This window comes from Camellia sinensis, chromosome 11 (genome assembly GCF_055761805.1).
Source record: "Camellia sinensis isolate YWXY chromosome 11, ASM5576180v1, whole genome shotgun sequence".
NCBI classification, from domain to species: Eukaryota; Viridiplantae; Streptophyta; class Magnoliopsida; order Ericales; family Theaceae; genus Camellia; species Camellia sinensis.
In genome coordinates, this window is record NC_138971.1 from 12,508,204 (window position 1) to 12,652,382 (window position 144,179).

At 38.8% G+C, this 144,179-nt stretch overlaps 4 protein-coding genes across 10 annotated transcripts in view; all 4 read right to left on the bottom strand.

The window, feature by feature from the left end:
• Nucleotides 1–497, bottom strand: part of LOC114257490 (putative metal-nicotianamine transporter YSL7) — a 5,210-nt gene extending 4,713 nt beyond the window's left edge. The window contains exon 1 of the mRNA XM_028197250.2: nucleotides 25–497. Within this exon, the coding sequence (XP_028053051.2) occupies nucleotides 25–388 (364 nt within the window). The 5' untranslated portion in view covers nucleotides 389–497. The remainder of the gene's footprint in view (nucleotides 1–24) is intronic.
• Nucleotides 498–11,720: 11,223 nt separating this feature from the next.
• On the bottom strand, nucleotides 11,721–24,717 carry PPT1 (polyprenyltransferase 1). 4 transcript variants are annotated; one of them, XR_014343570.1, is made up of 10 exons: nucleotides 23,975–24,717; nucleotides 21,546–21,681; nucleotides 20,953–21,074; nucleotides 18,685–18,754; nucleotides 18,428–18,577; nucleotides 15,754–15,889; nucleotides 15,542–15,638; nucleotides 14,150–14,221; nucleotides 12,247–12,323; nucleotides 11,721–12,153 (listed from the first exon to the last, which is right to left on the bottom strand). XR_014343570.1 is itself a non-coding variant. In XM_082893587.1 (9 exons), the coding sequence occupies exons 1-8, from the start codon at nucleotides 24,418–24,420 to the stop codon at nucleotides 14,152–14,154; spliced, it is 1,227 nt and encodes a 408-aa protein (XP_082749713.1). In that variant the 5' UTR covers nucleotides 24,421–24,717; the 3' UTR covers nucleotides 11,721–12,323; nucleotides 14,150–14,151. The 4 variants fall into 4 exon arrangements, 2 of the variants coding, with proteins under 2 accessions (XP_082749713.1, XP_082749714.1); XR_014343571.1 differs by lacking the exon at nucleotides 15,542–15,638; XM_082893587.1 differs by having other exon boundaries at nucleotides 11,721–12,323.
• An 11,178-nt stretch (nucleotides 24,718–35,895) lies between these two features.
• On the bottom strand, nucleotides 35,896–96,686 carry LOC114257480 (P-loop containing nucleoside triphosphate hydrolases superfamily protein). Of its 4 annotated transcripts, none has more exons than XM_028197238.2 (25): nucleotides 96,363–96,686; nucleotides 94,672–95,283; nucleotides 94,460–94,584; nucleotides 94,256–94,350; nucleotides 93,907–94,137; nucleotides 75,273–75,363; nucleotides 72,703–72,754; nucleotides 68,537–68,602; nucleotides 64,297–64,451; nucleotides 58,687–58,757; nucleotides 58,399–58,593; nucleotides 58,229–58,267; nucleotides 50,501–50,611; nucleotides 49,773–49,862; nucleotides 49,530–49,605; nucleotides 44,396–44,492; nucleotides 44,234–44,303; nucleotides 43,970–44,146; nucleotides 43,757–43,879; nucleotides 41,174–41,257; nucleotides 39,545–39,729; nucleotides 39,197–39,335; nucleotides 39,065–39,124; nucleotides 37,864–37,935; nucleotides 35,896–36,280 (listed from the first exon to the last, which is right to left on the bottom strand). In XM_028197238.2, exons 2-25 carry the CDS (start codon nucleotides 95,253–95,255, stop codon nucleotides 36,173–36,175), a joined length of 3,096 nt encoding a protein of 1,031 aa, XP_028053039.2. In that variant the 5' UTR covers nucleotides 95,256–95,283; nucleotides 96,363–96,686; the 3' UTR covers nucleotides 35,896–36,172. The 4 variants fall into 4 exon arrangements, with proteins under 4 accessions (XP_028053039.2, XP_082749724.1, XP_082749725.1 ...); XM_082893598.1 differs by having other exon boundaries at nucleotides 94,672–95,339; XM_082893599.1 differs by lacking the exon at nucleotides 68,537–68,602.
• Nucleotides 83,671–86,030, bottom strand: LOC145801859 (uncharacterized). Its single transcript, XM_082893601.1, has 2 exons — nucleotides 84,488–86,030; nucleotides 83,671–84,402 (listed from the first exon to the last, which is right to left on the bottom strand). The coding sequence occupies exons 1-2, from the start codon at nucleotides 85,166–85,168 to the stop codon at nucleotides 83,857–83,859; spliced, it is 1,227 nt and encodes a 408-aa protein (XP_082749727.1). The 5' UTR covers nucleotides 85,169–86,030; the 3' UTR covers nucleotides 83,671–83,856.
• Nucleotides 96,687–144,179: the final 47,493 nt, after the last annotated feature.

Here is a 144,179-nt window from a genome sequence, read left to right on the forward strand (position 1 = left end):
AACAAGTAATAGAAGAAGACATACTGCTAAAAGCGATGCCGGAAGAAGCGACGACGCAAGTTTGAATAACAGTATTTTCCTGGCGAGTGAAAGGCTGTTTCAACAGCCCCAACTTATGAAGCAACGCCGTCCAGGCCTTTATCATGGCAAACCCTAGCAGGCCCGCCGCCACATTGAGCGATGGTATCACCCCCGTCGTCAGATTGAGCTTGCACACAATGAAGTTGAACACAATACTCAACACAAAACTCGTCACCATAGATCTCACTGTTATCTGATTCTTCCATGAAGGCACTTCTGAGTTTTTGAACACTCTCTCCATCGTCATCTTCTCTTCTCTGCCACCGTCGAATTCATCGCCTTCTTCTCCTCCTCTTCCTCTCTCCATTGCTCTCTCTTTCTCTCTCTCTAGAAGAAGAATAGTAGAAGAGAAACAGAGGGACTCTCTCTCTCTCTCTCGGTTTAGGGAGTGAAGAAGAAGAAGAAGGCGTAGGAGTGTAGGTGTTTTATAGAGAGAGAGAGAGAGAGAGAATTGAGGAATCCCCGGTAGAAAAGGAAGTGACGGTTGAGTTTTATTTATTATAGAGGCCAGTATTAAAGTCACGTAATTAAGTCCCAACTAGTTTTGGTCTAACCACTGCTGGAAAACATCTCTTAATCTATTTGGGATTTGAATAAGTTTGGGTAATCAATTATGTAATACACCGGTGGCTTGGCGGTGAAAGCAGCTCATTGTATAGGAGTAAGTCAGGTTTAATTTTTGAGAGGTATAAATATATTGGATTACAATGTTTTAAAAATTGAATTAATAAGTGAATCAGAAAAAAGAATGGATGGATGGGTCAGTAATTTAACCATAGAATTGAGCCGGAATCGAACCGTGATATCATAATTATTTTATAATTTAAAAATAAATAAAATATATTTATTAAAAATATTTTTATAATTTAATATATATATTCATCAAACATATATTTTTATATTAACATTATTTGTAAAAATATTAATTATACATGTATTTGAGGAAAATTAGTTTAAATAAAATTAATATTATATATTTTCTATATATTAACAAGGAACTATGGTGGCAGAATGAAAATTCATATTCTTTTGAGCTTGAGGTGTTGGGTTCAAGTCCCTTTAGCATCAACTTTTTCAATATCTGACCAAATACAGCAAACTGGTCCAGTTCGCTTCAGACCAGGCCGAGTTTAGCGTTGAAACTGTGGTTTCCACTGGTTTTGCTTAAAATGACCTCTTTTCAAGAACGACCAAGTTAGAGGGTATATCCAGACCATGGATAGGTCGACGGAGTCCGATCCGTTTTCGAAACATTGTTGGGTTATTCGGTTGATTTTCTGCAGAGACCTCGCACTGTACTCCTGTTAATACTTGACCTCTTTTGGTATCTAGATCCATGGATGCAATGATAATACCTCAAAATATTATTTTTTACGTTTAAAAAAAAATTATGTAATAAAAATGTGAATTATATTATTAGTCTTTATAGTTTAAATGAAATGTAATTTTAATTTGAATAATAATTTGATCCATATACTTTTAATTTTATTTCCATGTTGTGTTTTCGTTGCTTATCTTTAGAATTTGAAATGAAAAAAATCATGTGAAAAATTAGAGAGACCAGAGTGAAATTCAAAGAATAAACTACAAGGACCACCGATGTAATATATTTATTATGTGGGTGTTTTTATAAGGGACCACATTGTAACAAATTGAAAGTGTAGGAATTAAATTGTTCAAATTAAAATTACAAGGATCAAAGTAAAATTTTACTCAAACTACAGGGATCAATGGTATAATTTACCCTAATAAAAATTTGGATAAATTACTTTCACCTCCCATGGGGTTTGAAGAATACACTTTTGGCATATAATTATACTAATATTTCTTAATGTTTTAATTCACATAACAGTTAGGTTCTTTTTATTCATATTTCGTTAGTCACATGAATAAAAATATGGTATTATCATATTTATTTCTATTAAAATATATATTTATTTTAATATTAGTTTCAGTCATTTAAACTTATTAAAAAAGAAGTTAATATAATTATATTAAAAATATAAGATTAATTGTATTTTTATTTTAAATTTCAATAGATGTGTTAATTTACCTGAAGAAAATTTACGAGCGAATATATTAATTTACCTTTGTTAGATAAAGGCAAAAGTGTTACACTTTTTCATTGGCTCAAAGTTTTTTGGGTGAATAATTGGCTCAGAGTTCTACATATAAAAACATAGGACCGTGCTACGTAGCTTGAAACATTACCCCCCCTAATCCCCCGAAACCAAAAACGACATCGTTTTTGGTTCAATCAGAGAAGAAGAAGCAAACGAAGGGAAGAAGAAGGGAAGAAGAAGAAGCAGAGGCAGACGGCGGACCGACGATCGGCGGAGCTGCGACGATCGACGGATCGGCCAGAATGCAGGGGCCTCTGTGTGTGTGTGTGTCTCCATTCCCTCTTCTCTCTTCTCTGCCTCTCTTTCCCTCTCTCCTCTCCGTTCTCCCTCTCTCTCTCTCCCTCTCCCTCTCCCTCTTCCCCCTGCGTTTCATATCGAAAATGGTCGAAAATGGAAGAAAAAAAAAGCCTAATGCCCAAGACGACGTCGTTTTGGGCATTAGGGGGATTCGGGGGGGCAATGTTTCGAGCTCTCAAACATTATCCAAAAACATACACATGGTATTACAAAAGTATAATAATTTTTTGAAAGGGAATAGATTGCCAATCCTAGATTTGGACATGAGGGTGGCGCTGTCCCATCTTGACTCTTCATATGCTGATTTAAATCATTTATTTTGTAAAATTATTTATCTATTTTATTTACATAAAAATAAAAAATAAAAAAATCGATTCGATATTTAACCTATGTTTGGGAAGTTGGATTTGAAGATTTTTTTGGCTAAAATAGTTTTAAAAAAAACAAAATAAACTTTTTAATTCAATAAAACAAAAATCGCATCCAACTCATAATCATTATATTCTTTCTCTCACAAAAGAACTAAAAAAGTCAAAAAAAACTAAAACCCTTCTCAAACAAAACTTTTTAGCTCAAGGCTAAAATAATTAAAAAAATCAAAAAGTCAACTCACTTCCCAAACGAACCCTTATAGTCTACTTAATTTATCACATTTGCTTCCAACAAAATAGACAAGAAGTGTGTTTTTGAAAATAGAAATTCTTTTGTGACAAATGCAATAAAATGAAAAAACTATAATTATCAAATCGACTTTATTTTTTTTAAGAATAATATATACAAAGAATCTTATAAAATGAATAGTTTTGATTTTCAAAAGAAGACCCATAATAAACCCCTTGAATCTGAGCAACACCCTCTAATTTAGGGACCTGGATGCTGCTATGACTAAGTCACAGTCGCGATCAGTTGTGAGTTCGTGGAGGCTTTTTTTCGAGTCTTTTTCGATAATTCGAACCGTTCATATTGTAGGATTCGTCGAGTATATAATCCATAAAAAAATCAAACTAATCAGAAATTTGTAACCCCATGATCAGATACAAATTGTTTTACAAAAATTATCAATATAATGTTAACCATTTATTTTTTAAAAAACAAATGTGCTCTTGTTATAAAGCTATAGATTTCCAATCAATTTGATTTTTGGATATATCTATTCAACAAAATCCCTAATTTAGATATGAATTCGAAAAAAATCCAACCCTTTTCCGAATAGAAATTTTGAAATAATGAGAAAGAGAATGAATGTATATGGAGAGGAATACCCTCTAGAAATTTTGGCTAGATAAATATTCAAAAACTTATATTAGAATTTATACAAAATTAACAGTTTGATTTGTGCAATGCATGATTCAAAAACTGTGAGCGGCTCCAAAAATTTTGGAACAAAAATGAATATCTACGGATAAGTAGACATTTAAAATTTTAAACAATATTTATATATGTATATATATATATATATATAAATGCACAACTATTTATATCTATCATTCATTTTTAATGAATCATTTTAATTAAACTTTTCAAATCACAATATATATATATATATATATATATTAATACTAGTGTTTCAATATAAAAAAATAAATGTACATTATTTTATAATTTGGCCAGGCTTCTCTCTAATTCGAGATTGGATTGGAAAGTGTTGTTGGATTCGTGGAGGTCTACTATAGGTCCCGTTTTGATAATCTGAACTGTTCAATGTGTAGAGCTCGTTGATTATTTTATCTTTATAAAAAATCATGTTGATCGGATATCGATAGCTACTTAGTTGGATCAAATTTCTATCAACGGTAAAAAAAAAAATTCAAAATAAATTATTGACAAAAAATTGATCCAATCAAGTAGTTATCTATATCTAATCGATGTAATTTTTTACGTGGATAAAGTACTCAACAAATTCTACATATTGAACTGTTCGAATTATCAAAATAGAATTCATGATGAACTCCACAAAATTAATAGTATCGTCCAGTTTATAAAGTAGATCGAAGATAAGCGTGACCCTTTACCATTAATATTGACAGGTCATATAAGTTCAACCTAGCCTAAATAGAGCTAAAAGATCAATTTTTTTGTGACAACTAAGATATAATAAAAAAACAAAAAAACTATGTTTACCATTTCATATGACCTACTTACTACTCAAATACATCCAAATACACATTACCAAAGCTCTTTGGGTAACCACTAGTAGTAGGCAGCTAATCGGCGGACAGAGTCAAATTTATCAATTTCAAAAAAGTCGGATTTCAGTGAAGTGACGAATATTTAAGTTTCAATTTACGAAATCCATATTAATACATGCAAATATTATTTGCATATTATATTATTTATTTGTTTAATGATGAATAAAATAAAGTAGTAAAACTTAAACAGGTCACTTTTTACTTTTCATAAAGCAAAACCCTCTATTTCATTGGTCGGTTAAAAATTTTAGTTTTTGTAAAATAAAGATTTGTTCAATTTGCTAATCCAATCTACCTAACTCGCTCCGTGGATTCGAAACTATGAATACATGCAAATAAAATCTTCTCAACCCAAACCCCATTCAATCAGGTGGCGGATGCATGCAACAAGACCGAAACCGACCTGCAGGCAAAGGTTAGCCTAAGACTTTGGTCGGACAGATAATTTCCAGGGAAGCTAATCCCAAGACTTTAGCCCAATAATTATACGATATTCCGACACAATAAACTACATATATTCCAAGTGATTAGTCAAAACAAAGCCCCAAATACCCCTGTGAGCACAAAAACAAATATAGTTGTGGGGACATAATTTTTAAGTGACAATACGTGGCCGAGATAGCACCGAAGTGTCAGCTGAGGTGCCACGTGTTCTGGTCATGATGCTGAGGTTATCTACGAAGTCATGATGCTGAGGTTATCTACGAAAATACCAGAATTCCGGATAAGCGGATAAGGGACATGATTCTCATTACCAGAATCCCGGATAAGCGGATAAGAGACATGATTCCTAGAATGAGAGAAGACTTCAATTTGGATAAAGATAAGACTCTTAAAGGGTTTATCCCAATCCTACTGGGAGTTCAAGACTAGTAGTAATCCAGAGTCCATTGAAGCTAGGCTTCCCAATCCTACTAGGAGTCCAAGACTAGCAGTAATCCAGAATTCATTGAAGTTAGGCTTCTATTGGGACTAAGTTTGTGTTTAATATAAAAGAGAGGCACCCTTATGGGTCAAATGTACACTTTTTATATTCTGAATAGTGAGTTAATTATTTTTGCTATCTTTGAGAGATAACTGAGTTGATCGTCAGAGTGCCCCGAGTAGACGAACCACCACCGGAATCTCTTCTTTCTGTAACAGGTCATTCGGACTTAATCTATTCTGCCGATACTCTCCAGCTGAATATTAATTTGACAATGTGGTAAGAAATCTACTCACACAGTGGGCTCAATTAGTTTTCACTCTTGAACACTCCAAAATTATGAGATTTTTATGGCTTGTGTGTGTAATCTAATTTTATCTCAAAAGTAATCACATTCCATGTCTTAAAAAAGGAGCCAAACTCATGACAGTAGTGATACTGAGGTGGGTAGTGAATTTTCAGGAGAACGAAGGGCTGCTTCTTCCCCTCGTGCATATAACCCTCCATCCCAGCACCACTTACGGTGCGGGGTGAGTATGGAAATGGCTGATGCCACATGGGGAATGGGCCGAAATGTGTATCACCAATGTTTAGTTAGCTATGTTCATGATCTCCGGGAATTTAATGTTTATCTGATGCAGTCGTATCTTGATGATCTTTGGCGTTTGGATGGGTTTATGTATGTCTGTTGGACCATTTTAATATATTTTATTTATTTATTTATATATTTTTGTTTATGAATCTTCTTTTGTCTTGTTTATGAATGAAAATTCATTGTTTTGATGTCTTTTTGTCTTGTTTATGAATAAAGATTAATTTGAGTTCATGAACTTAGTGGTGAGTTAATTTTTTGGAGACTCTTCATTTTTTCTAAGTTCATGGTCATTATTATTTTTTGGTATTTTTTGTAAAGTCCTAATGGCCTATAAATAGTTCATCTTATCTATTCTTTTCTAGACCAACACACCAACTATTTTCCATACAAGAGACATTACTAGCAAAGAAGAGTATTTTTCTTAGTGAAGCTTTGGGTTTACCATCTTGTGTAGAGTTGGCCTGAACCATACGACAAGTGGTCGGGCTGTTGTATCCTGGAGGGGACAAGTCATAGTTTTGTGACTACTGCATCGGTATTTGGGTTCTTTCTACCGCAGTGGGCTTGATCTCCTTAAAGAAAACGAAATATCCGTACCTCAGTTTAATCTATTTGTATCTCTTTTTCTTTGCATTATTTATCAATAATTTTTTTTTTTCCCTGGTATTTTCACCAACCCTTTGGTGGTAGTAAGAACTTTTTTATTTTTTTGTTTGAGCATGAACATGATATGCAGCGGGTGGTTGCCATTGGTCCTTATGCGGTTGCGAGGGCTTTGTTAATCGTCCATCTTTGGCGACCTGGGTTGGTGCTGGAGAAGTTGGTCATCCCATGTGCTGGGATATGGGTTCGTTTGATTGGTCTGCCACTTGAGTGTTACATTGCTGAGGCAGGTTTTTGTTTGGGAAAGGCCATTGGCGAAGTTATTCGGGTTGATGTGGATACTGTTTCGCCTCGCAATATTTGATATTTGCGACTAAAAGTGTAGATTTGTTTGGAGGCACCGTTGATAAGTGTTTTTTTCCTAAAATTCCAGGATGACAGCCATCATTGGATCGAATGTCAGTATGAACGTATGTGTCGAAAATGTAGCAAGATTGGTCATACAGACGGACAATGCGGCATGTCTTTCCAGGAAGGCAAGGTTTTTATTGACAATCATCTAGCTCAGATGGCTCTACACCTGGGGACTAGGGTGATTCAACAAGACGATCAACGACTGTATACATCCCGGCTTCGAGCGAATGCACATCTGCCCGAAAGACGCTCTACTCGGCTGCATCTTAGAACGACTCGAACTCCATTAGGCCAACTAATGAGGCCTCTTGCTCCAAAGGGAAGGCATAATGGGTGGTCCATCTACAAAGAATTGGGCAGTTGAGTATGTAACTGGCCCCCCTCATAAAAGAAGATTGATGGAAAGTCATCAAGAAACTGTCGTTGCTTACTTTTCAGAAGGGATAGTTGAGGAATCCCGGTAGAAAATGGAGTGACGGTTAAGTTTTATTTATTATAGAGCCAAGTATTAAAGTCAGGTAATTAAGTCCCAACTAATTTTGGTCTACAAAAATGCTTGAGAGCTCTAATTAGAACCACCACTAATAATGTATCATTTCTATGCCTTATTATTTATTTATTTTTATTTTTTTGAGCTTGCCACCTGTTTAGAGTTGCTTTTAAAACAGCTAAATTAGTAGTCTCAATGGGGACTGTAAGTTTGGGTAATCAATTATGTAATAGACCAGCCAGTAGTCGTTTGATGGTGAAGGCAACTTATTTTAGAAGAGCGAGTCAGGTTCAATTTTTTTAGAGATGTAAATATATTGGGTTATTCAGTTGATTTTTTGGGGAGCTCTCAAGATCAATACTTGACTTCTTTTGGGACCTAGGCCTATAGATACAGTGATGATATCTTAGAATATAATTTTTTACGTTTAAAAAAAAATTATGCAATAAAAATGTGAATTATATTATTAGTTTCTATAGTTTAAATGAAATATCATTTTAATTTTTATAATTTTAATTTGAATAATAATTTAATCCCTATAATTTTAATTTGAATAATAATTTGATCCCTATACCTTTAATTTTATTTCAATGTAGTGTTTTTGTCACTTATCTTTAGAATTTGAAACAGAAAAAATCATATGAAAAATTAGAGAGACCAAAGTGAAATTCAAAGAATAAACCTACAGAGACCACCGATGTAATATATTTATTATATGGGTGGTCCTCATAGTTTGTTTTGATTTTTACTTTAATCTCTAATTTTGCACGTGATTTTTTTTTTTTTTTTTTTGGGTTCCAAATGTTAACACGTGATAAAGGGATCACATTGTAACAAATGGAAAATGTAAGGACTAAATTGTTCAAATTAAAATTACGAGAATCAAAGTAAAATTATACTCAAACTAAAGGAATTAATGGTATAATTTACCCTAATAAAAATTTGGGTAAATTGCGTTCACCTCCCATGGGGTTTGAAGAATACACATTTGACATAATTATATTAATCTTTCTTAATGTTTTAATTCACACAATAGTTAGACTCTTCTCATCGTACTTCGTTAGTCATATGAATAAAAATATGGCATTATCATATTTATTTATATTTGTTTTAATATTTACCCATCATCTATATTAATTTTAGTCGTTTTGAGTTTACAAAAAGGAGATTAATACAATTATATTAAAAATATAAGACTAATTATATTTTTTTCAAACCTCAACAGAGGTGTATAATTTATCTTAAAAAAATTTAGTCACGAATATATTAATTTACCTTTCTTAAGTAATTAAAAGATAAAAGTGATACGCTTTTTCATTGGCTCAAAGTTTTTTTGGGTGAATAATTGGCTCAGAGTTCTGCATAAAATAATACCACATGGTATTACAAAAGTATAATAATTTTTCTATAGGCAATAGATTGCCAATCCTATATTTGGACATGAGGGTGGCGCTGCTCATCATGAGTGCGCATGTAATAATTTGAATCATTTATTTTATAAAATTATTTATATATATTATTTATGTATAAAAACATAAATCGATTCGATACTCGTAGTCTATTTAATTTATCATATTTGTGTCTAACAAAATAGACAACAAATGTGTTCTAGAAAATAGATATTCCTTTGTAACAAATGTGATAAAATGAAAAGATTATGATTATCAAATCGACTTAATTTTTTTAGAAATAATATACACAAAGGATCTTATAAAATGAATGATTTCGATATTCAAAATAGGATCCATAGTGAACCCTTTAAATCCGAACAACACCCTCTAATTTATATATGAATTCGGAAAAAATCAACCCTTTTTCGAATAAGCATAAGAACACATGATGCACTGATAATGAAAAGGAGTGCAGTGATGAATCTAGAAATTTTGAAATAATGAGAGAGAATGAATGTATGTGGAGAGGAATACCCTCTAGAAATTTTGGCTAGATAAATATTCAAAAATCTATATTAGAATTTATATAAAATTAACAGTTTGATTTGTGCAATGCATGATTCAAAAACTGTGAGGTGCTCCAAAAATTTTGAAACAAAGAGAAAGAAAATGAATATCGACAGATAAGTGTACATTTAAAATTTTAAGTAATATTTATATATGTACATATAAAAAAAAAAAACTCACAACTATTTATATCTATCATTCACTTTTAATGAATCTTTTTAATTAAACTTTTCAAATCACAATATATATATATATATATATATATTAATACTATTATTTCAATATAAAAAATTAAATATACATTATTTTATAATTGGGTCAAACTTCTCTTCAATTCGAGATCAGACTAAAGGATGTTGTTGAATCCGTGGGGGCTCACCACGGATTCTGTTTCGATAATCCAAACCGTTTAATGTGTAGACATCGTCAATTATTTTATCCCTCTAAAAGATCACATTGATCGAATATCAATAGCTACCTAATCGAATCAGATTTCTGTCAACGGTAAATATGATTTTCAAAATAAATTATTGACAAAAATCTAATCCGATCAAGTGATTATTTATATCCGATCAACGTGATTTTTTATAGAGATAAAGTACTCGACAAGTTCTATACATTAAATGGTTCGAATTATTGAAACAAGACTCATAGTGAGTCTCACAAAGCCAACAGTACCGTCCAATCTACAAAGTGGACTGGAGACAAGCCTGACACTTTCAATTAATATTGACAAGTCATATAAGTTCAACCTAGTCTAGATAGAGCTAAAAGGTATATTTTTTGTGACAAATATGATGAAATAAAAAGGGATTGGCTTTCCTTCAGTTTGTAATTGGACTGGAGGGTATTATTGGGCTTGTGGGGGCCCACCATGGGTCTCGTTTCGATAATCCGAACCGTTCAATATGTAGAACTAGTCGAGTACTATATGCTTATAAAAAATTACGTTAATCGGATATCGATAGTTATTTCATCGGATCAAATTTCTGTCAATTGTTTATTTTTTCACCGTTTATTTTTTTTTTTAAATACAAAACTGATTTGATCACGTAGCTATCGATATCCGATTAATGTGATTTTTTACAGAAATATAGTACTCAACGAGTTCTACACATTAAATAATTTAAATTATCAAAACGGGACTTGTGATTGGTCTCCATAGACCCAACAACAACCTCTAGTTGATTAGACTGGAGAGAAACTAAATCCAACTCACGAAATCCATATTAATACATGCAAATGCAAATGCATATTATATTATTTATTTACTTAATGAATAAAATAAATATTATTTATTTGTTTAATGAATAAAATAAAGTAGTAAAACTTGATCGGGTCGCCTTTTACTTTTCATAAAACAAAACTCTCTATTTCATTGTTCAGTTAAAAATCTTAGATTTTGTAAAATTAAGATTTGTTCAATCTGCTAACCCAATCTGCCTAACTTGCTCGGTCGATTTCGAAACTATGAATAGTACATGCGGATAAAATCTTCTCAATCCAAACCCTATTCACTCAGGTGGCGGATGCATGCAATAAGACTGAAACCGACCTGCAGGCAAAGGTTAGCCTAAGACTTTGGTCCGACAGAAAATTTCCAGGGAAGCTAATCCCAAGACTTTGGCCCAATAATTATACGATATTCCGATACAACAAACTACATGTTTCCAGGTGATTAGTCAAAACAAAGCCCCAAACACCCCCTGTGAGCACAAAAACAAATGTAGGCTCAATTAGATTTTACTCTTGAACACTCCAAAATTATGAGATTTTTATGGCTTGTGTGTGTAATCTAATTTTATCTCAAAAGTAATCACATTCCATGTCTTAAAAAAGGAGCCAAACAAGGGAATCATTTTAGATCATTCCACTTCTACTTTTCTATCATCCAAACATGCCCAATTTAACTCAATAGGAAAAATACTCGTTACAAAACAAAAAGCCTCTTGTAAGGGGTGTTTGGGAAAAAGTTTTTTTTAACTTTTTTAGCTAAAATAGCACTGAAAAACAAAATAAGCTAAAATAACCAATAAGATAAAATGTCACATCAAATCTATAATCATTTCACTTTTTCTCTCACAAATATCACATCCAACTACAAAAAAATCCAACTATCTTTCCCAAACACAAAAATTTTAACCTCGTAAAATAGCCAAAAACTAAAATAGTAACCTCCTAAACACCCACATAAATATTGACCACTATGAAACTCCTAGGATATAAATACCAGTTGATTTTTTTTAGTTGTATCAAGCTTAAAACAATTGGATCTTACAACAACAGCAACTTCAATATAACACCGCCTATGCCAACCAAATTAAATTATTCTCTGAAAAATAACTTCAGCTTCTGCAAAAGATTGTGGTTTAATTTCTGTATAATAATCGAGAGCAGTTGAGTCTCTGAAGTGTGCACAATTCACCAATTGCCGAGAGTAATCTTTGCGGTCAGGGTAACAACATAGCTTCTGAGGTTCTAAACCGAGGCACAACAGGGTAGCTTTCAAATTCTAATTGAAAGTAGCAATAAGTAACAGACTTTTTGCCTTCTAGTTTCAGCATAAGTTACCTTGTCATGCCCAACAATCTGCAGTTTGAAATGAAAATTTTCTCCAGAGGACCTTGAGTTTTAGAAGTCATTGACACCTGATTTAACAAAAGTATAGTCCAATTAACTCATGTCAACCAAAATGGAAAAATATTTTTTTTTTTATAAATAAACAATTTTATTAGAAAAGTACTAAGACGATGCAAAGAATACAAGGAAAAAAGCAACCCAAAATGACCACAAACACACTATCTAAATAAATTCTCCACAAAATTTACAAAAGTCAACACATCAGGATCAACCGAACCCGTCATCCAACTATGCAACACCAAAAGAAGCCGACTTTCCAACCAAAGCTACGAATGAGACGTATTCTGAAAAACACGGCGGTTGCACTCCATCCAAACCAACCACATCAAGCAATGGGAAGCAAGTAACCAAGCCTTCCGCTGCCTCTTACCCACCTTAGCCCCACCCCAACTAAGCAACACATCCAACACGGACCTTGGCTGCATACAAACCAAACCAAACCAAACCAAAACGAGTAACAACCATACACCAAAGACGAGCCGCCACCAAACACTACACAAGTAAATGATCCACCGTTTCTGCAGCTCCACAGCACAAACAACACCAATTGACCAACACATGCCGCCGCTGAATCAAATTATCAATAGTAAGAATACAACCCAAAGCAACAGTCCAAACGAAAAAAGCTACCCTAGAAGGAGATCCCACCGCACAAATACACTTCCACAGAAACACACCACCAGCACTCCCTGAGAAAACTCCTTTAGAACTCCGAACATCCCAGACCAAAGAATCCACCCCATCCCCCCCATTCTGCAACCCATACAAAAAGCCCAGAAGATCCACGAATTGGTCTAACTCCCAATCCTGAATATCACGCCGAAGACGAACATTCCAAGCAGCTAATTGCACTTGCTCCACCCTAACGGAAGCAACCAACTCCTCCCATCAGTGGCAATAGCATAAATCGAAGGGAACATAGCTGTCAAAGACAACCCACTACACCACCGATCCTGCCAAAAACGAACCCGATCGCCTACCTCCACATCGAGCTGAACCCTCTCCCAAAAAACCTCTCTCCCCGACCAAATCTCCTTCCACAACCCATGACCATGAGGTTAAGTCACCGGCTTCGAGCACCCCCCCCCCCCCCCCTTCTTCTCTTCCCCGTACTTCGCCTTCGCCGCCACCACCACCCTCCTCCATAGCCGCTCCCGTTCCCACACAAAACGCCACAATCACTTTCCCAATAAAGCCCAATTAAACACCACCAATTTCCGCACACCCAAACCCCCCCTCTTCTTCAAAGTACAGACCCTCTCCCAATCCACCAAATGATAATGAAAATCCTTCCCCACCCCCACTCCAAAAAAAAATCCCATTGCAGCCGCTCCAACCTCTTAACCACCCCCATAGGCATCACATGTACAAACATAAAGTATGTCAGAATACTGGAGAGAACACTCTGGATCAAAGTAATCTGCCCCCCTTTCAACAAATATTGGAAATGGAAAAATCTTATCATAATAATAGTATAAAAAATTGTAATCATCCTAAGTAAGTTATGGGGGGGGGGGGGGGGGGGGGCGGCTTCAATTACAAATGCAAGGTTTTCCAGCTAGCCTCCCATCAGTTAGGAACCACAAAATTTCCAATCTTGAATCACACTATGCATTCCACAGTCGGAGTGTATCTCTATACACGACATGTTCTCAACTGATGAATTATCTAGATAAGTTTATTTAGCAGGTTTCAAAACTTCATTTGAAAATTTCTCCAAAGAGTATATAGAACAGTTGCACAATTCAATATGACTGTATATCTGTTGCATGTGTTTGAGAGAGAGAGAGAGAGAGAGAGAGAGAGAGATTTCCAAAAAAACAAAAGAACATACCATCATGATGCAAGTCTTCCAAATAGGATCCCGCTGAAAACAATAGCACCAAACCATTTATTTGAGACAAATCTAGCAAAACACAGAAAGAGGCAAGTCAATAGTTTCCAAGTTTAAGTACACAGAAGAGTAACATATGCTCAAACTGGGCTAAATCAAGAACCAAATACTTGCTCAAACTGGGCTAAATCAAGAACAACATACTTGACATTCAACGCATAAAAACATGCATTTTGAAAAACAAATTAGAGAGTCAAATCAAAACATTTAAGCCTTGTTCAGTTGGTGTTTAAATAAGAGCTTATTGATGATTGGAGGGGTACAAGAACAGGAGGCTTGTTCTCCTGACAACTACTTGCATCAAGTCTACATATTGAAGTAGAAATGACGTCATCACATTTAAGCTGTATTTGGATCTTAGATTTGGGGAGGGATCTTAGGGGAATGTGAATGAAATCAAAGCTAAATTTTTATCACTTTTATCCTTCCCTCTTTTCCTTTCCTTAGTAAATCCCTCCCCAAATTCGTTATTGAAATACAGCCTTAGAATCTGGCTTGTAAATGAAGTACAATATCTATGTCGAAAAGTAGCCTTGAGGGAGGCAAAAGAAAGAAATGATAAACTAGAACTTGAAATTGATGTGATGCACATGGCAGAGCCACTAGGGCTGATGATGACAACCTAACAATCCATATTTCTATTGAGGAAATTTAACTGATAATATTTTAAACCCCTCCCCCTCCCAAGAAAAAATAAACAAATAAATAAAAAAAGAGGAAAAAAAAAAAGGGAAACCCCCACATCATTGAGGCATAAAGACTCAGATCAATAACCTTTTCATTATATGGAATCCTATTTATTTTATGATGAATACATACATATCAACACACATATTGGAATCAGTAGAGCAATTACAGTTCTAAGCACGAGGAAAAACAGCCACTAGAGAATCAGATATATAGAGTTACTGGTTAGAGAGAATCTCTGTCCAACATTCTAAAAATTATGATCTTCAAGCAATAGAACAGCCAATGGATTAAAATGTATAAATATTTATACACATATATCCACCAATGTTTAGGCGACAGTTTCACAAAATGAATTAATTTACAAAATATATCATCAAATCAGAGTAATTCCACTTTGACGCTTCAACATGAGAAACCAAAAGAATTAGATTATTACTCAGAAAATACTTAATATAGCTCATTTTCATCGAAGTTCATTAGAAAATCAAAATTCAGGATCCGTAAATATCTCAACTTTACAATTTGCATATCAAAAAAGTGGTCCACAGGAATCAGTTGAGCTGAAAGTATAATCTGCAGAATAAACATTTCAACATCTACCACAGGTAACACAGACTGCAAATTTATCAAGATAATACCCACTTCCTATTGCAGGCATCCCGACATGACAGATCAACCGTCAAAATCTGCCATGCTAATTGACCAGAAGCAGCAGTCAGACATGCATAAAATGGCCATCCTGCTCCACCCAGGAAACCACAAACAGAAAGAGAGAGAGTGTAACTATGAGCCAACTCTATTTGACTATACAAGTAGCGTACTAGCAAACAATAAACAACAAGCCTAGTAAATACCGATATTAGCGTTGAATCCACTCAAGGCAAGACTACTGATGCATGCTATGCCAAACCCAGTAACCCACTCCTTAGTTGAATCCCCAAACCTCAGGGCCGTAGATTTAACACCCACTTTCAAATCATCTTCTTTATCCTGCATGCATTGTCATCAGTATCTTTTATATAGCAAGAAGCAATTTCTACATAATAACTTGAACCAATATGCCATAGTTTCACTGCCTCAACAGGCTTTGAAAATAGCTAATTTACACTTAAGCAAACACCTATGCACACAAACACACACACACACACTTAAACGCACACATATAATTGTGAGACGTACATAAACCTGCTAATGCGTTTCATCGAAGCAAATTGGACACATGGGCATGCACCCGTAACAATAAGCAAATACGCACACACAGTAACATCTTGACGTTAGAGGGTAAGCTATTAGTGTTACATTTAGATGGATGAATTTGAAATGTAGGGGTTTGAGTCAACATACACAAGCATAAGCGGATTAGCTAGCATTTAAATAGGGAAAGGATTGAGCTATGACGCACGGACACGGACACGGACACGGACACGGGACACGTAAATACGCAAATTTTCAAAAAATAGGGGACACGACACGTTGGGGACACGTTTAATATATATAGTTTTATTTATTTATTTATTTTATATCTAAAATTAAAAAAAATATTAATTCTTATAAAATTACAATAATAATAAAATTAATAAATATATTACCTAAATTTTTTTAATAAAAATAATTTATTTTATAAATTTGAATAAAAACATGAAAATAAATAATAAAACAAAAGAAAAAACAAAAAAAAAGAGAATAAAAAGAAAAGGGTAGAGTGGAGAGAGAAATGAAATCAGATGAAGGGAAGAGAAGAAAGAGAAGGAGATAGAAGGAGAGACGAAAGAAGATAGAAGATAGAAGATAGAAGACAGAAGAGGAAGACGATGCGAAGACGAAGACGAAGGCAGAAGAACAGAGAAGCAGAAGAGAGAAGAAGAACAGGTTAGGGCTTGTTCTCTCTGTCCTCGATCTGTCTCTCTCTTCCCTCGATCTATCTCCCTCTCTCCCCTCGATCTGTCTCTAGCTCTGGCTCTGGCTCTCTCTCTTTCTCCTCTCCAACAGTTCTAGAGTTTCTTCGATCCACCTGCGTGTCTGAATCGTGTCCCCGCGTGTCCAACCTCGTGTCCGACTCTGAAAAATTCTGAAAAAAAGGGGGACATGTAGGGGAGAGTGTCGGACACGTGTCCACAACGTGTCCGACGTGTGTCCGTGTCCGACACGTGTTCGACACTCATACGCAAGTCTCAGGGACGTGTTCGTGCTTCATAGGGATTGAGTAAGTATAGAAGATAGGTTTTCTTAAGAATAAGATTTCAAATAACTATTGTCACAATGCTATTTCTATTAAATTGTTGATCACCAACTCATCTGAAAACTCAAGTTGTTAGAGAGAATGGTAATTCAAATTGTTGATTGCCACATCATCTGAAAGATCAACCTGACAAAGAGATGATTAATTTATTTATTTATTATATTCTTAATGTGCAACTCACATTTGGTTAGGCTCTCCTCCATAAGCAGGTCAAACATGTCGAAGTATTATAATTATCAATTAGGTGGTGAGATTTGATCCAAACATCTATCATGTTAAATTGTTGACCACAAACTCATATAAAAGATTAAGCTATTTTATAAAGGGGTGATTTAATTATTTATATTCTCAACGATTTCAAATCCATCCATATGAAGCTTTAAAAACATTATTGAATTTTTTTATAAGTAACAAATCATTATTCAATAGTCTAATGTTATATATTTTAATTGTATGCAAAAACCTTTAAATGATTAATGCCATCTATTGAGTTGAAATTCACAAATCCAAATGCATTGATATTGAGCATTAAAATTAACACAAAGATAAAAATGTACTTGAGATAACCCTGTACAACCAGTTCAAACATGGAAATATGACCAATAGATTATGATGACAAGAAGAGACTCCCAACATAGGTGAAAATCTGAGACAGTCACAGGTCACATACCATAAGTATATGAAACAGCCAAATATATACATGCACAAGTACACATGCACACAACCTTATCTAAATCTCTTTCTCTCTCTACTGTGTATGTGTTCACATTCTAACATTTGAGAGATATTTAATAAAGCATGCCCACAAAAGAAAAGGGTGAAAAGAAAATGTAAAAATATACTCCCTCCGTCCCAAAATATTAGTCCTTTATTCCATTTTTCATTGTCCCAAAATATTAGTCCCTCTTTATAAATCAAGTACAAAAATAATGTAAATTTCCTATTTTGCCCTTCTTTTAAATTAATAAACAATTTAAAAAGTACAATTATGACATTGATATTCCCAAAAAATGTACTATCAAAAGGGTAATTTTGGAAAACCAAAATTTTTCAAATGCAATAAGTGTACTACCAAAAAAAGTTGGATTCCCCAAAAGGGACCAATATTTCGGGACGGAGGGAGTATATATATATATATATATATAAAAGCAGCCCATCTTAAAAACAAAGGCAACAGAGTTTAAATCTTGGAATTTTAAATGGAGTAAAATTTTAAAGGAGTAAGGTAGGTTATTTGGTTACATGAAGTTACCAAAAACTAGGCAAGTATGCAACTGGCAATGATTTACCTGATGTGCATATATTGTATCATACACAAGTGTCCAAAACACCCCAGAAATGTAAAGTGGGAAGACAACAGCAGGATCAAGACTTCCTTTAATTGCAGACCATCCTAATAATGCTCCCCAGTTGAAGGTTAAGCCTAAAAAGGCTTGAGGCTGCGGCAATGAAGTTTCATTTGACAGATATATCAGTCAAATTTCACTTTTTTCATAAAAAATTAAGAAAAACAGAACATTAACTAACGCATATTTATACACATTACCCAAAATGTCAACCTCTTCATGAGTGGATAAGAGAAGACCAGCAGCAAGGAAGAAGCCCCTAGAAGACGGCTGTTGGAAAGCATGTACACCAGTACACCAAATTATTTTCAAACAATTACCCAATTTGAGTTGATTCAACCATGCTTAAGAACTAGATGTGGCAATTTTTTATTTTTTCATTTTGTGTGTGCATGCACACATGCCTATACAATAATTGCATGCAAAAGAGGAATCTTACAATCAGAGACATCATTGAGCAATCTTCTAGATATCTCCAAAGGGAACATTAAGTACAGAATTTTGACAAGTTAGTAGTTAACAAGCACGATAGGAAGCTTTCAATAGGTATATTTTCTTGATATAGCTTACTTGATATTTGATTAACTTTTGATAGAGAGAGAGTTCAATGAATGATAATTGGTCTCATTATCATAATTAGTCTCCACTTCCCCATTACCTATGATGCACAGACACGGGACACAACACGGACACATGAACACGTAAATTTTCAAAAAATAAGGGACACGGCACACTGGAGACACGCTCAATATATATAATTTTATTTATTTATTATATGTAAAATTAAAAAAATATTATTTATATAAATAAAATTATATATATTATTTATAAATAAAATATATTTAAAAAAAAAAATTATCCACCTAAAAAAAATATTCAGTGTGTTTGGTTTTAGTTTTCTGAATTCAGTTTTCTGAAAATTGAATTTTTTGTTTTTCGTGTTTTTTTTTTGTTTTTGGTGAATAGTTTTTAATTTGTAAGCAATTTTTTTTACTTTTTTAGATGCACCTTACTTAGATGTATCTAAATAGTAAAATATCTGTGAAAAAATATATTAAAAAATTAATAAATACACAAAAATAAGAAAAATGTACTGGATTTTCTTTCTCTTTTTTTTTTTGTATTTTTTGGTATTTAGTGTATTTTTAACGATTTTTTTCACAAATATTATACTTTTTAAGTGTATTTATATTAAGCGTGTCTAAAAAAAAAAATTAAAAAAAATTTGCTTAAAATATTAAAAAAATTCATTGAAAACTTTAAAATACGAAAAATAAAAAAGTAGAATTTTCTGAAAACTGTTTTCTGAAAACCAAAACCAAAACCAAAACCAAAACCAAAACCAAAACCAAAACCAAAACCAAACAAGCTGATTATTTATTTATTTAATTTAACATCAAATTTCATTCACAAATTTATTTTTTTTTATCAATAAAAATAATTATTTTCACTTTTAATATCCAAACAAAATAGAAAAAAAAGGGAAAAAAAAAAAGAAATGAAGAGAGAGAGATAAGAGGGTGAGTCAACACACAGAGAAAGTCGGAGAGAGAGTCGAACAAAGAAGATGAGTCGATCACAGAGAGAGAGAGAGAGTGAGTTGAACACAGAGAAAGTGAAAGAGAGAGTTGAACACCATAGCGAGGGAGCGTGACATACACACACACACACACACGGACAAAAGAATCGACGACAAAAGAAGAAGAAAAACGCAGAAGAAAAGAACGAAGAAGAAATAAAGAAAAGAAGAACATACCTCAGATCTAGGGCTTCAACAAGTCCTTCTTCACCCTTTCTCTTTCTCTCTGTCTCTCTGTCTCTCTGTTTCTCTATCTATGGGTTAGGTTTTCTCTCTCTTTGTCTCCAACTTGTGGCATGTCCAAGAGCGTCCCAAGCGTGTCCGGCTGAAGAAATTCAAAAAGAAAAAGGGGGACAAGCCAGGTCGAGTGTCTAACACGTGTTCACTGCGTGTCCGACGTGTGTCCGTGTCTAACACGTGTCGGACACCCATATGTTGCCTCCGGAGAGGTGTCCGTGCTTTGTAGCCCATTACTTTGATGACCAAATAAAAATTTTTATCATTAAAAGAACTAAGGATCCAACTACCTGATAGAAGTGCAAAAGAAAGCAAAAGTTACACGTACACAATAGAACTTCATGTCATGTGTGACAATTGATTCATCCAGGAAACTAACACAAATATTTCATCAATGTCATTTCTATTCTATCTCTTCTACGGATGAAGTGACCAAGCATACATTCAACTAAAGGACCCGTTAATCAGTTTTTCTTGATGATTAATTGATTATGACATACACTTAGACTTCTAATTTGAGTGATTAAGTATCTTAATAAATTCCAGTAGCGTGATTAATATGAGTGTACTTGCAAACAACAACACACACACACAAACACACACACACACACACACACACACGCAGAGAGAGAGAGAGAGAGAGATAACACACCTATAGTTATTAAGTTGAAGGAGAATGCCAAGTCCCAAGAGCAATTGAAACCCGAGAAAACAAAGCCCTTGAAATGGTGTCAAAACACCACTTGCAACTGGTCTCAACTTTGTACGTTCTACCTGCACAGTAAGTTTCTAAACATTACATTCAAACAGAAGAAAAATCATTTTTCGAAGGAAAATAAATAAATAAATAATATTTCTTGAAATTTAGAACAGTAATGATATGATTATGTAGGAGTGGAGAGAGAAATCATCTCTGCCATGACATTAAAAATAACAAAAGGAATTATTACACAATAGGCATGATATGGTTATGACATTTACAAATAGAAAAAGAACATAAATTAACTGAAGAACACAAAATGTTTTTCCATATTACATTTACCATTTAAAGTTCCAAACCTTTTTTCAAAAATCATATCTACTTTTTGTATAACCCATTAAAAAATTGAGACTTATTACAAATTATAAACATGATTTAGCAAATGTTCAGGAAAGCATAAAATATAAACAAATGGATAATCTACTCCCACAGCACAGAGGAAATTAGATTTTATTTACTTAGGAAACAAAAAGCTCAGAAAGTACCTTCGTATCAATATCACGGTCAATGAGATCATTAATGGTGCATCCAGCACCTCTTAAAAGCAAAGCCCCACAACCAAATAGTGCCAACATTTTAATATCAGGAAGGTTCCCAGTAGGTGCTGCCAAAGTAATTGACCTACAATAATAAATATGAGTTGCAGAAAAGTGGAAGGGGAGTATATTGTCCTACAAATCTCATTACTATACTTATCCCAATCATTGCCCTACTCAAAGTTTAATAAGAGATTTGACAGAAGTTACAAAACCACTCATCGTATATAAACGCAAAATCATATAAGGAAATAATTTTATACATGAAAGAAATTAACTTCTTCAAAAACTAAGCATGGATAAAAAGTTCATGAAAGTTTAAAAATAAAAACTCTCAGCCACAATACAACAATATGGTAAGTGACTCTTGTGATTCCTGAATATCTAAATTTCTATATGTTAGACATAGCGTATACTTGAACATTATTCATGAGCACCACAAACAAATTCCTATCAGTTCAATTTATATTAAGTTTTATTAGTTTGCAATAGATTTTAAGTAACAGGGAGCCCTTCTGCCTACATCAGGTTGAAAATACAGCAAAAATTATCTCCCCATAGGCACATGGGTTCCTGTTCATGTGAGGATCAGAAGCTAACTTGGGACACATAGCACCTTTGCTAACCGTTAACTTTTTCCAATTGTAATTGGATATAAATGATGATGCCAAAAAGGAGAAAAGAAAAAAAAAACAAAAACAAAAAAAAAACTTCGCAACAGCAGGGATACTATGTAAAGGAGTCAAACGAGTATAAGGCCTTATGGAAAAATTCTTAGTGTAGCTAAAGGACATCAAATCAGGGGTACTCATTTGATAGGTAGCTCACAAGGTCTCTGCATAATTGACTAAGAAACTGCTCATAGAAAAAAGTTCTCATAAATTGAAGTTCGTACTGGAAAACTGATCAATTTTGTATCTCTTAAACTAGCTATTTCTAATTATTTCAAGTTGGCACTTTCTCACATATCAAATGTCAACTTAAATAGAAAGGTCAAAGAGCCGAATTTATGAACAAAATCAAAAGAGAGAAACAAATACATAGTCAAATTTTCCAAATAATTGGCAATCAAGTGGTTAAGTTTCATGCTTTCATAGTGAACTTATTGAAGCTGATTTTCCTGAGTTAATTTAGTCTCGATAATATTGATCATTAACCTTGTCAACACCTGTTGATATAACTAATTAATAATAGAGAAAGACCAAATATAAATTAGCCCACATCAAATTCTTCTCCAAGCAAAATCTCCGTTTGGATGGGTTGATTTGGTGAGAAAATGGTGAGAAACAGATCTCTTTTCTCATGTTTGGTTTATAAGTTGTGACAAATGGTGAGAAAGAGAACTCTCTTACTAAGCCTATTTCATTTCTCCCCAAAAGTGGTGAGACTTGGTGAAAAACAAATTGATTGGTTGTAAAATATTTATAATACCAATATTGTCCCTTAAAATACAAAGGAAGAATAAGGATGAGTAAATTACACTAGTCCTTATAGTCTAAGTGCAGTGTCACTTTAGGCCCTTTAATTTCAATTTGAATAAACTGATCCCTATACTTTCAATTTTGTTGCAATGCGGTCCCTCCATCACTTATTCTTAGAATTTGGAATGTAAAACAAGCATGGGTAAAACTAGAGGAACTAAAGTGAATTCAAAACAAACTAATCTAGTTTTGCACGTGATTTTTTTCTATTCAAAATGTTAAGAACGTATAACGAAAAGACCACATTGCAACAAAATTGAAAATGTAATGATCAAATTATTCAAATTAAAACCATTGAAATTTTACTCAAACTAGAGGGACTGATGTAATTTACGCAATAAAAATCTCATATCCTAGATTTACTTATTATTCATCCAAACATAATAGTGAGAAAACACAATCATGTTTTTTTCTTTGCTCAACCTATGATCCAAATGGAGTGTAAAAAAGACAATAAAAAAATGCTAAAGTAAAAAACGAACCCAAACTTATTTTAAGCAAAAAACTACCTAAAAATACAAATAAAATCGGGCAAGTTACGCCGATAGTCCCTACATTTTGGTCCTTCTGTCATTTTGGTACCTGTGATTTCAATTGGTTCAATTTTGACCTTGAATTTATGACTTTGTCTTAATTTAGTCCAATTGATAGCATTTTTCAATGGAAAATAAGCACATATGTGGCATATAAAAATTATAAACTAGCTCAATTTAGTGAGTTAACCTTAATCATTTTAGTGATAATTTTTCCATTAAAAATGCTAACGATATTATCAATGGGAACAAATTGACACGAAATGTAAAATTAAGGATCAAAATTGATAAACAAAAACTCTCAACACAGGTGAAATTTGCCCAATAAAATATAGGGACTACCGGTGAAATTCAAAAATCATACCAGAAGCAAGGCCAAGCAAGTAACCAAGTCCCAATTGGCTTATCCAACCGAGCAAGGCGAGCATACGGCCGAGCTTGCTCCGGCAGGTACAAATCAATCCAAGACGCCACATTGGCACCATTATCCTTCGGACCCTCCTTCTTTTCTGCTACGCCAGACGATGTGGAGATAAAGGCGTACTGACCTGGTATGCTTCTTGAATTCAAGTCGATGAATTCGAACTTGAACTTGAATTTGAAACTTTCCCGGAAAATTTCGGAGCTGGAAATGCGAGTGTAGGGAGGTTTGATTGGAGAGTCAAAGACATCATGGTTAGGGTTAGGGTTAGGGGTTGAGATGGGAGGGGAAGAAGGGAAGATTGGATGGAAGATGGAGTGAGAGAGAGAGAGCGGTTGATGTAACCTACGCAGGCGAAGAGAAGCTCGAGAGAGTCGAAACAAAGACATTGAAAATTTTCAACTTTGGTGAGTGCCGGAGAGAGGTGTGGCTATGGCGGCTCTAGTTCACCACCTCAGGTGGAGAGGGTGGAGTCCAGGTTTGGCAAATTACAAATAGCTGTTCAACAATTTTAGGGCAAATTAAAAAAAAAAAAAAAAAAGGGCACTTGTCATCCTGCACATAAATCGGTTTCAAGGACTAATTCAGTAATGTGATATTTGTCTTACGTTCATAAATTAATGGGCTTTTAAGATACTTGATGTAAAGTTCACATCGTTAACGGGTTGGTACTTGATATAAAACTCACATCTTTAATGAGTTGGTACGAAATATGCATGCTGAATCAATTCTGATGCATTCATCACAACAGTAATGTTAGAAATTTTAAATATTTTATTAAAAATTTTACTAAATGTCTCAGGTAAGACTCACATAATGTAAGTCTCATGTGGCTCCCACACCCATATAAGACATTTAATAAAACTTTTGATAGAATTTTTAAGAATTGTAGCATTTTTGTTCATCAGGAAACATTACCTTACTTACCTCTATGCTTATCCATTCTCTTACTCATGAGAAATTGTTCTGTGTGAACACCACTCTTGATCTAGACCCCACAATGAAAGTGCTTAGCATAAGTCCCATGTACTGTATCCATCACAGTATTTTTAGGTTGACTCTGATATCACTTGTCACGAACGAAACACTTGTTATCTCGTGGTATTGCATACCCCATACATTATACCCAATGACCAACTCAAGTGATGCGATAGTAATCTATCCTTCATGTCTTGCTGTTCACAAACTAATACGCATGTTTAGTGTAAAACTCAAAAAATAATATTAGAGATTTTAAAAAAATTTATCAAATATTTTATGAGTGTGAGAGACACAACATGTGAATCCTATCACTTTTGATAAAACTTCTAAATTTCTAACATTTTTTTTAAAATCAAAGTTGCATGTTAAATTAGAAATTTTAATTTTATCCATTTAGATTCTATATTTTAAAATTAATTTCAATATAAATCATTCGTCGAACTTTGATTCCGAAGTTAACAGAACTGTTTTCTTACAAAAACACGTGGCAGTCTTTTATTTCTTTTAAATTGATATAGATATTAGAGGTTTACTTTATAGATCTCTTTTTATTTATTTAAGTGTTGTTTGGGATATCCTAAATAAATATATTTTTAACTTTTTAAATTAAAAAGTGAAGGAAAAAAATATAGTTGTTTGGGTTAATTTTTTGACTTTTTATAGAAAAATATGTATTAAAAAATTATATAAATTAGTGTGTAGGGAAAAATTAGGATTGAGAGTTGTGTCGCCGTACTTTTTAACTTTTGGTGAATAGTGATAACTTTTTAACAACTTTTTAACTTTTTAACTTTTTTTTAACTTGTCAAACTTGGCCTGAGTTTCATTTAATCCACATTATGTTCTTATATTTTGATAAGTCTTATGAGTAACATAATTACCAAAATACTCTTAATAATATTCATATTTACAATGTGAATGTTTCGTGAGGTGAATGTTTAAACCGTTAATGTAAATGTTCACATCGTCAATATGAATGTTCACACTATCAATGTGAATGTTAACATATCAATATGAGCATTTACACATCAATGTGAATATTCACATTGTAAAATATGAATGTTCACAGCACCAAATTGCTAACCGTTCAAAAAATATATGTAAGAGTAGAAATGTCTATAAAATATTTTATGAAAATTAAAAATTAGTAGATCAAATGTTCAAATAAAATGATTTATTAAAATACAAAAATATCTTATGAACTAATTAAAATATAAACACTTTAAAAAAAAATTTCCAATAAATCTCTCTAAATAGTAGTATAAAACATAAACACACCAAATCATCACAATCATTCATCAACCATTGAACAAATCACCACCATCCATTCTTAACACTATCATAGACTTTACTGCCCATCTTCTCTATCTACCCTGTTCACCCACCCCACAAGTGTTGCTTTCTCCGTTTCTGCCACACTCACACCACCGCCAACGCCAACACCCACGCCTCTTCCATCTCGGCTAGTCGTTTTTATTCTCTTCTTGATAAATCATTATTCTGTTTGATGTATCTGTTAAAATAAATTATAAATTACAACTTAACAAATTATAAATTATGATTTTAATCAGAAACTGTTAATCTGTTTGGCGTAACTATTGGATTATATATTTAAAAGTAAATTATAAATACATCTCAAGAGATTTGCTTAAAATACAGATTATCCCCTGTAATTTAAAAAATTACAAATACTCCCTTATTAGAATTTTTTAGTTAACAGAATTAACTAAAAAATGAAATTTATAATTGTTCTCCTATACAATAATAAAATTACCTAAATTATTAATTGAAATATATTTTTAAGATCATTAAAAACTGTTAATTAACTTGATGATTTATTAATAAAATGTACAATTTGTTATGACATTAGAAACTTCAGGGTGGAATGTAATTTTTAAAGCCACAAGGAATGATTTATATTTTAATCAAATCTCAAAGAGTGTATTCGTAATTTATCCTAAATTTAATCAGCATATATGACTTCAAATTCATATAAGACTTCATATGTACATGTATATGTTGAGTCTGTATTTACTTGAATTTATTCTTTTATTTTTATGATTTTGTGTCCAAGTTTGGTTTTGAATAGGGACTGAGAGGGAGATTTATGATCTGGATTGGGCCGTGGAATTGGGCCGGACAGATTTGGGCCGGACAGAGTTGTGCCGGACAGATTTGGGCCGGACAGAGTTGTGCCAGACAGATTTGGGCCGAACAGGTGTTGGGCCAAGTTGTGTGGCCCAGCCTTGAAGGAAGCTGCTCGGTTAAGGCAGCGCGTGGATTGACCGAGCTGCAAGGATCCGCGGTTACGAAGCTGGTCAGGTGAAAGGTCCAGCACTAGGAAAGGCAAGGTTGGACCGAGGTACCTTTTTGCTCGGCAGGAAGGTCGACCGCAGACAAGCGTGAGTTGTCCCGAGCTCGGCTTTGCCGAGATGCCGCCGAGTCCGGTCCTCATCTGAGCTTAGCTGTTGGAGTACTTGGGCTTGAAGCGCAGCATGGCAGACGATGGCCGAGATGGTACTGCCCGGCTGCCGAGCTCCTAGGAGAATGGGCAGGCAGTTAGGTTAGGTGGTGCTCAGCAAGGTTTATGCTGACAGATGGGATAGCAGTGCCACGTGTTGAGAGGACACTGGGAGTAGATTTGGGGCGCAGAAGGTATATAAACACGTCTGCGCCCCCCATACACGGACAGATGAACATTTGGTGAGACATACACTAAACACAAAACACTCTCCATTCTCTCTATCTATCCCCTGTGTGTGTTCTAACTTGATCATCGGAGGGGTTTTCCGGCCACACACCGCCGGGTAGCTCATCGCTATTGTGCTCGCAGATGATCGGACATAAACGGAGCTCCGAAGAAAGGAGTACGGGCTTGCCGGAATATTTGCTCCCCGTACAATTGGCGCCGTCTGTGGGAAGCTTGACAGATAAAACCTTGTCTTCCAGGCTCATCTGATCGCCGTCCATGGTGAACAAAGATGAAATTCCGTTGTCCGCCATCGATGGAGCTACCCCGGAGTTCACCCGACGGAGAGAAGGACATCCTGTCATCCTTCCAATGGCGAACTTGGATACGTTCACTGGAGGACAGTCAGGAGACGCGCGGGATAAGCGCGGAAGAAGTTATGGTCATTCACGAAGTCCAGACGAACATCGGCGGCGGAGAGAATCACATGCCCGACGTCTGGAACACAAGTTGAGGGACCAAGAAGCTGTCATCCGGCGAATGGCAGCGGAGATGGAGGAGTTGAAGCGGCATGTCAAGGGGAAGGGTGTAGATGGAGTGGTAGACCACAGAGAGTGCATCCCATCCCGCCGTTCAGAGAAGTCCAGCGCGCAAGATAGCACTTACCAGCCCTCACGTCCGGTGACGACGTTGAGATATTCCTATTCCGCTCGTTCAGAGGACTTGCGGGCAGTCTTGAAGGAACAGGCTCGCCGGCGGGAGGCTCAAAGGGTGCCGGCGTTCCAGCGGCTATCCTACAGGGTTCATGCCAGCGAGGAGGCCGGAATGCCCCCACCCCGCCTAGCGGAGCCACTCCTTGTAGATACAAACTTGACGAGGCTGAGCGCCACCCCTTTCTCCCTGGAGATAGAAACAACACCGCTTCCCGCGGGCTTCCACCAGCCAAAGTTCACGCTTTATGACGGAAAGACCGATCCGTATATGCATGTAAGCCACTTCCGACAGGTCATGGCCGGACGTAGGCGAAATGACGCTCTTATGTGCCTGATTTTCCCGTCGAGTTTAGGCGAGCTGGGCTTGAAGTGGTTCGAGAGGTTGCCAGAAGGGAGTATACAACAGTGGAATCAGTTGGCCGAAGCCTTTGTGACGCGTTTCAAAACCAACACCAAAACGCCAAAGGAAGTTGACCACCTTCTCAGTGTCAGGATGGAACCGAGCGACACTCTCAAGGCGTACAACTCCAGGTACTGGGATACCTACAATGAGATCCTAGATTGCCCAGTCAACCTGGCAATCACCCAATATAAGCGCGGTCTCCCGCTCGGACATAGGCTGAGGGATTCGCTTACAATGAGCCAGCAGACATCCATGTGGCACCTAATGCAGCGCATCAATGAGCACATTCGAGTAGAGGATGATGCAGCGACGTCCACCGCGGAGACAACCTCGATGGCAACGGGCAAGTGGGCGACTGGGTCTTAAGGAAGGTCATGGGCAATGCACTAGTGCCGGGTGAAGGCAAGCTAGGGGCAAACTAGGAAGAGCCTTACAAGATAACCGGGCAAGGGGCACACCACTTAGAGGATTTGGATGGCAAAGGTGTACCCCGGCCATGGAATGCGGCCTTATGTAATTTTTTGAGGGACTTGTTTCCCCTACACTTCTGAATGCAAATACTCTTTTTGTCAATGTAATAGAAGTGAATTACTTTTGCTGAAGAGCTTTGTTGTGTCCGAAATAATAGTGGATGAGGGGCCTACTCTTCTGTTCCAGCCGAGATGGTTTGCTCCGGTTGAAAGAGTTGGCGTTCTGTCCAACTTCGGATTCCCAACCGAGATGGTTTACTCCGGTTGGAAGAGTTGGCGTTTTGTCCAACTTCGGATTCCCAACCGAGATGGTTTACTCCGGTTGGAAGAGTTGGCGTTTTGTCCAACTTCGGATTCCCAACCGAGATGGTTTACTCCGGTTGGAAGAGTTGGCGTTTTGTCCAACTTCGGATTCCCAACCGAGATGGTTTACTCCGGTTGGAAGAGTTGGCGTTTTGTCCAACTTCGAATTCCCAACCGAGATGGTTTACTCCGGTTGGAAGAGTTGGCGTTTTGTCCAACTTCGGATTCCCAACCGAGATGGTTTACTCCGGTTGGAAGAGTTGGCGTTTTGTCCAACTTCGGATTCCCAACCGAGATGGTTTACTCCGGTTGGAAGAGTTGGCGTTTTGTCCAACTTCGGATTCCCAACCGAGATGGTTTACTCCGGTTGGAAGAGTTGGCGTTTTGTCCAACTTCGGATTCCCAACCGAGATGGTTTACTCCGGTTGGAAGAGTTGGCGTTTTGTCCAACTTCGGATTCCCAACCGAGATGGTTTACTCCGGTTGGAAGAGTTGGCGCTTTGTCCAACTTCGGATTCCCAACCGAGATGGTTTACTCCGGTTGGAAGAGTTGGCGTTTTGTCCAACTTCGGATTCCCAACCGAGATGGTTTACTCCGGTTGGAAGAGTTGGCGTTTTGTCCAACTTCGGATTCCCAACCGAGATGGTTTACTCCGGTTGGAAGAGTTGGCGTTTTGTCCAACTTCGGATTCCCAACCGAGATGGTTTACTCCGGTTGGAAGAGTTGGCGTTTTGTCCAACTTCGGATTCCCAACCGAGATGGTTTACTCCGGTTGGAAGAGTTGGCGTTTTGTCCAACTTCGGATTCCCAACCGAGATGGTTTACTCCGGTTGGAAGAGTTGGCGTTTTGTCCAACTTCGGATTCCCAACCGAGATGGTTTACTCCGGTTGGAAGAGTTTGCGTTTTGTCCAACTTCGGATTCCCAACCGATATGGTTTACTCCGGTTGGAAGAGTTGGCGTTTTGTCCAACTTCGGATTCCCAACCGAGATGGTTTACTCCGGTTGGAAGAGTTGGCGTTTTGTCCAACTTCGGATTCCCAACCGAGATGGTTTACTCCGGTTGGAAGAGTTGGCGTTTTGTCCAACTTCGGATTCCCAACCGAGATGGTTTACTCCGGTTGGAAGAGTTGGCGTTTTGTCCAACTTCGAATTCCCAACCGAGATGGTTTACTCCGGTTGGAAGAGTTGGCGTTTTGTCCAACTTCGAATTCCCAACCGAGATGGTTTACTCCGGTTGGAAGAGTTGGCGTTTTGTCCAACTTCGAATTCCCAACCGAGATGGTTTACTCCGGTTGGAAGAGTTGGCGTTTTGTCCAACTTCGGATTCCCAACCGAGATGGTTTACTCCGGTTGGAAGAGTTGGCGTTTTGTCCAACTTCGGATTCCCAACCGAGATGGTTTACTCCGGTTGGAAGAGTTGGCGTTTTGTCCAACTTCAGATTCCCAACCGAGATGGTTTACTCCGGTTGGAAGAGTTGGCGTTTTGTCCAACTTCGGATTCCCAACCGAGATGGTTTACTCCGGTTGGAAGAGTTGGCGTTTTGTCCAACTTCGGATTCCCAACGGAGATGATTTACTGCGGTTGGAAGAGTTGGCGTTTTGTCCAACTTCGGATTCCCAACCGAGATGGTTTACTGCGGTTGGAAGAGTTGGCGTTTTGTCCAACTTCGGATTCCCAACCGAGATGGTTTACTCCGGTTGGAAGAGTTGGCGTTTTGTCCAACTTCGGATTCCCAACCGAGATGGTTTACTCCGGTTGGAAGAGTTGGCGTTTTGTCCAACTTCGGATTCCCAACCGAGATGGTTTACTCCGGTTGGAAGAGTTGGCGTTTTGTCCAACGTCGGATTCCCAACCGAGATGGTTTACTCCGGTTGGAAGAGTTGGCGTTTTGTCCAACTTCGGATTCCCATCCGAGATGTTTTACTCCGGTTAGAAGAGTTGATGATTTGCTCAACTGCGAGGTTCCAGCCGAGATGTCTTACTCCGGCTGAAGAGTTGATGATTTGCTCAACTGCGAGGTTCCAGCCGAGATGTTTTACTCCGACTGAAGAGTTGATGATTTGCTCAACTGCGAGGTTCCAGCCGAGATGTTTTACTCCGGCTGAAGAGTTGATGATTTGCTCAACTGCGAGGTTCCAGCCGAGATGTTTTACTCCGGCTGAAGAGTTGATGATTTGCTCAACTGCGAGGTTCTAGCCGAGATGTCTTACTCCGGTTGAAGAGTTGATGATTTGTTTAACTCCGAAGTTTCAGCCGAGCTAATGTTGCTCGCCAAGAAGGAAGTCGCGGAGCGGATGTTGCTCGCCTTCTTTGGAGTTCCTTGGCCGAGCTGCTCTTGTCTGCCAAGAAAGAAGTGGCGGAGCGGACCTTGCTCGCCTTCTTTGGAGTTCCTTGGCCGAGCTGTTCTTGTCTGCCAAGAAGGAAGTCGCGGAGCGGACCTTGCTCGCCTTCTTTGGAGTTCCTTGGCCGAGCTGTTCTTGTCTGCCAAGAAAGAAGTGACGGAGCGGACCTTGCTCGCCTTCCTTAGAGTTCCTTGCCGTGCTGATGTTGCTCGCCGAGAAGGAAGTCGCGGAGCGGACCTTGCTCGCCTTCCTTGGAGTTCCTTGCCGAGCAGATGTAGCTCGCCGAGAAGGAAGTCGCGGAGCGGACCTTGCTCACCTTCCTTGGAGTTCCTTGCCGAGCTGATGTTGCTCGCCAAGAAGGAAGTCACGGAGTGGACCTTGCTCGCCTTCCTTGGAGTTCCTTGCCCAGCTGATGTTGCTCGCCAAGAAGGAAGTCGTGAAGCGAACCTTGCTCGCCTTCTTAGTGCGGTCACCGTCTTGCAGACTGAGAACCGAGGAAGAGTTACCCCGGTCAAATAGGTAATCCCAGTCACGCTTGAGCGGACGGAATTAAGGGGCAATTGAGAGGGAGATTTATGATCTGGATTGGGCCGTGGAATTGGGCCGGACAGATTTGGGCCGGACAGAGTTGTGCCGGACAGATTTGGGCCGGACAGAGTTGTGCCAGACAGATTTGGGCCGAACAGGTGTTGGGCCAAGTTGTGTGGCCCAGCCTTGAAGGAAGCTGCTCGGTTAAGGCAGCGCGTGGATTGACCGAGCTGCAAGGATCCGCGGTTACGAAGCCGGTCAGGTGAAAGGTCCAGCGCTAGGAAAGGCAAGGTTGGACCGAGGTACCTTTTTGCTCGGCAGGAAGGTCGACCGCAGACAAGCGTGAGTTGTCCCGAGCTCGGCTTTGTCGAGATGCCGCCGAGTCCGGTCCTCATCTGAGCTTAGCTGTTGGAGTACTTGGGCTTGAAGCGCAGCATGGCAGACGATGGCCGAGATGGTACTGCCCGGCTGCCGAGCTCCTAGGAGAATGGGCAGGCAGTTAGGTTAGGTGGTGCTCAGCAAGGTTTATGCTGACAGATGGGATAGCAGTGCCACGTGTTGAGAGGACACTGGGAGTAGATTTGGGGCGCAGAAGGTATATAAACACGTCTGCGCCCCCCATACGCGGACAGATGAACATTTGGTGAGACATACACTAAACACCAAACACTCTCCCTTCTCTCTATCTATCCCCTGTGTGTGTTCTAACTTGATCATCGGAGGGGTTTTCCGGCCACACACCGCCGGGTAGCTCATCGCTATTGTGCTCGCAGGTGATCGGACAGAAACGGAGCTTGGAAGAAAGGAGTACGGGCTTGCCGGAATATTTGCTCCCCGTACAGGGACAAAGTGAAGAATGGATTTGTCTTTTGGTATTCTACTATTTGATTATGATATATATATATATATATATTCAAACACATATACACATATTAATTGTGTTTTTAGGTTTTTGTTTATATAATTCATGGTTATCAGCTTTCGAAATTCGAACAGAAACATCGAAGAGGGTTTCGGTTTTGGGCAATGGATAGTTTTGTATGTTCTCCCAGTCCCCAATTGCAGCTCTTGTTTTTGGGTGACTATTTTTTATTATTTTATTTTATTATTAATTTCTGATTGTATGTACACGAGTTTAAAGTCTGGAGTTTAAGTTATTAAAATTGAAACTCTATAGTTTAATTTGTAAAACGCGTGAAACTTTGGAGTTTTTTTAATGTAATTTTGCAAAATTTTATTTAACACAATTGAAAAAATATTTTTTTTAATTATTCTCTTATCTAATAATAAAATTATTTGAATTAGTAATTAAAATAAATTTTTAATATCATTAAAAATTGTTAATTAATTTAATTTATTAATAAAAAGAGCGAGATGTAATTTTTAAAATTATAGAGAATAATTTGTATTTTAAGCAAACTTTAAGGATGTGTTTTTAATTTTCCTTTTTTTTTTTTTCAAGACTTGGCTTGGGAATTGTTATTTAGTATTTTTTTTTCTTCAATTTTTAGCATTGTTTTTATAAAAAAAAAATATTTTAAAATTGCTACTTCAGGCCATAAGTCTATTTCTGAATTTTCCAGGCCATTAGGCCCAAGCTCTAGTATCTTTGGACCAATAGGGCACAATTTGTCCAAAATGACAACTATATATGTATATATATATATTTTTTTTAACAGAAAGGATAATTATATGTTGAAATCAATCAATCTATCTATTCGTTGAAATTCATCAAATTAACAATCTGTAAAAATGTAATAATGTCACTCATTAAACACTCTATCTGTTGAATATTACACATTTTTCAACCTTACCACCACCCCTTGCTGCAGTATCCGCCAGTCACCATCGTCAACGACTTTTCTAGTGATTTTTCCGGTCAATTTTTTGGCAACTTTTTCAACATGTTCATATCGCCAAATAAGAATGTACCTTAGATCTAATGCCTTATAATCCTTTGAAATGGATTTTTCACTAATTTTCTTTTAAAAATTTCACTTTTAAGTTTTGCAGCCTTAAATAAAATATAAAATATTTTTCAAAAAAACGGAAAAGAAAATTGGTTTTAAAGTTTGTTTTTTTTTTCTTTGGAGAATTGTTTTTGGATTTCATCACAAAAAAAAAAAAAAAAAAAGTTCTTAGATTCTTTTTAAGATTTTTATATAATTTTTTTTAATTAGTAAAGACAAAAAAAAAGATTTTTTAAAAAATTGACTTATTTAATTGTTTCCATGGAGCATGATAGGTGCTTTTTGGGTGTTTGATGTTTTATTTTAAGATAAATTACATTGATCTCCTTTAAAATTTATTAAAAAAAAATACAATAAGTTCATAATTTTGATATAATTACATTGAGTTTTCGCGATATTTTACTTCATGTAATATTTATCTTATTTTCATCAATATTTTGTTAGTTATATAAAGAAAAAAAAATGATCCTTCCATCTCTTTTACACAAAAATATATATTCAATTGTTTATTTTTTGTATTTTCACAATATATCTTCATTAGTTTTGGCTCATTTAATCTCATCAAAAATGAGATGAATAATTATATCAAAACTGTAAAACTTTTTTTTTTTTTCAAATATCAAAAAAATTAGTGTAATTTACCCTTTATTTTGTTACTTAACCCCCTAACAAGGATATTTGGTATATTGAAAATTATTAAGGGATTGTTTGGCTATACCTAAAAAAATGCACTTATTTATCTTTTTATTTTTTTGAACCATATCATATCTCTATTTTTTCTGTATATTTTTTCATAAAAAAATTAAAAATTCACTTATTTAAATCATCCCAAACAACCCTTAAATGCTTGTATTAGGAATTTCTAATTATGTTTTAATAGTCAAAAAAGGGAAAGCTGGCAACTTCAAATCCACCACCATCACCGCCCTTCCACAGTCGACACCATTCATAATTCTCTACATTACCAATTCTCTACATCACCACAGGCTATGATGATAGAGCCATGGTGACTACGAATGGTACTAATGACGAGTTCATCGGTGGCAAACATGGATAGTGGTGATAGGTTCACACACAATGAGCTAGAGGAGAGTAAGAAGACGTTAGAGAGAGAGAGAGAGAAAAAAAAGTGAAAAGAGATCAAAGTGAGAGCGAGAGGAGAGAGAAACAATGGAAAATTGGTGTATTGTCAAGGCAAAAAGTCGCTAATCTCTAACCCAACACTCTCAATTAGAGGATGAAAATATATTTACATTTTGCCTACATTTCACACTTTCCCTCTCGGTCTTTTCAAATCTACATCCAAATCATCATAGCCTAAAGGTATTATGACATTTTACTTACTCCTGTATGACTCTTTTCTACGATCTGGATCATAGAAAATCCAATGAAACCAGGCATGGACAAACCAATCAGGCAGGTTGCAAAATATTTCCACCTAAACAAACAAGACAATGGTTCTTTCAAGAAATCTCTGTAAATGAGGCTTAATGATCAAGAGCACGAAAATAGCTCACTATAAAATAAATTAACTTGCCACTTACATTGGCATATTACTCATTATTTTACATCTCCCAGGACCAACAACATTACTTAACATTATAAGAGAACACCTAATCTCTCACTAATACAAAAATTGGATGAGAAGAGAAATTCCTTTTCGGAAGGAATACACATCCGGGATTGTATGCTGTCTAAAGAATAAAAATTTGAACAGTAATAATCCATCGAGTTTGTTTCAAAAACCGAATGGTGACGTTCTCCTACTTCCACCTTCTCCGTACTGGTCATTCCATTTCCTCAGCTCATTCATGCTTGTTGCATCATATGCAACTGATGCCCCCACCTATATACAAGATAACACAAACATCAATTTGACATTTATGAAGGAAAAAAAAAAAAAAAAACATAGGACTTTTTCTATTTTAAATTTTTTTTAAATGAAAGGGATTATAATAACACATTAATAATAGTTAGCAAATATTAATTACAATGATCAATAACGTGATTGCAAAATAATAGTAAGAAGCGATCTGAACGATATGGCAATATAATCTTAAATAATTTTTATACAGTATTTCGATCAAAATAATATGGCAATGGCATTTTTGTAATTACAAACCAGCTTGATTGGTCTATTAATTTAAAATGATAAGACCCAAATCTGTCACACCATTACCTTAAAATTCCTTGTTTGTATAGCATAACTCTGAAGTCTAAATGAAATATGTAGATATCAAACAATAAAGAATATGCGGCTATGAGATTGGATTTGAGCCCCAAGATGTAGCTAAATGGTTGAGGTGAGGAATGTAAATAACAAGCCAAACGACTGAGCCCACAATTATCTACCTTCAGCTGGGAACGTCTAATATGACCCACAGAAAGGACAGGGCCTCTTTCTTGCTACTATTGCCATTGTGTTATGAACTTAATCTTTAGTAATCTCCCTCAAACTCGCTCTATCAAAATCCTCTTTCTTAATATATATTTCTTTTGATTGACAATGAGAAAAAAAAAATATATATATATATATACAAAAGACTACAAAATGTACATGAGGCAAGAAGCCCATGTAATAATAATAAAAAATATATATACATACGTATATATATATGAAACATTACAAGCTACATATAGCTTCCCAATCTCTAGAAATAGAAAAATAAAAGAATTCCCTTGACTATGTAATTGGTATTAAGTCTCTTGTGAGTCATGGTTTTGCGGACACCAGGCCTCAAATCACACGAGTTTCTGGACATCGACAAAAGAGGATGGCCCTCGATGATTTTTTAGTTGGGCGATGATGTTATTTGTTGGGCTAACTGATAGAGACCCAGATGGAGCTGTTACTTATTTGATTAAAATTGTAGTTGAGATTATGATAATTTTGAGTTCCAAGTTTGATGTCTTTTATTTGACAAAATTGGAGGATATTCAAAGACTCCTAACACTGCCAGATGGGAAAGACTTTCCAAACAAATTAACAAAAATCTAAAGTTTTCTATTATGTTTGGTACTGAAGCCCCTAAGGTGTTGAAGACCAAGGTTTCTACTTCTTTCTCTGCTTTGCACTGTTTTGCATCACACGGTCCACACGAACACCTTAGCCTCCAAATCAACTTGTGAGGGACAAAGAATGGTCACATTTGGGTCATCAATGCTTTTTATTAAAAAATGACTTGAAAGAGAATACCCTCGGCTCAATGAAGAGTCCATATCCTTTAATCAATAGATGCATTGGATAAGGAAACACTCTCAAGGATAAATAACAAGAAAATAAATTCATTGAACTCATAATCATTCTGATTTGTAAAAGATTGAAAACTCCATGAAAACGAAATAAAATTAGAGGAGACCATAGAGACAATCGAAATATTATGACCACTTGGTCCCTCATATATATCTGAATCAATCAATAAAGTTTACCTTGGCTTTTGACTCAATGAAATCATCCAAATTGAGCGGTCTTAATACTGGCACCATATCATTTTTATCCACCTGTATTTGAAAAAAAAAAAAAAAAAAAAAAAACACAGTTACAATCAACAAGATAAAAGCCATCATCAATTAGAGAGATAGTGCGAGTAAAAAAGAGTGCTAATAGTAAAAAACAACATAAATTATAGTCAAGATTACAGAAAGAAAGAGAAAAGATAAAAAATCAAATAAATAAAAAATGCCAATGTGCTTATTTTGAGGGGATGGAATTTTGGCTATGCCTATAGTTCATTTTATACAATGGAAAGGAAATTCAAGAGAAAGGAAGATAGAAATCATACGCCCTCTTTTTGTTTGATTGATTGGTATAAAGGAGAGGAGGAAGGAAGCAAATGAGTTTAGCTTGATTTTATCATTACGCCCTTGCACATTAAAAGAAGGATGTGAAGAGCAACGAGTGAAAAACAGACATGCCATTTCCCCCTCCTTTTAGGTGAAAATATTGGATGGGCCCAGAGAAAAAGTACATTCGTTTGCTTTCAATTTCCTTCCTGCCAAACAACGAAAACTTCTGTCCAACCATATTCCCTCTTCCTACCCCCTTATTATTTTCCACCCTTCCCACAGATAAGACTATCAGTGCTTTGTATCAATAGCTTTTCAAGAAGAGTTTTGTATCTACTGCAAACTTTCATTGCCTTCTAGGGATATATGAACACTAGGTAGGTTGTAGACCTATGTGGGGAGTCTCTCTTGTATATTACTAGTGCCCTTGGATTGTACCCTCTCTGGCACTCTATAGAATAATTTTACTCATGAAGGAATAAACTGAAAAAGAATGATTGAAACAATCAACCTACTCGAATGATCAAGCTCACCACCTCTGCATGATTCCTGGAAGAGTGCTATTTATAATGACATGGTGCTAGAAGCTGAAGAGAGGAGGGAGTACAGCCACATGTCGGTAATTCATTTGGACACAAGTCAATAAAGCAATATGCATCTCAGAGACTCATGATTCAAACAGAATCCTAACATACAATATTAACATATCCATCAAAGAAGAAAAGCAACTTATTAGATAGCTATAGGCAATTCTATCCTAGGAAATATGCAAAGCGCAGCTAGGTTTGGACAATTCAAACTTTATAGAGCAAAGACAATGACATCTAAATTCAAAGAAGGTTACCTTTTTTTCTTCCTCTAGAAGTTCTTGGACAGGTCTATATGCCGCAGCAATACAAAGGTTCTGCAAAACACAGAAGAAGTATGAGAATTACAACAACAGATCCAATCAGTCATTAAACATTGAAGACATTACCTTCAAATCACTTCCTGAATATCCTTCAGTTGCATTTGCAAGCTTTTCAAACTGAAATTCAGGTTCTAAGTTTTCTTTAGCAAGAAATATTCTAAGTATCTTTACACGATTTTCAGCATCTGGCAGATCCACATATATCCTGAAAACCAATCGATGTATACAGTAAAAAGAATAGTTGGGGAACTGAAGAACAGTGTATGCAGAAAAAGCATGCATGGCTCACTGGCAGGACACAGAGACCAGGTTTGCAAAAGTAACAAAAACAATATTCCATAAAAAATGTTTCAAGCAAATATGTGGTCAAGGCAGTAAGAGGAGAAAAAACAACTCAGGTTAACCCAAACTTACCTTCTAGGTAAACGACGAATGACAGCATCATCAAGGTCGAACGGCCGATTTGTGGCACCAAGGATGAGGATTCTCTGGCTGTCTTTTGACCTCAATCCATCCCAAGCTGCCATAAACTCATTTCGCATTCTTCTAGTTGCCTCGTGCTCAAAAGAACCACCGCGAGCACCAAGCAAACTGTCAACCTACCCAAACAGAACCGAAGTCTAAATGAAAAAGCTCCTTCTTATGCATACTAAATCGGCCCGTTTGTTTTCAAAGGTAGGATGGAGGGGATTGTTAGTGAGGAGATTCTTAGTGAGGGGATTAAGTAAAGCTGTATTTGTTTTTATGATAGTTGTTAGTGTGAGGATTGTCAAAATATTTTAATATAAAATAATAAAACAAATAAAAACCATGGTTTTTACTTAACAAAAAACAAAATGTGCAGCCGTATATGTTTCAAAAAAAAAAAAAATTGCACTTGGCCAGTTGACCAGCCGGACAACCACACTCTAATCCGAACAGACTATTTCTGAATACCATCTCCTCGCCCAGACTGTTAGTCCGCTCGTCCAAGGCCTTTCGTGGTCCAAAGGGACTCTCAATCCAGACCTCCATTTACAAAACAAACATGATATTGTTCTACTGTTCATCACTAACAGTCCAGTCCAGACTGCTAGATCGGAAAACAAACGGGGCCAATGAGACATAGTGTTCTATAGCAAGCAGTGAGCGTGGGCCACTGATATTATGACATATTTGCCTAAAAAAGAAACATTATACAGTTTGTGTTAAAAGATTTTATATAGTTGGCGATAAACTCCTTTCGCTTCTAGCTACCTTGTGCCTCAACAGCACCACCCCAAACACCTAGCAAACTGTCAATCCATACGAATGGAACTGAAGTCTAAATGAGAAGGCTCCTTATGCATACTAAACTAGAGATGGTTTTCCTATAGCAAAAATTGAATTCAGACCACTGATATTATTATTACAACAAGGCAACAGCCATGAGTCCATGACTGATACGATATGTAGTATAGTTTGTGAAAGTAGCAGTTGAATAATGAAAAAGAAAGTTTCTGAATCAGACTAAGCATCATTTCCTTTAAAGTATATGGGGAATGGGGATGTTTTATATTTCCATTAAGTGCTGAAATCTTAAAATTTCACCCAGTTTTACTTAAAATTAAAATTTACTTATTTTAAAAAATCAGTACTCAAAATTTTCAGCACCTAGTTTCAGTTTATCAAACAGCCTCGCTGTCTCCAAACCTGCTAGGAAAGTGAAAGTCACATGATATATAAAGTAAATAATCAATACGCAATGATGCTGAGTACGATAGATGAATTTTAAGAATTCCATATGGAACTTGATTTGGACTTTGTCTAATGCAGTTAGTGTAATTTGGTCTGCTTTTATGTTTCTAGAGGATATTTTGCTGCTGGTTTAGCTTATTTTTGTTTTCTAGCTTCTCAAGAGTGAGGTATTTTGCTAATTAAGACTTTGGATTGTATAGTGGGCCGCCACAGTGGCACACTTTTGCTTGTGTGGTGAATTATTTGTTTTGGCCAGATACTGATATTTGACGCAAAATAGCAGAGAGGCCTTTATGCAGTAGTTAATGCCATAAAAGGACGTCTCACCTCATCGACAAAAACAATTACAGGAGACAGCTTGCTAGCAAAGGAGAAGAGGGCTTTTGTAAGCTTTTCAGCATCTCCAAACCACTACATAACAAAAAAAAAAAAGTAAAAAAGTATATTAGCAGCTGAGCACAGCAATATATGTGGTGAAGCTTTGTTGAACTGAAAAAGAGCAGATAAATAACATAAAATGGACCAAATTAGAAAAGATGAACTCAAGTGCCGTCAAAGCCTAAAATTTAAGACACTGTACTTTGCCTTGGGAAAATGATTATCCCAACATATTAGCAGTATCAATTTCGCCCAGAAGCAGCAGTGCTGCCACGGCAACAGGAGCCTCCAATGAAAAAGGTCTTAGCTCACCTGACAATAGCGCTAATAATCACAGAATTCTAACATCTAACAAGAAACAGAAAGTATGTTCAAATAGCGGGTATTGTAAATGTCATACTACTGAAACTTGTTTCTGCACACCAGAGTTATTTGAGTCGAGGTCCCCCCGAGGCACCAAGGTCTCATGGGGTGTAGGCATGAGGCGCAATCAAAGTGAAGCGCAAGTTATAGATATTGCATAATTTTTTTTTTTTTTTTTTATGAGTATGACAGATTTATTGTATGTTTTATCTATCATGTGCTAAATAATGAAACACTGTATTTTTACATTACATTGTGCTTAATAACTTGGACCACATTATCAACTTCAAATTAAGTAAATTCAAATTAAACAATTAAAAGCAGTCATGCAATTATGCAATTAAATGTTTAGACAAATTAAATAATACAACCAACTAAGCAAATCAAGTCATTTAAAAATAAACACTTCAACTGCAAATTATTGTTTGGCCATTGTCACCGTCTAGAGGGGAAAAAAAGGTCTAGGGTAAGAGCATCTACCACTATCGTATGTTCCCTAATATCAAACAACACAGAATTTCAGAGATTAAAATTTCTCAAAAGAAAATAAAGGACAAATTTCCCATCATTGCTAGCTCAATTGGATAAATGGTGTTTGTTAAAATAAAAGGTGTGGTAAATCAAATCTAAAATGTTCTACTATTTACAACAAACGAAACAACATAAAGAAAAATTTAGGAAGAACCCCACCAATATATATGTCTTCTATGAAAATGTATTACCATTTTAAACAAAATGAACCTTCTTTCAATAAATTTATAGATTTGACTAGTACATAATACAAAATTAAATAATACGATTTACAATGTCTGACAAGTGCACTTTCAGTAAGTGACTAGTACATATTGGGATGTTGACCATTCTTCATTTTTCTAGAAAAATGCAGTTAATTGTTACCAATTTTGACAAATGAAGTGTAAAAACCTCCCACAATCTAAACATTCATTGTACTCGATTCAACTCAACAAGTGTCAATCCTATTCACTTACAGCCATTTACATATATCCTTTGGCTATATTCTAAATCATATCTTAATTAAAATCTAGACAAAAATGTCTTGTTTGACCACCTCAACCCAAGTCATTCTTAGCCTGTCTCCTATCCTTTTAGTGCCTTCTACTTGAATTAAATCATGGAAAATGGGAGAGACCCCCAGCACCCCCAGTGGGTGTTGATTGGTCCAAATTTTTTATTTTTATTTTTTTTTCCTTCTCTCTTTACCCCCCACGTGTATGTGGGGGTGGTGGGGGTCACCCACTACTGGGGGTTTGCAGCAGTGCTCTTAAATCACATCTTCTATTCTTCTAACAAGCATATTATAGTTGGTCTACATGTACATGACCAAACTATCTAAATTATCTTTCATAGCTTTATTCTCAATTGGTCCCACTTCAAACTTCACCGAAGGTATGCTTTTCTGATTCAAACTTTTCTTGCAACACCACCCATCCATCTTAATATTTTAATTTAGTAAAACTCATTTTTTTCACACATTTCTTGTACCATACAACAGAGTTGGCCTCGTAAATCTCCTATAGAACTTTCCTTTGAACTAACTGGAAATTCTATGATCACACACCAGTTCTCAAGCACCTTTCCATTTCATTCATCCTATTGTTATGAGTTGCATCACCCCAAATCTTCCCTTTAGGATTATTGATCCAGTATATCAAAAATAGTGACATTGGTATCTCTTGTCCATCAAATTGCATTATCTTTATTTCAGTTCTAGTTTTGCTAAAATTGCAAGTCTAAAGCATCTCTTAACAACTCTAGTTTGATGTTTATGTCAACTCTAGTTTCATGAATTAGAACTAAATTGATACTGTTTGTAAATGATATCTTTTTAAATGATATAGGTAGTATGACATCGTACTTCATTTAAGGAATAGGATTTTTTTGGTATCGTCTTTTGACTCCATTGCAAGGTGGTTTTATAATATCATGTTATATTCTTTCTCATCTGTTTTTTCTAGTCATAGTAAGATGGATGAAGCGATCAATTGGTGCACTTGAGAAAAATTCATATTCAATTGACAAATAGTTTGATATCCCTACAAGAATTGTTGAATCCTCATCCTCTTCTATGCATAACATTTCCCAAAGTTCCAACTTAAATTTTACTATTTATTATTATCATTATTTCTTTGCAAAATGTCCCAAGGTCACCTTTGATGTTAGAGTTGAGCCAGTTATGCTGATAAAATTTGCTCCAGCTTCTGTTGCAAGTGCCTTAGCAAGAAGGGTTTTCCCCGTTCCAGGAGGCCCAAAAAGTAATATCCCCTTGCAAGGCTGACAAAAGTTCCCAGAAATTAGTGGAGAGGCACAAAATATAGCCCATCTGAAATCAAGTAAATACAGACAAAAAGACCAATGAAATACCCGCAACAAATTCCCATGCAAGAAAAGCTCTGGTCTCCTCATTGGGAGAATGACAAGTTCATTTAGTGCCCTCTTCACTTCTTCAAGGGCACCAATATCATCAAACTTGACACCAATTTCACCAGGAGGAACCACCGCTGAAACAAAGTTGCTCTCATACTCATCCTTCGCAAGATTCTGCCAAAGTTCATACATGTCAAGCATGCAAGGAAGTCATTGATCTCCTCATAGCATTTTGAGGTTAGAACAAGCAAAGATACACACCTTTAGATTCTGCGATGGCTTCTTGGATATTGTTTCTTGCTCCCTTAACCTCAAAATTGCAATTTCAAGGCTTCACAAGATAGAGAATAGCAACTAACTTTAAGGTGAAATAGAAAAAATGATTATCAAATATATACAATTGTAAAGAACATATGTATATACCTTTCACGAGGCACACACAATCTTTCTGCTTTTATTGATGGAAGGAGGCATGATGATAAATAATGATTTTTGGCCCAGCCAACAACTTTCTCAGCTTCTGTAAACAATAATCGAATGGCAATTGGGGACAGCAAATGGCATGATAAACAACAAGAAAGGTAGTGTCACAAATTTATGTGGAGTTTTAACTTTTGCAACCAGATTTAGTTCTAAAAGTTCCACACAAATATCAAACATAGGAAAACATGTACAGTTTCTGGACTCGCTTAGCTTTGAAAGAACAAAAACACAAAAAACCACATAAAAATACCATTAACACATGTTGGCAATTGGCATCTATGCATTCAAACCAATGGATTTTATTTTTTCAACAGAAATAAAATGTCATTTCCTTACTCTACAATTTATCCTATTCATACAACTGGAAATTATTTATGAGCTGAATGGTTTACTCCCTAAGCTACATTGAATATAGATTATGTAGATAAGATTCACTTATAGAAAATGTAAATCGTTAACCTTGTAAAATTAAATTGTTCATAGTTGCTCATAGAAATGGGCCATCTATAATGACAATATGACTCACCTCTATATGGTAGGATGGTCTATCTCAACCATTAAAGTGCAAGACCTCATATTAATATGTTGGCATATTTGTAATATACCAAAGGATCACTCCAAGAATCAGGCCCTATTAAAACTACAATCAACTTCTGTGTGAATCTTTAGTGTCCAATGCAATGTCCCCCTAATCAAGAAAAAAAAGAATGACTCAAGTTCCTAGGCTCAGTAACTTTGACTTACCAATGACTGAGACTTTACTTGGCCATCAACTCAATATCTTGTGTTAAAATCCACCAACTCTCCACCTACTTCACCCACTTAAACCTACTCCACTAAACCTAACCCACTACACCACTACCACCTCACCTACTCCACTAAACCTAACCCACTACACCACTACCACCTCACCTACTCCACTAAACCTAACCCACTACACCACTACCACCTCCACTTCACCTACTCCTTACCTACTACACACTCACCCTCTTCTATATATAGGAATCATGAATCATTGTAATAGATATCAATATATCAATCAATAATAATACATACAATTTATTCTCTCTCTTTCTCTATACATTATTTCTTACATCTTGGGTGCTGTATGTTGGGGCTATGCAAACATTCTTTTCAAGATGGCATTCACCATTTATGTAAAAACAAAGTATATTGTCCCACTAAGTTAGCTCACTGTATAAGTGAATTTAGGACTAGGCATTTTTTATTTTTTTGCAAAGGGTTTATTAGAATGTGTTGTGACTAAAAGGTGGTGAGATAGTAATCAATGGAATGCAACTAGAATGCGTTGGTTGGACAATACATATATTTTATTTCAATGGCTACTCACAAACATTGGTTGGTGGAGTGGTGCGGTTCACAGTATGGTATTGTGACATATATGAGAAATTGTATAAATCCTACAATTCTAGAGTTTTGGGTGGTCATTGGTGATGTGGGTAGGCCATGGGCTCTATGGGAATCATGATAGGCACTAAGATAGTGCCAAACCACAAGAAAGGGAGAGGGAGAGAACTAAAAGTCTAAGACAGCCTTCGTAGCGAAAGAAAGAAAGGGAGGAGGGGGGGGGGGGGGGGTTGTCCTTATCAAGGAGGCTTCCATTTATAGGAGGGTTGGGCTTTGCACAGTGTCCTATGCACGAACTTTGGGGATCGTAAGTAACATTTGGTAGGTATGATACACCCCCATGAGGTATGTCACACGTGTGTCTGTGGTCAAAGTCTGCCTCTCTCTTGTTTAATACTAGAAAAAGTGAAGCCACCCTAAAAGAGCGCTAACAAACTTTGCCAATCCTTGAGCTCCAATTACCAAACCACAAGTCTCTGATGATCCCATCCAAGATAATGGGTCAATAGCCAAGGCACAAACCTCAATTTTCCTAAATCATGTGATGGACCTAGGCAAGCTATGGCATCAGAGTGCAAGTATGAAGTCTTGGAAGGGCAAGAGCCATTGAGTGCGTAACGTTGAGACAAGCCACTGAGAGGATGAGATGGATGTGAGCGAAGCACTGAGCGGTTGGGTTCGCCTAGGTGAGGCACCCACACTTGGGGAGGAGAGTTGAGTCAATGTGAGATGCTCGTGCCTAACATCCACGTGTTCATCAAATTTGAGTTAATTTTTCTTATACTATGATGGTTGCAACATATTTTCTTTTGTTTAGTAGCTTTTCTTTTCTTTTTAGGATTAATATGTTCGATAGATTCCATCCCAATTGGGAATGAGATTCTTGCTTGATGGGAACGCGATGGGAAATAAAATCTTGCATGTAATCACAGAAACGCGCTTCTGGAGCAGATTTGTCACTGCCATTAGGTGGATCCTACAACTAAGATGCCAGTTATGCACAAGGGGGGCTCACCAACATTTTACCGCGAGTGCATATCGTGAAGGTAGAGCCTCCTTGATAATAGCAAGTCAAATACCTTGCATGAATGGAAAGTAGCTTGGCTATTGAAGTTATATATGAAACAAGAGATTACCTCGACCACTAAAGTCTGATTCAATGGGAGACATCTCAACCTAAAAAGTATGGCACAACATGCGACACAAACATGGCACTGACACGACAATTTTTTAAAAATGCATGGACATTGCACATGGGGGGATAATGTAGGATGGATCCGCATTGTCTTTCTTTTATCCTTGGATCTCAATTTTTATTTCCTACTAAAATCCCAATTTTTGCAACAATTGCGTTCTTTGAATTTTCCTTTTCCTGTTCCCGATCTGCAGTTAATGGAATAATTTGTGATAGTTGAAAAGTTTTTCAAACTTATAGTTAATGGACAAGTGTGTTCCAGCGATGGACAGATGTGTCCCCCAAATGCCTAAAGCATATCCAGGTCTAAAAAATAAAAATAAAAATAATAATAACAATAATACGAGGACACATTTGGACGAGTATACAACACATATTGGGTAGTGTTCAACACTTGTTCATGTCTAGCACATGTCAAGTGTTCATGCTTATTAGACCTCAAACATTAGAAATCATATACATGACGAAAGATTTCCTAGACTATCAAGGTTATCTTCAATAGGAGGTAACACTGCCATTGGAAATCACTTATGTGGCGACATATTAACTCTGAACTGTAAGGACACAACAGCAATAGAAGCATCATAGAGATTTTCTTATTAGTTAGCATTTTCCGAGGATATTAGGATATAATCCAAGGATAGACTTTCAAGCATTGTAACCCACAGTATCCCATTTCCCACACTAAAACAAACATGGAAAAATAAATGAGACAATCCTTGAGAAATGAATTTATATGGAGACCGGGTATTCCCACCCATTTCCCTGAATACCATACTTCTAATAACAGCATGCCAAAGAGAATTGTGCTCAATATGAAAACTTCATAACTATTTAGTATTTTCCAAGCATGCATGCATTCTTCTCTAAAATGCGGGCCAAATCAAGCCCCCTTATTCTTAGGAAGAGAGACTACATCCCAACAAACCAAATGGTCCTCTCTACCCTCCCACTAGTCTCCCATAAAGTCATTCACAAGGTTTCAAAAGCAGTATTACGTAACGGCGCTACCCTTTACACTTGCTTTTGCAATGTGACGGAAATTCACACATGTAACGGTTGTTTCGGTGTTACGTAATGGCCGTAATAGCCCGTTACACACTGTTACACACATTTACAATATTCTGAACAACTTTGTTTCAAAAAAAAAAAAAAAAAAAAAAGCTTACAAACTATACATTATACACATTCTACACGTACAAAATATACATTATACACATTCTGTAATATTTAGTAGCTCAAAATAATTTTTGTTTAGACACAATTTTTTTTTTAATAATCATTCCATTTAATAATTGTAAATATTTTTTTATTTAGTTAGTTCAAGTATTGATCAAAAATAAATTTGTAGACATTTAAAATCAATTATTCTTAAATAAATAAATAAAAATAAGTACAATATGGATTCATGACATATAAAGTCATTAACTATTAAAATAAAATGTAGCAAGTACCTTTTATAGTGATTTAAAAGTATGAAATATATTGGATCATATTTAAAAACTAACAAAAATTAATCAAAATCTATCTTAAACTCCAATAAATGTGATTCTGAAAGGAAAAAAATATGCATATCGGTAATTTTTTTTCAAATTGTGTGAAAAATAAAAAAATTCATAGTTCCAGTTACCGCAATCTTTACGCTACGGCATTTATACCCCACAACCACAAATGCGCCACTGCAACCGCTTTTTGAAACCTTGGCCACTCATCAATTTTTCAATTCTGTTTGCCACTCATTGTGAACAAAAAGAAGGATTAAGTGTCCCCTTGTCTTAAAAACCTTGATGTTTTAAAACTCCCCCCCCACCTTAGCATTAACAATTACTGAAAGACTGCAAGATAAACAACCTTGAATCCATTTTCTCTATCTAATAACAAATCCTTTCCTCACCATAACAAAATCCATAAAATCTTAATCCACTTGATAGCAAATTTTTTTCAAAATCAGCCTTAAAAATACGACCTTCACACCTTGAGACCTATAATCTTCCACTATCTCATTTGCTACCAAAGCTACATCCAAGATTGACCCTCAACAAAGGCCTGTTGAGAAACAAATGTAGTGTCATCCAATATTTAAGATTTCATATTTCCCAGATGTTTCACAAGCATCAATAATTGTCCCGACATGGTTTTTAGAAACTTCTATCTGAACCAACGTAGTCCATATTCTTGCAAAATCAAAGATATTTTGAGTAAAAGTAAGCCATTTCAGTCACTCTCCATTAATACGTATCACATACTACAGCCACCTAAAAATTTATCTTATAGTGACACTGACAGTGTTAACTTTATAGGCCAACCATTTATTTAGCCTACCATATGCATATACCACAAATAAAATAAGAGGCAAACTAAAAATCTTCAAAAACTCAAACCTTGACCCCACAATTTTTTCAAGAAAAAACAATATGTAGATCTCATTCGATATATGCAACTTTAACCTTAGTGAAAAATCATTTGTTACTCGAATGAATAATTAAAAAGAGGGCCACATTAGATTCTTACTCCGCTTTGTCAGTATCACACCATCAGTATTCACATGCAATAGGTCCAAGCAAGATAGCTCGTGCTCCTCAAGGACCTGTAATACACAGTTATTTGTGAAATAAATCCATATATATATAAAAAAAAAATAAAACAAATACTCAGTGGCACATCCACTCAAGCACATCCTATGTTCATAAACTTAACGAATTAAAGCTGCACTGCACCAAAAAGCAAACATTACTACGAAAACTGTCACCATACCTTATGTAGTTCATTTATATTGCTCCGTGATATGACAATTCTCCTGTCTTCTTCAACCTGCTTATTGAATGTTCTAAGCACATCATCCTCCTGCAAATATCAAGGTCAAAGCAGAAAATAAGAAAACTGACATCCAAGATTTGAAACAAACAGTAATGTTAAATATTTATGTTCCCAAATGAGATGTTAGTTTCGGACCTTTTCCACCACAGCACTTAATGAAAAAAGGTACCGTTATACAAAATCAGTTTCACACAACTAGACACCTAAACAAATTTCCATAATGTGTGTGTATATTTGTTCAATTTAACAAATTGCTTTTTCCAAACAAGAGCTACTCTCAGTGACTCAGTCCCTGTCCAGAGTACTGTTTACAATAGCGAACTATCCTCATACAGATAAAAACACAGGAGTCAGATAAAGGAAGCAATCACTTGAGAACTTGGGATGTTTTGAGCCAAACCATAAGTTTCAAAAAAATTGCTGGCAACTGCCTCAAGGCAACAATGGACCAGTAAGAAAATCTAAAGGAAAAGCTTGATAATAAATGCTCCCCAGAGCTACTTGAAGCCTTCTCACAATTTTCAAGGGAGTTGTCCCCATCCAGAATTATAAAGTCAAAGTAGGATGCAAAACAAAACATCGAAAACATAAGAGAAAGAATGCAACAAGGCACATGGACCTAACAAAGAATCCTTTCACTGCTTTAAAAGATTTAAAATAACTACCTTTGGGGGATATAGACACATAACATTCGAGAATAGCTTATATATTTCGTTATCTTCCGATCTCTTTGTTGAACCCCTTAGTCCCTCTGTAAGTCGCTTCAAAGGTAGAGGCTGAAAAACAAAATCCAAGCACAATTTAAAAAAAGAAACAATCCATATAATTTACATATCATCCAGCATCTAAAAACTACTAAGAAATGATAGGCAATATCCACAATATTAGAATTACACCACACAGGGCAGTACCATAGCAAGATACTATTACACTTTCAAAAGATATAAACAGAAGATCCTACTAAAGGTTGTACAGGGGACTACATAAAATTAATGGACAGTTCAATAGCATCAAATTAAGCACATAGCAGAAGAAACTCATAATAGAATGAACAATCACTAATTTATTTACATAAACTAATTAGCCCAGCAGACTCCTAGTAATGCATTATTAAATTAATATTGACATAATATATACAAAACAAAACAGCAAAGATAAATAATTTATGTTGACGGTACAGAAGCATTGTAACTCCGCCGGGGTTGTTAACAACTTCGCGGGTCCCAAGCCCGGGTTAAGGAGGAGGGTTGTGTGTTAGGTAGCCGACAGCCAACATGTAAAAAAGCCGCTCGGATCCCTTATGAAAATGAATCCTACTTTGAATCGTTTAAATGCTAGGTCGTTCCCCTCAAGTGACGCGTTGTGCCTGCCTCCGGGTGTTTCGAAAAGTGAGCAAGGGGCGCCGCATCGACGCCTGGGTGCGGTGAAAAATGGGCAAAGGTTTCCGCGCTTTTCTGGACGAGCGCGGGTAAAGAAGCTAGTCCAAGACTATAAGTTTAGGGTAGCCACTTGGAACATAGGAACCTTAACCGGCAAGACGATGGAATTGGTAGATGTTATGATTAGGAGGAGAGTTAGTATAGCTTGCATACAAGAAACTAAGTGGACGGGAGAGAAAGCTAGGGAAATTGAGGATACCGGTTTTAAATTATATTATAGTGGTAAGGATAGACGCAGGAATGGGGTAGGAATCATAATTGCCAAGGGTCTTGTGGAAAGTGTAGTGACGGTCACTAAGAAAGGAGATAGGATTATGCTAGTTAAAAGTAGTTATTGGAGGGAATATAGTGAACATTATTAACGCATACGCCTCTCAAGTAGGGTTAGATAATCAGACTAAGAGGGATTTTTGGGAGCAAATGGATGAGATCTTACAGGAGAGAACCTAGTTATAGGTGGAGATTTTAATGCCTATGTGGGCATAGATAAACTAGGTTATGAAAGGGTGCATGGTGAATACGGTTTTGGTGACAGAAATGAGGCTGGAGAGAGTATCTTAGATTTTGCGTTAGCTTCTGACCTGGTGGTGGCCAATACTATGTATAAGAAGAGGGAGGAACATTTGATAACCTTTAAGAGTGGATTAGTTAAGAGTCAAATAGATTACTTCTTAGTGAGAAAAGTGAACGGCCTAAAATGCAATGATTGTAAGGTGATTCCTGGAGAGAGTCTGGTCTCTCAACATAGGATTTTGGTACTAGATTTATGTTTTAGAGGGCAATACCAAGCTAAGAAGGATGGTGGGCGTCGTAGGACGAGATGATGGGACCTAAAAGGGGATAAACTAGAAATATTTAAGAATCGAATGGATAAGGAAGGTACTTGGGACTTAGAAGGTGATGCTAACACCATGTGGAACTCGATGGCCAATTGTATGGGGAGAATCTCAAGGGAAGTGCTTGGAGAGTCGAAAGGAACGGGACCCAGCTCTAGGAAAACTTGGTGGTGGAGGGAAGAGGTTCAAGTGGTAGTTAAGGCAAAAAAAGAGTGCTTTAAAAAGTGGCAGAAGGATAGAACTGAGGAAACCTTAAGAGCTATAGATTGGCCAATAAGGAGGCCAAGAAAGTAGTGAGAGAGACCAAGTTGAAAGTATATGATAACCTATACATTAGACTAGATAGTAAGGAGGGAGAGAAGAGGGTATACAAACTTGCTAAGATACGAGAGAGGAAAACAAGAGATTTTAATCAAGTAAAGTACATCAAGAGTGAGGATTCTAAGGTATTGGTGAAGGATGATGAGATTAAGGAAAGATGGAAGAATTATTTCGAGAAACTATTAAATGAGGAACATGGAGGTACGATAATAAGGGAAGAAATAGCCAGTAATACGATAAACCAAGACTATAGGTTCTATCGCAGGATTAGGAACTTTGAAGTGGAAATTGCACTTAAGAAGATGAAATCAAATAAGGCTTTAGGATCCGATGATATCCCTATTGAAGCTTGGAAGTGTTTGGGTAAAAAGGGAGTTGGTTGGTTGATTAGGTTGTTTAGCAAAATTTTGTTGACTAGGAACATGCCAGATGAGTGGCGGAAGAGTATTTTAGTGCCAATCTATAAAAATAAAGGTGATGTCCAGAATTGTAACAACTATAGAGGAATCAAGCTAATGTGTCATATAATGAAAGTGTGGGAGAGGGTGATGGAACGCCGATTGCGAGATATAACAGAGGTGTCAGAGAATCAATTTGGATTTATGCCTGGTAGGTCAACAATGGAAGCGATCTATCTTTTGAGGAGAGTGATAGAAAAGTATAAAGAAAAGAAAAAAGACATTCATATGGTGTTTATCGATCTTGAGAAAGCATATGACAGAGTGTCCCGGGATATAATATGGTGGGTGTTAGAGAAGAAAGGGGTGACAAAAGGTTACATTGACGTGATTAGGGACATGTATGAAGGGGTGGTGACCACTATTAAATCGCCAGCTGGAGAGACAAATGAATTTCCTATCACTATAAGGTTACACCAAGGATTTACCTTAAGTCCTTATCTTTTTGCTTTAGTTATGGACGAGTTGACGATAAATATTCAGGATGACGTGCCATGGTGCATGCTTTTTGCAGACGATATTGTGCTAGTGGATGAGACTAAAGAAGGAGTTAACACAAAGTTAGAGATTTGGAGAAAAGCTCTTGAAGCTAAAGGATTCCGGATAAGCAGAACTAAGACAGAATACATGGAGTGTAAATTTAGTAACAGTAACAATGAAAGCAGAGGAGAAGTGAAGATTGAGAACCAAGAATTGCCTAAGAGTGAACATTTTCGTTATTTAGGGTCGATTATCACAACATCGGGAGAGATTGATGCAGATGTGGCCCATAGGATTAAGGCAGGATGGTGTAAGTGGAGAAATGCGTCTGGGGTATTGTGCGATAAACGAATACCCACTAGACTAAAAGGTAAGTTTTATAGAACGGTTATTAGACCAGCTATGTTGTATGGGACGGAGTGTTGGACAACCAAGAAACAACATGTAGATAAGATGAGTGTGGCTGAGATGAGGATGCTAAGGTGGATGTGTGGTAAGACTAGACAAGACAGAATTAGGAATGAGTGTATTCGGGAATGGTTAGGAGTAGCACCGATAGAATATAAGTTGAGAGAGAATCATTTCAGATGGCTTGGTCATATTCAACGGAGACCAACAGACGCAGTAGTGAAGAGATGCGATGCTGTAACGGTAGATGGAAGTGTTAGGGGACGGGGTAGGCCTAGATTAACGTTGACTAGCGTTTTAAATAGAGATATGAATCTACTTAATTTGACTAATGAAATGGCCTTTGATAAGGCCGCGTGGAGAAGAAGGATTCATGTAGCCGACCCCATTTGATGGGATTTAAGGCTTGGTTTGGTTTGGTTTGGTACAGAAGCATTGTCTACAACTTTTTCATTTTCCTTTCAGCATGTTCAATCTTCATTGCCTTGTCAATCACATAGACTCAAACTTCTTTTAAAACTTATACAGAGTTCAACATACCATTTCAGAATTCAGATCAGGCAGAAAGTATAAAATTATGGCTGCTGATATGAAGTCATGTGCATTCCCAATTCAGTTGCACAGCCAATATTTCTTCAGGTATCATTATTGGCCTAAGCAAGCCACTATAGAGCCAGGATAGAGCTAAGTCTGTTTACTCATCCTTTACTTGTTATCTATGCAATCCTTCTTTTCTTTCCTCTATTACACTACAATGATTGCATCAGTACTATATTCTCAAATGTTTGGTTATCCATTCTCAATTTCATCCAGCCCTTATTTTCAAGATGTTAGCATTTCTGCTGGGGTTTTTAAAATGTGTTTATGCCATTAGCAGTTTTTTTATTTATCTAGCAATGATCATTTTTTTTTTTCCCCAATGTATTAGAGGTTTTTGTTTTCATGCATTTTTCATTTTATTTCTGTTGTTCTGTCACTCTCTATTGTATTTTGGTTGTGCCCCCTCGGCACTTTACTTGAATTTCTTGTGGTGTCCTACATTGTTTTAGAATCTGATCTGAAACATGCAGAATTTTTTCCTCTTCTAGCTGACAATTAAAGAAGTTTAGAGAGCAGAGTGGTGCATGACATTACATTCAAAGAATATTTTTTGATAGGGAAATAGGGAACGCGAAGGAGTTGCTTGGCTTGGTGTACAACTATGAAGCGCGGATACTTCTAAAAGGGAGTTGTATCCGTATCAGATAACGATACCCATCAGATACTCACGGATATGTATCTAATACTTCCTATAATTGATATTAAATTTCTTTAATTTTGAAAAGTATCAAAGACTTTTGGGATATTCTAGGTCCCGTATCCGAACTATTTTGAAAGTGAGATAGTAATAATTGTTGCATAACATTAGAGAAGAAGTAACTAATGAAATAAAAGTAGTACCCTACTCTTTCAAAATCTATAGAATTCACATATCCTTATAAATATGTCATATATGTATTCCATGTCCATAACTATAATATTTTATAGAAAGCAAAGATAAATTGAATATATGATGATACTAAAATCGGATTTCAATAGTTAAACAAGCAAATAAACTTGCTTCTAACACTTTTTGCATGTAACACATTTAAGTATGAAAGGAAAAAGTACAAGGGCAATAAAAAACAACTTAGGTTCTATATTAAAAAGAGATTTTCATAGGAATTACTAAAGAAAATTAGTGGTTGGCCATTGGCTCTTAAACTAATACCTAATTCTTAATTTCTAAAGAATGATGAACCATTTTTTTTGTTGAGCTTTTGTATAATACAATACTAAAAATTATTAAAAAGAAAATTTCACAATCGTATCTTGGCTGTACCCATATCATATTTGTTTAGGTTTTGTTGTATCGCCGTATCCATATCATATTGTACCCGTATTGATGCTTCATACGTGTACAAGGAGGGTACTCCCTATAATGAAGGTGTAGTTAGTTGGAATTGAAGCGGCTGCAAATCTTTAAGGGAGCCATGTAATGAGGTGGTGTTGTGTGATGCCCTTCCGATGGGTACAGTTGTACCATCTTAGCTACTGCTCTGTCCATAACACCGCCAGCAATGTTGGAAAAATCTCAACAAGATAAAATTTTGGTTGCACGCTAGTAAGCTGCTTGCCAATTGGTGGTTTCAGCAGAGACAACAGTGGACCACCTTCTGGAATATTGTAGGGTTTCCAGTGAAATGTGGGCTATACAGTTGGCACTTTTTGAAGAAAGGGGTTTTTTAAGTAGAGCTGCTTAATGGCTGGATGGGTGATCAAGTAGGGAAGATAAAAATGGTGTGGAGAGCAGCTTCTCTGTGCTTCCTGTGTATATGGAAAGAAAGGAATGCAAGATCCATAGAAGGGGTGGAGAAATCACTTCAAAGTTGAAGCACACTCATTTAGCATATTATATATTGGTCAACAAAGAAGTTGAACTAATCTGTAATTTTCTATTTATTTTTTTCCTTTTTGGTATATGCTTTTTATGTTTAAAAAAATGGTGTACATACTTTCAAGATTATTATATATAGTAAAAAGAGCAATGAAAGTCAATTTTTTTGCCAATTCAAATGGTAGGTGTTGTACATCTTGCATCTAGTTCCATACTAGTGCGCTCGTTATTGAATTTTGATAGTCAAAAAAGAATTGAGCTTTTTTCTTATTTCTTTTCTTTTTCTTTCTTCACCTGTCCAAAATCACTCTCCCAACACATTGCTAAAAAGAAAATGATATACAAGCCCACTTTCTAAACCCATTTCTTGTTGGGTTTGTGGACCTTGACAAGTACTATTCACTGAGCCCTGGGCCCAATGGCAGATTTGGGGTAATTTCCTAATTGCTTCTATGTTGCCCTAATTCTATACTTATAAATAGATGACAGGGGCGTCTCTTATAGGTTAAGAGAATTGTATTATTTTCTGATCATAGTGAAAATCACAACAACCGTGGACGTAGCCTTATTCTAGGGTAAACCACGTAAATCCTTAGGTTCTTTGTGTGTGTTTGATTTCTTTGATTCATTTATCTTTCTTGTTTGCTATTTTGTGTCTCACTGCCCCTAGTTAGGAAGAGATGATTTCCTAACATTTCTAGACCCAATGATATGTAAATAAGATGAATGGTTGATGATTAAAGAAAATATGAGAGAGAGAGTGGCCTCAGATATTCTAATTGATTGCCACATTATTGGGTTTGAAAAGTGGGTCTAATTTTGGGGTTTTGTTTTTGGGTGGATAAAGTCTAATTTTGGGGTTAGAATGGCAATGCCCATATTAAAAAAAAGAAAAACATCAAAGAAGAAAAACAAAATGTACCATCATTAGATATCTCAAAGAATTCATAATAGAAACCCAAAATATGTAAGATATGATTTCAAAGACTTCAAAACCTTAGTTGCACGAAGCGGGAGCGGAGGCGGGAGCGGAAGCGGGGAAGCGTGAGCCGATAGAAGTTTCTTAGGTTGGAAGCGCCTCGGGGAGCGGTAATATATATATATATATATATTTTAATACACATTAGAATTTTTTTTATAAATATTTTTATTTTAGTACACATTAATTATTTTTTTATTTATTATACTTTTAAATAATGTGTTATTGTTAATTTTTTTTTTATTTTACATATATTTGTTTGTGTTTTTTTATTAATATGTATAATATATACTCATATATATATATATTTTATATTTATATGTATATATATGATATATATTAAATAATAATGTGTTAATATATTTTTTTTATTTTTAAATATATATATTAATATATATAATCATATAATATATTATATATATTATTTATATATTACTTAGAATCATATATATAATCATATATTTTATATATTATTAATATATATGATATATATTATATATGTTTTATCTTATTTATATATTACTTAGAATCAGATATACGGTGGCCAGAGAGAGAGTGAGAGACGAACTGCGAGAAGGCAAAAGACGAAGGAGACGATGACGATCGACAAGAAGGAGCAGATCTGCGAGATCGAGAGAGAGACGATCTGCCAGAGAGACGATCTGCGAGAGCGAGAGAGAGAGACGATCTGCCAGAGAGAGAGAAGAAAAACGAAGCGAAGAAGCAGGACATACCCAGACGACTTTCAGGTTCTTCACCTTCTTTCTCCTCTCTCTCTCAGTTAGGGTTTTTGTTCATAGCCACCAACGATCCTATCTAGGACAGGATCGCGTTTCTCTCTCTACAGAAACGCGATTCTTACACGTTTCTTTCTAAGAAACGCGGAATCGCGTTTCTCACGGAGATTCGTCACCTGGTTGCGCGATTCCTGCAACTAAGTTCAAAACAAACAATACATAACAGAAACAATGGAACTATTAAATTATATCATTAAAAATATAAGGAAGTTCAACAATTCCGATAAAACATAATGCATTTAGTGGTACTGAATATTACCAACTTTGCAAGGCGGCCCAGATTTGGTAGTATCATTGTCTGTTGACAACAATAAAAAGAAAGTTACTAGCCAGCATTAGGAATATGAAAAAGTACGTGGAGACACCTACACAACTCACTCACCCACCCACCCACCCACACACACACGAGATGTTAAATTTGAATCTTACAAATTTCTCTTTCTCCTTTGACCCTGTTTCAACTTTGTTTTGCCCACAAATCAAAACAAGAGGTCCTGATAACTGATCAAGCATTTCTTGCACCTTATGGACAAACTCTTTTCGATTTGACTTGGAAACAGCCCTTGACAGCCACAGAGAAGAGTCTGGAAAATAAACAATAATAGGTTGTGTAGAATGCAGGACCTGCAAACAATATAAGATTATTACAAAACATCAAACAGGAAAAAAGATATGTTACATCAAACAAGGTAGACAATCATAAATGGAGCACCATACCTCACACAGCGCCTCCATCGCAACATAGCAGTCTTCCGCTTGAATATCAAGATCATGCTCCAGATTTTTTACTGTAAGCAAACAAAATTTTTGAACTAATTGAATATATTTATATATGCTAATACTAAACAAAGGCAAGTCAGTTTCATGGGTCAGGGCATGCCTAGCAGTTTAGCAATGGAAAGTTCAAACAACTAAGAAAAGATTTCTGGCAAAATCATGAAATCTACCAAATTCATGCAAATAAATTACAAGAGTAGAACAAAATCAGAAAAGATAACTAAAGAATTTGAAGAGGAACTTTTCCCAGTTCAAACATTCACCTAGGGCCAGCAAATCTGAAGCATGGTGTCATCCCTAAAACTGAAAGCTGAGGAGGATCATATAAAGCTTTATAAATGTCACAAATATAAGCATATGCACGTTTCATATTAACTAGTTCCAATACAGCAAAATAAGTTCCAACAAATATGTGAAGCAGACAATAAATACATAAAGTGGACAAATATATGTTCATAAAATATGTGACACTGAAGATAGCAGCCAGATTGAAATTAAAAGCATACAAGTATAGCAGATTATCTCTCTGATGAGTTGAAACTAAGAGTCAGCAAAGCCTGAATTGTTTCAAGTTGACCAAAATGAAATTCAAGTTACATATCCTTTAAAAGGAAAAAAATTAAAAAAAAACAATATCTTCTAATCTACAAACAGTATAGGAAAGTTTTGTGCATTAATACAGAAATGAGGTTCTGACATTAGGACTCTCCAAAATCAAAAAATAAGAACGCAGTTAGACAAGTGCATATTTTGAATTATCAATATAAACAATACACTTATTAGTGTTTTGGTCAGGGAGCATGTGAAAGAAGTTCAAGAATAAAGCACTAAAGAATGTAATAATTTGAAGAAGGTCCTTCCATCCTTTTACTCGTATTCTCGGCGGGAATCATAAATGGGTTCTCCTCTTTGATGATCCTTCCTATAGGTAGAACTAGCGTGAGCGGTCTAAACTTAGTCCACTGGGCTGAGTCTTTGCCCACTTCAGAGTCTTCACCTTTAGATAACAAAAAATGTCCACCATTTAGGTCGCCAAACTACGACGAAAGATTCGCCTTTTGAAGCTCCAGTTGCGTAGGGCAACCCAGCGACAAAGGCACTGACCCTGCCAACCAGGTCAAAATTGCCAAGCAGCAACCTAACTTGGAAAATCAACCATGTCCCTTGGTTTGGTTGTTCTAGCCTCGCCATCGAAAGCACGGTTTCAGAAATGCTCTAGTTATGCTCTGTGGGTTTCACATGATTAGAATCAATCAGAACTCACCTGCCCAGAAAAGCAGATCTGCTGATGGTTAGTGTTAAAACCTACCATCACCTACTCCACCTACTACACCTACTACCACCTACTACTACCATCTACTCCACTACATCTCCTATATAAGGAGCCCCTCACCATTTGTAATAATATAACATACAACAATCAATAATACATACAATTTATTCTCTCTTTATCAATTTATTTTACATGGTATCAGAGCAGGTTTAGAACCTAATATTTTCGCTTCCCCGGCGGGCGGCAACCTCACCTTAGCTGCCCGCCGGACCTCAACCTAGTCTGCTAGAATTTTCTACACATACCTTCACTCTGCTTCACCACCTGGCCGAAACAAACCCAAAATCCCACTGCGACATTTTGTCGAACACCATGTCTGCAATAATGATGGGCATGACACACACAGAGATGAGGCTGCTAATCCACAAACCATTTGCTCCTGTTTCTTGCACGCACGCAGAGGGACATAGAAGAGGGGACTCTCTACCCAGGTCTCGGCTATGGAGAGAACCAGCTTCGTTGGGGTTTCATTCGCAAGATCTACGGCATTCTCGCCGCTCAACTCGTCCTCACCACCGTCGTCTCCCCCCGTCACCGACCTCCTCAAAGGATACTCCGGCCTCTTCCTTTTCCTTCTCTTCCTACCCTTGACCTCCGACAAAAGGAGCTGAATCCTATCATCATCAGCCTCAGCTCCAACAGAGTTGAGGATGTTGTTGAGATCATCGGCGCAAGGACTGGTGTTGCCTCCCAACACGGCCAGCAAATATACAGCGACTACCTTCATCTCTTCCTCTTAAATTCCAGAGAGGCTATGGATCTGCAGAATTGGGAGGAGACGCAGGTTCCAAACACAACTTTCTCAGATAAACACATTGTTTTTAATCACTTTACAGGACACTCACCTTTAATCTTTTTTAATACCCCACTCACAGATCTTGATCTTGCTTTCACCAACACCAATCCCACTCAACTTTCTTTTCTTTTAATATATATATATATGCTTATTATAATATATTACCTCAAGCTCCTACCATGTCCACTTTTACACAATCAATCTTCACCTTTTGCACTTCACCCACGTTGCTCCACTTTCTTTCTTTTATTTTATTTTATTTATTTATTTTTTTTCATTAAAAAAAAAAAAAAACAAACCATTGCAGGTTTTCACAAAACCGTGGGCCAATAACCCACGTGCACCAATCTCCTTTTTCCCTCACTCTCTCGTTTTGATTTCACATATATTCTTTCTATTTCTTTCTTTTTTACTTCTCTTTCACTTTATTTTTCATCTTTTTTTCCATTATTATTTCTTTGCACAAACACACACACCAAAAAAAAAAAAAAAAAGGAAGAAGACGAACTGCACACTAAACTCATTTTATTCATGTCGGGGCTCACCCCGATCACAATTTTACACAAAAAAAAAAAAAAAAAAAAAACAAAAACAAAAAAAAAAACAAAAACAAACAAAAACCAAACCAAAAAAAAAAAAAAAACAAACAAAAACAAAAAAACACCAAAACACAACACCCAAAGATTTGTTTTCTTTTCTGCCGACAGCCACCCACCGACCTCACTTCTTCGCCTATTCCGCCGGTCTTTTCTTCTTGCCTCCGTCCTGGGCGGCCCTTGACGGTGTTGCCTCCGTGTTTCCCACTCCACTGGGCACGATCACTCCACCTTGCTCCTCCACTACAGCATATGGCGGACCTCCAAATCGGAACATAACGGTGGCCTTCCGCTTCAGCTCCTTATTTTCCGCCTTTAGCACACTTATCTCTGCTCGCGCATCCTTATACATGCGTTGGAGCAGAGCCAGTTGGGCGTTTAACTGCTGCACCTCATTTGTCCTACTCTACAGCCGGTGCGACAAGTTTGTGACCGCCGTCATGGTCTCCACACATGACTTCAAAGTATACTGATTGGCCTCAATATCTGTTTGCACTGCCATTTTTTGCTCCACCGACCGCATAGAGAAGTTCAACGGCGCAAAACCAGAGGCGCTTGGTTGCGGTTCAAGGGCCACCGCACCAGTTATTTCTCTTGTGGACTCGTTCAGGTCTGGAAAGAGCGTGAGCAGACCACGGGAAGAGGAGGCCATGTTCTGGGTAGCTGGACGGGAAGAAGAGGCCATGTTTTTGGGTTGCTGAGTGTTTCAGCGAAGCAGCGATTTCCGACTGGTACTTTCAGAGAAGGATTGGTTACAGAGTGTTTACAGAGTATTTCAGAATGCAAATGTTCGGCAGTTTCAGACTGGTTTGCACAGCCTCTGCCTCAACCTTGGTTAAATAGCCAAGGCAGACACGCGCATCATGCACCGCTCGGCGCTCGACGACAACATGGGCGCGCCTTTTGATGGCACGCCTTTTTATGAATTGGGCACGCCTTTTGATGGCACGCCTTTTAAAAAATTGGGCACACCTTTTGAGGGTGCGACTTTTTAAGGGTCCGACAAGACTCTGTAAACTGTCCCGACATTGATTCCGGTTAGCTCCTTCATGGGTCCGACAAGACTCTGTAAACTGTCCCGACATTGATTCCGGTTAGTTTCTACAAGGGTCCAGCAAGACTCCGTAAACTGTCACAACAACTGTCACAACATTGTCTGCTACAACGGTCCGACATGACCCCATAAACTGTCTTCTACATCGGTCCGACACGAGCCAGTGTCTTCTACATCAGTCTGCCATAACCATACAGTCTTCTACAACGGTCTGACACGACCATACAGTGTCTCCTATCCATTTTTTATTTTTCAGATTATTTTCTTGTTTTGTTACTCTCTCCAAACTCAAGTTGGTTAGTTCCTATCCCCCTTGAGTTTGCGGGGGGCAGTTAAAACCTACCATCACCTACTCCACCTACTACACCTACTACCACCTACTCCACTACATCTCCTATATAAGGAGCCCCGCACCATTTGTAATAATATAACATACAACAATCAATAATACATACAATTTATTCTCTCTTTATCAATTTATTTTACAGTTAGGTAGTTAGCGAACATCGCCTTTCTCATCTAGGACTTCGACCTGTACAACCCCACCTTCCTCTTACGTGAACGTATGTCAAGGTTCATCTATTTTGATACAAAAACTACAAGTTTGAGAGACTAGACCAAACCCACTTTGGGAACTTGGTCCTTCTGTGGTTCTCAAATGGTCAGGTTTGAAGCATCATCCCAACCTAGTCATATTTCCTATCTCAGCACATTCTTTTCAATGCCACCACCCTGCTTTCATATGTCCTAAAAAGTGTTCCATGAAAGGGTACAGGACTGAGAGCTGGGAAAGAAGACTCATCAAATAGCTGATTGGCTGTTTCCTCTTGGATGTCATTGTTCTTTCCTTTGGGAGTGGTGGCTTCTATTGAAGAGCGTAAGATAGATAGGGGTAAGGAAGGACAAGGTCCTATAAACAACCAACTCCGTAGCTCATATCTAATCTTGAGCCTTTAGCGAATCCGTGTCGGCATCCCCCCTAGCCCCTACTTCAAAAGGGCACTCCAACACCCGAAGAAAATTTTCTGGGGAGTCAAAGCGTCGAGGCACGAAGTCTTAAATTCGTACGCAATTCTGAAGCTGGTACATGCTGCACTGGTCAGGGAAAGGGGGAGGGTAGCAAAACTTAGCGAGCTTTACAAGGCCGACCACTACATAAGCCGTAAGCAACAGCTTTTCTACAAATTTAGAACTTAAAAAATAAAGCAATAAAGAAGATAGTAATTCAAAATAGGTTTTTGTGCAACAGTTTTTCTGCAAATTTATGAGGTGAGATAGGGAAGTCTAGTCCTAAGTGTGCACCCATTAACAAGAATGTGTTCAACTCACCAAAGCTTTTAAAGAGTGGAAATTGTAAACAATATGAAGCTATGAATGAATTTTAGTGGTTCAACATAATAACCTTTATGTATTAATAAACATCTTCCCACTGTACATCATATTTTACCAATTGAGAAATTTTATGCAATTTTCTCAGTCATATAGAATTCTTTCAGCATCTAGCATTCCAATATGCAGGTTACAGTACATATGCCAACATATCATTAGGACTTCCTTCAGCATTAACAAATGAAACCTTGGAAAGCATTAGCAATTTCAACCTCATCAAATACACACACACACATATATATATATATATATGTTGATAAATCAACCTCATCAAATACAATTATACTCATGCCAGATACCATAAAATGAAAAAATGCCAAGGCTGAAATATTTTATACACCGAGCTATATAATAATTTTTTCATTGATATGAAGAGACATACCCTGAACAAAATACAATAATGGTTCTGCAGCTTCCCCTGTCGGTTTCTCATCCTTCTCTCCTTCGTCTGTACTGTTCTCACTAATGTCCAAAAGCAAAGCAACACGATCCCCCATCACCTCATAGACCTCCCCACGTTTACCATTTGGTAAAGACCTGCCATATAAGTCAATTTGTTAGGGTCAGTGATTTTTTTTTTATCGGCGTTAGGATCAGTGATTTCTCATCTAAATTTAACACAAAGCATTTAGAATTGCCTAATTCCACTGCCAAGATATGTAATAACCTAAAAAGAAACTTATTAAATATGATAAATGTTAAAGTATCGTCCCAGACACTAAACACATTGAGAGAACAGGCACACAATTTTGTTTCGCAATATCTTTCTAATCAAAATAAATAGCATAGGAACATGACTAATTTTAAATTGAAACCCACCAAATTTAGTACATGATCACGTACACCCCGCAATAAATTAGCAATCTAAATACATGCACCACATGTTCCATTAAGAAATATCAAACAATTCACCAGAAAATTTCACCACTGCATAAACAAATTGCATATGCTAGTAGCTGTTACTAAAGCTAGTGCATTAACATGTGAAGGTTCACCAAAATATAAATTATAAGGAGCAGCTCAGTAAAAAGATGAGAGAGAAAAAAAGGAGCTTATGATGCTTATAGACAAACCCGCTGTGCAGTTTATTCAGATCACATCCAATTAATGTGCATACAAATCAATTTTTCCCTTTTCTCTTTCGGCATAAAATAATGTCTACTAACCGAAGGACCCAACCTGTCTTAAACTCTCAAAGAAAATACTTGTTAAGTACATAATCAGGTGATTTCAGACCTGAACTGTATTGGAAGAATATTACATCCAACCACATGAAAAATTTTCACTACCACAAGACTCACTATGGGCCTGTTTGATACAGCTTATTGCAAGCTAAAAGTTGATAGTTAGAAAGAGAAGCCAAAAACACCCCCCAACACCCCCCCCCCCCCCCCCCAACTTCCGAATAATCAACTTCTTCCACCTTATTTGAGCTCTTTCTGCCTAATAATTTTTAGCAGAAACTACAATAAACAGTCTGAAACAGACTCACAGAATAAAATAATTAAAATAAATTAATAAAATTAATTTAAAAATAAAAACTATGAGCAGAACCTATATAGAAAAGTATATTCTTTAGCACAAAACCTGTATAAAGTATTGAGAAGTTTAGTTTGGAATCAAACCGCTTGGAAATAAAACTAGACTCCTGAGCTTTCAAATGAAATGCGGCAAACAAAGTTACGAGTTCAGATGAGCCAGAAGCTATAGCTACAAAGAATGTGAAAAGAAACATGCAGCAAGCCAATGTCTAAATCGCCTGGAGGATACTTGAGACCTCTACAACACTCAAGGGCAGTTGCCCAAATTCAGCCAATGGCAGATCTACAAATCTAAACACTGGGTCTGTTTGGTGCAACTTTTTTGTAAGCTGATAATCAAAAAGCAAAAACCAAAAGCACGGCGCCTCTAGCTTTGAGATAATCATCTTTTTTCCGCTGATTTAAGCTATTTCTGCCTAAGTTGTAAGCTGAAGTTGCACCAAACAGTTTGGCATAGATTTTCAAAATAAAAAATTGAAAATAGAAAAGTTATAAGCAGCTCATATAAGCTGCACTGCACCAATATCAGCTTGAATATAGAAGACTAATCCTTAAACTGCCTAAGCAACTGAGCACCATGCCAAGGACCATCAGATACGTTGCAAACACCGTCCGGTCACAATCACCTTCTACAAGGAACAATAGCAATACTATAAATCAGTTAAAAACGCTCTCAAGGCCTTCTGACAAACCAAAATTTTAATGAACATTTTCTGTCCAGTTCGGAGAAAGAAAGAATCCAGAATTCCTCAAGATACAAAATAAGCATGAAACTTCTTGATGCCCCAGATTTTCAAAAGCACAGCCATCAAAAAGTAGCAATTGATTTTATTACTTGAAGGAGCACTGGAAATGCCCCTAGATGAGACAACAATAATAGCCTCAAAAAAGACGAAATAGCAAAAAGGAAAATTTCAGTCAGAGCATGTCCTCACTCCACATCAGGAATCCTCCACATGATTGAATCCTATACTGCCTCTTCAACAAAATATCCAATATAACATATCAGGATATTCCTGCGAAATGACTTTTTATGGACAATAACAAGTCTCCCATGATGTAGCATTATCTCCAAGCCATTTTCTTGAAAACCATATCTCTTGATCATTAAATGCAATATCTGGTTTGTTGCTCAAAAATATCCACAACCATTTCTTTCAAAGCTTCATTCTAAGAGCCATATAACATCAACCTGGGTTCATTTGTGTGGGCATCAACTTCCCCTCTTTCTAAAAAGGCTTTATTCATACAGACCACATATTTCATGCCATCTTCGTTACCAACTTCCCAACTCAACTTAACTCAGCAAAAAGGGCCTTAATCCCAATTGCTTAGGGTTGGTGGCATGCATTTGTGCTCTACAGATGACTCTACAGAAACCATCTTTGGTTAAATCCAAGGTATCCATGTCTTTCTCACCACCTCAACCCATGTCCTTCTTAACCATTCCGATCCTTTTGGCATCAACTTCTCGGATCAAATTACTTCTTATTGGTGCATTAATTGGTACGCACCGCACATGGCTAAACCATCTCACACTATTTTCCCTATTCTATATTCAATCAATGCTACTTCTACACACGAATGCATTCATTTCTTATCCTACCTTTTCATCATTTGAACATGTTACTTCTTTACTTCCCAATCCTGTAAAGTACAACACAACCAACCTAATAGTTGGTCCTATATAACTTTGCTTTCAACATAACCAGAATTCCACAATCACATGACACTGGTAAAGCAGTTCTCCATTTCATTCATTCTGCTTTAACACTATGAGCAGATCCTCCTCAAATTCCCCTTTCTTATGGACAATGGATCGATGATATCATAAATCATCGCTATCAACTTTCAAGTATCTCTGGACCATCAAGTATTTCTTGGTATCCGAAATGTAACTTTAGCTTGCTAAAAAATTACATGCAATATAGCCTTCGACTTATAATTATCAACTGAATATCTTACTCTGCTCCAGCAACGTCAATTGAACAACATCATTGGCAGGAAAAGAAAAGCACTTGAGCTTATCTTCTTGAATGTACCTCATATATTGATCCATCAGTAATGCAAATCATAAGTACTTATATTCTGATCCTTGATGTAAGCCCATTGCTGTTGGGAGATCCCTTATCTCACCCATACTATTCTTAACAAGACTCTTGTTCCCATGATGCATGTCCTTAATCACATGAACATATAAAAACATCCATCTTTTCTCTCTAAGAACCCTATCATACACCTTTTCTATGTCAATAAACACCATGCAAAGGTCTTTCATCTTTTCTCTATAATTTCCATCAATTGCCTGGGAAAATAGCTTCCATGGTAGATCTCTTACGCTTAACAACTCAGTTGAAGATAACAAGTAATACTTTTGTACTAGAAAATTATAATACCTGAATACATACATGACATGACTATGCATGTACACATGAATAGCTGACATGTGTGCAAATGCAAACACCTTTAACTAATTGCTATAACTTATACCTATGATATTAACATCTTCACCAGATTCTCAATGGAACTTTGAGGAATCTTCTGCTTCCAGCTGAATTTCATTAACCATGTTGTTTTGACTTGGAAACCGGTCAGCAAAAGAAACAGAAATAAAAGGTGCTGCTTAAATACAAGATGATAGTTTGTCCAAAGGATGGATAAAGATTACAAGGCAAATTGAACCCATCTCACAAAAGCAGGTAATAAATAGTTAAAACAGTATCCATGATAAGAAGGAAAAGGAAAACATGTAAAGAGCATTTGTGGAAAACAATGCGCTAATTGGCCGCAAGTAATTAATATTTATATAGAAGCATTGCCAGCATGCAAACACTCTAAAAGAATAACAATTGAAAAATGTTCCAAATCAGGATGCATGAGCAAACTTATTGATCATAAATTTTCAAATTGAATGAAGCCACTCGCACAAGGAAACCAACACATTACATTGCATCAGTAGTAGACTATGAAAACACAAGGAACAAAGAAGCATAAAAAATATTTGTAGTTCCAACAAAGAGCCAAGAATGAAAGGGCAATGATAGTTTTTCTTCCATACATCAGGCCGACTTACCAACCCACCTGCCACGGATAATGGTATAAGCATTAGTTGGACCATCAGAAGTTGTTATCTTCCCCAATATGATCCTGTGATGCATTATATGTATTAATAACCAGGATAGGCCAAAGCCATAGTGCACAGGGGAATGCTAAGTGCCCAATAGATGCATGGGGAACATGACACTGCCCACCGGAAGGAAAAAAAATAAAAAAGGAACAAGAAGAAAACAACCAGCTTCTTAAGTGCCCTAATTTTCAAATATCAGACAGCTAATAGGATGACGCCACATATTTTTTTCCCACACCCAAAAGGAGCACAAACTCAGAATGAGAAAAGTTTGCAGAATAAAAAGGAAAGGGCGGAAATTTTTAAACAGAAGTAAATTTTCATAATAGTTCAGCTGTTGCAAAGGGGAGAAATAATTAAGCCTAACTTATGAAGTGTAACATTCAAACAAAAGTTTCTGCAGCAATGCAGTCTGGTTCATAAATTTGTTCCCACAAATCTGTAACAAGAATTGGCAAGTCACAAAAGGGAAAACATTCACCAATTAGAAGGCTAGACAAATCCCATGTACAGGCCTGGCCCTGGAAGAAGGCAAGAAAGGCTGTTGCCTTGGGCCCACAGATTTTGGCCCAAAAAAGGGCCCCCAAATTATTTAGTCAACTGTAGTATTAAAAATTAAAAAAGACCCCATATAAATATGAGGACCAATGTAATGTGTTTTCATAGTCTACTACAGCTATATAGAAGAATAGAGCCAAACATAGATTGGGATCCTACAATCCATGTATATTTACGGTCAGCCAACTAATTGATAGGATGGACCACCACCTTATCCCAATCTTCCATGCAATCCCATGCAGACAGTCCAAGAGTTATGACTAAGGCAAATGCACACCCACGTGGCTTAGTTCCACAAAAGCAATGATCCAAAACTAAGATGACACCAAGTGAAGCAAACAACTATGACATCAGTCGCATGAACAAACATCACACACACGAATCAGCTTGTGTCAAAAAGCACAAATAGATGTGTCCCAAAAAAAAAGAAAAAAGAAAAAAAAAGCACAAATAGTTCCAACTCAACCAATGAGTCACAAAATGTAAGTTTAGGGTTGAGTCACAAAATGTAAGTTTAGAGAACCTCAACAATGGTACAATCCAGAAAAAAGTGAACAGGAAAAAACCTCAATGATTTTTACTTCCACCTGCCTTGTAAGGTGGCATATACGATGCCCACACAACGAATTCAATGAAAAGACAAATATAAGACCACCATGAAGCTTGTTTTGGTTCTAAGAATTTAATTGCTGAGAATATTGTTCTGTTCTCATCGTGTGGATTAGTAAAGAGTTCCATGGATCTACAATCACCTCATTAAAGAAATCTTTGATCTCCCTCTCTCTCAATAAACAAGATTTATTGAGTACAAAGGAAAGATAAGTCATACTTCCTTCACACTCCCAAAGTAGCTACTAGGGAAGCATCTTGAGATAAAAGAGAAGCTATTTTCCTCCATGTTGCAGCATTTTCTTCTCGATCTCCTTTCAACTCTCTTCTATTTCACCCTTTCTGTAAAGTCCGTGTTGAGGATTTCTTCTCCTCATACCTACTACTCTTGTGTCTCTGTAGCGATGGTTGTTAATTATCATAAAATAAAGGGACCTCGATTTAGTATGTATAGCAATGCAATAGTTTCAATTTGACAGAGAACAATTTTTTTTTCTAGCCACTTCATAGCTCTCTTCAAGATTGTGTGCTGTGGGTCCAACAATAATTGTGATACCTAAGGAACTCTAGGATTGATTCCAAAACATTCTATTTCTTCTTCTCTGCAATTTTCTGCATTTTCATTTCAAACCTCTAAAGCCAACAAGAAAAACTATCAACCTTTGTTTTACCCTTAAAATCCCATTGGACAAACTTAATCCATCCCTGTTTCAGTCCTACAACTATCACACACAAATGAGTCAAAAAAATTTAGAAAGTTGTTTTGTTGGCAACTGTTCACAACACCTAGAACAACCATAGAACTGGAGTGTCCTTGGCAGTACCTGTAAATCATCTTCAACACTTGTTGAGGAGACCACATTCCCCCATTTAACGCTTTTAAAGCCTTTGTTGTGACTGTCACTTCTGTAACTCACTGCTACCTTTCCCATTTTACTTTGTGATTGTTCTCTTTTACGCTAAGAAGCATGGACACTTCTAAGAAGGTGCATGTACATGTCCTGTCGTGTCTGTGTCTGACACTAACACTCATCAGACACTTCCCAACATGTGTCGGGCACACAACCAAATGTGTCAAAGTATTTTTTTTTTTTTTTTAAAGTTTAACCAACACACTTTGAACACTTTGGGGAGACACACAAGTTCATCACATCAGCACACATGAAACACATTATAAAATCATATATTTTGTGCATGTCCCCCACGTGTCGTCTCTTACATTTTTTTAAAATTGATTTGTCAATATGTCTATGTTGTGTCAAGTGTTTGTGCTTCTTAGCTTTTACAAATATCCCTATTGCCAGAGCAGCTTTGGCTGCTTCAAGAGCCATGTACAACTATCCAATGCATTGACTAGTTGGCTGTTGCTGTGGAAGCTCAACTGCCTGCTCTGCCAATAGCAGCGCCATTTGTTTAACTAAACACAAATTAAAACAACAGCAGCAGTGGTATCAATTATACAACCGAGTTAAGTACTAAGCAAAAAAGGAAACAAAATAGAAGCAAAAAAGAAAAATAAAACAAACAACAAAGGAAAACCCAAAAAAAAAAAAAAAAAAAAAAAAAAAAAACAAACAAACAAACAAACAAACAAACAAAAGATGAGTTCAGTCAACATTAATGGTTTAACATTGTCATTTCCATACCATGAATCCACAACACAATAACAGATTTTCACCAACTGAATGCTTAAAAATAAACATTAGATCCACCTTGTACAAATAATTTTAATATCAACAGTAGCAACCATCCAGATTATGTAAAGATCTAGCAGCTATGGTTTTTAACTCAAAAAAAAAGGAGCAAACAACACCAGCACCACCACCACTGATGCAAAGAGAAATGTGCACACCAGACAAATCATACACAAAATTATTGCACTAAGTACAACCAAAAAACAAAATTCGGTTTTTTTCCTTCAAAACAACCAAAATGCTTCCGTTTCCTAAGAAACTAAAATGAAACATTAGTGGAATACAGAAACTCCAATGTTTCCACCAAAATGCACCAAAACACACCAAGAATATTTTAAAATGCTCATTTTATTTGCATCTTTTGTCCACAAAAATAAAATAAAATAAAATAAAATTTGAGAACAAAGAAAAAGTACTAAATTTATTAGGGAATCCTACAAACTAGATAGGAGAATAAGAGAGATAGAGAACAAAAGATAAATCAAGCATGATTACATTTTTCTCATCCTGACTACTAGAATTTTGTATTTTTTAAATGTTTTTTCTTATTTAAACCTTTTGTTTATGAGCTTCTAATATTCATAGACCTCACCATGATCAATTAGTTAATTATTGAAATGTATTAGCATTTATATAGGCTTTAATTCTAGTTTCCAAACATTTGTAAAAGTTTTCATAATATTTTCTTATTTGCTTTATGTTTCCAAAACATGTTTTTTTGGGTTAATTACACCAAGACCCCCTCAACTATTAGTGAGTATCACTTAACCCCGTCATGTATGAATCTGTACATATTGAACTCCTCAACTACGAAAATTGTACAAATACACAGCTTTTGGAGGTGGTTTGGAGGGGGTGGGGTGTGAAAGTGATAACTTTTTTATAGTTGAGGGGTTCAATATGTACGGGCTCATAGATGACAGGGTTAAAGTGATACTCGCTAACCCCTTTTTTTTTCAAGCTAACCAAAAAGAGATTTTGATCCTTAGTACAATATAAACAATATTTAATCAAGCAGATTGAAGACTCAACAGATTGGTTTAAGTCATGAGCATTTTTTAAGGATCATGAGTGTACAAAACTTAAATTTGATTTGAACAATGCAAATATCATTTGCTATTAATCCATAGGACATGGTAGAAAGCAACCCATTGAATATCAAAATTGTTTCTACAAAAGGGAAATCTGTCAACATCCTAGATATCTAAGAAAGATAGTATGGCAATTGCTAAAAGAGACATCAAGGAAAGGTTCATTACTTGTTACCCGCTTCAGCGTTGAGAGTAGGACCAATATATTTCACCCGATCCCCTGGTAACAGATGATTAAACAATGTAGATGTAAAAATGAATAAAAAATATCAGTCAGACAGATGAATCAGCAATTATTTTAAATTACTAGAATCATTCATTATTACAAAAATACAAAAGCCATATACTATTTATTGATAGCAAAACCACAAAGGACAATATAAACACACTGGTACCACCATAACGAGTACACCCACCACCCAACACCGCCTTCACCTTCAAAATGAACCCTATTACCACCACAACAGCAGCCACCCCCAGTTTGACCATACCACCACCACCACCAATACTGACACTTTTTTTGGTACAAAGGGCCAAAGGGGCACCTAGGCCCTAAAAAAAAAAAAACTACAAAGTAATCACACAGCACCAACCAATATCATGCATAAGGCTCATGAGGGTGACTAATAATAGGCATATGGTTGCCAAGCTGACGTGCCCCTTTTGCAAGAAGGAAGGTCTGCATACTGGTTAGCCTTACGCCAAGTATGTTCAATCTGGCACTCCCAACCCCACTCCAGGAGATAATGATTAAAAAAATCAAGTTATAACAGGGATTAACGCCATCAGCCTACATGATAACTCTAATAGCTTCAAGAAAGAAAGTACAACCTCTACCATAACCATTATCCACTTTCACAATCACCTTAATTACCTGCACATTCCTATTTGTGCCACCTTCCCAACACTGCCATCACCACAACCAGCCATACTGCCTCCCATCCAAAAGCACCATTTCAAAGCCATTCACACTTGCATGCTTTTGACAATAATATAGCAAGAAATAAAAGCTCGCTAGTGAGCATAAATGATAGAATTCAAAAAGACTTATAAAATAAGCACCAGCTTATAAACAGAGTAACTTTGGATGCATCCAATATGAATAGAAGCTTCTGGCGATAGGAGAACAAGAAAGGAACAACAGTTTTTTTTTTTGGCATTTGGGGGGTTGAGGTAAAGGAAAGAGCGCTTGATCAACAAAGCTGGAGAGAAAAATTAAACTTCCTTAGCAGGAGAACATAATATCCTCAAGTAAAAAGATGTATGAGATCTGCATTTGACTAAAAATTGTTAATTTGGATTCATTCCACCAAATAGAGAAAGGTTGTCACTTGTAACTTACGGTACTGTGCTATTAGAAGTTTATTAAAATTTGGGTAAATTACAAATACAACCCCCTGAGGTTTGCTTAAAATATGAATTGTCCCTTGCGGTTCTGAAAATTACAAATACCCCCTTTGTCTAAAAAATTTATTTAATAGAATTAACAAAAAAAAATGAAATTCCTAACTACTCTCCTATGCAACAATAAAATTACCAGAATTGTTAATTGAAAATATATTTATGACATTATTAAAAACAGTTAATTGACTTAATGATTTATTAATAAAAGGAGTAATTTGTTATGCAATTAGAAATTTCAAAGGGCGGGATACAATTTCTAGAAATTAGGAAGCGGATCATCTATTTCTTCATTGCCCGATGGCTCGTGTATTATGGCAGTGGTTATTCAGCTTATGTGATGAGCAGTGGGTTGCTCCGCGGGACTGTATTCAGATGCTTCTTATTCGGTTTATAGGGTTTGGGAGAATCAAGAGAGCCAAAACAATGTGGACATGTATTGTTTGTGCTATTTTTTGGGCTATATGGTTGGAGAGAAATGCTAGAATCTTTGATGACAAGGAAGCAAGTGTAGAGGCTTTGTGGGATAGGGTGAATTATTTGGCGTCTTTTTGGGCCTTTGTATCCCCTCCTTTTAAAGGAGTTCCCTTGTTTTTGATCTCTAGGGATTGGGCCGATGTTTGCCTTCCCTAGGGCTATGACTTTTTTGTTTTTGTTTCACTCTTTTTCTTTCTTTCCTTGTATGAGGACTTCTTGTCCTCTTTCTCTTTTTATTTTTAATAAAATTTTGTTGTTGCTCTTTCAAAAAAAAAAATAAAAAATTCTAGAACCAAAGGGGACAATTCGTATTTTAAGCAAACCTCAAGGGGAGTGTATTTGTAATTTAGCCTCAAATTTTCATTTGACGAAGACAATAATTTGTTCCTGGTGAAGACTGAAGATAATTTGGAAAACTCTCATCATTGCAAACATCAAGCTATCATCTAGATCCTATTAGATCCCCTAACTTAAACGCGCCCTAAGCTTTGCAATTAGTAAACTAATTCAATGTACCTGGAGCATTAGATCTCCTTAATTAGATGATCCCTAGTCAGCATTAACTTTGCAATTAGTGAACTGAATCTATTTAAGATTATATGCCTTTCCTTTTGTCCATGCAGGTAGTCATTTAGTTTATTTGAGCTTTAAAGACAAATAAGCTGAAAACCTAAAAAGTTCTAACAAACATTCTAACTTTTCAAATACAATTGCTTAAAGCATGGATTTCCGATTGTAAACTAAATAAGTTGCAAATAAGTTTTGCCAGACTGGGGCCATTGCACAAACTAATTCTTTTTTATCAATAATGAATAAATATTATTAATATATATATAGAGAGAGAGAGAGAGTATAATTGCCTTTCTTTAGCGGTCGTTTGGGTTTATCTGAAGGCTCAACACTCTCCACCTTCGAAGATTCAGAGGAACTTTCAGATTCTCCAGAAACACTCTGCAACAAATATAATTTCAGACTAAGAAAATTGATTGAAGTTCAGAATTCATCACTATTGAAAATATATATGTGTGCGCGCTAACTGATTTCATGCCCCTTCCACGTATACAGTACACCTCTTTGTAGCTAATATTGTAAAACCCTATAACCTCCAAAATTAAGGGGTGGTTTGAGATGTTCTAAACAAGTGCACTTTTTGACTTTCTATAAAAAAAATGTGTAAAAAAGTAGAGAAAGTTGGTAGAAAAGTAGAGAGAAGATGTTGATAGATGTAACCCAAACAATTGTATGTATGCAAAAAAAAAGTGCACTTTTTTAGTGCATGCCAAACACCTACTAAATGTTTTTAGCAAGCTAATTGATCCAATGGTTTATAGCCATGTTCTCCAATGTTTAATAAAAAACATTACTGGCAAATATATTGCTAGAAAACATTAAATATAAGATTTTATTCTTTTTTCCCATGTATATAATAAATTAAATCAAATGTCATATACTAGACTTCCACTATAAAATTATGTGTCATTACATGAAAAGAATATAATCATCACTAGGCTCACTTTAATATTATTTCTTTTTATTGACAGCTTACTTTAAAATTAATAATTAGTTTTCCAAATCATTGCAATGTTTTAATTTAGCTTTATATAGTTTGTAAAAATTTATGTATTATTGATTGATGTTTATTGTGTTGTTGATTCATATATTACAAATGGTGAGTAGCTCATTATATAGGAGAGGGTGAGTGTAGTAGGTGAGGAGTAGGTGAGGAGTAGGTGGTGGTAGGTGATGGTAAATTCTAACAGCCCCCCGCAAACTCAAGGAGGATAGAAACTAACCAACTTGAGTTTGAAGAGAGGAACAAAATAAGAAAATACATAAAAATAAAAAAGGATAGGAGACACTGTATGGTCGTGTCAGACCATTGGTGAAGACACTGAATGGTGGTGTCATAACGTTGTAGAGGACACTGTATGGGGGTGTCATAACGGTGTAGAGGACACTGTATGGCGGTGTCAGACCGATGTAGAAGACAGTTTATGGGGTCATGTCGGACCGTTGTAGAAGACAGTTTATGGGGTCATGTCGGACCGTTGTAGCAGACAATGTGGTGACAGTTGTTGTAACAGTTTACGGAGTCTTGCTGGACCCTTGTAGAAACTAACCGGAATCAATGTCGGGACAGTTTACAGAGTCTTGTCGGACCCATAAAGGAGCTAACCGGAATCAATGTCGGGACAGTTTACAGAGTCTTGTCGGACCCTTTAAAAAGTCGCACCCTCAAAAGGTGTGCCCAAGCTGTCAAAAGGCGTGCCATCAAAAGGCGTGCCCAATTCATCAAAAGGTGTGCTGGACATGATGGCGAGGCACGTGAGCGACAGAGTGGCGTGTCGGCCGCGTCGTCAGTGTCGATATAAACCAATGCGGAGGCTGTGCTTGAGGCAGAAGCGAAGACAAAAAAACCTGGGAAAAAACTTCTGAAAAACTCTTCATTTTCTGAGAGAGATATTCGTTTTTCTGAGAGATTGCCTCTAAGAGCTGCAAATCTTGAAACACTCCACTTCCGAACATTATCAGTCTGAAATTGCTATTTCGCTGAAACACTCAGCAACCCAAAAAACATGGCCTCTTCTTCCCATTCAGCTACCCAGAATATGGCCTCTTCATCCCGTGGTCTACTCACTCTCTTTCCCGACCTCAACGAGTCAACAAGAGAGATAACTGGTGCGGAGGCCCGTGAACCTCAACCAAACACCTCTGGTTTTGCTCCGTTGAACTTTCTGATGCGGTCGGTGGAGCAAAGAATGGCAGAGCAGTCGGATGTGGAGGCCAATCAGTATACATTGAAGTCATGTGTGGAAACCATGACTGCGGTTACAAATTTGTCGAACCGGCTGCAGAGTAGGACAAATGAGGTGCAGCAGTTAAATGCCCAACTGGCTCTGCTCCAACGCATGTATAAGGATGCGCGAGCAGAGTTAAGTGTGCTAAAGGCGGAAAATAAGGAGCTGAAGCGGAAGGCCACCGTGATGTTCCGATTTGGAGGTCCACCGTATGCTGTAGTGGAGGAGCATGGAGGAGGCAACTTGCTTGGTGGTTTAGGAAGCACGGAGGCAACACCGGCAAGGACCACCCAGGACGGAGGCAAGAAGAAAAGACCGGCGGCTGAGTAGAGAAGAAAAATCCCACTGTGGGTGTGGTAGTTTTGTTTTTGTTTGTGTGGGTTTTTTTTTTTTTTTTTTTTTTTTTTTAATGTAAAAGTGTGATCGGGGTTGATCCCCTGATATGAATAAAATGACAAGGTTGTGGAATGTTGTTGGTGTTATTTTGTGGTGTTGTTTTGTTTAATAAGAAAAATAAAATAAAAGAAAATAATGGATAAAGAAAATAGAGAAAAATATTTGTGGATGAAATAAATTAAGAGAAAGGAGAGATATGATTAAAGTGGGTTTGAAAGTGGGAAAAGATGAGAGAGAGGGAGATAGAGGGGGTGCATGATGATGATGTTGGGTCCATGGAGAGAGAGAGAGAGGGATGTCCAAGAAGCTTGTGCTTTTGATAGTTACACATTACCCAAGCTGTATGTGAAGATGCATGTTACTGTCTTACACTTCTGCAGGCTTGGTATTCTTTGTGGGGCACTTGCAACACGTGACATTGAAAATTGTATTCGAAAATGATGACATCTCCAACATGAAACGTCTTGGAAGCAGCCCAGGCCTTGTAATCAATATTCCCAATGATGGTTCAACCAGCGGAGTCCCCAACCTTGTACACTGCTGCCATTGAAACCTTCAAGCCAGCAAACATGGCTACCAACAACAGAGCCACAGCTCTACACCCCACACCCAAATCCATGGCTAAGAGAGAGAGAGCAAATCGGGAAAAAAAACAGCAGTGACGAGCAGAAAAGCAGCGCCAGAAACGCCAACGACGACGAGGAGTAAGAGTACAACCACGGATATGTGAGAGGCGAGGTGAACGGCGATAGAGGCTAGACGATGATGCGGGTGCCGCCGCCGACATAGCGGAGGAGGGGTGTAAGAAAATGTTGAAGAAGTCAAGGTATGTGTAGAAAATAAGCGGAATAGGTTGAGGTCCGGCGGGCGGCCAAGGCGAGGTTGCCGCCCGCCGGTGAAGCGAGAAATACTAAGGTCTTAACCTTGCTCTGATACCATGTAAAAATTTATGTATTATTGATTGATGTTTATTGTGTTGTTGATTCATATATTACAAATGGTGAGTAGCTCATTATATAGGAGAGGGTGAGTGTAGTAGGTGAGGAGTAGGTGAGGAGTAGGTGGTGGTAGGTGATGGTAAATTCTAACATAGTTCTTTTCTTTTCTTTTCTCCTTTTAAGAGGACTCCTTGTCCTGGCTTTGTACTTTTTCATCTTTTTTAATAAAATTCCTTTTTGTTGTTGATCCAAAAAAAAAAAGTGAGTTCCTACGTTTGTCTTTAAAATGAAAACTTACACAATGAGGAGAGGAGTGCTTTTAGCTCCAAATTAGCTTGGAATGAGATGTATAAATGAACATATAACAAATTTAAGAAGTACAAAGTCATGGTGAAATTAAACAATTATAAACAATGTCTCTACCATGTTTCGAATTATTAGAAGGTTACTGTGGGTATCTATACTATACTTGGCATGTGGCAAGCCCAGCGGGCGTCACGTCAGCACCACTACACACCCACGTGGCAGACCCCTGAGGCACCACGATGAGTATGTCATCACCATCATGCATCGACGTGGCAGACCCCTGAGGCACGACGATGAGTCGAGATTGTATGCCTAGCCTAAACGGGGGTATGCACATCACCAAGAATGAAACTAGGCCACATGGAGCTAGCTCACTTAGAGCTCTTCATGGCCCTTCATAACTTAAGAAATGTATTCTCTACCCACTCACCCAACTCCATGGCAACACAGCCAAACCCTTGGCTCACCCATGCATTCACCCTCTTGGCTGCCTAGGTCGGGAGCAGGACCTAGGCACTCCCGCTTGGGATCATTGGAGGATTCTGGATTGGAGGCTAAGACCTCGGGATCGTCAAGGTCATGTAGCTATCTCTCTGCAGTGATAGCTCGCCCTTTGACCTGGCTTAAAAAAAGAGACATTGACTTTACACTTACATCTGATACACATATGATACGCCTCTCAAGATATCACACCTACCCTTGTAGTTCCTATGATACAACCTCCCCGAGGACCTGAATCATAGGACACAGCTAGTAGGGCTGATATCACCCTCCTGTCGAGTTGAGAAGAACTTGCCACCTGTCTTGAGGTTGCTTGGGCTCCAATACTCCTGGAGTCTATATAACACATCATAAGTGCAACCACAAACACATAGCAAGAGCAACAAGAATCACATAACATACATTAAGTGTTCAAGGTCTCTCACTGCCACATCTTCCCTCTCTAAGCTTGCCTTGGTCTTCTACTCCTCTACCTCCAGTGATCTTAAGTCATTGAAGTGCCTACCATCTTCCCAGAGGTCAACGACCGATCGCCTCTAATCTCTGAGTTTCGATGGATCATCCACCTCCAAAGGGGGAGAAGCTAGAATAGTTGTTACTTCCCCAAACCTCACCGAAGTCAATTTGTCATATAAACTGGATTTTCGATGCTCTAACAATGAGGCAGAGTATGAAGCCCTAATACTGGGGCTTTTGGCGTCACTCCATCTAGGAGTAAGTCTCTTATGTATCAAAGGCGACTCTAATCTGGTGGTCAAGCAAACCAATGGAGACTATGCTATCAAAGAGCCCCCTTTGGCTTCATATAGAACCATCGTCCAAAGGTTGACAGACAAATTCGACACGATAAGGATAGAACACGCTCCTCGCTCCAACAATCGACACCCGGACGCCCTTGCCACCTTGGCCTCAAAGGTGGAATTCTCAGAAGAATCGACCAAGATAGAAGTCCTGAAACGCTCTGTGCCATGCTCAGTAACAACTATCTTCCCTGAAAAAGAACCCACCGATTGGAGAGCCCCAATCATCGATAAGCTCCGTGCCCCCTCAGGTAAACTACCTTTGAGTGAGACCAAACACTTCACAATTTACCAAGGAGTCCTCACTATAGAGGGCCCAGTGGTTTATTGGCAAGATGTATCGACCTTATCAAAGCCAAGTCCAAGCTAGAAGGGGTGCACAACCGCTCCTGTGGGACACGAGATGTAAGCCTCTACAGGAGGCTACCACGACAAGGATATTATTGGCCTACCATGGCCAAGGAAGCGAATGACCTTCAAGGGAAGTGCACCAAATGTTAGGAATTCCCTCTAAAGGCTGAATGCAACTTTACAGAAATCACCTCCGACTGGCGTCAAGTATACATAGATTACCTCAAAGAAGAATCATTGCCACCGGACCGCTCTGTAGCCGCAATAATCAGGAAGTGAGCTCCGAAATTCTTTTTGCAAGGAGAGCAACTTTTTAGGCATGGCTTCAATGGAAAGCCATTACGTTGCATATCAGGAGCCGAAATCCTTAAAGTTTTGGAACTTACTCACGGATCGGAGCACCAAGGTGGAGCGAAGTTATTTCAACACCTTTTACATATGGGGTATTATTGGCCTACCGTGGAAGTAGACGCAAAAGTGTACGCCAAACGCTGCAAACTTTGCTAACTCCATGGAAATCTCATTTATGCACCCACCACTGATCTACATAGTTCGAGCCCACCATGGCCTTTCCACACGTGGGCTATGGATCTTATTGGCCCTATTTCTCCGCCATTAAGAGGACACATATGGATTGTAACAGCTACAGAGATCTATACTAAATGGGTAGAAGCCATCCCTCTAAAAAAGGTAACAGGAGTTGCTATCTCCAACTTCATCCGAGAATTCATCATATGTCGTTTCAACATACCTAAAGTAATCCTTTCAGACAATGGGACCCCTTTTGTCAACCGCCAAGTCGGACAACTCCTTGTCTCTTACGACATCACACACCATAAACCAACGCCTTACTATCCCCAAGGGAATGGGCAAGCAGAGGCAACCAACAAAACACTCCTTAGAATCCTTTCACGGACTCTCAAGGATTATCAAAGGGGTTGGGCGCACGTACTCCCAATGGCACTCTGGGCCTAAAGAACATCCAATAGACAGCCAACTCAAATAACCCCATTCTCATTGGTATACGGCACGGAAGCGGTTCTTCCAGTGGAAATTGCCGTACCCTCAGCTCGCATGGTCCTCCGAAGTGAACTTACTCCAGACTCCAGATCCTCTGAATTGGAGATCCTTGATGAAAGAAGGGATAAGGCCCTGACTAACCGCAAAGTTTACCAAAGTCGCATAGCTCGAGCCTATGATACCTTGGTGCGCCCCAGACAATTCCAAGAAGGTGACTTGGTACTTCGTGCTGCACCTCATGTCATGAGGGGAACCTCTACCCACAAGTTCACTCCCAAGTGGCAAGGACCTTACATAGTAAGAGAGGCCAACGAGAATGGTTATTATAGAATTTCTGAACCAAACTTGCAAACTCTCTTGAGCCCTATCAATGCCAAATGGCTAAAGGCCTATTTTCCTTAGGATGAAAGTGAGGAATCACCCCTGAGAAGTTTACTCTTACTGATGTAATGGCAATGTAAGACATCAGCTTATGCTTATGATAAATACTCTTACTGATGTAATGGCAATGTAAGACGTCAGCTTATGCTTATGATAAATAAACAATCATTTGCTATCTCCATTCTCATTACGCTTTGTGTAACTACCAATAAATCATCAATCTAAAAACAAAAAAAAAACAAAAAAAAAGGAAGAGAGAAAGCAATAATAATAAAAATATATACAATCTATGAAGCACGGATACTTCAAAAAGGGTGACGTATCCGTATCGGATACTTATCGGATACCGATACTCCTCAGATACTCGCGGATACGTATCGGATACTTCTTAATTAATTTTTTATTAATTTTGAAGTATCGGATACTTAATTTTGAAGTATTGGATACTCGAAGTTACATATTACTTATAATATTTTGTTTAGTTCTTTGATAAGAGGAATATAGTGAGAGTTAAAGTAATAGAATTTGTCAAATTGATGTATCCTTATTGTCTCTCTCACTTCTCTCTCGCTTTCTCACTCTCTCACGTTTCTTCTCTCTGCTCTCATTCTTTTTTTGGTGTTGGCATGTAAGGATAATGTTTTATTTGCATTTGCTTTTGCTTTTAGTTTTGGATGTTTTATGAATGTTTGAGCACTTTTAGGTTAATAGGAATCCTTCTCTTTATTTGTTAATTTACTTTAAGTTTTATTTTTATGCATATTACATTATTAAAATTATAATTTTTTTTTTTACGAATGTATCCCCACTATACCCGTATCATACTTTTTCAAATTTTGACATATCGCCATATCCATATCCCCATATCACCATATCCGTATCCGTGCTTCCTATGCTATCATTGATGACTTAAAAAAGTATATTTGCTGAAATTTTTATTTAAGAATGGTTTTTTGACTTTAGCTAAGGTCTTGTGATATTCACTGATGAAAGGGAACAAGTTGAAGCTATTGACCTTGAAGACTCTTAGTTTTATAGGAATCTTTCTTCTTTATCAAGTTGTCTTTTGCTTTAAGTTTTATTTTTATGCATACTGCATTACTAAAAATTGTTAAAATAATATTTTTTACAAACGTATCCTAGTTTTTCAAATTTTGTCGTATCGCCGTATCCGTATCGTATCGTATCCCGTATCTGTATCCGTGCTTCCTAGTATACAATACTTGGGGTTTTAGCTCAACCAGTACAAGAAATTCTTTAGCTTGCCTAACTTGGACCTATCTGGCTATCTAAGTCAAAAGCCTTATCTTCCACACTAACAAGTTGAGCCTCTACCACGGCTCTCCTTTCTCTCAAACTCAATATCGCCAAGTCCACATCCGCCAGTACCTTGGTCGCCCGCTCTAACTCTACCATAGCCTTTTCCCTAGAAGATGCTGATTCCATCAAAGCCATGTCCATTTTCGTTAGCTCAACCTTGAGATGACGATTCTTTACTTGCACCTCCATGCGAGACAAACTCTCTCTCAGCCAGCTCACCTCAAACTCATGCTGCTGAAACTCAGCCACAGCAGCTTAAAATGATTGAAACGCATCAATAGAAGTCTCCAGAGTAAGACCATGCAACCCGCTAAGCATATCGCAGAACGCCTCTAACAAATATCGTCGTAAGAACATAGCCTCCAAACGCATGAAAGTGCTCGGCCTACGATAAAAAATAAAGCTTAGTCTAGGCAAATACTCATCTCGCACTCCAGCAAATAGTACCTTGGGATCAAGGACCCGCTCCTTGCCATCAAGACGGGCCACGGTAAACTTGCCATCCAAGAAAGGTAAACTGGCTCGACCGTCACAGCCAATGCCAGGAGCAATAGTATCATCACGGACACAACTACCACTCTCACCAAATGGCAAACCAATAGCAACTCCCAACGAAGCAGGCAAAGTACCAGGCTAAACATCTATCAAAGGAAGGCTAGCCTGAGCACCAACTGAAGACACAACTGAAGGCACACCAAGACGACCATCAACTGATGAAAAACCGCTACTCTCACCAAATAAAGATATGGGAGGGACTCCACCAGAAGGCAGGCGAGACTGAACATCAGGCAAAGGCAACCGACCAATCGGATCATCAACATCGAACTCCCCAAGCCTGGCTGGCTGTGCCACCGGATGCCCTAACTGCAACAGAGAAGGCGCAAAAGTCACTTTACTCTCACCACATGGTGCAACAACCTCAAATCTCACCCTATCAAGCGGAACATTTGCCTGCTCGAATGTAACCCTAACAACATCATCATCCCTTGCATTCAAATTGGCCTCTAAGCTATTCCCATCATCACCCTCGCCTTCGGAATCACTAAAACCATTAGCATTACTTCGTCTCTGCAACTGCCGACGCGGAAGCAAATCATTAGCAGAGTTCTCCTCCTCAGAAGGCACGCTCGCCGCCCTAGGTGCCGCAGAAACATCATGATGGATAGCTGACCTTTGTACCTGAAGAAATAAAGCGCCCAACTTAGAAGCACATAAACGAAACATAACAAGGAAGAAAATCACGAAAAACAAAATACAAGCTAACCTTCATTCTCTGGGAAGGCTTCTTCCTAGGCTGGCTCAGGCGTCGTTTAGTTGTTCCAACTTCCCCTCGAAAACCGTCTGTACCAACCACCCTCGCCTGACTCAACACATCAGAGAGTAACTCTAAACGTGCAAATCGAGACAACTCACCCCTAGCCAATTCGGTCTGGCCCATTACGCGCGGTTGACACAGTTCGTTATCTGATGGAATGCATATAAACTCTAAGTCCCCAATATCACCCCCGAGAAGCTCTTGAAAAACGGCAAAAGTCTCCCTCCAATAATGTCGCCAACCAATTGTCACCCCACCTACATGATCAGCCCTTGTCCGAATAAACTTGCCACACTTCTGGAGCCTCAGAAGATGAGCATGATAGAAAAACTGCTCAAAAGTATCAGCTATAGGAAGGACTACGCCATGACTAGGGACCCCTTGATCAAATCCAAATTGACGAGCCACTCTCGCCAGATTATAGGATATAGAGCCATAAGCTCCTTCCACAAAATAAGGCAAGGAACGCGATAAGAAGCTACAAGCCGTCATTGTCTCAGCACAACTCAGTCGACCATCAAAAACCACCTCAGAATCTCTTGCGTCATACATCCGAAACGGAACCACCCCGACTACAGGTGGAACATACGAACGAGCTATAAACTCACTCTCATTATCAAAAATATCCATCAACGGCCCCCGAATGCGTGCCCCATACCAGTGTTTTTAAAAGCTCAAGGCGCACTAAGGCGCTGAAGGTCTCTCGGGGCCTAGGCGCAAGGTGCAAAGCGAGACGCGGGCTTTATTGAAGTAAGGCGCACAGTCTTCGTAAAAAATAGAAAAATTAACATAGACTAATCATTCATAGTACTAAGATAATTTTTTTAAAAATAAAAAGTAATCAAGATTCAAGACAAAATATAGAATAATTCTCAAAGCCATGAAAGTGCATATTACATAACATTTCAATTTTCAAAGATAAAATAATCCACATTCAATAAAATAAAAATAAAAATAAAAATAAAAACATAAACACTAGCATAGTGTATTAATTAATAAATGGAAAATAATTTCAGTATAATGTAAATGTGATTAATTGTGTAATGTAATGGAAAATAATGTGTAATGGAAAATTACACATTAACATAGTGTATTAATTAATGGAAAATTAATTAATACAATGTAATGGAAAATAATGTAATGGAAAATTACACTCCGTGTAATGTAATGTAATGTGTCAATTTAGAAAATAATGTAATGTAAAAAAAACAGAGACCAATAGCAGTGTGTTAATTAATTATTTGTAAAAAAAAAAAATTATTTTGTATTTCTTTAACAGAGACCAATTTATTTTGTATTTCTTTTACAAAAAATTTATTTTGTAAAAAAACAGAGACCAATAACAGAGACCAATTTAGTGTATTTTTTTAGTTAATCAATTAATAAGATAAGTCTTATTTTGTATTTCTATTTATTTATTTATTTATTTATTTATTGTTTTTAACAGAGACTCAAAGGCATAAATAATTGAGAAAAAAAAAAAAAACAGAGCAGAGCAAAGCAGAGCAGAGCAGACGATCAGATCAGACGAAGAAGAGAGAAGAAGAAGGAGAGAAGAAGAAGAAAAAATAAAATAAAATGACCATCAGATCAGACGATCGAAGTCGAAGGAGAGAGAGAGAGAGACGATCGAAGTCGAAGAAGCCAGTCGAAGAAGGCAGAAGGGGAGAGAGAGAGAGAGAGAGTCGAAGTCGAAGACACACCTGGAAGTTGAAATCGAAGTCGAAGTCGTAGCCCAGTCCAAGTCGAAATCAAATCGAAGTCGAGAGATGAAGAGACGACATAGATTAGGGCTTTCGTTTCAGTCGTATTGGGTTTGTAGTGTATATAAGTTGTAATCCTCTGTGGTTAGAGCCATTCCGAACACACACCACAGCCGTTAGATCAAAGACTAGGGCGTAAACATCAGTCGCGCCTAGGCGCGAGCCTTGCGCCTCTCTCGCATGCTTCAAGTCGCGACTAAGGCGTGCAACTTCTTCAATACGCCTTGCCTGGGACCAGTTCAGGTGCACAAGCTGCGCCTCGATGCGCCTTGCACCTAGGCGCGCTTTTAACAACACTGCCCCATACCACCTAGTAGCTCGGCGCTCTCGCCCTTCTCCAGGCTCAAAATTCGTCGGTCTAAGAGCCAGCCTAGGAAACCGTTCATACAAGAACATCTGCAGGAAGGAAGTTGATACATAACTAATAACATCATACCGACCCTTCGACTTCTCTGCTCCAACTTGATACATATCAAGCCGTCTGTATAGAGTCCCCAAAAACAGTGGCCCAAGTGCAACCGAAAGACCAACCGCAAGATAAGCAGCAATATCAAACACAGACGGGTCTACTCCATCCTTGGGTGCTCCCTCGAAGATATACCAACTCAACAAATATGCAAGGAAAGCAGCAAGGTAGGTGGGACTATGCTTATACTTTTCATATCCAAACCCATTTACCCCATTTTCCCCTATCTCGATTCCTTTTGTCGGAAATGGATTCAAATCTCGATACCAATACTGTAGCCATCCCCCAGAGGTATTCTTACAATGCTCCCGACGTTGCGGCCCAAGATACACTCCTCCTTTATCATAGCCGCTCAATAAGAATCCTACCTCTGAAACTGAGGTTTTCAGAATCGATACAATCTTTAGATGACTCAGAACAGATGTATTAGCAAGTGGATCTGCAACACCAAGTAGAGGCAAACCAGTCAATGCGCAGACATCCTCCAATGTAGGTGTCAATTCCCCCCACCGAGTAACAAAGGTGTGAGAACTAGAACTCCAACGGGAAAATGCCAACACAACCATGATGGCTCCCTTCTCACATTTAACCCCATACTTGCCACTATAGCACCATACACACCTGCTTTCTTTAAAACCTCTTTAAAAGAAGGATCAGTCAACACTTCCTCCGCCCAGGCATCGAAACCCCCACCACTTTTAGTAAAAGCATAACTGTCATGAGCTGGGAATGCATATGGGTAGAGGCCGCGCTCTATGTGTAACCGCATAATAGATTCGGGAGCTATCATCCCCTCCGCCCCTTCTTCTGCCTCGGGTACCCCCAACAAAACCTGAGATGGATTAACAGTCCTCTTATCCTCTAACTGTTGCCAGAATCTATCCCTGACTCCAAAATAAGGAGCACGGAACCAGTGCTCGACAGAAGGCATCTCAGCAGCCTCTTCCCCACTTGCTTTGCCTGGTAACTTTTTGGCCACTTTCTTCGACGAACATACAACGGCTTTCCGCTTCATTCTGAGCAAACAATTTCTAGCTGCATCACCCCAAATTGCAACAAGTAAGTTTGTATTAATGAATCATACTTGTACTTAAAAAAAAAATTAATTAATTAATTATTTAATTAATTAATCAAATAAGAAAATAAAAATATATATATATATATTTTTTTTTTCTTAATAAATAAGAATGAATCTTCCAATTTTTAGCTCTTCCACTTTACTTCAAGTCCCTCAAACCAGCTCTCTGATTTCATTGGCTCACCAATATGAATAGAGTTACTCTCCTTAATGGGTTCTCCTAATTCTTGGCTCACCGTGTGATGCTAACTAGACTTTCAACTTTACAACTCCAATATGTTATTAATTTTTGTTAGTGCTCTCTAAACTTACAACTCTCACCTCACCAATTTTATAATTTCATAGCTCTCCTATTATGTTTAGAGCTGGTTCCCAATTCTCATGAATTTTTCTAAGTGTTAAAGTTAGAGCCAAATGTGCTAGCTCACCAATTTCATAGCTCACCAATATTTTATTATTATTTTCTTAGCTCACCAATTTTATAGCTCTCCTATTCTGTTTAGAGCTGGTTCCCAATTCTCATGAATTTTCCTGAGTGTTGAAGTTAGAGCCATATGTGCTAGCTCACCAATTTTATAGCTCTCCTATTATGTTTAGAGCTTATGAATTTTCCTAAGTGTTGAAGTTAGAGTCATATGTGATAGCTCACCAATTTCACAGCTCTCAATGTCTTAGCTCACCAATTTCTTAGCTCACAAATATTTTATTATTATTTCATGTCTCACCAATATTTTATTATTTTTTTCTTAGCTCACCAATTTTATAACTCTCATGTTATGTTTAGAGCTCGTTCCCAATCCTCATGAATTTTCCTAAGTGTTGAAGTTAGAGCCATATGTGATAGCTCACCAATTTCATAGTTCGCCATGTCATAGCTTACCAATTTTCTTAGCCCACTAATATTTTATTATTTTTTGTTAGAGTTCTCCAATTTCATAACTCTCCATGGGTTAGCTCACCATTCTCATAGATCACTAATATTTTATTATTATTCTCTTAGCTCACCAATTTCATGGCTCACCAAATTTTTATTAATTTTTTGTTAGAGTTCTCCAATTTCATAACTTTCCATGGGTTAGCTCACCATTCTCATAGATCATTAATATTTTATTATTATTTTCTTAGCTCACCAATTTCATGGCTCACCAATATTTTATTAATTTTTGTTAGAGTTCTCAAATTTCATAACTCTCCATGGGTTAGCTCACCATTCTCATAGATTACTAATATTTTATTATTATTTTCTTAGCTCACCAATTTCATGGCTCACCAATATTTTATTAATTTTTGTTAGAGTTCTCCAATTTCATAACTCTCCATGGGTTAGCTCACCATTCTCATAGATCACTAATATTTTATTATTATCTTCTTAGCTCACCAATTTCATGGCTCACCAATATTTCATTAATTTTTGTTAAGAATTCTCCAATTTCATAACTCTCCATATGTTGGCTCACCATTCTCATAAATCACTAATATTTTATTATTATTATTATTATTATTATTTCACCAATTTCATGGCTCACCAATATTTCATTAATTTTTGTTAAGAGTTCTCCAATTTCATAATTCTTCACGTGTTGGCTCACCATTTTCATAGCTCACTAATATTTTATTATTATTTTCATAGCTCACCAATTTCTTAACTCACTAATATTTTATTATTAATTTTAGAGCTTTTCATTTTTCAACTCTCCAACATTTTTCAAACTCTCAAAATTCACGGCTCCTAAAATTTTTATGGCTCACCAATTTCATAGCTCCCCACAATTCTAATATTTTATTATTCGAACTCTCCAATCTTATATCCACTTTCATAACTCCTTAATATTTTATTCTAATATTTTATTACTATTCTCCAACCTGCTCTATACCAAAACAATATTTTCTCCAAAATACTGCCTCATAAAAATAAATAAATAAATAATAATAAAAATATATTTATATATATATCAGACGTATATATATATATATCTACTAAATAAATACATCAATACAAACACATAAAAAGCTAATCTATGAGAGATTCGAAGCATACCTCACGGCAGATAACTCCAAGAAGATGATTCCCAGATCGTAGCTCAACTTCAAACGCACCAAGTCCTCCTCACCCAACTCGCAACTGTAGCTCACCACTTCCCAATTCACCCTTCTCTCTTCTCACCTTCTCTATCGCCGATCAATCACCGAGAATTTGCCTCTTCCCTCAAGAATTGACGACGGCAACTACCCTTCGAAACCCTAGCTTCGGTGAATCAAAGGAATGGAAAGATCAACCTTACTCTGTCGCAAAATGTATCTAAGGTCAGCCCTCCAATGTCGCACCTCACAGAATTGTTGCGGCTCACGGTCGACGACCACCACAACTAGCCGGCACCCTTCTTCCCTCCTTCCTTTCTCTCACAACCTGTATCTCTTCTCCCTTCGTGACTTTGATTCGCTTCTTTGATTCACAAACCTAATCTTTAACAACTCTCTCCTCTCTCACGTCTGTCAACCCCCCCTTTTTCTTTCCTTTCTCTCTCTAACAACCCGGAACTCAACTTGGAATGAGAGATTATGAAGGAACCTAGAACTCAAGCTGAAGAGAAAAACATAAAAACCCAGATTTGCCAAACAGTTTTCCTAATGGTATAGGAAACCCAGTTACAGATAACCATGTCAATAAAACATCCTTGCACACCTTGGGTAAAGGGAGAAGACGTTGGCTGCAACCGGATAATACAGAGCCTCTCTCTGATCCAGATTTGAAAAAAAAGAAAAAAAGAAAAGAAAAAGAAAAAAGAAAGTTTGCACAATAGATAAAAGGAGAAGTGGACGAAGTAACCAGAATTTGGATAGCTTTGGTCAAATTCAAAATACACGGAATACATATTTTTGAAAAAAAAAAAAAGGGTGAGCTCCCCTTTCAAATAGTTTCGAACAAGCTGAAATCATATACACAAACTTCTTTGAATTCATACAAAATATATATATATATATATATAAATAATAATGTGTATATACACACATACTTAGGTTGCACCTTCCCAAGGAAGAATCCTTAAACCAATCAAAAACTCTATGAATTCATATGGAATACAGGTTCTCAGCAATAGTAGTATATAGACACATATCCTAAGGTTGCACATTCCCGAGGAAGAATCCTTAAACCAATCAAAAACTCTCTTTTTGTTTGATAGAAACAGTCTGCGAAAACCTTAAACTTTTCCACAAGTCCCTTTTGCTAACAGATACACAAGCTATCACAAGTAGGTCTGCTCTAAACCTATAACTTCAATTGATGAGTTGTTCCCTCCATGGATCGTACATTCCCAATGTAAAGCTGCAAAAGTTAGTAAATTCACCTCCTCTTTCCCAATGCAACCTTATCTTTATAAGAGAGCAAATACGGGACAACAACAAAAAAACGCAAGCAAATTCATATCCAATTGCTAACATTCTCCTCTAAACTTCAACAATCCATTCTCTCTAAATGGCTTCCGGAGGAGAGGGACACCGTGAGAACACCATTTGGCGACCAGTGAACAAGGCTCCAAACCAGAGAGGTTCAAAACATAGAGCTTCAAGCTCCACTCCCACTCACCACTGCCACCCAGTGTGTGAGTTCTTTCAAAGGATGTTCTCTATGCCTCCATGGCAATTCCAAAATCTGCTATTTGAATCCCCTTGGATCCACCACCCAATATCTGCTTCTACAGTTGTAGAGGTGCTAGAAGATTTTCGGGGTAAAATAAGAGGATGGTACAAGGCACTAACTATTCCAGAGCTCTACATAATACCACCGTCCCACACTTGGTTCTTGCTAAACCAAGAAGGTAACCTCACTCTCCAGGGATCCACCTGCCAGGCAAATCAAGTATTAATCCCACATTTCGAGAGGATCCGAATCAACATCCTCTCGCAAAGACCGACAGAGAGAGATCTAGATCACCATATCTCCATCACGTCAGCACAATTGGAAAACCCAAATGAAGATCTGGGATTTGACATAGAGAACTTTGTAGATCTCAACATTGGAGAAGAGAATGCTTCCCGCAACGATCAGCCAAACATTCCCCACCACACTCCGCTCAACATCCTCTTTTTTAACACTGAGGGCGTTGCTCGCCCTAACTTCCTCCAGCACTACATGCACCTACACTCTTTTAGATGCTTTGATCTTGTCATCATTACAAACACAAAAAATAAAGAAAGTGAAGCCCAGTTTATGAGTAAAATCATGGGTTACTCCAACACCAAGACTATGAACCCACCTCCCAGCGGCATGGAAAGAGTGATGGGCGGAATTTGGTGCCTGTGGAATGAAGCTGAAATCTCATGTGATGTAATAGAGATCCCGTGGAATGAGGCTATCGCCCAACAAGCCCATATTTTCGTCCGGCCAATTCATGCCAGATGAAATTGAAATGTATCTCTCCCTTTAATTCAAAAAAATCAAACTTTTTTAACTGCATGAGTTATATTTTTGACATCTTTGTCATACATGTACAGACACTCTCATGAGAATATCTATACAGGGGGCATTAATGTGGGTATCTATACTATACTTGGCACGTGGCGAGCCCAACGGGCGTCACGTCAACACCACTACACACCCACGTGGCAGACCCTTGAGGCACCACGATGAGTCGAGATTGTACGCCTAGCCTAAACGGGGGCATGCACATCACCAAGAATGAAACAAGGCCACATGGAGTTGGCTCACTTAGAGCTCTTCATGGCCCTTCATAACTCAAGAAATGTATTCTCTACCCACTCACCCAACTCCATGGCAAGACAGCCAAACCCTTGGCTCACCCATGCATTCACCCGCTTGGCTGCCTAGATCGGGAGCAGGACCTAGGCACTCCCGCTTGGGATCATTGGAGGATTCTGGATTGGAGGTTAAGACCTCGGGATCGTCAAGGTCATGTAGCTATCTCCCTGCAGTGATAGCTCCCCCTTTGACCTGGCTTAGAGAAAGAGATATTGACCTTACACTTACATCTGATGCACATATGATACGCCTCTCAAGATATCACACGTACCCTGCAGTTCCTATGATACAAACTCCCCGAGGACCTAAATCATAGGACACAGCTAGTAGGGTTGATATCACCCTCTTGTCGAGTTGAGAAGAACTTGCCACCTGTCTTGAGGTTGCTTGGGCTCCAATACTCCTGGAGTCTATATAACGCATCATAAGTGCAGCCACAAATACATAGCAAGAGCAACAAGAATCACATAACATACATAAAGTGTTCAAGGTCTCTCACTGCCACCTCTTCCCTCTCTAAGCTTGCCTTGGTCTTCTACTCCTCCACCTCCGGTGATCTTAAGTCATTGAAGTGCCTACCATCTTCCCAGAGGTCAACGACCGATCGCCTCTAATCTCTATCACCCACAGTTACTTACTCTATATTGAGATTTCATATTAACAGAAAAATACAGCAAAGTGATGCTGAAGATCATCATACTAGGTAGAAATTTTGAGGCCTTAAAACAGATCCATTCTATATATATTTGCATTTAGAAGATAGCCACTGCCTTTTCTACTAGTTCCTAATCCTATTCCTATAGATAGAGTAAAAGCAATATCCCTCGCATCTTGTTGATTTTACAAAGACTTTAAAATATCGACACCATCATTTATATGGTTACATATGCATGTTTTTCCCTCCATCGGTCCCCATAATTGTTCTTTTGAAGTTTTTTCTTCATGTTTTTTTCTTTTTTTATCATGGCTTCCTCCTTCAACATGTCTTGCAAGCTCAGCCAATAAGTTTGAAGCCTTATTGCAACTACAACACACTGTGGTTTATTAGACAGAAACCCTACCTGCTTTCAAAGGTTCTAAAAATCAAGAGTCATTGAACTCAAAATTTCAATTATCAGCTAACTTCCAACAGAAAATAATGAAATCAAATAAATAAACACCACAATGCACAATCTTGTGACATGTATCAGATTCATTATTAATTAAATAAGCACCATTTCACTTGTTCCTACACAAGCCTTTTTTCTTTATTTATTTGTTGTTTTCTTTGGGATTGGATTTCAAACCTCCAAACAGTCTTACCTTCTCAAAATCTTCGAGGTTGTAGGGAACAAGCTTCTTTAGGGCTTCAGCAGATACCTGCACTTCATCATCATCAGTACAATCTGATCTTGTCTCACCACTGCTTGTCCACTCTTCTTCATTACTTCCATCATTCTCATCTTCGACCTCTGACTCTGAACTGCACTCTTCCCCTGATTCTGCATTTTCATCATCTGATTCACTTTCGGATGAGCAATCTTCACCAAAATCCTTCACAAAATAAACAATAAATAACTTCAACTTAATTTTGGGTTTCATAAAATATATTTAATATTGCATATATATTAAATAAAACCAACAAAAAACAACTTTAATTTCACAAGCTTACATAAGGAGCTAGAACAGTACTGTCAAGCACCAGTAAGGGCACTTGTAGGTCTCGTGCAAGTGCTCTAACTAGTCTTTCTCGATAAAGCTCAGTACCTGTCAAATAATCAATGCAGATGTTCTTTTCCGATAAGCAAACTTGAACAGAAATTATTGTTGACAAACATAATGTTAATTTTGTTAAAAGAATGGATCAATAATCAACCTGGAACACTCTGAAGCAGTATTCTCCCACTTGAAGAAGTTAAACGAGAACCATAAGATGAAGTAAATTTCTTATGCTTCAAATGGGAAGAAGCACATTCGACAAGAAGCTTTTTTGTGTGTTCACTGTAAGAATATGAACCTGATTACTACAAGTTCAACAACTCAAAGGCAGATGAAAGAGAAAGCAAATTAACAGATGGTAGCACTTACTGAATGTAGTAAGGAAATGTTTCCCATGAAACTGTAATTTTCTCCCACGGAACAACCCTCCGCAAGAACTCATTTTTAAATTTTTCCCGTTTAGTTAAGAATGGTGATTCCTTCTTTTTACTCTCAATAGACAATTTCTCATTATTGAGCCATTCCTTTTGCTCTTGCTCCCCAAGTCGAGCATGTGCATCAAAATGCCTCGCACCTTTCTTAAAATCTTCCCTTTGAACCTTCCCCTCATCAAATTTAGCCTCATCTTTCTCAGGGACATGTTTATCATTACTTGCCTTGTTTCCATCACCTTCCGAGCTAAAAACCCGCAACTGACTACTCCTCCAATTTGCATTAGGCCTCCCATGTAACCTTGTATGTCCATTACCAGGGCCAACACCCCTTGATGAGAAAGAATCTGACAGATGTCGTCTAATTAAACTACCTCGGGAAGTGCAGTTCCCTGTTATTGTTGCACAGCTTGAAGATCGAGAACAAGCATGATCTCGATAGTTTGAACTAATAAAAAATTTGGATTGTTGAAACAAGAGATCCCATTTTTTATTTTTACACTTTAATCTCCTTGCATACATTGCAGCCTCTTACCCCAATAATAGATACCTATCACATGGAAAAGTTTGTCCCATCAAGTTTGTCACCATGTCCTGAAAGTTTGACTACATTGCACATTTTGATAAACATATTCAGCAAGAAGCATGAGTAGCAGCCAAAAATGTAAACTTTTATCTCCGAAACAAAATTGATGCAACAATACATAGTTGAGCTGGGTATTTCATGTAGTCAGAAGTGGTTAATAGAAAATATTTTGCTGATTTTTGCATTTTCCTACTTTCCATCTGGTTATTCAGCAATTAAACAGAGGCAATACATATTCACAAACACATATATAAGAAGAAGAAGAAAAATCTCAAACAAATTACAAACAAAACAGCAAAGCATAAAATAAAATAGGAAAAAAATACAGAAAATTAGAAAATTAATATTTATGGTGCTACGGCAATATCAAAGAAACTTAAAATCATACAATCTAAAGCCAGAGATGGAGGGAAGGGTGGGGCCCTGGCCCAAAATTTTTTCAAAAGCCCCACATTTTTTGAAATTCTTGGAAAGCCCATGACACAATAATGTTTATCATTAATCCCTTTTTTTCACTCACTTTGGCATCCCAATTTTTACAATTCTAGCTGCCCCACCAATAAAAACAAACAAAAACATGTTTTGGAAAAAAATCTTTTCTTGAAATCAGCTAAAAAAGTTCTAAGGAGTGCTTGGTTTTGACACAGAGTGAGTAATATTAATATACATACATATAGAGAGAGAGTTTTCATTTGCATGCTTTTCAATGGCACAGTGTATGTGTGTGAGAGACTGTGTTTTGTACCTCTATGCCTACCAAAATGCATATATATATAACAAATAATGAATCCTTTGCTCACCCAAAAAAGTCAATACTTTTTTAAAATAAATAAATTTATATAGAAATAAATCCAGTTAGAGACTCAACCCAAATTGAAAAGGCCAATTTTTTCTCTCCAAAAATCTTTTCTTTGATAATTTCCACTACCCATGATTGAAGAGGGACAATCATGGGTAAGCTTTTACCAATTAGCTAACCTATTCATTACACAAATGGAACACACTATCAGAGCTAGAGAAATAGCATTGCACCGAAAACAGACCTTTGCTCGATTCGTGCTGTCAAACCCTAGATTGCTTCATGGGCAATAGAGACAGTTCGTTACGCATACAAAAAAAACATCAAACAAGCTTGGGCATGGACCAGGAGAGAGAGAGAGAACGAGAGAGAGAGAGAGAGAGAGAGTTTTCAGGACATCCTTGAAGGGTGGAGCGAGAGAATGTGCGTGACGACCGTTTAGGAAGTGTGTGTTTGAGAGAGAGCGAGAGAGAGAGAAGATCTGGGTGGGTAGTTCTTCAGTGTTGCACCAAAAAGCTCGGTAGGGGCTGCGAGAAGAGTCGAGAAGTGTAACCTAACAGCATTTTACACCAAGTTTGGCGTATTGTAAAATAGTCAAAAAAGTTAAAAAATTACTTAAAAAATTAAAAGGTTAATACTATTTATTAAAAGTCAACAATTATGATTGTACAACTCTCAATCCTAATTTTTTTTTATAAATTAATTTTTACAATTTTTTATTACACATTTTTTTATAAAAAGTCAAAAAGTTAACCCAAACATCCATATTTTCTTTCTCAATTTTTTAGTTCAAAAAAACAAAAAGTACACTTATTTAGGACACGCCAAACAATCCTCTAATGTGTGGCGCAATTCTTTTGGCCCTCTTTTTTTATATCAAAATATATTTAAATGTAATTTTAAAAGCGTTACATAAATTCCACTCTTTAAAATCTTTTTTAAGCTCGAATGGCTGTGTGAATAACTTAATTTTGAGTGTAATTTTAAATTTGTTGAGTTTTTAAATCAAAATTGAATAACTTATTATTAGACTCAATAAGTTTATATTCATTATTAAAAAATCAAATTATTTGAATTTGACTCTTGTTTAATTCATTAAAAACTTGCTTAAAATCGATTCATTAGCCCTGTTTAGCAAGTAAATTTTACGTTTTCTGGGCAAAAATTCACAAAAAAGATAAAATAAACTAAAATAATTAATAAGATAAAATGTCATATCAGATCCATAATTATTTTATTTTTTCTCTTACAAATATTACATCTATGTATAACAAAATTCAACTATCTTTCCAAACATAAAAAATTCAGCCTACTAAAATAGTCAACTTCCCAAACGAGGCGATTACATATATAAACAAGGTAAACTTAAACATTTTAAACTCCTTAAGTTATCAAATTAAGCTTAAACTTGTTGCTCAGCTCGTTTTCAATCCTACTTGATTTGTTTACATAAGAAGCCAATATCAAAAATGATTTTTAACAAATTAAACAGGCACTAAGTTCGAGTATCTTAGGTTGTGTTTGGTTTAATTTTGAAAGCAATTTTTTTGGAGCTCAAAACCCAACGAGCTTGTTTGATTTAGTTTTCAAATCAATGCTTGAGAGTTCAAAACTCAAGACTTGTTTGGTTTACAATTTTCTCATAACTATTTTCAGTCATTTTTTATCTCTTCTCTCATTTTCTTACATCCTGCACATCAATCAATCATTTTTTTCTTATCTTCTCTGTCCTCTTTCATTCTTTCACATCCTACATATCAGTCAATCATTTTTTCTCTCACACCATCTATGTAACTGCACAAAAAAAAAAAAAAAAAAAAAAACTACAAAACTATAAAACTATTTTTAAGATATACAATCAAACAAATTTTCAAGTTTTGAAAACTCTTTTCAAAAACTTATCTTTCAAAATTGATTTCAAAACCAAACCAAACCAAACGGACTTTGGTTTACAATTTTTTTAAAACTGTTTTCAATCATTTTTTTTTATCTCTTCTCTCATTTTCTCACATCCTACATATCAATCAAATTCTTTTTTTCTCTCTCTCATTCTCTCACATTCTACACATCAATCAATCTCTCACATCGTACACATCAATCGATCACTTTTTTCTCTCTCATCTCTCATTCTCTTACATTCTACATATCAATCAATTATTTTTTCTCTCACACCCACATATTTAACTACAAAAAAAATTACAAATTATCCCACATTACAAAACTCCAAACAACAAAATTATTTTCAAAATTTACAACCAAACAAATTTTTAATTTTTGAAAACTCTTTTTAAAAACTTTATCTTTCAAAATTAATTTCAAAACTAAACCAAATAGAATTTTTTTGAGTGGATATAAGCTTATTGAGTAAAACAGTATGTTGTTCAAATGTTGGTTTAAAAACTTAATGAGTTTCAAAAGATGTTTAAACTTGGCTTATTTATATATATACAATATATATATATATATAAAGCATGGATAGTGTGAGGATATATTTTCTGAATACCAACACGTGGCATGGTGACGCCGACGTGTAAGCCGAGGTGCCACGTGTCCTGGTAGTTACGCCGAGGTGATCTCGGAGTTGCGAAGGTTATCTCCAAAGATATCGGAATCCGAGATAGGCGGATGGGGAACAAGAGTCCTAAGACAAAGAGGGGACTTAACCTAGATAAGGATAAAGCTCTTAGGGAGTTTATCTTTATCTCTTAAAGAGTCCAGAGTAAACGTTGATATGAAGTTCATAGAAGTCATACTTCTAGTGGGACTTGGATTGAGTATATTATAAAAGAAAGGCACCCCCGTGGGTCTAAGGTATGCAATTTATGTTTTGAGTATTCAGTTTAGCACTTGATTATTTTTGAGAAATATACTGACTTGATCGTCGGAGTGCCCCCGGGTGGAAGAACCACCTCCGGAGCTTTTTCTTTCTGTTACAGGTTGCTAAAGCCATCTATTCTGCCTGTGCTCTCCAGCTGATCACTAAACGGGCAGTGTGGTCAGATTTTCACTCACACAATTTGGCGCCGTCTGTGGGAACGAAGGAAGAATAGATGGCCAGTAACGGACAGCAGGAAAATATTGGGGATGACGCTCCCACTGGGAGTGGCAGACCAATTGACCTTGACATTGAAGGAGACAACCACAATGCAGAAGCCCGTGACCAGGGTCACAGAGAGAACGACGCCATCCCGGAAGGCGACACGTCAAAAAGAACAAACCAAGGAAAGTACTACAATGAAGATAACCTCCAGGTATGGAGGGACAGGTGCCTACGGAGGGATGAGGAAGTAAAAGAATTGGCGAACAAGTTGGTAGACCTTCAGTCAGTCGTCAACTTCATGATGCAGAATAATGTTATGCAGCCGCCATACCCGCTGCAAGATACGCCGATGCCAGCAACCAACACCCAAAAGGGCGGAAGAAAAACAATCCCCGAGGTCTCTCAGCATACCAGGAGCGGAAGGCATTCTCACCGGCCTTCCAGGGAAGTCGGACGGGAAAAGCCGAGGCAAGAAGAGTCCCGAAGGACACACCACATGAAGAATCCAGAGCCCAAAGAGCATCGACATGTTCAGGGGCAGGTACTCCACTTTGACGAAACCCATGAAGAAAGATCCAAACGGACCCACCACGAGGCCGAAAGCAGTGTACCAAAAAGACTAAAATCCAAAGACAGCCGAGCTCCAGGGAGGAGCAAAGAAGACCTAAGGGACTACCTCAAAAGGAGGCAGCAGAATGCTGAAGCCGAGGTAAACTCCCCAGTAAAACCGAAGACAGCCTTTTCGATGGAACTGGACAAATTCGAACCACCCAAAAGATTCAGTATGCCGAGGTTTCAAATCTATGATGGTAAGTCAGATCCAAACTTTCATGTTGGGCTATACCTGAATTCAATGGCATTATATAGCGGAAACGAGCCGTTGCTCTGCAAAGTATTCCCCTCATCCTTTGGGGAAATTGCATCTGATTGGTTTCATAAGCTACCAAAAGGAAGCATAAAGACATGGGAAGGCCTGGCCGAGATGTTTGTGGCCAGGTTCGTGACCAACAAGCTGCAACCCCTGAGGGTTGATGCTTTGATGGCTCTAAGAATCACCAAGGAAGAAGGCCTTAGGGCCTATGCGAAGAGGTACTACGAGGTGTTCAACCGAATACCCGAATGCAACCAGGAAGTAGCAGTCGTGTCTTTCAAGAACGGCCTGAAAGATGACTGCCCACTACGGAAGTCTTTGGCAAAAACATTGCCGAAAAGCATGGAAGAACTCATGGCAAGAATTGAGAAATACGCCAGGGCCGAAGAAGATACATCGGGAAACAAAGAGGTAAAGCAAGAAAAAGGAAACGGCTCGCCAAAGCGAGGCCGAGTCAACAATGGGCCGACCAAACAAGAAATAGAATTGAGAAATAAGCAAGCGGTAACGACGGTATTCCGGATCCCAATCCATAAAGTCTTAGATCATATTCGAAATCAGCCTTATTTCAGGGCTCCGGCAAGAGCACCAGGGGAATTCATGGGAAGGAACGTTGGTAGACGTTGTGCCTACCACAATGAAGAAGGGCACCCAACTCAAGGCTGCAGAGCCTTGAAAGCACACTTGGAGGACCTGGTAAGACAAGGCCTTCTGAGGGACCTAGTAGATGAGGCCAGGACAAGGGAAGAACAGGCAAGGTTGCCTCAAGCACCAGCAGCACCGCCTCCCCCAGCACAACTACCACAAGCAGGAGGACCGAGGGTGGTTAATGTGATCCACTCAAGGGTCAACGAAAACGAAGTCAGAGGAGAAACCCAGAGGGTAAGACATTTGCAACAAATCTACCAAGTCGGGGAGAAGAGACATCGGCCAGAAGAATGCCAAGGCCCGATGATAGCCTTTACTGAAGCCGACCTGGAATGGGTCCAACATCCGCATAATGATGCCTTGGTAGTATCCCTCCAGGTTGGGGAATGCCAAGTGAAACGCATCCTAATAGATCAAGGCAGCTCCTGTGACATCATGTATGTCAGATGTTACAAAGAGCTGGGCCTTCACCCTGATGACTTAGAACAATCCAGCGGCCCGATGGTCGGCTTTAATGGAACGCCGACATGGCCACTGGGCGCAACAAGCTTGGAGGTACAAGCCGGCACTAAGAAGATCCGGACGGAATTTCTGGTAATCGACACACCCTCACCATACAACATCATCTTGGGAAGGCCGTGGTTGCATGCAATGGGGGCAGTTCCCTCAACATTGCATCAACTACTGCGGTTCCCAACAGAGCATGGAATTGAAGAAGTCAGAGGGGATCAACTACAAGCAAAAAATTGCTTTATGGCAGCAATAAAGTCCACCTGTAGTATACGGGAGCCAAAGAAAGCAGAAGTTGAAGATGAGGACATGGAAGTCCTAGAAGACGTCGGGAAGGAACCAGCCGAAAAGAGCGAAGATGCGCTAAAAAAAGTTTTCGTCCAAGAGGACGACGAAGAGCGTTTCTTTCTTCTCGGCTCTGGATTAAGTAGAGAAGAAGAGAAAGAACTGGAAGATTTTTTAAGGGCAAACATAGAGGTGTTCGCTTGGACACCTTATGAAATGCCAGGCATCGACCCCGAAGTCACTTGCCACAGACTGAATGTCGACAGATCGGCAAAACCTGTGATTCAACGAGCCAGAAGACCGACGTTGATGCACGTCGACGCAGTAGAAGAAGAGGTAGACAGACTCTTGGAGGCCAGGGCCATCCGAGAAGTTCAGTACCCAACATGGCTGTCCAACACAGTAGTAGTAAAAAAGAAGAATGGCAAATGGAGGGTTTGTGTAGACTTTACCAGCCTCAACAAAGCCTGTCCCAAAGACAGCTTTTCCCTACCAAAGATCGACTAACTGGTAGATGCTACTTCAGGACATGAAAGGATGAGTTTCCTAGATGCATACAGAGGGTACCACCAGATTGCCATGTACCCTCCAGACGAGGAGAAGACCGCGTTCATTACCCCTAAAGGCTTGTACTGTTACAAGGTAATGCCTTTTGGGTTGAAAAACGCAGGAGCAACCTATCAGAGGTTAGTAACAAAGATGTTTAAGCACCTAATTGGTAAAACAGTAGAAGTTTACATCGATGACATGGTCGTAAAGACCAAGGAATCAAAGGGTCATCTTGCCGACTTAAAAGAGGTCTTCGACATACTCAAAAGATATCGGCTCCGACTCAACGCCTCGAAGTGCGCCTTCGGAGTTGGATCGGACAAATTTTTAGGGTATCTGGTAACAAGAAAGGGCATTGAGGCCAGCCCAGACCAAATCAAGGCCATCCTAGAACTACAGAGCCCGACATCGGCAAAGCAAGTTCAAATGCTTACTGGAAGGGCCGCAGCCCTAAACAGATTCATTAGCAGAAGCTTAGATAAGTGCAGACCCTTCTTTAACCTGGTGAAAAAAGCCACAGAGTTCCTATGGACAGAAAAATGTGAAGATGCCTTAACCGACCTAAAAAAGTACTTGACCTCAACTCCGGTTCTTTCCAACCCAGTTCCAGGAGAGGAGTTGTTTTTGTACTTAGCAGTCTCAGAACACGCAGTCAGTGCAGTACTAATCCGAGAGGAAAAAGGGGAGCAAAAGGCTGTCTATTATGTAAGTAAAACTCTGGCCGACGCAGAAACAAGATACCTACCACTGGAAAAATTAATGCTGGCCTTAGTAATGGCTTCAAAGAAATTAAGCCATTACTTTCAGGCACACAAGATTGTGGTCCTAACAGAACACCCACTGAAGTCCTTGTTGCAACAAGGAGACTTAACAGGAAGGATAGCAAAATGGGCAGTAACCCTGGGCCAGTTTGACCTGGAGTTTAGGCCGAAAACAGCAATAAAGGGCCAAGTTTTGGCCGACTTCGTCGCAGAACTCACACCTGAAGCCATCGCACATCGGGCTCCGTCGAGCCAAGATGAGCATTATCCCAACAAGCAAAAAGAATTCCAGCCAAAGAATAAAAAGCAAGAGAAAGAGAAGCTCAGACCCTGCAGCATCTACATCGGCGATTCATTCAGACTATTTGTCGATGGAAGTTCAAACCGCCAGGGAGCAGGGGCAGGAGTACTGCTGATATCTCCAGATGGAGAAATAGTAGAACAGTCCATTCGTTTGGGATTCAAAGCCTCAAACAATGAAGCAGAATATGAAGCATTAATCGCAGGGCTAAAGCTGGCAGCAGCAGCAGAAGCAGATGAGGTAATTGTTTTTTGTGATTCACAACTCATTGTTAACCAGTCAACAGGAGAATTTGCAGCCAGGGACGAAAGAATGTCGGCATATGCAAAGGAAGTCATTAGACTGGCAGCCCTATTTCAGAACTGCAGATTACTCAAAGTCGGCCGAGATGACAACACCCACGCCGACGCGTTGGCTAACCTGGCCAGCTCAATTCAAACTAGAAAAACAAGGACAATTATGATCGACTACATGTCGGCCCCAAGCATAGATAAACAGAGCACCGAACAAGAAGCAATGTGCGTGGACTTGGGACCAAGCTGGATGGATGCAATCATTGCATTCCTAAAAAAGGAGAAGCTGCCAGAAGACCATAAGGAAGCACATAAAATTAGACTGAAGTCGGCCAGATGCAGTCTAACAGCAGAAGGCCATCTCTACAGGAGGTCCTTCACGGGACCGCTCTTAAGGTGCGTACATCCTTTGCAGGTTGAAGATTTTCTCTACGAAATTCATGAAGGAATCTGTAGAAGTCATACTGGGGGCAGATCATTAGCCCACAGGGCAATTACCTAGGGGTATTGGTGGCCCTACATGCAAAAGGATGCCGAAGCCTATGTAAAGAAGTGTGAACAATGCCAAAGGTTTGCACCTTTGATACATCAGCCAGCTGCTGACCTGAACCCAGTATCCAGCCCTTGGCCGTTTGCCCAATGGGGCATGGATCTGGTTGGACAACTTCCCCAGGCAACTAGGCAGAGAAAATACTTGCTGGTAGCAACAGACTACTTTACAAAATGGATAGAGGCAGAACCTCTTGCAAAAATCCGAGATGTGGACGTCAAGAATTTCATATGGAGAAACATCATCACCAGATTTGGGATTCCAAGAGCAATAGTTGCCGACAACGGAACACAGTTTGACAGCAAGCTCATCAAGAACTTTTGTGCAAAATTCAAGATCAAGAATTATTTCTCAACACCAAGTTTTCCTCAAAGCAATGGGTAAGCAGAGGCATCCAACAAAGTAATCCTGGACGGAATAAAGAAGAGGCTGCAGGCAGCAAAAGGAAAGTGGGTAGACGAGTTGCCCAACGTACTTTGGGCATATCGGACTACGCCGAGAAGATCAACGGGAGAATCCCCCTTTGCCATGGCTTATGGCATAGAAGCAGTCATCCCATTGGAAATCGGCATCCCAGGGATCAGAACCCAGGGAGTAGAAAATGGCACCAATGACATACTCTTAGCCCGAGATCTGGATTTGTTAGAAGAACGAAAAGAGAAAGCTGCAATTCAGCTTGCAGTATACCAGCAACAGCTTGCCAGAACTTACAACAAGAAGTTTAATCCAAGAGATTTTCAAGTCGGCGACCTAGTACTAAGGAAAGTCGTCGGGAACAAGAAGGATCCCAGGGAAGGCAAGCTTGGCCCAAACTGGGAAGGACCCTACAGAATTACTTCAGTATTAGGCAATGGAGCTTATCGGCTTGAGGATAATGAGGGCAAAACACTACCCAGACCTTGGAATACTTGTAATCTGAAATATTTCTATCATTAAGATGTGCATCATTTTTTGACCGACGTCATCAATAAAGTCTCTTCAGCATTCTTTCAACACATATGATTGATAAAGTTATGCGTTGTTGTTTATTGAAAACGTAATTAATGTAAACCCAAGTCAAACTCAAGTTCACATTGGGGGCAAAGAATAAGCCGAGATTATTCCTTAATTCACTTGTTGAAATTTGTAGCAATTTACAAGTTGAAATTAAGCTGATTCCTTTTCTTCACTTGTTGAAACTTGTAGCAATTTACAAGTTGAAGTTAAGCCGAGATTATTCCTTAATTCACTTGTTGAAATTTGTAGCAATTTACAAGTTGGAATTAAGCTGATTCCTTATCTTCACTTGTTGAAATTTGTAGTAATTTACAAGTTGAAGTTAAGCCGAGATTATTCCTTAATTCACTTGTTGAAATTTGTAACAATTTACAAGTTGAAATTAAGCTGATTCCTTATCTTCACTTGTTGAAATTTGTAGCAATTTACAAGTTGAAGTTAAGCCGAGATTATTCCTTAATTCACTTGTTGAAATTTGTAGCAATTTACAAGTTAGAATTAAGCTGATTCCTTATCTTCACTTGTTGAAATTTGTAGCAATTTACAAGTTGAAGTTAAGCCGAGATTATTCCTTAATTCACTTGTTGAAATTTGTAGCAATTTACAAGTTGGAATTAAACGGATTCCTTATCTTCACTTGTTGAAATTTGTAGCAATTTACAAGTTGAAGTTAAGCCGAGGTTATTGCTTAAGTTCTCATAGCAATATGTGGGTTGCTTAACCCTAAGGAAAATACTTAACACTTGTTGAAATTTGTAGCAATTTACAAGTTTATGTTAAGCCGACATATGATCACCCGCTGAGGTATACAGAAATTTACAGGTTGAAATAAAGGCTAAGTATATTGTTCACTAACTTGTTGAAATTTGTAGCAATTTACAAGTAGGATAGATCGAGATTACTGTTTGAAACTTACTTGGGAAGAAACTTGCAAAGTTTACATTCAGAAATATATGTTTTATACCTGTTAAATTTTATGAAAAAGTTTGCAGGTCAGTATCTTGCCAAAGTAAAAGTTTTGTAGTTATACCCGAGGTATGAAACCCCGAGAAGATTGCACAAAGGAGGCAGCATGAAGAAGCATGCAAAAAAAAAAAAAAAAAAAAAAAAAAATTGCTAAGTACAAGACTATGCAGAAGCAGTCCACAGAACATCACAAGATTAAAACATCCAAAGGAAGAACAGTTGCAGTTACATATTGAAAAAGCCACGTCGGCCATAAGAAGGAGTTTTGCATTATCCAGAAATTAAAAGAGTACAAAATGCAAAAAACAGAAAAAGAAGGAAAAAGGTACAAAAGACATTTTTTCAAGATTCTTCAGTATTAGCCGCTGCTAGGACTGGGACCTCGGACGATTCTGGTGGAACCTCCTCGGCAACCCTTTCTGCTTCAATTTCAGCATCAATCTCAGCCAGCGTATTATCCACATTTCTTTCGGCCAAGAGAAGGTCGGATGATAGTTGCCCGATGGCAATCTCCTTAGGTGCCTCCCCAACCTCATCACCCTCCTCATCCAGGGTTAGATCCATAACTTGCTCAACAGGAGGAAGGGACTTGGCTTCAACAGCATCCTTGGGTCTCCTCACCAAGGCTTCATCTTCATTTTTTTCTCCATCCTCATCCTCGACATCAGCCTCAGTCTCTGATTCATTTTCAGCTTGACTTGGAGGAGGAAACGGTAAGGGGATGGCATCAGCATTCCGAAGGGGCGAGTCAACAGGGAGATCAAGCTTCTTTATCAGGGACATCCAACCAAGGGAAAATCCCCTGTTGCATGCCTGCCTGACTTGAAGCTTATAATCTTCTGCGACGTCGGCCATACCTTGGGCATAGGCCTTTTCATCGGCCTCTTTGACATCGGCCTCCTTGGTGGCCAGAGCTTGCTGGAGTTCTTTCTCTGCTTGGGCCCTCTTAGCCTCGACCTCTCTTTTCTCAGCTTCAGCAACTTTTTTAACGGCCTCAGTGGATTCGGCCTTCTCCAGAGCTAAAGTTTGGGCTTTAGTGGCAGCCTCGGCCTGATCCTCCAGTTTTTTCATTTTTGATTCAAGAGACTTTATCTCCCTCTTCAGAGAGGACGCCTCCCTCTTCATATCAACCAATCTTTGACGATTTTCAAAGGATTGCATTGAAAATGAATGGGCGTGTTGGATAGCCTGAAAGAAAACAGAAGTGTCAGTAAATTTTCTCAGTGAGAAACAGAAGGAAAAAACACAAAGGCAAACAGAAATGCTTACCTGAACAGAATGTTGGAGCATGAGAGCATAATTCTCATACTCACTAAACTTAGCATTTCACTCCAAATCATTTGGAAGCAGAAGAGCAGTGCTGAGGGCGACACCAACGTTAATATCGTCGGCACTTTCACTGGCCATGATAGGCCTATCCTCCAGAGTTAGTTCAGGAGCCCATGGAACATCGGGCTTCTTTGACGCCGAGGTCGTTGCAGACGATGACCTTGGCCTCTTTGATTGTGTAGACCCTGAGGGTTGGCCCTCAGCTGACCTCTTGGTGGAAGCAGAGGTTGATTTTCTGCTTTCTGCCAGCTTCGAAATAGGCAAAGCATCCTCAGCTTCGGCATCTGTAGCCTTGGCCTTGGGCTGAGCCTTTTTAACTCTCTTTGGCTTTGGTGGGAGCATTGATTGCGATGGCGCAGCTTCGGCGTCAGTTGGAAGGTCGGCGAGAAGGTCTTGAACGACAGGCCTTGGACGAACCATCTCGGCAGTCTTTACAAGCCTTCGTCGACGTTTACGTTCTGGAATTGGTATTAAGTAGGGGGCCGAAGTTGATGAAAGATCGGCTGGGTCAGATGTGGACTCTTGATCTGTTCGGGATGTAGAAGCAGTTAAAGTTGTAGCCGTGGGTGGAGAAAGGCTCTTCTTCCTTGGTCTTGGGACATCGGGTAAAGTGGATTTATATGTAGGGATGAAGTTTAGTAACAGTGGGGCTTTTCGTTTATGGATTGGAAGGTTAAGGAGTGTTTTCAGATCTGTTCCTGGGAAGAAGGATTGACAAAAAATTTTCGGTAGCTGATGAAGATCTACAGGACAAAGAAACAGACGTCAGAAACAAAAAGTATTAAAGACTTAAATAAAAACAACTAAGTGTTGACTCAGGGCTCTTACTCTTGCCCTCTGTAATTGTTCGAGGAAGAGGGTAGAGGTGGACATCTTCATCTGGGCCAAATTCCCAATTTCCAGAAGCAATGACAAAATCATCTCCAGCCCCCTTGTTGGAGTCTGGGAGGTCGGCTACAATTTTGTACTGGGTAGATCTCGGCTTAAGGTAATAGACAAAACCCCTATCCTTCAGGTCGAGAGGGCACATGGTATAACAATATTGAAGGTCGGCTAGGGTGATTCTGAGGTTTTCCTGCCTAGCTAGGGCTATGATACCGTTAATCACCTTATAGGAATTGATAGTAAGTTGCATAGGGTTCAGCTTGTAGAAATGAAGAACTTCGCGAAACAGGGGATCAAGTGGAAGCCGAAGTCCACATTCGGTGAAAGCTACTATAGGAAAAGGCATTGTATGATCTGTGGGCATGATAGTATCGCTATCCCCAGCTAGCTTAAGGTGAACATCGGCTGGGATAGAGAATTCCTGCCTAAAGTATTCTAGTTTTGTTGGGGTATTTACCCTATGCCTCCACATACCCATCACGTCAACTTACAAAAGAAGAATATGTTTCAGAAGATGGGCGTTTAGAGAAGGGTTGCAAGAACCTCGGTAAAGAACTAGGAATGGATTGGTAAGGCTTGTTTCAGTTTTCCCTAAAAAATTGAAGGTTCTACACACAAATCCCAAGCTAAGGAACTATAAAGAACAAAATCGAAGGCACAGATCTGGGACAGATACGAAAAACAGAAAATAGAGACATAGTTTCAGAATCAAGAACAGTGGCAAGAAAAATGGTAAAATAGTACAAAAGTTCAAGATATAGCCACAATCCAAGATACAAGTAAATCCAAGGCTTCGAACGAAAGCAACAAATGACAACAGACAGACGAAAGCTCATGAAGAAATTTTAGAGTGAAAGGAAAGAATCTTACCAGAACAAATGAAGCCGAGGCAATGTTCGCCGAACTCAGAAATCAGTCGCAACAGTGGAGAAAGCTTCGCAAGAATGGGAGATTAAGAACATTTTCAGAAGGGAGATCGAAGCAATGGCAGATCCGAAGAGGAAAGAGCTTTCAGAGAGAGAAAGAGCAAGAAGTCAGAATGAAAAAGTGAAGGAAAAATAGAGGCAAAGAAGAGTTTTGTCAAAAATTTGAAACGGCGGCAAAATTAGGGCAATTATTATGCCTAGAGCAACGCACGCGTCAGACGGCGCAGACGAATGACAGACAGCTTTCAGGCGTGTCACTGACACGCTCCAATGAAGAAAAAACACGTGAAGGGAACAGTTAGATATGCATGACAGCTCATGCGTGTAAAAAAGTACGATTGAAACCTTGTTCTCCGAAGAGAACACATCGGCTGAAAGTGGATTATCTCGGCTAAAACAATTTTTGAGTCATTACTCAGAAAAGGAATATCGAAATATCGGTATAGGTTCCATCACCTCAGAGCGCCGAGGTAATAGAACCTAGGGGGCAGTTGTGAGGATATATTTTCTGAATACCAACACGTGGCATGGTGACGCCGACGTGTAAGCCGAGGTGCCACGTGTCCTGGTAGTTACGCCGAGGTGATCTCGGAGTTGCGGAGGTTATCTCCAAAGATATCGGAATCCGAGATAGGCGGATGGGGAACAAGAGTCCTAAGACAAAGAGGGGACTTAACCTAGATAAGGATAAAGCTCTTAGGGAGTTTATCTTTATCTCTTAAAGTGTCCAGAGTAAACGTTGATATGAAGTTCATAGAAGTCATACTTCTAGTGGGACTTGGATTGAGTATATTATAAAAGAAAGGCACCCCCGTGGGTCTAAGGTATGCAATTTATGTTTTGAGTATTCAGTTTAGCACTTGATTATTTTTGAGAAATATACTGACTTGATCGTCGGAGTGCCCCCGGGTGGAAGAACCACCATCGGAGCTTTTTCTTTCTGTTACAGGTTGCTAAAGCCATCTATTCTGCCTGTGCTCTCCAGCTGATCACTAAACGGGCAGTGTGGTCAGATTTTCACTCACACAGATAGAATGTGAACAACATTTTTGTCCATGGTACAGTGTTTTGCCTTTGTTAAAAAGTTGATTTTGCCCTGTGAATGTTTGATGAATCATGTGTATATATTTTCTATACTTCGAAGGCATAAATGGAAAATCATGATTTGCAAATAACTTTTTTACCCTTATTTCCCTTTCTTTTTGGCTGTGTGGCTTATTTGTATTCACACATTGGGGGGTAGGAATGGAAGAAGAATCATATTTATTTTTGTTGTGAGAAAATAATGCTACCATAGCACATTCTCTCTTTCTATCTCTTCTCTTATCTTCATCTCCTTCTTCTGGGTTTGTTCATTCTAATCACATATTTGCGAATCATCTCCTTCGTCTTGGATTCCCTCATCACGGTCGGATATTCGTTATCATTGTCTGGTCGAATATTTCTTGGTAAGTTGCTTCTCTTAGTGTAACACCCGCCTCCTTAATTCAATGTTCATTCTGTGGCTTACCTTACTTATGTGTTTATATGTGAGTTATATGCTTATATGTGTGTTAATTATGTGCCAGGTGCTATTTGAGTTATGTTTTGATTGACAGATAAGTTAATATGTGAAATAGACCTGTCTGAATCGTTAAACCTTAAGGTTGAAAGTAAATTTTTGGATAGAAAATTAGAGCCTAATCCACTCTAGTATAATTAAAGTTAGTTTGACTTAAAGTAGATTGTGATGATTTAATTAAGTGCATAATTGGTGTAATTTAGTCCAACATAATATACTAGTCTCAACATTAAGAAAGACAAAAAGAAAGAGAAAAGTGAGAGAGACTTGTAAATATCTCTTGAGTCAAACATTTGAGAGAGAGAGAGAAAGAGAGAGAGAGAGAGAGCGAGAGAGAACAAACAAGATGAGAAGAAGGAAAAGAGTAAAAATGGAATTCAATAAAATCTTCACCAAATTAACCTCCCAAGGTAAGAATCCTCCTCTAACCTCTTGAATCTAAGTTGTTTTATTCTTGAATTCATAGAATCTAAGTGGAAGTTAGGGATTGGGTACTGTAAGGTCATGTTTAGAATCCTAAAGAGTAGAAGTGTAAAAATTGGCTTAAGCTTGGGTCATACATGGCATTTTTCATGATCAATCACTTGGTTCTTGCATGAGTGTTGTAGATGGGGGGAAAAAACTCCACGGATTTTGAGTTTGGAACTTACCATTTGCATGGGTTTGATTTTACTCATCAATTCTAGGTTTTTAATCTTTAAAATGGAAATTGAGTTTTGTTTTAAAGTTATGATTTTGTTTGAAATTATAAATTTTTCATCCAAAATGTTTTAAAGGGTTTTGGGCCCTGATTTGTACAGAAATGGAGTTGGTTTTTGGAAAGGTTGGTTTTCAAAACAATAGCAGATTTTCGATTCTGAAAAACCCAGAACCGCATGTACAGCAGGAAAGACCACACGTGTAGAAAACAGAGCCTAGGTAGTCGAGCCTACTGCTTTAATTACACGTGCAGTGGCACTTCCGCACGTGCAACTAGGGCCTTCCACACGTGCGGTTTCAAGGCAGGCTCAGTTTTGTTTTTCTTTCAATTTTTCTACCTTCCAGGCCTCCGTTTGCATGGTTTTCACATGTATTCACATGTATATGCATTGCATGAATTCAAAGAGGATTAGAAAACAAATCGAGTTAACATATCAAACAAGTAACGAACAAACCGAATAGAGTTAAGAGTCGACTTAATAGAGTGACTATGAATTGAACATGTCATGCTTTGATGTGCTTTTGTAGGTCAGACGCCGCGTCCTAGCCACGTGATTCAATGAGCCAACTATGAGTAACAACCTTGTAAAGATATGTTCAATTATACGTATTTTTTGACTTATTTTATACTCTGTTGTATGACATGATGATTCTGTTCAAATGAATGATTGTCCTGTTTTTGTTGTAATGTATTCGTAGCATCCTTAGCACCTGTTTACTGTTACTATTACAGAGATCTTTATCAGTTCCAATTCTTGGAACTTCTATTTACTGTATTGATGGCACGTCCATCAGTTATAACTGTTCGGTCTTCATAACCGTTTGTACTGTTCTACTAGTGGATGTACCACGTATGACTGCTATGTTTCCTATATGAAATATGGATATGCTATGCAAATGATTATGATTTTCCACTTATTGATATAATTGATTGATTTGGGTTACAGTGATGACATCATTTATAACCTCTTTACATTGTTGTTATTCACTAGCTCTCGCTCATGCTTTTATATATGTATGTAGGTGATCAAGTGCAAGAGAGGACATAGTGGCGTCGACCTAGCCTCCGTTTTGTCAAACCAACTTTTGTGCCTCACGATGAGGTTCCTACCAGTCAAGTGTTAAGGCTTCTGGGTGCTCGGGACCCACTCTTTTGAGATTGGCTCTAATGATGTGAATGTTTTCTTGACTTTTGTGCATCCTCTGTTAGTAGATCCAACGTTGTAGTATGTTTTAAGATGCAAGCTTGTTATGGACTAATATACATATGTGTATATATAAAAGTTCTTTTGGTCCCATTTAGGTCTTTATAGCTCGTTGGACGTTTTATTTTCTTATTTATCGGCTTTAGCCAGTCCCATTACTATATTACTATTAAACAAACCTTTGGTAATCATGGATTATTGTCCGGTTACGACACTAAACCTATAGGAGCGGGTTTGGATCCTGACAATTAGGGTTTGGAGTAAAAGAGAATATTGAATTTTTCTTCTTCTGTTTTCTTTCTATTTTGTTTCTTCTACTGCGGTTGTGATCTGTCTTTCCCTAGATTTGATGATGTTTCACTTCTTACTTCTCAATTTTTGAATCTTTTTTTCTCTCTCACATTGACTCAAGCTACATAAATATCAAAGAGAAACCGTTGCTCTCGTGTAATTGATTGATCAAGGAATCTTAGTGATTGTGAATATTCTAGGTTTGGCTCGCTTTCTCTCTATTTCTCTCTCTTTCAAGTCTCAATCTGTGTGTACCTGGGTCTAGTGTAGGATTTGGGGGATAAAAATGCCTTCAAGTCTCTCTCTCTCTCTCCCTTTTTTAAACCAGATTGTGGAGCTACAAGCTTGCAACTGTTGCTCTGCTTTCAAGTTTTATGTTTTGGTTTTGATTTTTGTTTCATTTATTTTTTGGTATTTTTTGTTGTTGATTTTTTATTTATTTGCTTCTCTTTTTATTTCTATTTTGAAGGGCTATGTGATTGTTGTACTTTATCTTTGTTTACATTCTTTGATTATTGACTAAAATTCTATAAAAGGTTCACCTAAACAAAATTAAGGTTTTTGCCGTCTTTACCTAAACATTATTATTATTATTATTATTATTATTATTATTATTATTATTATTATTATTATTATTATTATTATTATTATTATTATTATTATTATTATTATTATTTTTACTGAGGGTTTTGTTTTATTTTTTCTCTTACTATTATTATTTTATATTTTTTGTTAATGATTTTTGTTGTTTTTTATTTACTTGATTCCTTGTTAACTATTTTAGTGAACAAAGAATAAATTTAGGATTCTTCTGGTACTACCCATTATTTTTTATTTTTTTGGCTGGGTAAAAGGGAGTCTTGATTTTTTCCTTTTTTTAATATTTTTTCTTTATTAACAAGCTTTTGTTTTTGTTGAAGGGTTGTGTGGTTGTTTTATTTTATCTTCCTTCTACTCTGGTAATGAATTGTGTGATTATTTTGTTGGAGATAATTTTGGCAAATAATTAATTTAAGCAAATAATAAATAAAATAAAATAAACAACAAAATTAAACATTACAGTACTTCTGCAGATGGTTTATAAATAAGTTTATGATTGAGGCCAATGTTTGAACACTGTGTCTTTAAGACATAATTTTATCCTCTCCAATGGTGCTTGAGAACAATAGACATCCTGTCTCCAAGATACAGCAATCACCACAAATGAAAAGAGCACATTCTTTGATTGAACAACGAACTGAAATTATGTTATGCACTCACAAGAACTTAGACTCGCGAATGAACACTGAATGTATGAAAGAAAGAAATGAAGGAATTTTTGGAATTTCGGAATCAATAAAACTGAAATGGAGGCTGCCTTTATATAGGCTTGTTAGCACCTGTGGAGAAGTATTTTGTGAATGACAGCGTGTGGCTAAGGTGACACCGAAGTGTCAGTCGAGGTGCCACGTGGCCTGGTCATACTGCCAAGATGATCTCAGCTAAGTCGAGGTTATCTGCGGAGATACCGGAATCCGAGATAAGCGGATAAAGGACAAGAGTCCTAGAACAGGGAAGGGTCTTAGTTAGGATAAGGATAAGGTTCATGAAGAGTTTATCCCTATCTAGCTGAAAGTCCAGGATAAGCATTGTGTCTGAGTCCACTGAAGTGAGGCTTCTAAAGGAATCAGGTCACTGATGGTTATAAAAGTAAGGCGCTCTCGTGGGTCTGAGGTAAGTTATTTTCTTGTGAGTTTAAGCACAATTTGTTATCTTTAAGAGATATTGATTACTGATTTGATCGTAGAATTGCTCCCGGGTGGATGAACCACTGCCGTATTCTCATCTTCTTATTACAGGTTGTTGGGCTTAATCTATTCTGTTGGTGCTCTCCAGCTAAGTTTCCCTTTTGGTTGTGTGGTCAAAAAATAACACCCACAATTTGGCACAGTTTGTGAGAACTTAAGGAGAATAGTTGGCCAACAATGGGTAGGAAGAAAAGATTGGGGACGACATCCACAGTAAGAGTGGTGAGCATATAGACCCAAACGTCGGGGAAAAAAACCGTAATGAAAGAACATAGGATTCGAATCCTTGGGAGAAGGACATCGGCAAAGAGGGTAACGCCCCTATCACGACCCAAACCTGCCCCTATAGGTTTAGCATCGTAACCGGCCAGTAACCCTTGGATTACCGAAGGCCTCAGAACTGATTAGCAAAATTGAGGGGGGCTAGCAGAAGCAAATACATAAATATAGTTGTCCAATGAGCTGTGCTGACTTACATGAAACGAAATATTTAAAACTTTATATAAGTATGCAATGGTCAGTTATACATTAAACCCACACACATTAAAGTATCTTAAGTACAGCCAACAAGATCAAATCAAGTCTTATATATACAGGAACAACATAACTTAAACACATGAGACACTACGAGAACCTCCACGTGAGGCACAACGGTTGGCTGACAACGGAACACAGATCCAGACAAAAGCCTTCAGGCTCGATCTCCAGAGTGCCCATCTATATATATATATACACACAGTGAGCTAAAGCCCAGTGAATAACATTAAGGTAAAGAGGTTAGTGAACGAAATCCGAACATATCATAAGCGTAAAACAGATCATAGCATAAGCATTCTTGTATCTAAACATAATAGTGGTGCATCCCATAGAACATATCACATAACGTCTTCCGACTAGAGTAATCGGTTCCGGATACCGATTAAACACATATCACCACAATGAAGTGGCTAACGAGATCTCGTAATCACATGTATGCATGGACCCGCATTAACATGTCGTCCCCCATAACTTGGGACTATCTATGGATGCCCTAATAGATTTCAAACATGGAACATTCGTTCACGAAAACAGATATCATTTCAGAAATCATAACTTATCATATTTCATTTGGAACATAATTCATATGAACGTATCTTTACAATAACGTTACTCACAGTGGTTCTCGTAAATGGTCAATCAATCCTCGAGTCTTGACCTACAATCACAAAATACATATCACAAGCATATCTTATCATTACACATTCAAGTGGCCATCACGGCTTAGCTTACATTACATTGGTTCTTGTTCTTTCTTATCACATAGATCAAAACACACTCTTAAATCTCATAATTTAGTACATTCTTTACTTAGTGTGTTTCTAATCCATAACCTCATTACTATGGCTTAATTAAGTCTTAGGAATGCCTAAGATGCAATGAGGATGCCAAAATGGTTTAGAAAACACTTGGTCAAATTTCTGAAAATAGGGTCCCCGCTTGAGTGTAGATTTCCTCGCTCGAGCGGACATGCAAAATGTGAGGGTTCGCTCGAGCGTGACTTCTCTCGCTCGAATGGACTGTAAATTCAGAAAAAGTACTGGTTGGTCTCAATCTACACTCAAGTTACAAATCCAACGCTCGAGCGGCTCAACAATATACAAATGGGTTCGCTTGAGCGTGACTTTGGTCGCTCGAGCAAAGCGCCCATGACTGTAACAAAAATACTGAGGGCTCGCGTTCTCCGCTCGAGCGCAGGTTTCATCGCTCGAGCGGACTATGAAATTCTAGGTTTCCAAAAACAGAGCTTGAGCTTCAAAATGCGATTTCAATGGCTACACTCAAGCATGGCTTGTTTTTAAAGCTCGAAAACTTTTCTAAAACATGAACACATGGTTGTTTACAAATTCTTTTGCTCAAAGCTCATGAATTTACCAATTTTGAACTCAAAAACTCTTGCATGAAAGATTTTCAAACTATGTTCTTGATTTTCTCAAAACATGCAAATGATGATCAACAAACTTGCGAATTCTGAAACCATGGACATGCTTAAAACTCACATGCATGCAAGGTCCTTAAGGCCAAAACCCAAAACATGAATGAACAAGGTATAATCTTCCATAAACATGCATACAAGCCACTTTCTTGCTCAAAGGCCAATTTCATTTCAAATTCCAATTGATGATTCAATAATTTTCTTAATACATGATGCATGGAGGAATAGCTACAGAATTTAGACATAGAATCCTTACCTAAAGCTTTGATTTCAGAAACATGAGATGAATCTCCCAAGTTTTCTTCTTCTTCTTCTTCTTCTAACTCTTGAGCTCACTCTCTTACTCTCTAGCTAAACTCTCTAACACAAGGAACCAAATGAGCAAACTACTACACTCCCTCACTCAGCTGAATATACACAACACACACCTCACTATGAGCACAATACACGTGCACACACATGCAAACTTCCAATACACACACACAAGGGTTTTAATCCCCTACACTCAACACCACAAAATGCCTTAACACATTATACACTCAATCACTTCTTGGATCATTAATAGGATTAGATTAGGTACCGATTATGAATTATTTAAATCAAACATAAGTAACCTTAATTTATTCAGGTTAGCACAAAATCCAATTAATCCAAAATAGTGCCCATCAAGGCTCAATTTAATCACATGTGATTTTTACTAAACTGAATCAAATTTTAATAAAATTTTCCATAGCATTCTAAAAATTCCAAATAACATATTAATGTAACTAATTCCGAATTCGGATGCCGATAAGGCTTTCAATTTTCATATTAAAGAGGAATCCCCGACAGATATTTCTACAAGTAACAGATAGGAAGCCAAAGATCATGCAAATTACATAATAAACCCATAATTTATTTTATCCACTTAATTAACATCTTTAATTACTGATTAGTGGCTAATTGCGGGTCGGGGTTATTACAGCCCCGAAGAAGGTTAATTGAGATGAGTATTACAACGAAAGCGACCTCCAAGTATGGAAGGATAGATGCCTGAGGAGGGACGGCGAGATGAAAGGGATAACAAACAAGTTGGCAGACCTACAGTTGGTTGTCAACTTCATGATGCAAAACAGTGTGATGTAACCACCGTTCTTGTTATAGGACACGCCGGTACCAGCGGCCAAAACTGATGCCCAGAAAGAAAGGTAGAAAACAATTCCAGTAGTCCCACATCATGGCAAGGAAGAGGAACACTCACATCGGCCTTCATAGGATGTCGAGCGAACAGGAGTCAATAAGAGATGAGTCGCAGAAGATGCCGTGAACCAAGGGAACCTATGTCAAAGAACCTCAGCATATCCAAGAGAAGGGCCTTTGCCTTGATACAGTGAATTAAGAGAAGTCCAGGAGGACGCACAATGACACTGGGAGCAGTGCGTCAAAAAGGTTGAAATCTGTTGATAGTCAAGCTCCTGGTGGAACGAAGGAGGACTTGAGAGACTACCTCCAGAGGAAGCGACATAATGCTGAGATCATATCTCCCATCAAACTGAAAACGTCATTCTTAGTAGAGTTGGATACGTTTGAGGCCCAAAGACGTTCTATATGCCAAGGTTTTAGATTTATGATGGTAAGTCTGATTTGAACTTTCATGTTGGTTTATAATTGAATTCGATGGCTTTGTGGAGTGAGAATGAGCAGTTGTTGTGCAAGGTGTTCCCTTCATCCTTTGGGGAGATCGCATCAGATTAGTTCCATAAGTTGTCAAAGGAACTATGAAGAGTTGAGAAGGCCTGGCCGAGATGTTTGTGGCTAGATTTGTTACGAACAAGTTGCAGCCATTATGGGTAGGCTCACTGCTGGCTTTGAACATTAGCGAGGGTGAAAGCCTCAAGGCTTATGCCAAGAGATATTATGAAGTGTTCAACCGAATTCCAGTCTACAACCAGGAGATGGCGGTCGTACTTTTTAAGAACGACTTGGATGATAAATGCCCTCTTCGGAAATCATTGGCAAAAATCCTACCAAAAATTATGGAGAAGCTCATGGCATGGATTGAAAAATATACCAGGGCAGAAGAGGAGATGCAAGGAACGAAGACACCAAAGCAAGAGAAGAAAAATGGCTCGTTGAAGCGAGGCTGAGGTAATTTTGGTACAAACAGGTAGGAGACAGAATTGAGGGCTGCACAAGCAGTCACCACCGTATTCAGGATCCCAGTCTACAAAGTTCTGGAAAAGATTAGGAATCAGCCGTATTACAGAACGCCAGAGAAGATCCCTGGCGAGTTTATGGGAAGGAGCCTTGGGAAACATTGTGCTTACCATAACGAAGATGGGCACTTGAATCAGGGGTGCAGGGCTCTGAACATGCACCTAGAGGATCTAGTCAGAGAGAGTCACCTGAGAGGCCTAGTAGATGAGGCCAGGATGAGGGAGAAGCATGCAAGGCTACTCCAGGCATTGGCAGCACCACCTCCCCCACTGCCTCCACCCAAGGCTTCTGCTTAATGCCTCCAAATGTGCATTCAGAGTCGGATCCGGTAAGTTTCTAGGATACCTAGTCATTAGGAGGGGCATTGAAACTAGCCCAGATCAGATCAAGGCCATCCTTGACTTGACGAGCCGAACAAAAGCCAAGCAAGTCTAGATTTTAACCTGCAAGGCAGTAACCCTGAACAAGTTTATCAGTCAAAGTTTTGATAAATGTAAATCATTTTTTCAATTGTTGAAGAAAACCACAGATTTTTTGTGGACAAAAGAATGTGAAGTTGCTCTTGCTGACTTGAAAAGGTACCTGACAACAGCTCTAGTCTTGTCAACTACAATATCTGGAGAAGAACTATTTCTGTACTTGGCGGTATTAGACCACGTTGTCAGCACAGTGGTAATTCGCAAAGAGGAAGGAGAACAAAAGGCGGTATACTATGTGAGTAAGGCCTTAGCGAGTGCAGAAACTAGGTACTTATCCTTGGAGAAGTTAACACTAGCCCTCGTGATGGCTTCCAAAAAGTTAAATCACTACTCCAAGCCCATAAGATTGTGGTGCTGACTGAGCATCCCTTGAAGTCCTTGTTACAGCATGAAGATCTGACCGGAAGAGTAGCTAGATAGACAGTGATGCTGGGCCAATGCGACTTGGAATTTAGGCCTAGAACAGCAATCAAGGGCTAGGTTCTGGCCGACTTTGTGGCCGAGTTCACTCCTGGTGCCATCTCAAGGCAGGCTCAGGTGAGCCGCAGTTTAGGATGTCCAGGAGAACAAGAGGAAACCCAACTAGGGCCAAAGAATCCCACACTAGTGGTGCAAAAGAAGGAAGAGAAGCTAAAGCCCTGCGATATCTACATCGGAGACTTCTTTCGGCTCTTTGTTGATGGCAATTCCAACCGGTAAGGAGCGGAGGCGAGAGTAGTGTTGGTATCGCCAAATGGGCGGATGATAGAACATTTTATTCGTTTAGGGTTCAGGGCCTCAAATAACGAAGCTGAGTATGAGGCACTAATTGCGAGGCTTAAACTTGCAATGGCCATAGAAGCCGATGAGGTGGTAGTCTTCTGTAACTCCCAACTTATTGTGAATCAAGCAACTGGTGAATATGCAGCCCAAGATGAGAGGATGATCGCCTATGTCAAAGAGGTTGTCAAGTTGCTAATATTATTTGAGAATTGTTAGCTACAACAGGTTAGCTAAGATGATAATAGTCACACTGATGCCCTGGCAAACTTGGTTAGTGTAATAAAGTCAGGGGAACCAAGGACAATCATGGTTTGTTATTTGACAGGATCGAGTGTAGAGCCTCTAATAATGGAGTACCAAGTAATCTGCATGGAAATGGGTCCCAACTGGATGGATTCCATAGTTGTGTTCTTCAGAGAGGGTAGACTACCAGATGACCGAAATGAGGCACACAAAATCAGGTTGAAGTCGGCCAGATTTTGCCTATCAGCAAAAGGCCATCTATACATGAGATCCTTCACTGGACCTTTGCTGCGATGTGTGCACCCCTCTCAGGTAGAGAACTTTTTATATGAGATCCATAAAGGAGTTTGTGGGAGCCATGCAGGGGGCAGGTCACTTGCCCACAGAGTCATATCCCAGGGATACTAGTGGCCATATATGTAGAAGGATGCCGAAGCCTATGTTAGGAAGTGTGAGAAATGTCAAAGGTTTGCACCTTTCATACATCAGCCAGCAGCAGATCTAAACCCAGTATCCAGTCCTTCACCGTTTGCCTAGTAGGGCATGAACTTAGTAGAAGAACTGCCCCAGGCAATTGGACAGAGAAAGTTCTTGCTCATAGCCACAGACTACTTTACAAAAGTGGGTAAAAGCCAAAACACTTTGCGAAGATTCGAGATATTGATGTGAAGAAGTTTATCTGGAAGAACATAGTCACCAGGCTTGGGATCCCAAGTGCTATTATAGCAGATAATGGCAGTTTGATAGTAAATTGATCAAGAGTTTTTGTACAAAGTACAAGATTAAGAACTATTACTCTACTCCTAGTTTTTCCCAGGGTAATGGTCAGGCAGAAGCATCCAACAAGACCATCCTGGATGAGATTAAGAATAGGTTGGAAACATCCAAGGGAAAGTGGGTGGAAGAATTGCCCAATGTGCTGTGGGCATATTAGATTACGCCGAGAAGATCAACTGGGGAGTTTCCTTTTGCCATGGCATATGGCACTGAAGCAGTTATCACATTAGAAGTCGACATCCCTGGAATCAGAACCCAATGAGTGGAGAATAAAACCAATGAGGCATTCCTTACCCGAGATCTGGATCTGTTGGAAGAAAGAAGAGAGAAAGCAGCAATTCGGCTACAGGCATACCATCAGCAGCTTCCTAGGGCTTATAATAAGAAGGTTAACCCAAGGGAGTTCAAGGTTAGGGACTTCGTCTTTAGAAAAGTCGTCAGCAATAAGAAGGAACCCAGGGAGGGTAAGCTTGGCCCAAACTGGGAAGGACTATATCGCATCATCTCGGTTGCCGACAATGGGGCATATCAGCTGTAAAACAGTAATGGCAAGGAGTTGCCAAGACCTTGGAACACTTGCAATCTGAAGTTTTTCTACCACTAGTTTTGTTTTTTCTACCACTAGTTTTTGTTATTAGCCGAAGTTTTAATAAAATGCTAGCTCGATTTTATTTTTGTAATTATTGTTGAAAAACTTGTGCGATAGAATTGAAATAGTCTTATGGCGATGTTCCTATGGTGAACATGGCGAATAACTTAGACTTATCACATAATGGAGTTGAATTATACTTACCATATGATAGAGTTGAACTAAGTTGGTGATATTTCCGAATGAGACATGACAAGTAACTTAGACTTGCCATATGATAGAGTTGAACTAAGTTGGCGATGTTTCTGAATGAAACATGACAACTTAGACTTGCCACGATGTTAGAGTTGAACTAAGTTGGCGATGTTTCTGAATGAAACATGACAACTTAGACTTGCCACGATGGTAGAGTTGAACTAAGTTTGATCTAGTTAGATTAACAGAGACACCGAGGTAGAAAGCATCGGCTAAGATTTGTTTGAATCAAACTTCAGCGCACACACACACACACAAAAAATAAAAATAAATAAATAAAAAAAATAGGGATGCAAGCTTAATTTGAACATAAGTGGTACTTAAGATCACATTAGGGAGCAGGAATGAGGAATAGACTTGACACTTGTTGAAATTTTTGAAAAATTTACAATTTGAAGTCGGCCGGGGTAACCAGATGAGGGGATACCTGAGGTATTTGTTACCCGAGAACACCAACCAGGTTGTCAAACCTAGAAGGGTTGAAGTCTTGATAAAAGACAACAAGTACAAGTAAGGAAGCAATACTTGTTGAATGTTATTCAAAGAATTTTTGTAAAGTGCCCGTTGGCCGAGATCACAGTAAAAGGTGAACTACGAGGTAAGTTGGTCTAAGGTGACCAACTAAGGGTGCACTTGAGATAAAGTGGATCCGAGGTGTTACATGTCAAATATGTTCTAACCTGAAGTGATTACATAGTTAAGGTGTACATGAAAGAATTGCAATAATATTCTAAGTATGGAAACATGCAAGGCATAGAAAAAAAGCATTGAGCATACATGAAAAGAGCATTCAAACACTTAGACAAAAATAAAGCATGCATTCAAAGAGAAAACTTGTTTGATTACAAAAGGATGGCACTTCAGCCCGACAAAAACATGCATTGTTCAAACAACAAAAAGTTACAACTGTTCAAAAGTGAAAGAAAGAAGTACAAACAATAAACTTTCTAAGTAGACTATCCTACTTCGGCGGTTGACGATGTTTCAGCCTCGGCAGACATTTGGAAGAGCTTCTTGGTAATCTTCTTAGCCTCGATCTCGGCATCGATTTCGCAAAAGGTCTCATCAAGTCTCTTCTCGGCTGTCTGGACCTCGGCCTTAGATGTTGTCTTCTTGGAAGAGGCACTCTTGGAGACCTCGTTCTCCTCATCTTAAGTTAAGTCCAGGACTTGATCATTCAGAATGGAGGACTTGGCCCCAACAGCAGCCTCTACCTCTTCATCAGCATCCTCAACCTCGGCTTCCTCCGCTTCGGCTTCGTTGTTAGAGTCTTTTAGAGAGGGAGGAAAGGGTTCATTGAGTTGGTTGATATCTCAGAAGGGGGGGTCCATGAGGATAGATAACTTGTTGAGCGCTGCCGTTCAGCCGAGGTAATAACCTCTGTTGTAGGCTTGATTGACTTGGGCTTTGTATGCATCGCGAACGGCGACTTGCCCTTTAGAGAATGCCTTCTTGTCTGTAGCCTTGATCTCGGCTTCCTTGGTTGCCAAGGCTCCTTGAGCTCTGCCTTGGCTTCGGTGGTTTTGACCTTGGCCTCCTTGGCCTCGGCTTTGAGCACCTCGGCCACAGCCTCCGCTGCCTTAGCCCTCTTCTCCGCCTGGTCTTGTGTGAGTCTGACAGCCTTGGCCTAATCTAGCAAAGCCTTGATCTTGGCCTCAGCATTGTTCAAAGAGGCAAGAAAGCTAACAACTTCTTGGGTCTTATGGACCAGCTCTTTCTTGAAAGCCTCGGCTTTCGTTGCAAAAGAGTGGGCATGCTGGATGGCCTAGAAGGAAATAAATGAACAAGTTAGTAAAATTTCTAAGTATAAAAACTTAAAGTGAAAAGCCAAAGAGTACAAGTGTTGAAGACTTACTTGGGCAGAATACTACATCATCAAGGTGAAGTATTCATATTCGCTGATTTAGATCCGTTGGCAGAAGAACAGATGTAGAGAGCGCGACGTCGAACTCTATACTGTCAATGGCACTGTCGGCGGCCTTCACTGGTCGGTCCCTAACCATGAAAGCAGGGGCCCAGGTCTCGTCGGCTTGGAAAACACCTAGCCTCGCTGCCTTTTCAGACCTCGGCTTCTTTGAATGATGTTTCTCGGAGGATTCAGCCTCGGCAGGCCTCTTATCTTCGACGGTTGAGCTCTTTTTGATCTCGGCCAATTTTGAGATTGGCACCGTGTTCTCTGAATCAGTAGGGACTTTGTGTTACTGTGGCCTTTGCCTTGGCTCCTTTGACTCTTTTTGGTTTGGGCTTTGGTTGGGACTGAGATGAGGATGAATGAACTATAACCACTCCTGGCAAGTCAGCCATGAGGTTTTTAACTACTGCTTGACTACGACCCATCTCGTCAGCAGTTACAGAGACAGTAACCCTAGTTCCAAAGTGGATCACAGAAAGGGCAATGGAAAGATTGGCTGGATCGTAGACCGATGCCTCTAAATCTCTGCGTTTGCGGCTCCGAATCCTACCAGCTGGTGCATTCGTAGGAGCTCGGCTTCGGCGCTGAGATGGTGGAATCAGTTGGAGGGCAGAGGTAGATGGCTGCTCTATTGGGTCTAACATAGAGGCTTAGTCTAGCCTTGTTTATGAGGTGGCTGGCGGAGTTGTGGCAGATGGAGAAGTCCTGCTTCATTTGGGAACGTCGGGCAGGGATGACTTGCAATTCGGTATGTAATTGAGTAAAAGAGGGGCTTTTTGCTTCTCAATCGGTAAGCCTAGTAGCCTTTTCAGATCTTTACCGGGGAAGAAAATTTGGCGGAAGTCTTTTGCAAGAGCGAGAAGTAAACATTAGTACAGATAAGAGAAATAAAGTGGCAAGTCTTAACAGAAACATAAAAGTTACACTTAGTTCTTACCCTCATCATCTCTAAACACCGATCGGCGCAAGGGAAATAGATGGAGATCGTCCTTAGAAGCAAATTCCCAATTGCTCGAAGCAATCAGGTAGCCATCTCCAGCACCTTTGTTGGAGTTAGAAAAGTCGGCTATAAGTTTGTAGGCAGTAGATCTGGGCTTAAGGTAATATGTGTAACCTTTGTCAGACTTAAAGCCACACATGGTGTAACAAAATTGGATGTTGGCTAGTGTAATCCTAGCATTTTCTCGGTGTACCAGTTCGATTATACCATTAAGAATCCTATATGAGTTAATGGCTAGTTACATGGGGTTGAGTTTGTAATAATTAAGGACTTCCCTAAAAAGAATGTCTAAGGGAAGCTGAAGTCCACACTTAATGAACGCTACCATAGGGAATGGCATGGAGTCCCTATCAGGCATGATAGAGTCCCCTTTCCAGCCAACCTGATCTGAACATCGACTAGGATGGAGAACTCTGCAGAAAGTACTCTAATTTGGCAGGGGTGTCTACTCTCCACCTGAACATGCTCATGATCTCGACAAGGAAGGGTTTGATAACAGATCTTTTGTAAGAAGTTTGGTAAGAGTTTAAGGACCTCGTCTAGAACCTAAAAGGTACTAGGTTGATGGTTTTGTTACCTAGAGGAGATTGTATTTCAATTTTCCTAGGTATGTGACTTATAGCAAATCCCAAACCTAAAATCTACAGAGATGAGCAAGAATTAGAGGCTGAAATCTGAAAACAAGCAAGAAAGCAACAGAGAATCAAGAACGTGAAAAGTTATAAATTCTGAAACTTTGAGTAAGTGTGTGCAAGTGTGCAATAATCAGGAGCAATGACAAATTGGTTAGAAACAATTCATGGCATTTAACAAATGAACACAAGGCAATGTTCAAAAACAATGAAGGAAAACAGAATACAAACATAGGAGAACAGATTTAAATGGCAACATACGGACATCTAACAGATACAGTATAAGGCTAGTATAACGAAGAACAGTAAAACAAATTCAAGAACAAAAACTGATTTGCAGTGTTTAAACATGGCAATCGGAATCAGGAAATGAATAAAGAATTCGAGCAACAAGAGACATACAAATAGATTCATAACAGTATCATGCTCAGGAACAATGAAAAATTGAAAAACGGAGAAAATAAGAAGAAAGAAATTGAGAACTTATTGAATGGGGCCGAGAATGAGGACGCCGAAGTCAGAGAACTTGAACGATCAGAGTCAAATGGTGAAAAGTACGCCGATGGTGATAGATGGAGCACTTGCAGAGCTTGTGAGAGCTTGAAAATGGTAGAATGTAGAGAGAGAAGGCCTGAGAGTAGAGAGGGAAATTGATTTTGCAAAAGTGAGAAGACGAAGAGAGAGGGAAAGAGTTTTGTCAAAAACTCAAAAGGTGGCAAACTGTAATAAATTAGCCTTGGGCGACCTGCCTGTCAGACGGCATGGGCAGAAGTGACGTGATTTGATAGCACGTGTCAGTGTAGACACCCCATTTTTGACCGACCTTAAGACTCAGACGTCATCATTTGAGCGTTCGATGATTGTGCATGTTTGTGCTCGTTTTGAGTTTCCGAAGCATTTGGCTGAGCGCCTTGTCTCGGGACCTCTTAACTTCCTCCTCTTGGCCTGGTTTTTGGACCATGCCTTGTTGCCTTTGCCTAGAGGGAAACAGAGGCCTGTAGGCCACTTTTTGTAGCCGTAGACTACATTCCCCTCTCGTAGGCCACTTTTTGTACCTGTAGACTTGTTTTCGAGGCTTCCGGCTGAGTGCCTCGCCTTGCGAACTCTTGCTTGCTTCCTTTTTGGTTTGTGTTTTGAACCAAACCTTGTTATCCTTTGCTTGGAGGGTGGAACAGGGGTGTAGACTAGTTTCTCCCCCCTGTAGACCACTTTTCTTCCCTGTCAACCACTTTTTGTGGTCGGCCAGCTAGGGTGGGTGGTCTGTGGACCACCTAAGTTGGTCGACAGCCTGTCACCACCTTCTACTCTCTGTGCAGACCCTTTCTCCCCTTTGCTGACCAGTTTTTGTCCCTGTAGACCACTTTTTGTGGTCGGTCAACTAGTGGGAGTGGTCGGCCGACCACTTTAACTGGTCGGCGGCCATCTTGCATTTTCTGTAAATATTTTCCTTGCCAGCTGTGTCAGCTGTTGGGCACAGAAGGCATCCTCCATACACGTGCATGGAGGGATTGCTTCAAGTTTCTATCTTGTTCAACAAGCTTAAGGCTTGGATTTCTATAAGAGGGAGGCTCTCTCTCCCTTTTCTAGGTTCAGAAAAAATTGGTTGAGGGCTATACATATCCTTTTATCTCTATATTGCTTCCTCTCTCTCTATATTTGTTCCATTTTGTGCTCAAAAGTGCCATTTCTTCACACTTTTGCACACAAACACCTAGTGAAACACCTTCACTCTTGGGCTGAGGTTCTTGGAGGTTTGTTTGAAGCTCAAAAGCTTGGTTTTTGCCTCTGAAGTTGCTGCTTTGAAGTGGTTCTTCAAGGGTGAGTTTTCATCATCTTTAAAGCTTTGTTTATATTGCTTATTTGGCCCTATTTGCATGATGTTTTAGGCCTAATTTTAAATTGAAAAAAGCTTCATTTTCAAGTGCTTAAAGTGTTTGTTTGAGGACTTTTTGGTGTTGGGGGTGGTCTACCCCCTTTTGTACCTTATTTTGCCTTGTTTTGAGCCATCTCTTTAGGCCTTTGAGATCACCTTCTCTTGGCCTTTTAGCACTGAATTCCAGAGGAATTTTAGTTGTGGAAAGTGTGTTTTAAGGCCCTAAATAGGAGGGGGTCATCCCTTCTCCTTGTGTCTTGGTTGCTTGTTTTTCTAGTAAGTGTTGGCTTGTTCTCAGTCTATTTTTGGCCCTATTTCAACATGGCATAACTCTGTTTTGGCTTAGTTTGGTTACCTCATACATGCTTTCTACGCTTGTAGTGTAATCTTACCATTTAGCCTTGTATGCTCAATGCTTTGATCCATCATGCTAGCCTATTTTGGTCCTATCTCAGCATGTTTTTGGTGTTATTTTAGTATTCCTTGGCTCTATTTTGGGTTGGTTTGGTTGCCTCTTGCATGCTTCATATCCTTGTAGTGCAATCCTCTCTATAGCCTTAACATGCATCATGCTTTGGACTATCATTTTAGCATGTTTTTGGCTCTACTCCAGCAAGCTTTTACTCATGTTTTGCCATGCTTAAGCTCTATTTTAAGTGTTCTTGATCATTCGGACCTTGCTTTGTATAGTCATAGTTCAATCTTGCTCACTGGTTTTGAGTTTCAAAGTATCTAGCATGCTTTACTTGAGTTGTTTGCATGCTTTGGCCTATTTTCTAACATGATTTCAGTGTGTGTAGTATAGTCATACTCCCTCATGTTTCACACATTCAATGCTTTTGGAGGGTTATGCTTTATGCCTCAATCATGAGCCAATTGGCATGCATGCTTGCCTAAGCCTTTGGGCTACTATCTCAGCATGTTTTTGGTGTTATTTTACCATGTTACAACTCTAATTTTTGTTGGTGAAGTCACCTCATGCTTGGTTTTGGTAGGTGCAGTGTAATCCCCCTCATTGGCCTTACATGCGTCATGTTTTATGCCTCCAATTCTAGCATGTGTTAGCTCTATTCCATGCATGTTTTGGCCTTGTTTCGACCTGCCTTGGGACTATTTTGAGTCACCTTGGCTCTTTGGGGCTTGCTTGATATGGCTATGGTGCAAATACCTTTGATAGCCTTAAGCTTTGAGCCTCCTAGCATGCCTCATTTGTGATATGTGCATGATTTGGCATCATTTGGGATGTAATTTCAGAGCTACGTCTTTGCTATGCTCCCATGTTTATCACTCTTTCATTGCTCTTGAGGGTTATGCTTCATGCCTTGTTTGTGAGCCAATGTGTATGCATGCTTGTATATGCTTTTGGACCTCATTTCAGCATATTTTGGCCATTTTCTTGGCATGCATGAGGCTTGTTTGAGGTTGGTTTGGTCCATTAAGTATTGCATTACATAGCCCTTGTGTTGTGTCCTTCACTAGTTTCAATGCTTAAGGACTCTAACTTGCCATACTCATGTTGTTTGCATATTGTTGCATTGCATTGTGTTTGCATGTTGTTACATTGCATTGTATTTGCATGTTGTTGCATTGCATTGTGCTTGCATGTTGTTGCATTGCATTGTGTTTGGAATGTTGTTGCATTGCATTGTGTTTGGATCGGATGTTGATCCAAACACGAGAAACGAGGGGCGTTTCATACTTGAAGTGATGAAACGCGCCTCATTTCTCAGTCGGCGACCCTCTTGATCAAGCATGATAAAGGTGGATGCCCTTATGTGTTGTTTGTGCATTCATCGACATTAACTCGTGCAATCTTGGCTTCTCGGCCATCGTGCATTGCGATGCTCGGTTGGTGGCCCGAGAGTCGAGTACCGTACTCCCTTGAGCTTGAGAAATGATAGGGAGGGTGGTTGTGCACACATATTTTGCAAATACACTGCTATGCCCCTTCTTGTTCTCTGTTGCAGCTAGGGCTGCTCACGGGTCGGTTTTGGCCGGGTGCGGGTCAAACCTGACCCGACCCGCACTTATGCGGTTGGAGAAAAATGGACCCGCAACCGCCCGTGATGCGGTTCGCGGTTTGTGCGGGCGGGTGCGGTTCGGTTTGCGGTTTAGTGTTTTTTTTTTTTTTTTTAACTTAAGCAAATTTGACATTTTTTGTTACTTTCTAAACACTTTTTTTTTTTTATAGAAGAGTTATAAATTAAATTACAAGATATACAATTCATGATCATAATAAATAGTCCACATGTTAGATAAGATGATATGGAACCATGCTTGAGGATAGTAATTAATCTTCCTCCTTAGCTTGCAAAAACAAACCCTTAAAAGTCAAACTAGTAACACTAATTTAAATATGCAAAAACAAACCTTTAAAAGTCAAACTAGTAACACTAATTTTAATAGTGGATTAATCTTCACTGTTTAGTTTTTAATATGCAATAATGTGATAATAAAATGACAATTCAAAATATCATATTTAACTGTGTCTACTAGACTAATGGAATATAATGATTTATATATATATATATAAATAAAAGTCAAACTAGTAACACTAATTTAAATATCATTAGATCATGATAATGTATATAAGTGCCCATATAATAAATTTTACTTTCATCCAAAATGTAAAAATCAAAATAATAACTAGTTATCTCCATCCATCCAAAATGCAAAAAATAATAATAATAACTAGTTATTTTTTCTTCAAAAAAAAAAAAAAGATGCGGGTTGCGGGCGGGTCGGGTTCGACCCGAACCCGATCTTTTGCCAATTTCTTGACCCGCACCCGCCCGCCTACCTACATCGAAACCGCCCAAAGCACTGCGGGTAGAGTAGGGTCGGGCGGTTTGTGCGGGCGGGTGGGTTTGTTGCCCAGCCCTAGTTGCAGCAAAATTGGAGTTTGGCAGATTTTCTGGTTAGCAGACCAGTAAAGGTGGTCGACCGACCACTTTTTCTGATCTACAACCAGTTTTTCTGGTCTACAGGTGGTCTACACCCTCCTTTTTTGGTCGGCAGCCCACCAGGAGGTCCCCATGTTGAAGCAGAAGCATTTTGGAGGTTTGTGCACCTTTCAGAAATCAAATCAAATGCAAACAGGGACAATTCTGGGCATAGTAATGGATTTTCGAGGCGGCAATCGAGAGCATGCATCCTTTATCGTTCAGGGCAGAGCTGAGGTAGCCTACTTCACATAGTTTACATGTTTAGTTAGTTGTCATGTTTAGTTAATTTGTTAATTAATTAAAGTGTTGTAATTATTAGTAATTAGTTGTAGCTAGTTATTCAATTTATGTTGTGTAATAATTAGTCTAATTAGCATAATTAGATTAGTTGTTAGATTAGCTAATTCATTCGGATCCTCCGTCGAGAGGGCAAATGTTATAATAAGGGTGCGTGCGTGTGTGTATGTCTTCCAACCCCATTTCTTTCTTCCTTTTACTTATCAGCTTTCGATGGTTAGTTTAGGGCATGTTTCAATTAGCATACTTATGCCTTGTATGCGTGCATCCATTCATTTGTCTTATATGCACAGGGCTCGGCGCATCATACAAACTGCATTGTATTTCAATACCAATTTGAATACATGTTATCTAGTTGCATTCACATGACATCTTAGAATAACCGAGCCTATCTTAGTTGCATTTTGCATGTGTTGCATTAGGCATTCTTGACATAGTTAGGGTCATGCATTGATTTCTAACAGAGCTTTTGTTTTGGCTAGGAGTACTAGGTAAGCTTTTATGCTTTAGCATCCTTGCATGCGTGTAAGTGATTTCCATGATAGCATGCTTGCCATGAGGCTATCTGCTTAAATGTTTAACTGCCTGAATGCTTGTGGATGAAGGCTTCATTACTTGAATTGGGACAATTCATCAAAATGTAAGTTTTAAGCCCACTTGAAATGGCAAATCATCATGTTTTAAGCCCACTTGAGGGTGGCAAATCCGTGTCTTAGCCTACTTGCGAGTAGCACTTTCAAATCATTTTCGAAAAACAAACATGAGATGTTTTGTTCCAATTCTTGCGATTGAGTCTATACTTGTGTGTTGTGCTCATCACATAGTAAGTTAGCTAATAATCAGAATAAGAACGCATGTGTTTTAAAAAATAACATATCATGTTAGTAGAGGCCGATCTTTGATCGGGCGAGCGGGGGTGCTCATTTCAGGACCTTCCCCTCTCGTACCCAAGTTCTCGAGCCGAGGAAACTTTGGTGATGACGAACACGTAGCTTTTGGCACGAGTCAGGGTTTCCTAAATTTTCCAAAAATAAAATATTTAGGTGGCGACTCTGTAATCTGGCAAAGCAGTCCATGTTTGGCACTTCTTAATTAAAATCGATTTTCCAAAACGATTTGCCGGATTTGGACTCTTTGGTGATTTATCAGTCTTACATTGCACTTTGTGAGATTAGATTCAGAACCGTGACAGGAATCCGAACTGTAGTAGTTATGAACACAATTCGCGCCCTCGCGCGCAGAGCGGAGTTCGGGCGGTCTACAGTCAGATACGAGCCAATGAGACATAGACATGTGGAGGAAACGGTTAAAAAAACTGTGCGTAACAGTTCATGCGCAGTTAGAGCTCTTGAATTTCTTGAAATAAATAAGGCAATAACCTCAGTAATAGGAGCAATCTCGGTTGAGATACTCAAAGAATTTGATTCTTGACTCATGATCCTTAATAAAGTGGACAGCTGAGTCCTGGTCACTTGAAACCGAAAAGTCATGATCTCGGTTGCAGAGAAGAATGAACTTTTAGCCGACATGAAATGTAGATAAACGATGTAGGTTCTATCACCTTAGGTGATCGAGGTAATAGAATGTAGGGGGCAGTTATGGGGAAGTATTTTGTGAATGACAGCGTGTGGCTAAGGTGACACCGAAGTGTCAGTCGAGGTGCCACGTGGCCTGGTCATGCTGTCAAGATGATCTCAGCTAGGTCGAGGTTATCTGCGGAGATACCGAAATTCGAGATAAGCAAATAAGGGACAAGAGTCCTAGAACAGGGGAGGGTCTCAGTTAGGGTAAGGATAAGGCTCATGAAGAGTTTATCCCTATCTAGCCAAGAGTCCAGGATGAGCATTGAGCCTGAGTCTACCAAAGTAAGGCTTCTCAAGGAATCAGGTTATTGCTAGTTATAAAAGTAAGGCACTCTCGTAGGTCTGAAGTAAGTTATTTTCTTGTGAGTTTAAGCACAATTTGCTGTCTTTGAGAGATATTGATTACTAACTTGATCATCGGAGTGCCCTCGGGTGGACGAACCATCGTTGGATTCTCATCTTCTTGTTACAGGTTGTTGGGCTTAATTTATTCTGCTGGTGCTCTATAGCTGAATTCCCCTTTTGGGTGTGTGGTCAAAAAACAACACCTACAACGCCTATTCTATTTGAACAGAAAAGGCATGAAAGATGGAACATGACCCTTGGGTCATACCCTTTAAAATGAAGAGGCGCTATCTTTGGGTCACACCCTATATAATGAAGAGGCACCATAAAGGGTTACATCATTTCATTCGAATAAAGTCCATTTTCATTCACTTCCAAATTTTTCCCAACATATTTTTCTTTACATGTTCGTTTGTCATTTTTTCTTTATTTTTTGTGGTTTAAAATTTTAACCTGACAAGGGTTTCTTTTTTATTTTTGTATTTATATTATGTTCTATGTTTGTGGAAGTCTTCAATTTTGTATCATCTGTGTGTTAGTTATTTCTTATTTTCTTTATTTTTTCAATGGAGTTGACCTTGTATGAAAGTTCTTTCTATCATGCTGAAGTTAATTTAGTGGTTGATGGCAATTCGCAAAGATGAAGCTTGGCAAGAAAGGTTATCTGCGCTTCATGTATGGTAAGCTTAAATGTAACTCTACCTATTTAACTCTGTTTGTGTATGGTTTTTTTTTTTTAAAAGATAGGTTGCATCCATTTTGCTTTTAGATATAGGTTTTAGAAGTATTATTGAATTTTTTTTATTAATTGTGTGAATATCTTTCTTTTTGAGGTTTTGACTTGAGATTTTGAAATCATGTGAGGTTTAGTGGTACTTTTGTATATCTTGCAAAATTTAGAGATTGTTTTTAATAAAAAATTCTATGCTGATTTACTTCTATAATTTGTTGTTAATGGTTATGACTCATGAGTGTTCACTAAAATATGAAAATATAGATATAGTTATTGTACGGGGAGGAAATAATTCTCCTCGTATAATCCTGTTGACCAAGTCCACGCTCCTCCGTACGACGTCGCTTTACCACCTGAAAAACACAAACGTGAGCTAGCCGCCGGGTGTGTGCCGGAAACCTCTCCGATGCCTAAGTCAGTAAGCTTGACAAATAGACAAAGTTTTATGTTCTCAGAAAGAATTGTGTTCAATTACCTCCTCCAAGGTGGTGCTTGTGAGCTTTTATAGGTTTCGAGTGGCATAATCCTAGTAGGACTTTTATTTCTCCATGCAGAGTCCTCCTAGGATTCATACTCCTAAGGATAATGCTTATCCTTTTACACCCTCCCCCACTGCTTAAACCAAGTGGGATGGTTTCCACTTTGGCCGAACTACTATATGACCGAAATAAGCTTGGCTATGCAGAGCCACAGAGAAGGCCGAACTGTCCTTAGCTCGGTCTTCTCCTTCAACTCCTTATCTCGGCTTTCCCCTGTTCAACCATGGTGTGTTTAGATCAAACTTCCAAGTAGCAAGTTCTGACCGACCTAACCAAATTATGACACGACCGGACTAAATGTAAGGCCGGACTTACTTCAAATTGCCACCGGACCGGAGTTGCTTTACACATTCTTGAACCGGAGTAACCACACCTCTCCTGGGCCGGAATAACTACACTTCTCCTGGACTGGAGTATCTATGCCTCTACTGGGCCGAAATAACATTACGGCTTCTTACCGATTCCTTCACACTTTGGGCCGCAGGGCCCAACTCACAGCTCGGCCCAATTCTTTCCCAAAAATTACCCTCTCAATTGCCCCTTAATTTCATCTGCACAACATGACTGAGATTACAAATCCTTCAACCGAGCTGAAGTTCTACAAGTCTTTCCAGCCGAGATAAAAACCCTTCAGCGTATCCAGCCGAGCTAGTTCTACTCCGAGCGCTGCTTTATCTGGTCAAAACGTCTCTTCAATTACGACTGTACCGCTTCCCATTCCCTTGCCACGTGGCGGGCTCTGATAGGTTGTGAGCTGTTATCACGCCGCCTTCGTACTTCGAACTTTTTGAACAGTCCTGCCCCTTTTTGCCGCTTTTTTCTCTCTCCTCTTTCACAAAATAACCTTTCTTTTTCTTGAATCATTCACCTTCCATTCTTCATCTTCTCTCTCTGTGTTTTTGCTGTTCTTCCGTTGCTTCTGAAGACTGACTTGGCTGCCACTTTCCCATCATCAGATCCCCCTTCTTCAACCTGGTAAGTAAACTCATTTTGCTTCCTTTATCTTGCTTTCGTATCTGTATAGCTTTGTTTTGTATGCTTTTTGCAAACATTTTCTTTCATTTGTCGCTTCGCTTCTGTACTTTTATGAAAATAATAGCAGAGCTCATACGTGCATGAACTTCTGTAAAAAACTTGCCTTAGATCCAAAATTAGGTAGCAACCGAACTAGGATCCTGTTTGCCCTAAATAGGCAGATCACTGTAGTCAATAACCGAACTAGACTTGAAAGTCTCAAAGAGTCGCTAACGCCTGACTCACTTTAGCCGAAATAAGATCACCGAGTTTTGAACATATCAAACTAGGAACCTCGGTTTTCAACCGAACTAAGCTTTTGGGGCCAAGCCAGCTTTCTTAGTTTCTAAACCGAACTCAGAAAGCTGCCCCTAGAGGCTTAACCGAAGTAACTTTATTCACACTACAACCGATTTAGGTCTTGGGGCTAAACCAGCTTTCTTAGTTTTTTAAACCGAACTCAGAAAGCTGCCCCTAGACGATAAACCGGTCTAACGAGCAAACTGCTCAAACCGAGCTACCAAACCTTTTGATGAACCGAGATAGAACCAGTTTTTTGAGGCCGAAGTAGGGCTCTTATACCTTGCTTTTAAATTGTAGCACGATCCAATGATCAGTGCTTTAACCCCCTCTGTTTTCTACTTTGCAGACTTAGGTTGCCCAGGCATTCCTTCTTGTGCCCAACCGAGCTACTTGAGTCCAATCTTCCGACCGAGATAACTTATTTAATAATTTATACCACAAATGGGTAAGTATAGGTATCTGGTAGATACCCCAGGTGGCATGGCCGAATTCTGAAGGGATTATGGCATTCCAGATGATGTCCACCTTACCTTAGCCAAAAAGGAAACCATTCCGTGGAACAACCAAGGCTTTGTCCCCTTTACTGTTTTATCTATTATAGAAACCGGACTAAGGTTCCCTGTCCAGCCTTTAATTTGTGAATTTCTTAGGCAAACCAGACTATGCCCAACCCAGCTATCCACCAATACATACCGGATAATAATGGGTATTGCCGAGCTAAACCGCCAAGCAGGCTTGAACCTCGGTTTAGCCGAAATCTTCCACCAGTACTCCATAGGTTCCAAAGATGATGGCTGGGTTTATTACCTTAGGATACGCCGACGTAGAGAAAAGATAATAAAAGATACCCCGGATAAGGATGTTAATGACGACGACTTCTTCTGGGTATCGGGCAATTTTGAGGATCACCAAGCCCAAATCCCAGGCCGAAGTATTAACTGGAAGAAAGGAGAACCTGGTAAAGTTACTCCGGTTTTATGCATGTCTTTCTTTTACTTCGGTTTCAGGCGTTATGACCGATCTAACAGTCGTATATTTTTTGCAGACTTGGCCCATCTTGCTTCCTACTATAGTTACCCACATCTGAACACACTTCGAGCCGCACTACGGATTAAAGAAAGAGGTTGGGCCAAGCTTCTAAGCTTCGAACCGACCTACCGATATAGCGGTAGTCGAAAGGCCCGAGTGACCGATTTCCTTCTAGAGGAAGCACCTGAACCGGACCCCAACTTGCCCGAAATACGACTTGTCCCACTAACAGCTGAAGAAGAGATGGCGAAGAAAAGCAGAGTGAGGGCCCTTCTGACCGCAACAACCAAGGCCGAAGTGCAACCATCCTTAGAAACGCAGCCTGCCGTTGTGGCCCTCCCTTCTCAGCAACCTTCTTCATCTCGCCCTTCCAAACGTGCCCGATCAGCATCGACCGAACAGCAACTTGTCGATGAGGTCGAATCCATCCCCTAAAGTCCTCAACCTGCCCTCCAACCGGAGCAAACTGACTGAGCAGAATCTTCGAAATGGGCTCCGCAGCTGACCTTTAACGACCGAGACATCAAAGCTACTGATTCGGTTGTTGCCGAAAAAGATCATGTATTGGCTTTTAATCTGGCCAAAAGTGTGTGCCTCCCCAAGGACATGGAGCACCACCTCAAGCAATTGAACACCGAGATGAAGTCCATCCGGTCTACATCGAAGTCCATGATTTTGGTAAGTAGCTCTGTCCGTTTTTTCTTGTTTGAATTTTCCAACTTTTACTTCGGCTTAAGAGAAGTCTTCATTTTGTCAGGCCTTACAGAAGAACAACATCACATACAAGAAAGTCCAAGAGCTTAGAAAAACCACAAGGCAGGCAATGGCGGAAGCCGAGGCAAAGGTGGCCGAGCTAGAAGAAGCTAAAAAGAAAATGGCCGAGATGCAAGCAGAGAACGGCCGACTTGCCGATCTGGTTAATTCGGCTGAAGCGGAGAAACAGAAAGCCGCCATCGCTATGAAGGACAAGTATCTGCGGGAGTTGGTGAAGCTTGAGAAGAGAAAAGACACCGAAATAACTTTACTCAAAAAGAGCGCGGAGGAAGCCGAAAAGGAGGGGTACAAGCAAGGTTACAAGAAGGCAGAAGACGCCTATGTCAAACAATGCGACGCCGCCAAGGAGCTGTTCTTCAAGTGCGGCTGGAGGGCGGCTGTGGAGAAGCTCGGTCATGATCAACAGACCGAGGTCTTCGACCCTCCCGCTTACTTTATACCGAAGTCCCTTGCAGAGTATGCAGACGCCTTGCAACAAGAGTTTCTGGAGGACTCAGATTCTGATGACTCCTCTGCTCCTGAAGACATTCCGGTTGTTAGTGCAGACCCATCACTTCGGTTGGAGCCCATGGTAGAGGACCCACCTGTTGATCAGCCAAATGAAACCGTGGTTCCAACCGAAACCATCCTAGCAACCGAGAGTGAACTTCCTCTTGGGACCGGTCTTCAAGTTGATGGTGATGCGGCTTTTGACGCCGAGATTGAAGATCTTTTTTCTTGATTTTTTCTTCTTTTCATTGTTGCTCTTTGCCGTTGTAACCGAACTATGAACCTCCTTTGTAATAGTTTCAATGAATGAAAAATTTTGCTTCAACTCTTGTTCCGGTTCTGATATGTATGTCTGTACTTTGTAATGCCTTCAGTTACTCCAACTGTTATTTCGGTTTTGGCTGGTTAAACTACGCTTACTAGCCAACCACTCCTCAGCCGATATAATCACTTCGGCTGAGGAGTACAAAGTGTTTAATCTAGCCACGGTTTCATTTCAGCCTTGCACTTACTTCGGCTGAAGAGTAAGAAGTGTTGGTTTATTCCAGCCAACCACTCTTCAGCCTTGCACTTACTTCGGCTGAAGAGTAAGAGTTGGTTTATTCCAGCCAACCACTCTTCAGCCTTGCACTTATTTCAGCTGAAGAGTAACAAGTGTTGGTTTATTCCAGCCAACCATTCTTCAGCCATGCACTTACTTCGGCTGAAGAGTAACAAGAGTTGGTTTATTCCAGCCAACCACTCTTCAGCCATGTACTTACTTCGGCTGAAGAGTAACAAGTGTTGGTTTATTCCAGCCAACCACTCTTCAGCCTTGCACTTACTTCGGCTGAAGAGCAACAAGAGTTGGTTTATTCTAGCCAACCACTCTTCAGCCTTGCACTTACTTCGGCTGAAGAGTAACAAGTGTTGGTTTATTCCAGCCAACCACTCTTCAGCCTTGCACTTACTTCGGCTGAAGAGTAACAAGAGTTGGTTTATTCCAGCCAACCACTCTTCAGCCATGCACTTACTTCGGCTGAAGAGTAACAAGTGTTGGTTTATTCCAGCCAACCACTCTTCAGCCTTGCACTTACTTCGGCTGAAGAGTAACAAGTGTTGGTTTATTCCAGCCAACCACTCTTCAGCCATGCACTTACTTCGGCTGAAGAGTAACAAGTGTTGGTTTATTCCAGCCAACCACTCTTCAGCCTTGCACTTACTTTGGCTGAAGAGTAACAAGAGTTGGTTTATTCCAGCCAACCTCTAAGTTTTTTCCCGCTAACTTATACCTAATCTTTACTAAGGCTAACTTTTATAAAGAACATCTTGTGCTGAAAAGAATTGCTTGTTTTATTGAAGGAAGAAAAAATTACACATGTTTGAGAAAAGAAAAGCTAAAAGTAAAATAACTTGAGATTGGCCGTGTTCCATGGCCTAGGGATTGCTTTGCCATCCTTGTCTTCTAGGTGGTATGCCCCTTTGCCTGCTAACCCAACCACCTTATAAGGACCAACCACCTTATAAGGACCTTCCCAGTTTGGCCTAACTTGCTATCTCCTGGGTTTGAGGTGTTTCCCATTACTTTGCGCAGTACCCAATCGCCTACCTTGAATTGTCTTGGATGCACCTTTTTGTTGTATTTTCTGATTAACTCTCGTTGGTATGTGGTAATGTGAACCAGTGCTCTTTCCCTTCTTTCCTCTGTAAGGTCCAGTTCCAATGTTATGGCTTCTCCATTCAAGTCAGGATCAAAATTCTCGCTTCGAATTGTGGGGAGGCCAACTTCTAGTGGGATTACTGCTTCCATTCCGTAGGCTAAGGAGAATGGTGTTTTTCCTGTTGATCGCCGAGGTGTGGTGCGGTAAGCCCATAAAATATGAGGAAGTTCCTCCGCCCACTTGCCTTTTGCTTTCTCTAGCCTTTTCTTTAGTCCATCCAAGACAACTTTATTTGATGCTTCTGCTTGCCCATTTGCTTGAGGATGTGCCGGTGTAGAATTGTAGAACTCTATCTTGTACTCTTCACAAAAGCTTCTAAAGATTCTGCCGTCGAACTGAGTACCATTGTCTGAGATCAGTGCTTTTGGTATGCCAAACCGAGTGATGATATTCTGCCAAACAAACTTCTTCACGTCTTTTTCTTTGATTGATGCTAATGCTTCTGCTTCCACCCACTTTGTGAAGTAGTCTGTTGCTGCGAGAAAGAATTTTCTGCCGTCGGGCGCTGTTGGAAGTGGTCCTACTATGTCCAAGCCCCACATTGCGAAAGGCCAAGGGCTAGTTAATGGTAGGAGTTCTCTTGCTGGTTGATGTATTTGGTGCGCGAATTTTTGGCATTTCTCACACTTCTTCACATATTTTTCTGATTCTGATTGCATATATGGCCACCAATATCCTAGCGAAATAGCCCTGTAAGCGAGCGACCTTCCCCCTTGATGACTTCCACACACCCCTTCGTGTATTTCGAACAAGAATGCTTCTACTTTGCTGGGATGAACGCACTTGAGGTAAGGCCCAGAGAATGACTTCTTGTACAATGCCAAAGATGGAGATAGCCAAAATCGCTGTGACTTTGCCCTTATTCTGTTGGCTTCTTTTTTCTCTTCCGGTAGGATGCCGTCTTTTAGGAACAGGATGATGGGATCCATCCAAGAAGGGCCTAATTCTGTGCAACATACTTCTTCTGCATCGGGGTCTTCTATGCTTGGTCTTGGTAAGAAGTCGATGAGTAGTGGATGAGGGATTGATGTATCTGCCATTGAGGCAAGGCCTGCTAGTTCGTCCGCTCGGCTGTTTTCCTCCCTGCCAATTTGTTCTATCCTTACTATATCAAACTTCTTGATTTCTGTTCTGACTAACTCTTGGTATTTGGCCATTCTGTCATCCTTTGCTTCGTATTCACCAGAAATTTGGTTTACCACCAGCAGAGAGTCACTGTATACCATTAGTTCGGTGGCCTTCATGTAGTATGCTGACTTGAGTCCTGCGAGAAGCGCCTCATACTCTGCTTCGTTGTTGGATGCTGGGAAGCCAAGGTTGATTGCTTGTTCTACGACCAGGCCGTCTGGAGAGATGAGGACTATGCCAAGCCTTGCACCATGCCGGTTGGATGCTCCATCCACAAAGAGCTTCTACATCTCTCCAACGAATAACTTCCAGCAAGTGGAAGGATCAGATGATGTCGTGGGGTCAAGAATGGTGTTTTCTTCAAGGTCCATGTTGGCTGTCTACCCTTCGTCCTCTATTTGAACTGCTGGTGAGCCTTTGTTTGTCTCTTCCTTGTTGTCCTTAGTATGGTCTGCCTTGGTGCTTGATTGACTACCTTCTACTAGGGGTTGCGCTATTCCGGCGTCAACTTCCGTCCCTAGTTCGGTTGTGTCAGTTAGGTCGACTGGGCAGATATGATGACTTCCAAGAGTAAACTCTGCGACGAAGTCTGCCAAAGATTGGGCTTTTATTGCGGTTTTGGGTTGGAACTTGATGTCGAATTGTCCCAACTCTACTGCCCACTTCAAAATTCGCCCACTAAAGTTCGCCATTTCAAACAGAGCTTTTAGTGGAAAGGCTGTGAGGACGACTATGGTGTGGGCGTGAAAGTAGTGCGCCAATTTTCTGGATGCCATCATTAATGCTAATGCTAATTTCTCCAAGGGCAAGTACCTTGTTTCGGCTCCTAACAATGTCTTGCTGACATAAAAGATGGGCAAGTGTTGTATTCCTTCTGCACGAACCAACACTGCGCTGACTGCGTGCTGAGAGACTGCCAGGTACAAAAAGAGTTCTTCACCAGGTACTGGAGTAACAAGTAGTGGTGGGGAAGACATGTACTCCTTCAAGCTTTCCAGGGCTTGGTCGCATTCTTCATCCCACTCAAACTTGGCCTTTAAAGCTTGGAAGAATGGTCGTAGTCTGTCTGATGACCTGTTTATGAACCGGTTGAGCGCAGCTGCCATACCAGTGAGATGCTGCACTTCTTTGACTGAGTTTGGTCTCTCCAACTCCTGGATTGCTTTAATCTGAGAGGGGTCTGCTTCTATACCTCGGTTGGTCACCAAGAAGCCCAAGAATTTGCCAGATCCAACTCCGAATGCGCATTTGGACGCATTGAGGCGCAACTTGTGTTTCTTCAGGATCTGGAACATCTCGTCTAGGTCTTTAAGATGGTCATTCTCATCCTTGCTTTTGACACCATGTCGTCGATGTAAGCCTCCATTGTTCTGCCTAACAATGGTTCAAACATCTTGGTGACCATCCGTTGGAATGTCGCTCCTGCGTTCTTTAGGCCAAATGGCATGACCTTGTAGCAATATAACCCCCTTGGTGTTGTGAAGGATGTGACCTCCTGGTCTGGTTCATGCATGGCGATCTGGTGGTAGCCTCTGTATGCCCTGCCGTTAGGTCCACCAGTTGATCTATCCTTGGTAGAGGAAAGCTATCTTTTGGGCACGCCTTGTTGACTGTTTTGTAGTCGACGCAGACACGCCATTTACCATTCTTTTTTGGCACTACGACTGTGTTGGAGATCCATCTTGGGTAGTGCACTTCTCTTATTGCTCCTGCCTCCAGCAGGTTGCCTACCTCTTCTGCCACTATTTCGGCGTGGTGGAGTGCTGATCTGCGTGTGCGTTGGATGACTGGTCTGGCGGATGGGTGGACATTGAGTTGGTGACTGATGAAGTTTGGATCAATGCCTGGCATGTCGTAGGGCGTCCAGGCAAACACTTCGATGTTAGAGGTCAAGAATTCCAAGACCTCTAATCTCTCAGCGCTGGACAACGATGAGCCAAGCAAGAAGAACTTATCCGGGTTCTTCTCATCTATTTTTACCTCCACCAATTCCTCCACCGCTTTCTGATCAGCCTCTTTACCAACGTCCGCAAATAGTTCATTACTTTCTGGTTCTTCCACCGAATGAACATATCCTTTGGCAGCGCGGCTGCCATTCACCGTGGCGAAACATTGTTTTGACATGATCTGATCTCCATAGACTTCTTCAATTATACCGGTGTCGTTGGGGAACCTCATTACCTGATGGTATGATGACGCTACCGAACGCATGGCATGCAGCCATGTTCTGCCCAAGATGGTGTTGTAAGTGGAGGGGACCTTCAATACCCAGAACTCCACTTGTTTTGTTACGCTTCCTGCTCTGACCGGAAGAATTATTTTGCTGACGGGCCATTCTGGCATGGAGTTGAATCCAATTAGGGGAGAAACTGCAGGCGCCAAGTCTTTGTCTTGCAGCTTCAACTGTTTGAATGTTTCGTAGTACATGATCTCACATGAACTACCCTGGTCGATCAGAATTCGCTTGACGTCAAAATCTTTGACTCGGAGAGTGACAACCAGAGCATCATTGTGAGGACAGTATATTCGATCCAGGTCTTTATCCGAAAAAGATATGACGTTTGTTGCCTCTGTCTTCCCTTTCTTGGTGGTAGGTTGGGCACCTAGCACTTCTCTAAAGTGCTCAGCCTTTTTGATTGACCCTCTGAGCTCGCATACGCGCTCAGGTTCAAAAACTCCATGTATGACATTGATAATACCTTGAGGCGGTGCATCGATTGGAATTCCATTGGGATGGTTATTATGATCTTGGAGTGCTGGTTGCGTCCCTCCTTCAATATATTTGTCCAAGTGGCCTGCTGCCACCAACTCTTCCAAGTGTTGTCTTAACGGTGTGCAATTCTCAGTTCAGTGCCCCTTTTCTTTGTGGAAGGTGCACCGTGATCTGTCGTCGTAATCTTTTTGAGCTTCCCTTAGCTTGGCTGGCCACTTGACGAAAGGCTCATCTTTTATTTCGCTCAGAATCCGATATATTGGTTTTTTGAACACCGTTGTTATGGCAGTGCGGATTCTCAACCATCTTTTGTCTGGGTCTTCTCCGTTATCTCGTCTGCCACGCCCGTTTTTATTCTGCCGATCTACTGCATTGACCTTTGCCGAGGTCTTCTTTTCTGGTACTGCGGTTGCACTAGATTTTGCTTTGGCACGTGCGCCATCCTCTTCTACCCTGATGTGCTGATGCACTCTCTTCATCAGGGCTTCCATGGTAAGGGGTGGTGTCATGGTGATCGAGTCCCTCAGTCTGTTTCCGACTGGAAGGCCTCTTTTATACTGCGCAATGGCTAGATTGGTGGGGCAGTCTCCAATCTGGTTGAATGTCTCCCAGTAGCGACTGTTGTAAGATTTGAGGGTCTCTTTTTCACCCATGTCGATGGAGAGCAACTGGTCTATTTCCACTGGCGTTTTTGTGTTTGTTCGAAACCTTGTTACGAACGCTTCTGCCAATTGGGCCCAGGAGGCTATGCTGCCCTCTGGGAGCTTTTCGAACCAAGTCAAGCCTAGGTCGCCAAGGCTTGACGGGAAGAGTATACACATCAAGGCCTCGTTTCGCCTGTACACAGCCATGACTTGGCGAAAGTGGCTCAAGTGTGAATACAGGTCCGTCTTCCCTTCATATGTAGTGAATTTCGGCTGAAGGAAGCCTGATGGTAGGGGCACGTTTTCAATTGCAGGAACAAACGGTGAAGTCTGTAGTCTTGCTAAGGCTTTGTCCGTTGGTTCATATGTTGGGCGCGGTATTGACATTCCAACCTCGACGCTTCCATGCGTCCGAGGAGCCAACCGTTGTAAGGCAGAGACTCTGTGTGGATCGCGTGCCCTGGCATCCTCCTTGCATCGTGCTTTTTCTTCGAGCACGGTTCGTAAGTCGGATGACCGGGGCAGCTCTGTCTGTCTAGATCTGGTTTGGTGCGAGTGCGAAGGCCAATACGTGCTTCCTTCAGTGTATGATCTTTCGGATCTCGTCCTCTCAGACCTGGAGTGACGAGTTCTGGAAGATAAGGAATGAGTGTCGCCTGTCCTGAGGCTTCTGCTCTCTCCT

Bases quoted from the DNA above. Each gene is read 5' to 3' on its own strand.
- PPT1 (XM_082893587.1), bottom strand. From the start codon at position 24,420: ATGTCTTTGTTTCGACTCTCTCGAGCTTCTCTTCGCCTGCGTAGGTTA. The intron at 21,075-21,545 runs GTACTTTCTGAG...CTTACTGTGCAG, and splicing joins ACCGTGATATTGATACGAAG to GTAGAACGTACAAAGTTGAG. The intron at 18,578-18,684 runs GTAATGTGTATA...TCATTGCCGCAG, and splicing joins TGAAGAGGTTGACATTTTGG to CCTCAAGCCTTTTTAGGCTT.
- LOC114257480 (XM_028197238.2), bottom strand. From the start codon at position 95,255: ATGTATGCAAGGAGATTAAAGTGTAAAAATAAAAAATGGGATCTCTTG. The intron at 44,493-49,529 runs GTAAGAATCTAA...TATTGTTTACAG, and splicing joins TGTGATACTGACAAAGCGGA to AAGCTGAGAAAGTTGTTGGC. The intron at 39,336-39,544 runs GTAAGTTTGGGT...ATTGGTTTTCAG, and splicing joins ATTCGTCGTTTACCTAGAAG to GATATATGTGGATCTGCCAG.
- LOC145801859 (XM_082893601.1), bottom strand. From the start codon at position 85,168: ATGGATATTTTTGATAATGAGAGTGAGTTTATAGCTCGTTCGTATGTT. The intron at 84,403-84,487 runs GTTAGCTTGTAT...TTATTTCTTCAG, and splicing joins AGCCTTCCCAGAGAATGAAG to GTACAAAGGTCAGCTATCCA.